Source organism: Oncorhynchus masou, chromosome 14 (genome assembly GCF_036934945.1).
Source record: "Oncorhynchus masou masou isolate Uvic2021 chromosome 14, UVic_Omas_1.1, whole genome shotgun sequence".
In the NCBI taxonomy this organism is placed as follows: domain Eukaryota; kingdom Metazoa; phylum Chordata; class Actinopteri; order Salmoniformes; family Salmonidae; genus Oncorhynchus; species Oncorhynchus masou.
Window position 1 is genome coordinate 6,405,199 of NC_088225.1, and position 144,179 is coordinate 6,549,377.

General features: G+C 44.9%; 6 protein-coding genes across 7 annotated transcripts; 2 read left to right on the top strand and 4 right to left on the bottom strand.

Annotated features, from left to right (window-relative positions):
- The first annotated feature begins 653 nt into the window (after window positions 1-653).
- Window positions 654-6,146, top strand: LOC135554046 (coenzyme Q-binding protein COQ10 homolog, mitochondrial-like). Of its 2 annotated transcripts, none has more exons than XM_064986060.1 (5): window positions 654-862; window positions 2,225-2,377; window positions 2,646-2,838; window positions 4,714-4,846; window positions 5,576-5,716. In XM_064986060.1, exons 1-5 carry the CDS (start codon window positions 759-761, stop codon window positions 5,584-5,586), a joined length of 594 nt encoding a protein of 197 aa, XP_064842132.1. In that variant the 5' UTR covers window positions 654-758; the 3' UTR covers window positions 5,587-5,716. The 2 variants fall into 2 exon arrangements, with proteins under 2 accessions (XP_064842132.1, XP_064842131.1); XM_064986059.1 differs by having other exon boundaries at window positions 655-862; window positions 4,745-4,846; window positions 5,576-6,146.
- A 2,648-nt stretch (window positions 6,147-8,794) lies between these two features.
- Window positions 8,795-24,054, bottom strand: LOC135554047 (myosin light chain kinase, smooth muscle-like). Its single transcript, XM_064986061.1, has 17 exons — window positions 23,749-24,054; window positions 19,880-20,035; window positions 19,223-19,375; window positions 18,788-18,967; window positions 16,761-16,805; window positions 15,328-15,452; window positions 15,038-15,191; window positions 14,641-14,958; window positions 14,149-14,251; window positions 11,885-12,088; window positions 11,499-11,716; window positions 11,100-11,223; window positions 10,765-10,917; window positions 10,509-10,638; window positions 10,319-10,406; window positions 9,861-10,001; window positions 8,795-9,563 (listed from the first exon to the last, which is right to left on the bottom strand). Exons 1-17 carry the CDS (start codon window positions 23,906-23,908, stop codon window positions 9,358-9,360), a joined length of 2,658 nt encoding a protein of 885 aa, XP_064842133.1. The 5' UTR covers window positions 23,909-24,054; the 3' UTR covers window positions 8,795-9,357.
- Window positions 24,055-30,354: 6,300 nt separating this feature from the next.
- LOC135553688 (EF-hand calcium-binding domain-containing protein 3-like) lies at window positions 30,355-33,156 on the bottom strand. The gene is made up of 8 exons (XM_064985639.1): window positions 33,100-33,156; window positions 32,780-32,923; window positions 32,437-32,511; window positions 32,172-32,289; window positions 31,757-31,905; window positions 31,410-31,600; window positions 31,187-31,312; window positions 30,355-31,108 (listed from the first exon to the last, which is right to left on the bottom strand). Exons 1-8 carry the CDS (start codon window positions 33,137-33,139, stop codon window positions 30,797-30,799), a joined length of 1,155 nt encoding a protein of 384 aa, XP_064841711.1. The 5' UTR covers window positions 33,140-33,156; the 3' UTR covers window positions 30,355-30,796.
- Window positions 33,157-46,587: 13,431 nt separating this feature from the next.
- On the bottom strand, window positions 46,588-51,209 carry LOC135554048 (frizzled-2-like). The gene has a single exon (XM_064986062.1). It carries the CDS (start codon window positions 50,958-50,960, stop codon window positions 49,311-49,313), a length of 1,650 nt encoding a protein of 549 aa, XP_064842134.1. The 5' UTR covers window positions 50,961-51,209; the 3' UTR covers window positions 46,588-49,310.
- Window positions 51,210-54,600: 3,391 nt separating this feature from the next.
- LOC135554867 (meiosis-specific coiled-coil domain-containing protein MEIOC-like) lies at window positions 54,601-62,433 on the top strand. The gene is made up of 7 exons (XM_064987298.1): window positions 54,601-54,774; window positions 55,026-55,183; window positions 57,182-57,286; window positions 57,469-59,296; window positions 59,420-59,554; window positions 61,169-61,349; window positions 62,189-62,433. The coding sequence occupies exons 1-7, from the start codon at window positions 54,601-54,603 to the stop codon at window positions 62,431-62,433; spliced, it is 2,826 nt and encodes a 941-aa protein (XP_064843370.1).
- A 1,163-nt stretch (window positions 62,434-63,596) lies between these two features.
- Window positions 63,597-67,766, bottom strand: LOC135554049 (coiled-coil domain-containing protein 43-like). The gene is made up of 5 exons (XM_064986063.1): window positions 67,561-67,766; window positions 65,649-65,739; window positions 65,365-65,509; window positions 65,126-65,172; window positions 63,597-64,686 (listed from the first exon to the last, which is right to left on the bottom strand). Exons 1-5 carry the CDS (start codon window positions 67,732-67,734, stop codon window positions 64,499-64,501), a joined length of 645 nt encoding a protein of 214 aa, XP_064842135.1. The 5' UTR covers window positions 67,735-67,766; the 3' UTR covers window positions 63,597-64,498.
- Between the last annotated feature and the right edge of the window lie 76,413 nt (window positions 67,767-144,179).

Genomic DNA, 144,179 nt, shown 5'->3' on the forward strand with positions numbered 1-144,179 from the left:
ACAATATGTCTGTGGAACTACATATTCACAGTACTATGAATGAATTGTGGTTTATTTGGTTGCATTTCCAAGTGTGACTGATTTTACTAATTGCATTTGTACTGTACAAAATTAGAGTCGCGCTACTTGATAGATTCCCCTGCTCCCCCTACCTCGGGCTTCCAGTGGGGAGACCTGAGGTCAACCTGCCCTCGTCCCCCCTCCCCATCTCGTACTTCTGAGTGGAAGACCCTCCCAGGCAGTAGCCTGCCTAGCTCATAAACTAGAATCAGGGCGCCCACTCCGACAAGGTTAATTGACCCACAGTCCCACACGGTGACATGAAATCATTGACGTGAAGTGCAAATAAGCGATATCGAAAACTCATCGCGCAAATAGTTTTCATACCTGCAGTCGACAACTGGAATGAGCGTGCGTGTGTACGAGAGAGAGAGAGAGAGATACAGTTCTATATGCCGAACAGAAAAAACTGAAACTACCCAAAATAATGAATGGTATGTATGGGAATTTACCGCTTGATGATTGATTGATCAATCATGAATACTCAATAGCCTATAACACTCCTATCTTTCGTTCCGATTGGTTGTCTGACATATACCCCCCCCCTCCCCTCCACGTCACACATTATTGGTCCATTTTATGCAACCTGATTGACACATAATTTTATAGCAGACCTTGGACAAAGCCGGGTGACGCAGGGAGTAAACGAACGCTTCTCTTCAAATTTTTGAGAATTTGCATTCCCACAAACCTCGAGCATGGCCATCAAAACCACCCCTCTTCTTTTCCGGGCACTGGTTGAGATGTCTGAAGTACACTCTTCAAAAGTTGTACGAGGAAATCCCAACAGAGCAAATATCAGGTAAGTGCAAAAATGCCGGTGAGCGATCCTCCAGCAAGTTTGCAACAACCGGCGACGTGTAGGCTATTTTGATCATTCATCAACTGTAGTTTATTTATTTTTTTCACAATGGTTGAATACAACGGCAATAAAATAGAAATAAAATAATGTTCTGCATCTGAGACGCTCCCGCTAGGGTTTGCAGGTGGGCAGCAGAGAGGTAGATGATAAACTAACAAAATAAGAAACAAAACCCCCAAAAATGTAGAGAAGTTAGCTGGATGTCCGGTTACAATTAAGATTGGTAAAATCCTGAGCTAATTTGGAACAAATAATAGTGCAGTACAATTGAACATGTTAAGAATTATGGAGAAAAAAAAATCCAAATGGAGAAAGTTTATATTGCGAAGTGACAAGATGCACATCTCGCGCTTGATAACGGTTTATCCTGTATTGGCGTACATTAGGCTACATAATTACAACATGTCTGTTTCTCTGAATGTCAGAGAGTGGGCTAAAATGTCTTTCTCTCCCAAGTAAGAGGCAGCCTACCTGTCTCCCGGACTCTGACCAGCAGAATCAATCATTCCTCTGTATTATATTTAGAATACACATTTGAAGGCTAGAATTGTGGGGGGCAGGAAATGTTCCCTCATGATGAAAGGGGGGCATGCATAGCTGTGGGAAGAAGGGCCCCCTTAAAATATATTTAGGCCTTTTACTACTCCTGTATTAGGGGTGCGATACAGCCATCTGCAGCTTACGCCACCGCAACCATCTTCCCGTGGCTATGGGGGCATGAGTGAAAACGTTCAGGAAGGACTGGCCTAGGTGATTATGTAGGGAAGGCTATCAATTTGGCTAGAAGCTGGGGGTTTCATTTTTGAAGCAATGAGAGATTCTGTATGGCAATGTTTTTTTGAGTGGGCCAATGTGAGATGTTGTATTGGAATGTTGAGTCACAGGACTGAGAGAGGAAGGAGGTCCCTCTGGCAGGTCTTCTAGGCTCCTACACAAGGTGCAGTCAACATGCTCTGTTCATTTTACTCAGTAGTTTTACTTTATCCATCAAATTCGTCTGAGGTCAGTAACTATTTTAGATAGGCCTACTACATAGTGGAAGCTATAGAGCTTTTTGAAAGGGTTTGATCTGATCTCGTTGTTTTTAAGTCTGATTTAAGCACACAACCAGGCTATATTCACCAAACTGGGACAATCATTTAGATTGTCTTTGTTATGATACTTTAAATCTGTTTTATTTTATTCTGGAGTTTGTAAAGATTGACTATCAAACTGGTTTAATCACCTTCTGTGGTGACTTTTTTAAGACCAGTGTGCTTTACCAAAGATTAACACATTTTCTCCCTCTTCTCCTCCTCCCAGACACCTGGGCAGCTGTGGGGCCCTGTCAGCATGGCGTGCCGCCCTTCCGCTATCCTCCCCCCTCCTCTGGACCACACCCTGCCGCAGCTTCATTAACCTGGCTTCCTCCATCACTGCCCGCAGGATGGAGTACTCTGAGAGCCGCACACTAGGGTGAGACTTCATCACACACCCACAACTCCTCTCTGCCCCTCTGTCTTGTCAGCCCCTGTTGACCAGAGGTGACTCTAAAGCCCCACTTTCCTATTCTCAACTTCAATACACTTCAGTTAACATGTGGTTGGCTTGAAATAGACCGGAGCATATTGTATCTTTCCTATTTCACAGTCCAATGTTTACTCCTGACTTAGTATTTTGTAAGTGTACATGGGTAGTCCTTTGAGCATCTTCTTGGTGGATCCCCCTCTCCTTCCCCATCCAGGTACACTCCAGAGCAGATGTACAGTGTGGTGGCCAGTGTGGACCAGTACCAGCACTTTGTCCCTTGGTGTAAGAAGTCCCGGGTCGTGAAGGGAAAGAACGGGGATGTCCGGGCCCAGCTGGAGATTGGGTTCCCTCCCATTGTGGAGCGTTATACCTCGGAGGTCACGGTTGTCCCAAACCACCAAGTCAGGGTAAGCCCCGATAACATTGTACAACACGGTTTATAGCACGGAGAGGGTAGATATCCTGTATGAATATGGAAATTGTGCCCTTTTTAAAGCGCCTTCAGAAAGTATTCATACCCCTTGACCTATTCCACATTTTGTTACACCCTGAATTCAAAACGGATAAAAATAATAATTCTTACCCATCTACACAGAATACCCCATAATAACAAAGTGAAAGCGTGATATTTTAGCTAATTTATTAAATTAAATACAGAAATATATATATATTTATTTATTTATTTATTTATTTATTTATTTATTGTAAGTCAACATGTGTTAGAATTGTTTTTGGCAGTGATTACAGCTGTGAGTCTTTCTGGGTAAATCTAAGAGCTTTGCACATCTGGATTGTACAATATTTGCACATGAAAAAAAAAAAATCAAGCTCTGTCAAGTTGGTTGTTGATCATTGCTAGACAGCCATTTCCAAGTTTTGCCATAGATTTTCAAGACTATTTTTAAGTCAAACTGTTATTTTTTAAATATTTTTTTTCTTCCCCGTGTCTGTTGGGAAGCAGACTGAACCAGGTTTTCCTGTAGGATTTTGTCTGTGCTTAGCTCTATTCTGTTTAATTTTTATCCTAAAACTCACTCGTCCTTGCCAATGACAAGCATAGTCATAACATAATGCAGCCACCACCATGCTTGAAAATATGTAGAGTGGTACAGTGACGTGTTATGTTTTGAGGCAAATCCAACACACTTTGTATTCAGGACATAAAATTGATTTCTTTGCCACTTTTTGCAGTTATACTTTAGTGCATTATTGCAAACAGGATGCAAGTTTTGGAATATTTTATTTTGTACAGGCTTCCTTATTTTTACTCTGTCAATGATGTTAATATTGTGGAGTAATGACACTGTTGTTGATCCATTGTCTGTTTTCTCCTATCACAGCCATTAAACTCTGTTTTAATGTCACCATTAGACTCATGGTGAAATCTCTGAGCAGTTTTCTTCCTCTCTGGCAACTGAGTTAGGAAGGACGCCTGTATCTTTGTAGTGACTGGGTGTATTGATACTCCATCCAAAATGTAATTGATAACAAAACCATGCTCAAAGGGACAGTCAATGTCTGCTTATCAATACCAATAGGTTCCCTTAAACATTATGGCACACAGAGTGAGTCCATGCAACTTATTTGACTTGTTTAGCAACATTTTTACTCCTGAACTTATTTAGGCTTGCTTTAACAAAGGGGTTGAATACTTATTAACTCAAGACATTAAAGCTTTGCGTTTTTATACATTTGTACAAATTTCTAAAAACGTACTTCTACTTTGACATTATGGAGTATTGTGTGTTGGCCAGTGACACAATCCCAATGTAACTCATTTTCAAGTCAGGCTGTAACACAACAAAATGTCGAAACAGTCAAGGGGTGTTTCAGTACTCTAACCTGAGGGGATTCAAATGTACTATGGGACCGGATTAATGAGTTAAAACGTCTGTAATACATTGATTAGATCCTCCTAGGGGATAAATACTAAGTTGGTTTTTTTTATCACCTAGCTGCTAACATTGTGTTCCTATGTCCATAGAGCAAGGATTTAGAGAGGCTTTGTCAGCCATGTCCTGGACAAGAGCCGTGTGTAATGATGAGTGTGCATGTTGTCACACAGGCCGTGTGTAATGATGAGTGTTGTCACACAGGCCGTGTGTAATGATGAGTGTTGTCACACAGGCCGTGTGTAATGATGAGTGTTGTCACACAGGCCGTGTGTAATGATGAGTGTTGTCACACAGGCCGTGTGTAATGATGAGTGTTGTCACACAGGCCGTGTGTAATGATGAGTGTTGTCACACAGGCCGTGTGTAATGATGAGTGTTGTCACACAGGCCGTGTGTAATGATGAGTGTTGTCACACAGGCCGTGTGTACAGACGGATCCCTCTTCAGCCACCTGGAGACGATATGGAGGTTTTCCCCTGCGGCCGAGGACCAACCAGACTCCTGCAACATCGACTTCCATGTGAGTACCACCATTTTGTCCACCAGAACAGTTCACTTTCATTTGGTGTCATCCTGAGACTAAAAGTCAGCAAGGTTAGATAATAGCCCAGTCAGCCTGAGACTAAAAGTCAGCAAGGTTATAGCACACTGAAGTACACATCGTCTTAGTGTTAACATTTATGAATGTTACGTCGGTCTACTCACGCGAACATGAGTGATTACCAATGAGCTTTAGGGCTTGAGATCAAAATGCCTGCCAGGGGGCTAGTTTTACACCAGGCCTTGCATTTCTCTCAACCTTATAAAGATATTTTTTTCTTGGAGGAAGTAGTTAAGTAAAGGCAATTAGGTTTTTATTTATATCCAGTACAGTTGTTCCTAGCCTCTTCATATAGCTGGCCAGAGAGGTCATAGCGATATCTCTCCCTCTCTACTTCGTGACCCAGATATTGGGACAGGTTACCTGTAGTGGAAATGGGGTGAGGGAGATGGGAGGACAGACTGTCTATTTGGACGGCCTCATTTAAGAAAGGCCTTTTGGCAGGAATAATGAATAGTATGGACTGAGTTCATTGTGTGTCTGTCAGCCAGCCAGCCATTAAATCAGGAATACAGATGGCGGTCCCTCGTTTGGATATGAGCACTGTCCTCAAAGGGAACCATACTACTCAGATGGATAGGTAGACTTGTGTCAGCAGCATGGTTATGGCGTTTTGAGTGTACCTACTTTCTCCCCTTCTCTCTCCAGATATCCTTTGAGTTCAGGTCCCTGGTGCACTCCCAGCTGGCCACCCTGTTCTTTGACGAGGTGGTGAAGCAGATGGTGAATGCCTTCGAGTCGCGGGCAGCCAAACTATATGGGGGCCACCGCGGTCCCCTCCAGGAGGTGCCAACAAGGAGGCGAGCAGCATGAGAAGACACCTACCTGGCCCCTCACTCACCGACACATGGACTAAGTCCCACTCCCTCCTCCTACCACCACCACCTGAAACTTCTCACTACTCAATTTCAACATGGAATGCCTTATGCAAGAGACTGGGTCTTCTCTTTTGGATTTTGTTATGTACACAAAAGCACCTATTTATTTGCATTACAGAAACCTTAATTTACTTGACTGTACATACTATATTTATTTTGGGATGGAAGTGGATGTTTGTTAAATGTTAATGTTTGAAAGGGACCTTCTTATATGCGTTACAGAAGATGAAGTGACTCCTTTGCGGTGTTCAAAAACATCTGAGCAGTCTGCTTTTTCTTCCGACACTAATACAACTTTTTTTGGTGTGTGACTGAAATTAAAAACTCGTATTTTGATACTCTTTGTGCCTCATGCATTTGTTTTGTATGTTAACTGCGTGTCTTCTGTTCATTGTTTTCTGTAATTGTCAAGATGGAGCTGGGTTAAAGTTGGTAGGATTACAGATGAGTAGAAAGTATTGTTTCAACAGCCAAGAGAACTCGGCTCCATTAAGAGAAAGTTGTCCTGTAGTAACCTGTTTTCCTACTGTCTACCAATGTTCTGTTCCATCAGGACCGTTCCAGGAAGGCACATGACTTGAGAATTAGTTGTGTAAGAGCCAGGAAGGAACACAAATGGCCTGAAGACTGATTGTAAACTGACCTGACACTTTTAGGCTATTTGCCAAGATATGAATGACAATTAAAATGTAAACCCTGTAGCATATGTTGGCTTACTGGTGCTCTTCCATGCTGTCCCTAGGAGGAGTGCGTGGGTTAAGTCGCTGATGTGGTTCCCCCCTCCCTCAGCCCCTGTAGGGTTAGAGGCAGATAATCCCAGTGGAGAGAGGGGAACCGGCCAGGCAGAGACAGCAAAGGCAGTTCGTTGCTCCAGTGCCTTTCCGTTCACCTTCACACTCCTGGGCCAGACTACACAATCAGGACCTACTGAAGAGATGAGTCTTCAATAAAGACTTAAAGGTTGAGACAGAGTCTGCGTCTCTCACATGGGTAGGCACACCATTCTATAGAATGTTAATTTATTTGCAAATTATGGTGGAAAATAAGTATTTGGTCAAAAGTTTCTCAATACATTGATATACCCTTTGTTGGCAATGACAGAGGTCAAATGTTTTCTGTAAGTCTTCACACTTGCTGGTATTTTGGCCCATTCCTCCATGCAGATATCCTCTAGAGCAGTGATGTTTTGGGGCTGTTGCTGGGCAACACTGACTTTCAACTCCCTCAAGATTTTCTATGGGGTTGTGGACAGGTCTTTTATACTGATAAGTTCAAACAGGTGCCATTAACAGGTAACCAGTGGAAGACAGGAGCCTCTTACCTATCACCATGTTTCATCAAAATGTACAGCTGTGTGTCATCCGCATAGCAGTGAAAGTTAACATGTTTTCAAATGACATCCCCAAGAGGTAAAATATATAGTGAAAACAATAGTGGTCCTAAAACAGAACCTTGAGGAACTGACAAATCAACTGTAAATTTCGGAGGACAAACCATCAAGACACAAACATATCTTTCCGACAGATAAGATCTAAACCAGGCCAGAACTTGTCCGTGTAGACCAATTTCGGTTTCCAATCTCTCCAAAAGAATATGATCGACGGTATCAAAAGCAGCACTAAGGTCCAGAAGCACAAGGACAGACTTAAATTTTCATTACTCTTTTTTTCAAAGCAGGTTCGTCTTTTTGCGCAAGTCTATTTTCCCTCTGTTAACCAAAGTTTCCAGCATTTTGTGCAATATTTGACAAGTGCACAATATACAGAGGAAGACTGGGCTGAGAAACAATACAGACTGATGCTGCAGGAAAGGTTTCAGAAGGCTTTGAGAATGAAGGGTATTGCAGTCTTTTTGCTGGAGATCAAGGACCAGAAAGCATGCTGCCCATCTGACACTGGTTCTCTGATGAAAGAACTGATCTCTATTGGAGAGAAACTAGGAGCCATGGGGGAGAAACTGGGAACTATGGGGGATAAGAGACTCATGGAGACCCGGTTACAAACCAGTGCGAATGAAGTGGAGCTGAAGAGACTAACTGGAGGTAATATAGCACTTTTCACATGTCACCAACCTCCTATCCACCCATTGCCTCTATTACATGGATTATCCTATATTTAACTTTCTAACAGCCTCTGATCTTTGACGACATTATTACAACTGACAGTTCAAAATAGATAATCTCATCCATATCTCTCTCTGGGAGACAGGCACAGGGGACACTGGACCTCTCACCACTCCCATGCAGTACAAGGTCTCTCCGGGAGACAGGCACAGGGGACACTGGACCTCTCACCACTCCCATGCAGTACAAGGTCTCTCCGGGAGACAGGCACAGGGGACACTGGACCTCTCACCGCTCCCATGCCCCTGCAGTACAAGGTCTTCTCAAACCTACAACCCTGCCACGGGTACTAGATATTCTCTGTGTGTGTGTTGCGTCATGTGTTGTGTTTCGTAAACGCTATGTCCCTACAGGTATCTTCACTGCCAAAGGAATTTACTACTTCTGTTTCACGATGAACAACCTGAACACCCCTCCTAATTCTGTGGTCTGCTTGACAAAGAATGGCCAGAGGCTGGTGTCTGTCTGGGACACTGTAGGAACCAATGCCTATGACAGTGGCAGCAACTCAGTGGTCATTCCTCTGGAGGTGGGAGATCATGTCCATGTTGAGTTACAGGATAACAGGCTGGTCTATGACAACACCATGTACTACAACACCTTCAGCGGATTCCTGCTCTTCCCCGTGTAAACATGGAACACATTTCAACAGCTAAATTGTTGAAATTACTTTATATAAGGGTTGTATTCAATCCGCATCGCAGAAGTTCCACGTTGTAGCCCGATTGACATTTAAAAGGCAATGTCAGTGGCAACTGCATTTACAGCAAACCGCCTCAATTGGAAATCGCCTTTAAAGTTTCAAAAGAATCTGAATCCAGCCCTTAAGTTAGTAGACACAAAATAGTCATCTGTAACACTGTGGGGTTACAATGCTGTGGAATTATGCTTCCTGTCTTTTATTGTCACACTTTCCACAAGGCTGCTGTTCCACCAAAAAACAAACTATTTTTCAAATGAATATGCTGTCATCTGGTGGACATAACTGTAAAAAAATTAAAAGCCATTGGTCTTAGAGGCAACTACAAAAATGTTTGTACAGTAATGGTTCACTGGGAAAAATACATGATTCCAAATTCATAGCAGTTACAATACATCACATTAAACTTACATCTGGCAAAGGTTTAACAATCATACTTGATGCAAAAAGATTCATTTACTGTCAATAGAGTCAGTGTCTTAATAGAAGTCTTAATTCACAGGATCACTATTTTCAAACCCTACGCATGTCCAAAATAACTAGCAGGACTTAGAGGTTTTCAATCAGAAATCAAAGAGTTGTTTCACCAGAGCCGTAATGTACAGAGTTAGTGGTTCAAGCTACACACCATTTTCTGGAACAATTGAAAGACATTTTAAACATGGGTTGTCTGAATGTCTGCACATTTGCTCGTTTGTGTTTCAATACATATTCACAATTCGGAACAAACCTATTTCTTTACTATGAGTTTGGCTGAACACAGTGCCTTCCCCTGATCGTTGGTGGCCCGACAGGTGTAAACATCCGAGTCCTCTGGTCCAACCTGGGACAGGACCAGGGTGCAGAGCCCATCCTCTTCATACTCTATCTGCACCCGGGATGACTCCTCCAGAGGTTCCTCCCCCCTCAACCACACCACCTCTGGGTCAGGATACCCTGAAAGGAGGCATGCGAGAGAGGAAACATCCAATGACAAGAGCTCAGGAATGGAATGGAGTTACACACTTGAACTAAAAAGCTTAATGTGTATTACACCGCAGGATGCAGAGGTGTGTCCTTGAGCAAGGGACTTAGTAAGGCATGATGGCTCTTAATCCATGTCCAACTTTCAAACAAAGCCTTTAAAATCCTTACAAGCCCCAGCTGAACGTGTAATTCGGTCAAACAAACATGTCCAATAAAGCGATTGAGATGCAAGCCGTTTGTAGTGTAATGCAGTGTATAGGTAGGTACCTGTGAGGTGACAGGCGAGGCGGGCGGTGGAGCCCTGGGAGACAGTCTGGTCCGTTGGGGTCAGGGAGAACTGGGGCACCCCCTGGAGTTTGACCTCTAGAGACTGCAAGGCCTGCTCTGCCTCAGGACTCAGGGGGCTGTCTGTCAGGGGTCAGACACAGGGTCAGAGTCATAGCCTGGTTAGCCAGACTGAGGACAGGTCAACCAATGGTATGCGTAGCGCTCATCTGGTTGACCGGGCTAACAGGGTCATATGTCACTAGGGGCCCAACTTTGGTTTTAGAAGTGGGTCTGCATGGTCCTAAAGCACACCGTTGCGGGGGGGGGGGGGGCAAAATGCAATTTCAGAATGAAAAGTGGCACCCCTGTTTATCACATGAGGAATGGTAGGGTTATGAGAAACTGCTATGGTTTGTATTGGGTATGGCAGGTTTTGGAAGTATGGAGGGAGGTCTCACCTTCTGCAGGGGTGGTGGGAGAGCCAGGCCCATCGGCTTTAGACAGGAGAGCCATCCTCTTCAGCGCCAGCAGGGCTTTCCCTGTTTTCTACAGGAGATACACAGAGAGGCTTCAGTCAGTTTCACACACCAACTGGGGGATGATGGAAGAATGAAAGAACTGAAATGTAAAATACAACCCAATACCTACCTTCCACTTCTGCTTGGCGAGGTACCTCTTCATCTTCTCCTTGGAGAGACACTTGGTGGTGCTGGGGTCTGCCGAGATGGGCTCAGCTATCCAGGAGTGGACCAGAGCCTCGTCACAGGATATCCTGCGCCTGGGAACAGAGAGAGGGTTAGAGGACAGATGGGGAGGGTTAGAGGGGAGACAGAGCTAGGCTCATCCATAGACAGTCACTCAGAGACTATATATATTGGTACAGGTATATGGTGTTGTCCCAGACCTTGGTTCCTTGTTGAGCAGGGAGCTGATGAAGTCTTTGGCCTGGTCAGTGATCTCTTCAAAGCTCTCCTCGTCAAACTCCCACTGAGCACCAGTCACCAAGGCCAGGGTCTCTGCTTCACTGTTACCCTGGAAGGGAGACTCGCCACTCAGTCTGAACACACACGCACGCATGCAGACACACGTATGCAGACACACATTTGAACTTGATATATGAGCAATAGCAATGTGTGGCCAATAGGTGGCAGAAAATCTCAATTTTGTCAAGCCCTGCTGTAGGCAGAGAAGAATGTCTAATTGAGAATGAATGAAACAGAAAATTGCCTTAGTACTCACAATATGTAGCAGATGACTCCAATGCTCCACATGTCTGTAGCTAAGCTAACAGGCTCATAGCCAATCACCTCTGGAGCCACAAACTCTGGTGTCCCGTGCATCACCTTCAGGGGAGTGGAGGGGTCTGGAGGAGAGACAACACCTCAGGGTAATGAGCATGAATCCCAAATGACACCCTATTCCCTACATAGTGCACTAATTTGGACCAGGGCCTTTTTAAACACAGCCCTATGGGCCCTGATCAAAAGTTATTCCCTATATAGGTAATAGGGTACCATTTAAGACACAGCCCATATATCACAGTGAACACAGAGGCAGACATTTTCCAGGTGTTGCAATGCAAACCAACAATGCTTCCAAACACCCTTGGCTCTGTCCCTCAGCCAGCCCCACACTCACCCAGCTTGCTGGCCAGGCCAAAGTCAATGATCTTGATGCGTGTGCCAGCGTGGTCAACACACACTATGTTTTCAGGCTTCAGGTCCAGGTGGATGATGTTCTGCTGGTGCATGTAGCCCATCCCCTCCACGATCTGCTGCATGTAGTGCACACTTGCCGGCTCTGTGTGCACAAAGCTGTCGTCCACTATACGCTCAAACAGCTCACCTCCAGCAATGCTGCACACATACAATCACAGGATCAACGAGGTTGTATTTTCAACTTGATTCAATCCAACTCAATTCACATCAGTGACAGAGGACATCATGCATTTACTTCTACAGGGCTCCATGGCTTCCACTGCCATGTATTGTGGTCAATGGTTGTTGTCTAGATTCTATACTTACAACTCCATGACCATGACCATTTCTGGCTTGAGATCATAGGCCCCCAGACACTGGACCAGTTTGGGGTGGTGCAGGTAGTTCATCAGCTCTATCTCTTTACGGGCCGCCTCCCTCTCCTTGGCCCGCCGGCCCTTGTAGAACTTTCCGGCACACACACGACCCGTCTCCTTGTGAGTCAGTTTGAACACCTGGCCAAACTTCCCCCTGCGGAGTGTCACAGGGGATCGACGTCATTAACTAGAAAATGTGGTTTGCTTGTTTTTCACAGGAATGAAAGAAGTGGAAGTGGCGGCTGTAGTAATAATGGTAGTAATATGTTTTTCATAGGCTACAGGTTAGTGATAGTGACCCATTTTAGATTGGCTGTAGGTGTGGAGTTACTATAATGGGATATTGTGGGCTGGTATAGTAGGGTAGAGGGAGCACTACAGTATATCATCAGAAGCCATATAGTGTTTTTAAGCTCAACATGTTATCTAAAAGTTGTGGCACTGATTTTAGTTAATGTCGAAGCCTGCATTCCGCCATTGAAATGAACGGGGATACAACCAGCTTTATAGTTTGTGAAGTAGGAATGATAGCAACAAGTTGTGTTGAAGGGATCTATATTGAGTCAGTCTGCACATGTCAACGTCAGGGTGGGGTTTGTAGCGGTGGTCAGTAGTTGCGTGGTTGTGGTCAGTATACAAGCAACCTATTCCAGACCGGTCTGCACGTTTTAAACTTTCAATGGCGTTTCTAGCTTAAAACGGTGGAGGACTAGTAGTCATTTTTCCCATTCTTGTCTATTACCCCTGAAATCCATTGGGATTCATGGAAATAGTGTGGTAGTGTGAAACGTATATGTAGTATCAAAACTGTTTGTTTTTTTACCAACAGTACCACTGCAAATGTTAGTTGTTTTGGTGTTGGTAGTTAATGGTTCAAGCCTATGGAACTGAAAAGTATACGTGGTATCAAGTTTTTTCCCAAGCACACTGCTGAGGGTCAGCCTGCGCATTTTAAAGTTGTTTTGGTGTTGGTAGCTTTTACTGTTTTGGCCTTACAGGTGGCAACGGAAGAATAAGTATGGCCAACAGAGTAGTTTAACTGCTTTACACATAAACAAAGTGAGTTGCTTTGCATTAATATTGCCATCCATGCAATGGATTGATGAGACACTTTTGTCCATACAAATCAGAATCAGTCTATGATTACATTAATGCGTGTAGGGGGGGTGGGCAAACATCTGGATTTTTGGGGGACCAATTTGTTTGTCAAAATACATTGGCAGGCCAGAAAAAGGGCAGTTATAAAGTTTGTAGAAACGATAAAAGGACCGATATATCTAGTTATAGATGTTCAAGAGTCGCCTGGAGTGTTTTGGTTTTTAACCTATAATAATCAGAATTTCCTCCAAAAATGTATAAATTCTCAAACCTCCCGCAGGCCGGATCGGATAACCTCGTGGGATGGATCTGTACTTTGCCCACCCCTGCTATAGACATACAGTACATAGACACACAGAGCTGCGAACCCCATGGACAATAATGCAATGGTAATCGGTGCCAAACCGTTTGTATAATCAAGGCTCCAGAACAACTTTCTCCATCTGGAGATCTGAGCTAGCGATCTGACCAGGAATGTAAAGGAAGGATTGCTGTCTCCAAGTTATCCCTGACCATGAAACCTGACCAAGAAAAACTCTGGGGGTTTCACTAGGGACTTCATGGTCAGGAAAAACTCAGTGTTCTAACTTCAGTACTAGAATTAAAATATTATATTCTATGGTCCTAACGACTAAATCACTTAGACAACTCTCTGCCTTCATACTGTATGAGTTCAGAGGAGGGAGAGCTAGGTGTCAGTAGATACACGTGTAAAAGATATGGTAGAGTGAGTGGGTCAGAAAATTACACCACATCCCTTATTCTGACTAAACGGAGATGATCAGGGTTGCTGTTTGAACACTTCTCTCTCTCCTCTGTGACGCAATATTCCCCTCTCTGTTGACTAAACACTGAACCAACAAGTGTTTTTGTCAAGGCTAGATCAGCCATGTCTGACATTTCAGAGGGGAGTGAACTTTTTTTTTCCCCACTTGAAAAACATTTGTGAACAAGAGCTGGCATGAAACGAGATCATGTCAACCTACCAGAGGATAAGAGAGGTTATCGCTAAACCTGCTGATCTGGTGGCAGTGAGTTGAACTCATTTTGTTATCTACACTGCATTATACACAGGCATGTGTGTGTTTTGTGTAATGCTTCATGGGAGATACTCACACTCCCAGTTTCTCCAGTACATTGTAGTGATCAGTGACCTTGTGGGTGGAGTCGATGGTGACGTCCTCATATGTCCGAGGAGACTTCCCCTCTTGTGGCTCAGCTACAGATCACACACACAGAGACAGACGTGAGTTGTCAGTCATCCGATAAGATGCACGCTATTGATACAAATCTATAGGAAACAGATTGAGTTGAAGTCTTGTTGAAATGTGTTCCTCTCTGCAGCTGGCATGAAGTCCATGTGACAAACAAACTCGATTAACATTTTACATTTGAGGAATTTAGCAATCACTCTTATCCAGAACGACTTACAGTAGTGAGTGGATACATTTTTTTGTACTGGTCCCCCGCGGGAATCGATCCCACAACCCTGGCGTTGCAAGCGCCATGCTCTCCCAACTGAGCCACACAATATACAGCCACACATGATGAAGTTCACAGTATACGACTCCTGCTGGAACCAATCAACTAGACACCGACATGACTCACCTATCTGCTCCATCTTGATGAGCTGAGACTCCTCACTGGGCTCGCTCACCCCCACCACGTTGTAGGCCCTCACCCGGAAGCAGTACTCCCCCTGAGGCTCAAGCCCGGCGCGCACCTTGTAAGAAGTACTCTTGCAATGGGCTGTGAGCTCACTCCAGCCCCCAGACTCAGCGGGGCCTTTCCTCCTCACCTCCACCACGTAGCCCAGGACAGCACTGCCTCCGTCGTAGCAGGGCCCAGACCAGGACAGGACCAAACAGAGAGGAGAGACAGAGAGGAGAGACACCACAGGGCTGGAGGCTGGGGACTGGGGCCGCTCTGGGACCAGAAAGACACGGCACAGGTTACAAACAGGTTCGGCACAAAAACACAGAAATATTTTGCAAGTGTTATCTACCTATGACAGAAAGAGCGAGGGTGTGCTGCGCCGAGCTCTTGCGGTCTCGTACTACAATGGTGTAGCGTCCTGAGTGCTCAGGTCCTGGCTCTGCTATCACCAACGTACTGCTCTGATCACTGCTCTCTACCCACAACTCAGACCCATCTACAACCTACACACACACACACAGAGACAGAGACAGAGAGAGAAAGTAAGGCAAAAAGACAAACTGTACACTCACACGCTCAGAAGGCTTTGAAAAGAAGGCTAGTGATACTTGTTTAGTCTTCAGAAAATATTATTGGTACCGGTTCTTTATTTCGTATCCAGCAGGACACCACAGGGGGACTTCCACAGAACACACACGTCAGGCGGGCTGTCTCTCCTAGCCGTGCCTCAATGTGGGATGGGGGATCCTTAAACTGCAACGAGGCTATGCAAGACAGGGTAAACCCAGTTTTGACTAGAGTCCACTAGAGGCCTCAAGAGGCCACAATAATTAGTTGTTTACAAAACATTATTAACTGCGTGTGAGAACTGTGTGTGTTCTTGTACATGTAAGTGTTATGGTGTGTGTACGAGTGGTTCTGTTTGTTTGTTTGTTTGTACGGATGTTGTGTTTGTGTGTATGGGTTTTATGTGTGCGGGTCTGCAGGGAGGTTGTCATGACCAAACACAGATGACATACCACACAAGCAGGAGCAGTCCTTATGAAACCATGAGGATCCAACAAGTTAAACTACAAAACGTCCACACACACACACCAGTACATAACATGGTAAAGGATACAGACCAAACATTCATTTTCAATGTAAATTAAATGCCAACACTGTTATCAAGTATGCTGAAGATATATCTAACCATTTCTAATGTATTACCAGGGACAGATGACTTCCTTATAACCCTGACATTATATTACAGAAGAGAATTCAAATACCCAAAGGGCTTTGTGGACACGGGCCCTTTCTGGTCACTAGTCAAATCGGTATGGCAGTATGGTACATTTGACTAAAACCACTGTGATAAAGCAGCACTTCTGTTCTAATTGGTGTGAGTGTATAAAGCACTTTGTTTTTGAGACGAGAAGGACTGACGTCACAAAACCTCCCATGGAATGCAGTCAACTGATGCCCGTCTAGTTTAACAAACAGCCCTATTTTAAAAATCACTCCATTTCAAATTGAATGAAATTATTCATTTACTGGCCTAATTGTAAACAACTTTCCTCTTTCTTACACACAGATTAGAGGCAACTGATAAGTCTGAAAAGCCAGCATACAATAAATTATGACAAATCAGATTCTGGGCAATCCACAGAACGATGTAAGCCTAAATCTAATGACAAAGTTACAAGTTACCTACACAAAAGTATGCAATTAAGTCAGGGATGGGCAACTGGTGGCCCGTGTGAACTCTACATCCTTTTATGGTTCTACCTGGTAACACCCTTACCCAGTTCATACACAATAACACTCTAGCCTTACCCAGAGCAAAGTCCCTCACCACAATACACACTGGCACTACAGAGAAGTACAAAGGGTCAAACTAAATGTGTAGCTCTAGTATCTGAGGCTGGGCGACAATAGGATTCAAAAGCGGTGGGTTGATATTAACACAATAGATGAAAGCAAGGACAACAACTGGACATGATATACAGAATAAATGCATTGAAAGAGAGACGGGTGCAGCTCTTGGCTTGTTCACAGAGGAAGGGAGAGAGAAAGACTAGTGTGTATCTTACCTGTCCCCGAGCTGGCTCTCTTCTTTGGCGTGACTTCTGTGGAGACTGGTGGAACGGAGGTGATGTGAGATGAGATCACAGGTGCAGGTAGTTAGTGATAGGGGTGTGGGAGGGCGTGGCTAAGCTCTCTCTGGACCATAAACAAAGATGGTCTATTATATTGACAAGATATTCAAGTGAAAGCTCTAACAATGGAAATACATGTCCTCAAATATGGAAGGCAAGCAAGATCAGGTCAGACCATTCTAGCCAATGAGAGGGCGTGTGAACACCAGGCCATAGAGATAAATAGAGGGCTCATATTTTTATATGTGCCATTATAGTGTCTGTGACAGCATGGGCTTCTCCATTTTAAAGTAGTCAATTTCCTTCATCATTGGCTGATTGCTCCCAACTCATTGGAATCTGCACCTGGTTGACTAGTTTAAAATGGTGGAAGCCCTCAATGGCAACATCCATGCTAAAACGGGTTATATCCATGCTGAGTCCTTTATCTCTATGATAACAGGACCCACTCCAATATAAAGTATTTTTGGGGTAAATTGCCGAAAATGACACGTGTCCACTTATCAGAGCATTTGTAACAACCTAACAATTTCAAAACTTCTATTCGATCATATAAGCCTCACGTAGCAAATTATTAACAATTACAGTTTCTGTTGACAAAATCGTCTGAATACCAGCGTACTAAATAGTATGCAAAAAAAACATGTTTTATAGTATGTGAAATTTCGTCATCTAATGCGTGATTGCGTTGACTCTTGTCATTCGTTCATTTTGGTACAGCAGATCAAGTTATCTGATTATCAGTTGTTGTCAAACACATGAGTTGGAAAAGACAAGTTCATGTTTTTATTTATTTTACCCAGCAAGTCAGTTAAGAACAAATTCTTATTTTTAATGACAGCCTAGGAACAGTGGGTTAACTGCCTTGTTCAGGGGCAGAATGACAGAGTTGTTCCTTGTCCGCTCAGGGATTTGATCTTGCAACCTTTCGGTTACTAGTCCAACACGCTAACTACTAGGCTACCTGCCTACTAGTTGAAACGCCAAAATGACTATGCAGTTTTACTTTGTAGTACGCTAGTATGGGTATTTGGACACACACACTATCTCTAGGTTTAGCTATACTACTGTGGACTGTGTCTTCCAATACATGGTGCTGGACAGAGAGCAGAACAAAGCAGCATTGACATACAGAACAAGGGACACGGTACAAAGGCAGTCAACAGGATGAGACGTCCATGCAGACACTCCCGTTGTTGAACTAAGCCTTGATTGGTTGAAGTGATTAATGCCAAATATGGCTGATGTGGTTCTTCTGAATGACGAGAAAATAACCCATAGTGTGCTGGACAGAAAGCATATTCATGTCTTTGGATTAGAGCCAAAAGTAAATGTAGCATTTTTGCAGAAATAACCTTGCCTGCTTTAAAGAGTTGTATAAAATATGAAATAGATATACACTGAGTGTCCAAAACATTAAAAACACCTGCTCTTTTCATGACACAGACTGACCAGGTGAATCCAGGTGAAAGCTATGATCCCTTATTGATGCCACGTGTTAAATCCATTCAATCAGTGTAGAGGAAGGGGAGGAGACAGGTTAAAGAAGGATTTTTAAGCCTTGAGACATGGATTGTGTGTGTGCCATTCAGAGGGTGACTGGGCAAGAGAAAATATTTGAGTGCCTTTGAACATGGTATGGTAGTAGGTGCACCAGTTTGAATGTGTCAAGAACTGCAACACTGCTGGGTTTTTCACGCTCAACAGTTTCCCGTGTGTATCAAGAATGGTCGACCACCCAAAGGACATCCAGTTAACTTGACACAACTGTTGGAAGCATTTGAATCAACACGGGCTAGCATTTCAGTGGAAATCTTTCAAAACCTTGTAGAGTCCATGCCCCAACAAACTGAGGCAGTTCTGAGAGCAAAAGGGGGTGCAACTCAATTTTAGGAAGGTGTTCCTAATGTTTTGTACACTCAGGGAATAAGAGATCGTCTCTAATTGAGTTAATGTTTTACCTTTTCGGGGTCCTCCTGGGCTCGGGGTGTTAGAGCTTATTGGGGAGCTGGGTTGTCTGAACACACTGTCATTGTTGGATGACAGTAGTAACTTTGAGCCTCTGTTCTCCATAATGCTGTTGTTGAGGGGAGGCGAAGTGTGTGGAATTGCATTCAGGACTCCGCAGATAGTCTCGAAGTCTGCATTGTTTCCATCAGGGGACAATTTCAGTTTCGTATCCCGTAACAGAAGGGACAAAAGAAGAAAAAAACCCACAACAATCAGAATCTAAACTTTTACTTGAGTGCAGTTAACCCTTTGTGTTGTTGGTGTTCATGCAAAATAAAGCCACAGGCTGTATCATCTGAGCAAGTGACATACTAAAGTTTCGCTGACCTGTGTGGGGTACACCAGTGATCTGAGCTCACTTTAGCATTTTGTGTGTGTCGTCTTACCTCTCACACACACAGCTGCGCTGCTGGAGGTCTTGCCCGCTCGGTTCTCTGCCACACAGGTGTAGGCGCCCGCGTCCTCAGGTAGGCATTCCTTCACCACCAGCCTCGTCTCACTGCCATCGAAGAGGGGCTTCCCAAAAAACAGTGCCTCACCTGCCCACGGGAACACCCATATACAGCAACATGAAACTCTCTCAGAGCTCAGGCCACTGACACTGGTCCTCAGCTTCAGTGTGTGTGTGTGTCTGTTCGTCTCAGAGAGTGTGATTGTGAAAGAGAGAGACCAGCATAAAGGGAGAAAAACGGAGTGTGTGGGAGGGTGAACACCCACTACCCTGAAATGAAAATTGAATTAAGGCTTTAACGGAGGAGCGTGAGCAGTGTCACTTGAAAGCAGTTTCTTATCCTTCTAACGTGGTGATATATAAAGAACTAAACAACATCACAAGGTAGTACTAATTTGCAACATGGGCAAATGTGTTTTTTATTTACCTTGTTGTTTGGGCATTCAAGTCAATTTGGCAATGGATATAAAATGTCATAGTGGAAATTGATTTTAATGAAGACATTTTCTATTCAAATTCATAATGTTGAATTCTAAATGGCATAGAGCCAAACTGTGCAGGACATGGAGAATAAGGCCTGTCCTCAGCTCACCATTGTGCAGCCAGGACACACTGATTGGCTGACTTCCTGTGATAACCCCTCGGAGTGTGATGTCACTTCCTTCATCCGCCGAGCAGTCCTCCAATGGCTCTGTGAACAGGGGTGGATCCAGACCTCTGAGAGGGGTAGGTGTGGGGCAGCTGCTCCCTGGATGAGATGGTGCAGGTGGGGTGAGTGACAGGGTAACAGGGGGTGAGTGGGACGGGGGTCAGGGGACAGAGAGTATCATAAGACATTTGAAATTCATACAGCAGGCCATCTGTTCTATGACAGCCTTATACGCAGGCTCCTATAGCTGTGTTGCTTTGGCATGTGAAACAACCACACGTACATATAACGTCTTTGTGCATGTGCTCTGAAGTTAGTCAATCAACACTCAAATCAAACTTTATTTGTCACATGCGCCGAATACAACAAGTGTAGACCTTACCGTGAAATGCTTACTTACAAGCCCTTAACCAACTGTATAGACCTTACAGTGAAATGCTTACTTACAAGCCCTTAACTAACTGTGTAGACCTTACAGTGAAATGCTTACTTACAAGCCCTTAACTAACAATGTAGACCTTACAGTGAAATGCTTACTTTACAAGCCCTTAACCAACAGTGTAGAACTTACAGTGAAATGCTTACTTTACAAGCCCTTAACTAACAATGTAGACCTTACAGTGAAATGCTTACTTTACAAGCCCTTAACCAACAGTGTAGACCTTACAGTGAAATGCTTACTTACAAGCCCTTAACCAACAGTGTAGACCTTACAGTGAAATACTTACTTACAAGCCCTTAACTAACAGTGTAGACCTTACAATGAAATGCTTACTTACAAGCCCTTAACTAACAATGTAGACCTTACAGTGAAATGCTTACTTACAAGCCCTTAACCAACAGTGTAGACCTTACAGTGAAATGCTTACTTTACAAGCCCTTAACCAACAGTGTAGACCTTACAGTGAAATGCTTACTTACAAGCCCTTAACTAACAATGTAGACCTTACAGTGAAATGCTTACTTTACAAGCCCTTAACTAACAATGTAGACCTTACAGTGAAATGCTTACTTTCAAGCCCTTAACTAACAATGTAGACCTTACAGTGAAATGCTTACTTTACAAGCCCTTAACTAACAATGTAGACCTTACAGTGAAATGCTTACTTACAAGGCCTTAAGGAAAACAACTGCTAAGACACTTTTGGTCAGCCTGCCGGCACTAACAGCGGGGTGTTCAGCCTGGCCTGTCATCTTGCATTACTGACAACATTTCCTTATCGCTGCTTTTGTGTTTCTGGTCTTCCTCTGCTCTATTGTGTTAACCACATCTCTCATCTAGCAGAGTATTTATCAGCTCTCCCTGTTACAGGAAAGACTCCAGCATACCGTGACACCTACGATATTGTCTACAACGCAGACACAAATAGCCCAAACCCACACATGTATATTGGGAAAATAAGCCTGAACCAAAACATCTGCAGCAGAAACACTGAGACTCTTCCTCTGCTTCTCCACCAGATCACCAAATTAGTATCAAGACCGCAGTAGCACACAGTCAACATCTTGGCACTAAAACATCTCACAGTATCTAAATTGTAAATCTGTTTGTTATGCAACAATAAACTTATCTTTATTTGCATCTTAACATTGATCCCTGGCATTAATCTTTAGCCAGATGCAACGGGATGACACTGTCTGCTTGCTGACGTCAGCCACTAGCTTCTCCCTTGCCACTCCTTCAATGCTGAGCACCCCCTGGGTTCTCTAGAGTGATTGGCCTGCAAAGCTCCTGCAGCCGACCTCAACTGATAGATTCCAGGCTCTCCATCCATTCTGCTGACTCAAGGATGATGGACTGGTATTTCTCGAGCTTCCACTCATGTGCCTCGTCTATCCTCTCCTCCCAGGGCACTGTGAGCTCGATGAGGACCACCTGCTTGGTCCTCCAGACCAGAGAACGATATCTGGTCTGAGGCTTGTGCTGGCTATCTTCTCTGGGAATTGGAGTTGCTTCTTGAAGTTGGCCCACATCTCCCAGTCACCTACTGTGAAAAGGATCCCTTTGGTCCTTGTTTCCTTAGCTGTGCTCTCTCCCTGCCTGAGGAAGTGGATGAAAAAGGGGGCCTAGGTGAGTTGTTTGGGCTTTCTTCCTGCTTGCTCCAGTCCCGCGGCCATTCCCGTAGCCAGTCCCGAGTCAGTATTTGGTCATGCTGACACCTGAACTTTCCATTGGTCAGAGCTGTTTGTCAAGAGGACACGTGCTCCAGGTTGGCTGGTCATCCACATAGTGTGCAGCTGGGGCTCTCTGCCAACCCCCATGTGTGGAGGTTTGTTGGTGTGGGCAACACATCATACACAGAGAAAAGCATAAACTTCCATGTTCCAGATGTCTTGCCAGGTGAGTGCCCTCTCTTGCACGCTCTTCCAGCATGTCCAGCTGCCCTGTTTTTTCCTGACCTCGATCTCTGCCTGGCAAACCCTCTCATCCTTGCTGTCCCATAGCATCATAGCCTGACGTGCTTTTGTTGCCTTGTGCTCTTCTACAAAAAAAATTTATTGGCAGCTGCAGCTTGCTGTCTGTGCTGTACAGGCAGATGAAGGAGTAGCTTCTTGGGACCGCCAGCCATCTCCTGAGGAAGTTGTTAATTTTCCTCTCGTGCCTCCACTGTTGAAAGAGGTACCTCATAGGCAAGCAGTGGCCAGAGGAGTCTGGGAAGTACCCTGTGTTGGTAGCCACATGCCTTAAACTTTCCTGGCAGGCCCTCTTCTTCAGAGATGTCATCCACGTGTCAGCTTGCAAGAGCATCTCCTTCACACTCTCTGTCATTGAGCTCAGCCCTGTACCACTTCCCCAGGCTCGAGGTGGACCACCTTGGTAACTCTAGACCAGAGAACTTTAGCACTTCCCCTGGACCATACCCATCCTGACTGTGGGGATGGTCTCCTCTCCAATCTTGAATCGGTACCGTTCCTGGACACTTCCCTTTTTTCAGGCTTGAACTCCAGTCTGGACCATTTGGTGAGCTCTTCCAGATCCTCCAAAATCCATCTGCCTTCTAGAACTCAACCGAACGTCACGATATAATTCACTCTGCTTTTACACGCCTCTTTAACTTTCCAGTGCGGATGGAACTGTCACAGTAATGTCATCCTACACTACAGGTGTTTAGGATACTGCATTCTGAGAGAAACACAGTTACAAAACATGTACAAAGGAGGCTGAGGGCTGGGGGACTAATGTTTTAGTCAAGAACCACATGGCCTTTTAAGTGCACTGACAAACAACAACTGAACGTGTAGATTCCTGCACCCTTCACTTCTCTGGTAAATGGGCACGAAGCCAATGCTAATTAGGGCAATCTGGAAATACATGAAATGCTTTACATGCTATGCGCTTTGATGGTGCACGTACGAGGAAGTACACACAATAAATCTCGATACATACATGTTGAAATATTTTGTTAGGTGGGTGGCAGCGGTCGTTTTGCACGGTAACTATAAACGACGCAAAAACAAAAGCCAGTGGTCAAAGAAGTACAGAGTCCAAACACAATACAACATGTTATCTACAATATCACACTGGTAAGCAGAAACCAAACCAATAACTATCATTGTCATGTAAAACAAGCAAATATACTGTCTGCAAATGAAAGCGAAGTGCTTTGTCATGGTGTGTGGTTCGGGTTCACTCAGCTATGCAGCCTCTGGGATTAATGTCTGTTCTGACTTGTCTATTACAATGTTGACCCGAACAACTAGAAAACAATGCCAATAGTGCCAACACTCATAGACCCCTCCATCACTGCCACATACTATACCACTACACGCTGACAGACATTACACACACACACACACACTCTCTCTCCTACCTGTACTAGAGGCTGTGTCTATCCCAGTCTGAGTGGCAGTAGCAGAAGTGATACTGCCTGCCAGGATGTTTTTTCCCTGCCCAGGGGAAGTGTTGGTGGGGCCGATGTACATCCTGAGGGTTGATACATAGCGCTTCTTGGAGCTGCTGTCACTGCTCATGTCCGGGTCCACAATGTCTCTGCATTCAACGCAAAAACTTAACCAGTCATTTCCCAAGCCGCTTATCAAACATCCTCTCCCTCTCTCGGTCACTGTTGCTCTCTCATGCTCACAGCCAACTCATAGTTCAGTCATAGTTAGTCTCCTCCCTCATGCCCCTCGCTCTCTCTTTCACTTTGTCCCTATCAGTGTGTCTGTATCTCTGTCCCCTTCTCACACCCACCCACCCCCTATGCTCACTAACCGCACAGCTAATTGAAACACACATACTTATACAGAAAGAGAGAGCATATTCATGCACAAACACAGCCAAAGGTTGCTTTGTCAAGTGTTTGATTTGTTCACATTCACCTGTCTTACTGTTTGAGTGCTCACTTATCAGTGTAGAGACTGAACTTTGGATGTGTGTGACATCAATGTTACGTACTGTATGAATAATTTCACACCGGTGGGTGAGAGTATTGAACACAACAGCCACGCCCCCATAACAGTTAACATAAATCCCAGAGAGAGAGAGACAGCCACTAGAGATCTTTCCACAGTGAGCCGTGTCCATGGTAACACAGACCGTAGAACGAGTGGCTGCTACTGCAGCAACCAGCAGCTCTGCGTTCCCTTCCCTCAGGCTCAGTAGAGAAGAAGCCTTACAGTACATTTACTGTACACACTATTACTATGAGCATCCCTGGTAATAGTAGTATGACCTAATGTAGGTCTAGTCACTACAGCACAATACGTCAACCTGGCAACAGTAAGTCTCGTGTTCCAGTCTTGTGACGCAGTGTACTGCACTGGCACCAACAAATACACTAGATGTTTGCCTATCGTAGTTCTTGAAACAGTTCACTGAGCTGTTGATACCTTTACGGATAGAGTTACTTATTAATACCTAGCTTAATGCCTCTGCATCCCTCTCACACACAGAGCATTTGTGTTTCACTGCCCTGATTTCAGGTACCATTATGCATCATACTGTAGTAGATCATTCACTCAGTGTCCCTCTGCTCCCCTCACTTTCCATCCCTGCTCCAGCCCTCCCAAATTCCACATCATTAACCACACAGAACGACTGCCATGTTCAAGGTCTGTGATGAGATGGGCTGTTTGGGTTTCTGTAGAATCTGGGATAAGAATGATCAAACAAATGCATTAGAGAGAGAAACATTGCGAGGTGGTGTTGTTTAGCTACCATGTTGTGATAGAAGTACATTCTTGCTAGATTACACTTTGACAACCTAAGATAAATTGGAATTACACCGCGTGCAACCCATTGGTTCAGTAACTGAAATAAAGCAGAGACTATGGATGGTCTGCATGTGTCAAGGTGTGCTGCTAGGAGGTGCATGCTAAACTACTGTTAATCATCACATTTCTACTAGAATCACAGCGCTGTAATAAAAACAGACCATGTGTACAGGCAGGTAGATTCCCTAGAATTCCTTCTAGTGGAATCCACTAGGATTTAGACTTAAGACTTTTACCAGATGAATATGAATGGCATTACTCAAGACTGTGTCCTCAGTCCTCATAGATAGGGCGGTCTGTCGTTTTTTTTTCACAAGCCAACTTGAGGATGAAGCTGAGACGCTTTACTAGAAGGGCACTAAAGATTCCCAGGCTGGTCTAATAGACTAGATGTGACATAGTAAATGAATATCCGGGACACTAGAATTAGTATGATTTGTTACGTTTGGTGTGGCTAAATAAGACGGAAGGTTACTTAAGACAAAAACGAAAGGAGGGTGGTTGATAGGGGTGGATGGATTAGTATACAACGCTGATGCCTAGTAACCCAAAGATTGCGTGTTTGAATCTCATCATGGACATTAGTATTTTAGCTACTTTGCAACTACTTAGCATGTTAGCTAACCCTAACCCTAATATTTAACATAACTCCTAACCTTAACCCTAGCCTAGCTAACATTAGTGTAAGCCACCTACCCACCTAGCTAACGTTGGCCACAACCAATTGGAATTCGTAACATATACAGTGGCTTGCGAAAGTATTCGGCCCCCTTGAACTTTGCGACCTTTTGCCACATTTCAGGCTTCAAACATAAAGATATAAAACTGTATTTTTTGTGAAGAATCAACAACAAGTGGGACACAATCATGAAGTGGAACGACATTTATTGGATATTTCAAACTTTTTTAACAAATCAAAAACTGAAAAATTGGGCGTGCAAAATTATTCAGCCCCTTTACTTTCAGTGCACCAAACTCTCTCCAAAAGTTCAGTGAGGATCTCTGAATGATCCAATGTTGACCTAAATGACTAATGATGATAAATACAATCCACCTGTGTGTAATCAAGTCTCTGTTTAAATGCACCTGCACTGTGATAGTCTCAGAGGTCCGTTAAAAGCGCAGAGAGCATCATGAAGAACAAGGAACACACCAGGCAGGTCCGAGATACTGTTGTGAAGAAGTTTAAAGCCGGATTTGGATACAAAAAGATTTCCCAAGCTTTAAACATCCCAAGGAGCACTGTGCAAGCGATAATATTGAAATGGAAGGAGTATCAGACCACTGCAAATCTACCAAGACCTGGCCGTCCCTCTAAACTTTCAGCTCATACAAGGAGAAGACTGATCAGAGATGCAGCCAAGAGGCCCATGATCACTCTGGATGAACTGCAGAGATCTACAGCTGAGGTGGGAGACTCTGTCCATAGGACAACAATCAGTCGTATATTGCACAAATCTGGCCTTTATGGAAGAGTGGCAAGAAGAAAGCTATTTCTTAAAGATATCCATAAAAAGTGTCATTTAAAGTTTGCCACAAGCCACCTGGGAGACACACCAAACATGTGGAAGAAGGTGCTCTGGTCAGTTGAAACCAAAATTGAACATTTTGGCAACAATGCAAAAGTTTGGCGTAAAAGCAAGACAGCGCATCACCCTGAACACACCATCCCCACTGTCAAACATGGTGGTGGCAGCATCATGGTTTGGGCCTGCTTTTCTTCAGCAGTGACAGGGAAGATGGTTAAAATTGATGGGAAGATGGATGGAGCCAAATACAGGACCATTCTGGAAGAAAACCTGATGGAGTCTGCAAAAGACCTGAGACTGGGACGGAGATTTGTCTTACAACAAGACAATGATCCAAAACATAAAGCAAAATCTACAATGGAATGGTTCAAAAATAAACATATCCAGGTGTTAGAATGGCCAAGTCAAAGTCCAGACCTGAATCCAATTGAGAATCTGTGGAAAGAACTGAAAACTGCTGTTCACAAATGCTCTCCATCCAACCTCACTGAGCTCAAGCTGTTTTGCAAGGAGGAATTAGAAAAATGTCAGTCTCTCTCGATGTGCAAAACTGACAGAGACATACCCCAAGCGACTTACAGCTGTAATCGCAGCAAAAGGTGGCGCTACAAAGTATAAACTTAAGGGGGCTGAATAATTTTGCACACCCAATTTTTCAGTTTTTGATTTGTTAAAAAAGTTTGAAATATCCAATAAATGTCATTCCACTTCATGATTGTGTCCCACTTGTTGTTGATTCTTCACAAAAAATACAGTTTTATATCTTTATGTTTGAAGCCTGAAATGTGGCAAAAGGTCGCAAAGTTCAAGGGGGCCGAATATTTTCGCAAGGCACTGTACGTATGGCAAATTCTGAACATATTGTACAAATTGCAATTCATAGCATATCACACAAATTGCAATTCGTAACATATCATATGAATTGTAATTCGTAACATATCATATGAATTGTAATTCGTAACATATCATATGAATTGTAATTCGTAACATATCATATGAATTGTAATTCGTAACATATATGAATTGTAATTCGTAACATATCATATGAATTGTAATTCGTAACATGCCATACGAAATGGATGATGGACATCCACAAATGAATACGTACCATACCAAATGTAACATATCATATTCATTTGAGTGTCCCAGATTTTCATTTACTATGTTACGTCTACCCCTGAGTCCAGATTGCAGGCAGATTCCAGAGTGTGAGTCAACCAGGTAATAGGGGCTCTTTGATAAATCCATAAGATAACCTCATGCCTTAACCTATTACCTCGTCCAACAACACAGCTACAACACACTCCGTATGAGGCGACACACACACACGCACACACACACACACGGAGTAGACCGTGCACACATCCACACATCTAATTTGGCATCCGAAATAGACGCTAGAGCAAGAAGTGCTCAATTTTGCTAATACACAGGACCATTCATATAGGCCCTATTATGCAGGACAGAATCCAAACAAAAAAAAACTATTTGTACTCCCTAACCAAATTTGGCTTCCAAACAAAAGCAGGAGTTTGAATCAGAACGGTGTTGACAGACGGACAGCATACAGTACAGAGTTGGAGAAACATTTGGCAAGTAATGCTGGAAGCAGCTCGTTACGAGGAAAGAGGGTGATACTTCTTCATTCATCAGCGGGAGCCTCTAACGACAGGCAGGACAGAGAGGCTCCTGGGTAATTCATGGGAGGGAGCCGCATCCATACAGACAATCTAAACTTTCCAGCACCAATGACACCAATTGACTTAATGACTTTTAAAACGGTTTACATTTGTTGCGTCTGTCCTTAGTGAGGCCTACTCTCTCTCACCCAGCTGGCATGCGGGGTATTAACGTTCACTCTAAATGTACGGTTCCAGTAACATGTCTAAAGGGCCTTTATATATCTCCTGGGGTGGCTGAGTGTAACTCTTCTGTCTAAACATCATCTAGATGTGTCTGGAGATAAACATGCAGCTGGAGCTGCTTTCGGGTCACTTTGACAGGAACGTATCTAAAGACAGAAGCCAGAAAGGCAGCTGACGGTGAAGAATCTGGTAATAGCCTTCATGCCATTTTCACATTTTTTTGGGAAATGTGTACCTGGTATATGTCGTCGCCATTTACTAAGAGAACTGAGAATGAGAGAAACAGAATAATACTAAAGATCTGAGATACAGAATGTAATAATGAAAGCTGAGAGAGGACTGATGAATAGGCGGAAGCCCGGCACAATGCTGCTGTTGCTTGGACTTCACCTCTGATTAGTGAACAACACATCAATAGAAGTTTCCTCTGTGGAAATAACATCTGGTGAGGATAAGGAAGTGGTCTCAGAAGCCAAAAGCCTGGTGTGAACATCATTGACAACATCAAGGTCATGTTACAAAACATTATATTGACAGATCTGACATCAGGAATTTGAAGCGTAACATTTTAAAGAGCTTTCAGGACCACTACAGTATATTATGACTTCATATCAACAGTAATAAACTACTATACTAAAGAGTAGATTCATTAGGCCATCAAATATATATCTTCTTTATAACAAGATGGAGACAAATTAAAGTCATTATCAAGTCAATGAGCTTATCTGAGGAAGTGAAGCAACTGAACCAGACAATAAGGGCTGATACACTGGCTCCCCCTTGTGGTAAACCATCTGAAGAGGCGGTCTCAGTCAAACAACAATAATCCTTTAGGAACCAGTCAAAGGCACTAGGGGGCCCTCTCTCTTTCCCCATGACACCCGGAGAAACAGACACGGGCCAGCCTTACCTAGTTTTACATTTCCATGCAATGATCGATTTGTTTGGAGAAAAACATGGTGAGATTCCCAGGCAGGACCATTGTCCTACTATCCAATTAGCTGAGAAAATATCGAGCCCAAACTGTTGTGTTTGCCATAATAGTGCTTATCTGGTCTCGGCATACAGTAAACACGAGAGAGGAGAAGTACACTGCTAAAGCATCTGGGTTACAGGATGACAGGGGCCATCAGGCCAAGTACTCCTCGTCTGAGTAAACAGTGTCACTGTCGCCAAATGCACAGACACATGCAAGCACAACAGCTTTAACAACAGAGCTCCCTGTTTCACTGTGGTTTATTTTATTACCTGTCATCTTCTTAATGGGAGCCAGGCGGAGGGCTAATGTACGCTGTGTGTGTGTGTGTGTGTGTGTGTGTGTGTGTGTGTGTGTGTGTGTGTGCTCCGCCATGTCTGGTTAACATCAGACTGAGTCTGTTCATAATGAATGGATCAGACCAGCGCTGATCCCTTCCTCATTTGGGCCTGATATCAGAGTTGAGGACCCTATCAGGACCTGGACCAGTCAGGGACTTAATCGGCAGACTATAGTGTAACCCAGCCAGTTGGAGCAGGCCAAGGGGATGAGCAGTCCTGGCTCTCCTCCTAGGCTCCAGGCCTTGGCCTTGTAGGACCCTTAGATTTATTCATAGACTGATGTTAATATGGGTTGTCTAGAGTGGAGAAGTGGCTCTTTGATGTGGGAGTTATTGGAAATGACTGTTTGGACACATCATCCAGGCAACATATATTTATTTATATATTTAGCTCTATTTAACATCTAAAGCACTGCCACTTCCCACTTCTTTCCATAACACTCTTTCAGTTCCCTTCATGGTTTCATGCAGACCGACCCCAGATCCCTCCCTACCTATCCCTCGTCCTCCTCACTTTTGCACGGTGCAGTTTTCAAACAAACCAGTGACACTCGTTTGACTCATTCTGCTATTTTTTTCAGGGATGATGGGTTTATTTCTGCTGAGCAGGGAGACACTGCATGTCCTCTCCTCCACCCCCCCCCCTCTCATGGGGCCTCAGGGGCAGGCTAATGTAAGTTAGTCCCAGAGCAACAGATCAGCTAGGGGGCCAGTCCTGCTTGTACACATAACATGGGGGGTTGTTGCACTCATAACTACAGCCGCTCTGGTCGAAGTCTGGGACTGGGATCAGGAGGGGTGGGGGAGAGGAGACTGTGGTGAGAGGAAGTGGGGGTGGGTGGGATCTTTGTGGTTAAAGTAATTGATCGTATCAGTATTGTTATGATTGCTATTGGTGTTATTCCTCTTTTCTACAATGTACTGCTCTTCCTGTCAACGGGGTTGCCGCCAGGGTCTTCTCTTTTTAGCCTCCCTGATTGGACGAGGCACGCCACTTCCTGCCGATGGGCTCCAGTGGTTGGCTACATGGGGGCGTAGGGCGGACCTACAGGGAGTGTCCAGGTCTCCAGTCTCCATCATGTTGCGACAGCCGCTCCAGGACCAGGAGTAGGTGGTGAAGGTTTTGGGGAAGTCCTTTCGGCTGTGGAGGGCACAGTAACACTGAAGGGAGCCCCAGGAGTTCCACATGTCCCTGCGCTTCAGCTGGGTCAGGTCCTTCAGGTACTCCTTCAGACTTGATTTGGACTGGACAGACAGAGAGAGCTTCAATGTGGGACTGACTGCATCAATATTGTCATACATTCAGTTCAAATCCCGTCTTACCATCTGCTTTATGTGGTTGATCTCATTGTAAGTGAGGTGGTCCCTCTCCTTCATGGACATGTTCACCTTCATCTTCACAGGCGTGATCATCTCCATTTTCTCCATCCCAGGGTGCTTGATTGACAGCTGGTACAAATACAAGAAGATGAGCAAACATATTTTTGCTGCCTTTCTATATTTCCTCACATAATTCAATATGTGAAAATGTTTTTTTGATAATTACTTGTCTGATGCGATCCTCGATCTCAGCGGTCTTCCAGGTCTTCACGCGGACGGACTTCACGCGGCCCATTTTGGCCTTCTGTGCAGAGTTCAGTGACATGCGCCGGGGGTCCCAGGAGGTGTAGGCCACGTTCAGGCTGGGACACCTCAAGTACGGGCTATCCTTCACCTTCTGGCTCTGGGCAATTGTCTCTGCACATCAAAACAACAACAGTCCCTCATCACTCCTCTGCCAATCAATATAAATTTGACTAGGAGAGTATGAAAGCTGAAGCAGTTCAATATGAATATAGGAAGGAGGGAGAAAGGAGTACTGTATGTGCTGGGTGTTATCATGTGTTCGCTCACCCACTGGCTGGATGTACTTGAGGAGCTGGTTGCTCCTCAGGCCTATGAGATGAGCTCCCTTGGTGTAGTAGGTGAGAACTTGGTCCCCGTCCTCCCTGTCTGGTCGCACGGCCCGCCGGATGAGCCTCAGAGTCTTTTTATGGTAGTACCTGGTCAGAGGTCGGGGACAGTCAAATATGGCTGACACAGCTGACCACAAGAATGTATTATTTCTGTGTGAACAGATAACGTTTATCGAAAATTCATAAGACACTGCAGTGAAAAGTTGTTTCTTTGTTTTATCCCTGAAAATGTCTTGTTCACCCTACATAATCTTTGACGACATCCAGTTAATACACACTCATGTATAGCTTCACATGATGTCGGCCGACTAATCATACACGAGAAGAGAGTAGCATGACTTAGAATGGCTTACTGTACTATCTCTCTTGTAGTACCACCGGACAGGATACCAGCAGCCAGCATCCTGGTCAGGGCCTTGTAAAACACTGTCTCACACACCTCAACAGACTGGGATGGGTCTGCTCCTTCAGCTCAGAAAGGAGTGAGAGAGAGGACAGTAAGCACCATCTTAATACAGTCTCACAAACGCTATGGCAGCTCTGTGAGTCGTATGTTCATATTTACATGTGAATCCAGATAAGTTTAGTGAAGGCAACATCTTAGTCGGGGATCCTCACCTTTCAAGCACTTGGAGAAGCGCTGGCTGTCCGCCATCACGTGCAGGAAATCTTGAAACCCCACCTCTCCGTCCTCTGAAGCCAAGAAACAAAAACAGCCAGTCAGCCAGCCTGTCAACTCATGTCAACTAAGGGAATGTGTATGGCTGCACCCCAAATGGCAATCTATAGTGCACTACTTTTGACCAGAGCCCTATATGGGTACAAATGCCACGCCCTATATAGTGAACAGGGGTCCATTTGGGACACAAACCATTTGTATGTATTCTGTTCTAACATGTTTATAATGGAAAGCACGTTATTATATTTTGGGATAATTCCAGATACTGAGGCAGAGACATACCGTCGTAGTCAGCATTCTGCAGTGCTTTCTTCACCTCCTCTGGGCTGATACGGATCCCCACTCTGTCCAGCGTGGACGCCAGGCCCTCCTCGTTGAGAGAGCCATCGCTGTTCTTTGCAAACTGCTCAAAGACTTCTTTGAAGGCTACATGGGGCAGAAAAGACAATAGATATGATTGTTGCCCATAACATAGGGAACATCACTTCAAAATGCATGTACAATAGAAGATTGTCAATTCATTCATTACAAAAATGTTTTTGTATTGGTAGGTAATATTAGTCGACAATATAAGACAGGCTAACAGTATACATGCTACTTACCATCAGACTGGGCATCGATCAGGGGATCGTCAGGCACCATAGTTGCCAGGTCTTCAATATGAGTAATGCCACTACAGTCAAACAGGCACAAGCAGATAGTGGTGTTAGAGGATAACAGTGACATTTGTGGGGAATAGAATAGATATGAATGGTAAAGTATGGAGCAGAGGGCAGGTACTGACAGTGAGTTTAAGAACTCCTCCAGGTCCTCTGTGTTGATGGTGCTGTCTGGCATCTTCTGGTCCAGCTTCTGGTACTCCTCATATGAGATGGAGCCCGTCCACCGTGGAATCGCTGGGAGTTTAACCAGGGCAGCTTTATATGGCTTTGGCTTTGGCTGATGGGGCCTTTGCTGCAGCTCATCACATGAAATGATGGCCCTCCTCTTGGTGATATCCCTGGGTTTGAATCGCTCCAACTCTGGCTTCTGTCGGTTGGGCCTTTGCTGGAGATTCTCACAGCGGATGGTTCCGCTTCTCTTGATGACCTCTCTAGCTTTGAGTCTGTCTGAATCTGTCATGGCTTGGTTGAGTCTGTGCTGTATGTCGTAGGAGAGGGGCGCCTTCCCCCTGCTATAGTCCCTGCCTCTGCCTTGCTCTGCTCCATGGGATGACCCTTTTCTCTGAGGTTCTTTGGCTATTGGCGGGACGTTATCTTCTTTCTGTTCACCTAGTTTGGTCTTGCGGAAGTCTTTGTCTTTGCCCTGGACTTTGTCATCTTCTTCACTTGGACTGGGCCGTGACCAGCTGAACTTGGATATGGCCGGTAAGGTCTTCTGCATGACCTTAGCTCCAACACCAATCTCTTCTGGGATACCGGCCACCATCACAGTCTTATGGGCCTTTTCTGCCTCGGCAGAAAGCTTCCCGCTGGGCCGGTCATTCTCAGTGAGAAGGGGGTTGGTGGTGGTCCCAGCCACGGCTGTCTTGGTGAAGAGTGGGAACTTGATCTTCTTCCTGTCGCTGTCAATGTTATCTGGGGATGTCGATTCCTCTGCCCCTCTGCAACTCTTATCAGTGCCAGTGGGTGGGGAGTTCTGCGGTGAGTTATTATGGATAGTTCCTTGCGTCCTGCGGATAGCTTTGCCCTCTACTGAAGGCTGCATGACTGCCCCCTGGCGAACTTCAGCGTTAGCTCGCTCTGACTCCGAACTGGACCTGTTATCAGTAATCTGCAACGCATTCTTCAGCCTCAGCTTCACTAGGAAGCTTGACACCTTCTTCTGGGCCTCCTGAGAGAACAAACCCCTCCAATAAATGTCACTAGCAAAGTAAACCTCAGTGGTGTAGAGTACTGAAGTAAAAATACTTGAACATACTGTCGTTTTTTGAGGTAGATGTACTTTATATTTTTGACAACTTTTACTTCTCTACATTCCTAAAGAAAATAATGTGTTTTTTACTCCATACATTTCCCCTAAAACCTTAAAGTATTCGTTACATTTTGAATGCTTAGCAGGACAGGAAAATGGTCTAATTCACACACTTATCAAGAGAACATGCCTGGTCATCCCTAATGCTTCTGATCTGATGGACTCATTAAACACATGTTTTGTTTGTAAATGATGTCTGAGTGTTGGAGAGTGCACCTTGCTATCCGTAAATTTAAAAAATACAAACAAAAATGGTGCCGTCTGGTTTGCTAAATATAAGGAATTTGAAGCGATGTATACTTTTACTTTTGATACTTAAGTATATTTGAGCAATTACATTTACTTTTGATACTTAAGTATATCTAAAACCAAATACTTTTAGACTTTTACTCAAGTAGTATTTTACTGGGTGACTTTCACTTTTACTTGAGTCATTTTCTATTAAGTTTATCTTTACTTTTACTCATGTATGACAATTGGGTATTTTTCCACAACTGGTCAAATGTACCCAACAAAAACACAACATTGATATATCAATATAGCCGAGGGAGATGGGTGATAGAAGTAAATGTAAGAACCAGGTACTGAGATATTACGTAGAAAACATCATGGTGACTGTATCCTTATTTATATAGCTTTGTGAGGTATCATGCCCTACAGGTGTATGTGACTTGACTTGCCTCTTTCCAGCTCCAGTCTTCCTCCATTGTTTGGTGATATGACTGCTTAGCAGAATAAAGGATGAGCTGCACCTGCCTCTGAGGGCTGGACTAAAAAGTGATAGGCCTGTACTAAACTGGAGGGCTTCAGGTGGTGCCCTTGGAGAATAGGTATCAAGCAAGAAGGCATCAAGAACTGAGTTGGTAACCCAGACAGTGGTGGTGGATCCAGTCAGATGGGTGTAAAACAAGAGGGGGGGTGGTCTCATTTATTAAAATCTCACATAACCCAATACCACTACCAAACAAATTCCTGAATTTACCAAAATAATACTTTGAAGACATGTTTGGAAATGGTAAACGAATATGTTATTGTGGAACAAGGGAGATTATTGTTAAACAATAAATAGATTTAACCAACCTCTTAAAAGAGCATGATCCTCAATAGGCCATAGACCAGAGATGGAAAAAGAGCCAAGCCTCAGGGCACCAGAGGTGGCAGGGCCTCTGATCCCGAATTCCACCATGTACCAAATGGACAAAGGATGGAATGTCGAAGTGTAAATGTAACCAATAGTACTGCTCCGTGTGTGTTGAATATGACGCGCAACAACTGTGACCCAAGTAGCAACAATGACGCACCGCATCTCGTACGGCTTTTTCTGCCGTTTTAGTCCGATTTACTTACTGCCGGGTGAAACTGTTTAAACGCTCTTTGCCTCGCTCAGTAGGCTACGTGGCTGGGGTAGAATCAACAGCTTTCCCTTCCCCAGTTCTAACATGAATCATTAGTAGGGGAAATGCGAAACTGGCCCAAGATCAACGCATAGGGTCAACTCTGCCCGGTCTAAACTGTTTGTTTCGACAGTCCGAGTGTTGGACCGTTGACAAAAACAAGTCCGTCATAAATAACAGTCCGAGATCAAACGAGAGAGAGGGGGACCCTGAATACTCTTCCCAGCTCCCGTTTGCTTCTATTTCTATTCAATTCAATTAGATCAACGTCTCGAGACTCAGCTCTCTCTGACATGTAACAGGGTTACAGTATCCCAACAACTGGGTGAACTCATGAAACTACACCCATCATATCCCGTATGTTTTACAGTTCATTGTAGTGATGGTGTCAACCGGATCATTTCAAGGATAGGCCGAGCTGATACAGTCCACTTGCTTGATCCAAGTCGTGTTGCTGATAACTTATTTTGCGTCTCTCTCTCGCTCTGACAAGTAATATAGACATTCGGAGCTATAGAAATGCTGTGTTAATTGAGCCGCCTATTCATGGAATTCCAGGTGCTTGTACAAGTTTCAGGAGAGTTAGATCTGCATATTGGTCAAAACGATTCAAAGAAGTCCAAAATGTTCCCGTGTACCTAGCCGAACTGATATAGTACAGAAAAAAATATATAGGTATAGGCAAAGTTGTAAAAATATCGAGAAGTGACTATAAAATGATAAATATCGAACGTGGACTTCAAAATTCCTGTATACTTTTCAGTTTGGAAGAAAATATTTCTGAAGAATGGTTAAGTTCTTCTTTATCCTCCTAAACACTATAATCTGGGGCGGCAGGGTAGCCTAGTGGTTAGAGTCTTGGACTAGTAACCGGAAGGTTGCAAGTTCAAATCCCTGAGCTGACAAGGTGCCCTGTTGTTCTGCCCCTGAGTAGTAGTTAATCTACTAGGCCATCATTGAAAATAATAATTTGTTCTTAACTGATTTGCCAAGTTAAATAAAGGTTTAAAAAAATTCACCTCTTACACGCACAAATATACACTACCTGTCCTGGACACTTTCATAAAACAAATTTGGGCAGGTGCTCTGGTATTTAGACCACTGACTCATATGTGCCTGACTTACTCCAATTGCTCTAGAGTGAATCATTAAAGAGGTTTAAAGGTTATATTGAGAAAACTACAGTTGTTTGACTAACCTGTGATTTATATGGCATGTGTTAATGTTCCACCAGGTGTCTGGCTTGGCCCTGGACCTGGTCGGGGCAATGTCTCGGCCAACCTACACAGAAATGGAGTCTTTCACCCACATATCCCAGGGCCTGTCTCACACCTCCATCCTCCTCATAGTGGTGGGCATCATCGTCTCCCTGCTGGCCTTCCTGGGTAGCATTGGGGCGTGGTCTGACAGCCTTCTGCTCCTTGGATTGGTGGGTAGTACAGTGTGAGATATGGTAACTTGGGGCTTTATGTTTTGGAGAACCGTTAATATGCCGTGTTCCATCTTCACATACAAAAATCATAACCTGTCTGAGCTCTGCCACGTTTGCATTTTGCTTTTGGAGAGTAACATCTTAGTTGTTTGTACTCTGTAGTTCACACACTTCCTAATGCTGATCCTCAGCCTGCAGATAGTGTCTGGGATTCTCTTCTATGTCTTCAGAAACAAGGTAAATATGACTCTTTGCCCAGCTGTCTCAATCTACTGCAGACTGTATGTTTTCCAGGGAATTCAACTAGTATTGCTTGATTGACAAGGGTGAAAATGCTTTTTGTGTCCTCTGCACCCTCTGCAGGTGGAGAGAAGGATCACACTGAAAGTTAACAAGGTGATCATGCAGCACAGCCCCAGGGATAAGGTTGCCATCGATGATCTACAACATGCAGTGAGTAGCGTGCTATTCACTCCTTACCAGGGGAATGGCCTCTGTGAGATACACTATCAAAGTTTGTTTATGTGTGTTTCAGTTCTGTTGTTGTGGTGCAGAGAACTACACTGACTGGCTCCTGCAGGGCTCTCATGGGCATATTAGTTTTGTGTCACACTCCTGTTGCCATGCGGATTCTCTGTGGCCTGTGTGAATGTCGTCATCACAGACAACATCTACCAGAGGGTCAATGTTAACCAGCACAGGGAAGGGTGAGGGGGTTACAAAGGCCTTAGATGAGGTTAACAGAAAGGTGATCATGATTCCCTACATGGGAATTGCTGTGACAATGATAAGAGGTTTTAAGGGCCCTTAAGAGTAATGAGGCTTTATCTAAAATGCCCTGAGTCTTTTCACTAAAACCTATAATAACAAGCTTTTAGTCATGCTTAACTCAGATCCTGGAGGTCTGCAATTCAGCAAGCAAGACGAGCAGGGACTCGAGGGGATAAAGTTAAACACGGTCAATATATATCAGCTGGTTCTCTGAGTGACTGATTGCAGACACTGTGGTCCCCGGAGGACAGACAGTTCATTAACAGCTCATTTAGTCACGGGAAGAGGTTTCACAACACTGTGTGTGTGTGTGTGTGTGTGTGTGTGTGTGTGTGTGTGTGTGTGTGTGTGTGTGTGTGTGTGTGTGTGTGTGTGTGTGTGTGTGTGTGTGTGTGTGTGTGTGTGTGTGTGTGTGTGTGTGTGTGTGTGTGTGTGTGTGGTCCCTCCAGGGGTTTGTGCAGGTGATCAAAGAGTCCCTGAAGAGGAACCTGGTGTGGCTGGGTGCCGCCTGCATCATACTGGGTCTCATAGAGGTAAAACAGCATATCAGGTGTCCTACTTAGGTCACATGTTGCATCCTTGTACTTACTGTGTTATTATCATTTTTTTATCAGTTAGTGGGATGCATCGTGGGAATGAAGCTCTTTCGGGATGTCAAGAAGAGAGAGGTGTATGAGAAATTAGGTTAAGGAGGAAGGGACTGGCTTCTGTCAAGACAATGCCCATACTAATCGATTGTAAATCGGGGGAGAATGCTGTGACTCTCATCATAATGCAGTTTAGATCCTGTGCAGCCTATTGTCTTTCCCAATATTGAATTGTTATCAGTGATTGGTTGTTTTGTTGTTGTTTATTCTGGAATGTTCAGATTTTTTATGGTGGTGGAGCCAAGGGTGTAGGAATAACAGTGCAGCTTGAATTCACACATTGTTGAGTTGATTTGTTTTTGTTGTCGTTTTGAATGTCTGCATTCTGTGTCTGCCATGTTTCACCAGGCCATTTGGTCCAGGAGGTGAGGCGGTCACCTGTCACACAGTCATTCTCCCATGTTATTTAGGCGGTTGTTCCTGGGTGGTTCACTAGGAACATTTGCTCCCGTCACCTCCAAGCGATAAGGGTGTGGTGGTGCTAATTAGAGTTTCTTCAGACAGCTGGGATCAGCTAAGGCTACAGCTCCACCACCTCCATCGCTTTCCCTCCAAGCACCCCCCCCCCCATCTGAACAACAAGCCTTAATTTTATGCCCAGTGCTTTACGAGCACTCTTACTGCACCCCACCCGGCCTGTTAGTGGATCCAAGTGTATCCGAGGCACCGGGAAAAATGTAACACGTCAGCCAGACGCTTGACCGATGGCGGCGGGCTGGGCTGAAGGCTGGTCTCCCTGGCCTACAGTGAAACAGGCTCACTGGGCCTCTGGCTGGCTTCGATGGAGACAGGAGACTGCTGTCTGTCTGCTGTGGGGCATGCCTGCTGCTCTACCTGGGCCGGCCCCCGTCCCCTGTAATGTCAGTAACTAGGTCAGTAGTAGTACTCAACATCCCCAAATTGGATGGGCTCCCAGCAAGTCTTCTGTTATTGAGGATTGTGTTGTCAATCCCTAATTCAGCCAACACCCAGGCCAGCAACCCTAATTTGTAGGATTTCAGGACCCTTATAAGTTATTAGACATATTGACCCAGCAGAAGAAAACTCATATTTAGCACGAGCAGACATTTGTAACGGTGCTAAAATCATGACAGAGTGGCTGCCACCTGTGCCACCCAGGATAACAGGACCTCCTGGGCCAAATGGCCTGGTGAAACATGGCAGACACAGATTGCAGACATTCAAAACCCAGTGTGAGTGACTGGGGATGGAAGAGCAGCAGAGGATGTTGCTCACTAGAGATAGACGGACTCTTTGGTAAAGTCATGCACCTCCTCTCCTCTTCTCCTCAGAATGTTTAATAATGTAATGTGTGCCAAGGGGGGGCATGGTGTAATTTAGGATACTTTTTCTGGTGATTCAGAGGAAATGTTCAAACCAGCAGCACTGGCAGGCAGCAGACACCACTAAATGCAAGTCTTCAGGGCCTCTATTCACTGCCTGTATGTAGCCTGCAGTCGCTTCAGGAATGTTCTCTCTCTCTGTCTGTCTGTCTGTCTGTCTGTCTGTCTGTCTGTCTGTCTGTCTGTCTGTCTGTCTGTCTGTCTGTCTGTCTGTCTGTCTGTCTGTCTGATAAGATCACACGCCATCTCTCCTTTCACCTTTTATTTTTCATCTTCTCATTCAGTCTCTGGTCTGAAGGATGGTGAAGGACGACATAGAACTGATAAGACCTCATTCGGCACTAGGATTGGCCTACTTTAGTGGTCCCTGTGGTCAGTGGTACAGCGGAGATCTATCTGAGAGGTCCGCTTGGCAGAGGGTTTGCTGTGCAGAAGGGCCTGTTTTTTGTGTGTGTGATTATTATTAGTTGCGCTGCACGTTGACCATGAACGTCTGGTCTGGAGAGCCTGTCTGTCTCTCCCCAAGGCCTTCCAACGTACAGCTCAACATGTGCAGCAGGACAGATGGAACCACCCCAACAAAAAGAGGAAGAAAAAACCTCAGGATTGAAGGAAGGAAATTAGAAAATGCGGTCTTATGCCCTTACCATAACCACACAATGCTAAGAGTTGCTCAATCAATTTGTACTGATAGTGTGGGCTAAAGTTTTCGACGAGATGACATTTCTTTTTCTGATATGGCTGGTTTTGAGGGCTAGTAGGAGCAAATGTAGTAATGTCCCAGAAGGATCTGATGAGTGGTGCGAGACTGGACATGACGTTAGGGGGTTGTTGCTTTTCCGAAAAGCTTTGTAGAAAGTGACTCTTCTGCTGTTAGTAACTCTTATGCTGAGTGTTTTTGGAATGAGAATATGTAGAATGGATGTGTATATTAGTGGGTGTTGTGTGTCTGCTAGAATATGGGTTATTTATGAGTGTGAGCATATGATATGGGTGTGTGTGTGTTTAACTCGCACCTCCTTGACGAGGCGCCTCCACCATTTCTCTCTCTCTCTCTCTCTCTTTGGGCAGGGCCCAGATGGAAGTGATTACGCTGCACAGGGAGGGAGAAATTACAGAGAGTACCTACAGAGCTCCAGCCCTTCTCCTTTATCCACTCACTCATTCACTCACTTACACATACAGGCACGCAATCACATGCACAGGAACACATGCCCTGCCGCCAGTCTCACCACCTTGCTTCTGGTGGTACATTTCCACTCCTAGCTGTGTCAGGACAATGCTTCAGTGTGCTCCCCTCCTTCTCCTGCCTCCCCTCTCGTGGGCCAAGTGAGTGAGTGAGCGAGCGGTGAGGGCCAGGGTTGTAAATTCCTCTGAAAGAGCAGTTAAGAAGGCTCCCATTAAAACGGGGATCGACGCTCGCCATAAAGGAGCCGAAGAAATGAGTCATCACCTGGAGCCTGAAGGGTTCCAGAGCCTGCAGAACCACAGAGGAGAGGAACTGTAGAAATAGAATGGCTAGAACATACTGTATCTTTCATTTCAGATGTATACAACTTAGTCCAACTAAGTTGAGATGCCAAAGAAGCATTGTGATTAGATGACATGAGCATTATAATTGTGACATTTAACAACAATGTAAAATTTCAATGTTTTCTAATTTAATTATTTGAATATATTCTAAAAAAAACATGTCTTCTCTTTGCTCCATTTCATATGTTTTGGAACCCTAAGTCTAGTGCTGCTAGTTTCCTGTATTGTAGAACCCTAAGCCTGAACCTACACGCGAACTAACCACTTAATCTTAACATCAGGCGTGGAGATATATTCTAGACCGTGAACCCCGCCCTCTCTCAGCTTCAGGTCTGTAGGTCAGTTGAGTTGCCATAGCAGCTCTCTGTGCTGTACCACACAGCTACTATACAGACAGGGGCGGATTCAGAAGGCCAGGCAGCGAGCTCTAACCAGTGAACACAGCTATGTCAGACAAGGGGCTTCCTGTGCACTGAGGTGGGACAGTAAGTGCTTTCACCCCAATCCTTCAACCTAACTGACCACCGGTGTTTGTGTTTGTCTTAGCAAGGGCTCTGTGCCACGGGAGTCAGGACAACAATAGCTGGAAACCAAGTCAAACAGAACTGGCTGGGTCGTATACAGGTTGGATTAGAGTTGTATTCGTCTGTTTCATGTACTGCCTGGAGCACAAAAGTTGCTGGAGTTTCTTATTATAGGAGTCATTTGCACTAACACAATAGAAGATGATGACATTGACTAGAAGAATTCCCCCATTGCTCTGTTTGTATTCTCATCACCAGATTGTTAACCTATACTCGTGCCATGGCCCGAGGAGTGGTATGGTTGTGTACACAGTGTGGTGTCTGGCTATGTATCAACCCCCCTCTCTCCTCCAAATCAAGCCCATTATTATCCCAGGCGAACTCCAGGCTCCCAAAATATCCGTAACGCAGCTGTCAGAACCACTTTGGGCAACAGCTGGAGCAGCTCAGGGGCGCTCCCTCTCTCTCGACCCTCTCTACCACACACACCCAGACTCTCTCGCTCTCTCTACCACACACCCCCAGACTCCCTCTCTCGCTTTACCACTCACCCCGACTCCCTCTCTCTTGACCCTCTCTACCACACACACCCAGACTCTCTCACTCTCTCTACCCCACACCCCCAGACTCCCTCTCTCTCTCTACCACACACCCCCAGACTCCCTCCACCCCCCCAGACTCCCTCTCTCTACCACACACCCCCAGACTCCCTCTCTCTCTACCCCACACTCCCAGACTCCCTCTCTCTCTCTACCACACTCACCCAGAATCTCTTTACCACACACCCTTAGGTTTTCTACGACAGGGCCTGGGACCTGAGTGGTTTACTCCAAGCACGCACAGAGAAATAGTTTGCCCCTTTAAAATACTCTGTATTCACACTGTGTGTGTGTGTGTGTGTGTGTGTGTGTGTGTGTGTGTGTGTGTGTGTGTGTGTGTGTGTGTGTGTGTGTGTGTGTGTGTGTGTGTGCCTGCCTAGCCTGGGCCCCACCCTTCTATCTCACTGAAGCCACCTCTGAATGGCCTGTGTGTACTCTGTGGGTCATAAAACCCCAGACAAATGGTGTGTGTGAGAGTGAGCCAAGGAGGGGGTGGAGGAAGTGAGGCCGGCTGTAACAGAGGCTCTGCCACCACAGTTATTGTCTGCTTCTGTTCCGTTCCCTACTGCTGTAGTTAACTTACAAATCCTCTGAGCCCCAGAACAGGACATGGACTGAGTGGCCAGTTGGTAAGATCATCCAAAGTCCAAAGAGGAGTTGAGAGTAGGCTTTCCAGATATCCATTCCCTTCATTTTCTGTGTATCTTTTCCCCTGATAGTGTCCAGCCAAGGTATCTGTGAACTTTTCAACTGCTGCCTAATAAATCTACAACTATGTCCACAAAGACTCTCACAGCCTACTGATATAACCAGGACATGACATTAAAAACACTCATAATGTTGAAATGCATTTCATGGCCATTTGCAATGGGTCTGCCCGAAGAGAAGCACTGTGACCGAGCAGGTTACCACTATATTGAAGAAGAGTGCCTCTGTAACGTAGAAACTGAGAATGCACATTTGAACCTCCCTTTCTCCTGCCAACTCTCTGATTTCCCCCTCCCCCAGATCTATACGGTGGCCTCAGGAAGCAATCCATGCAGGGAATAGGAGGAGAGGGAACATATTGGACTTCCTGTTTTGATTTCAAGGGGGAAACGAGATCCAGAGATATGGAGGGAGCGCTGGAAAATCTAAACTGCCCTCATTTAGCAGGGCTAATGTCTGACTATAACTAACTGAGCATAAACGCTCAGAGCATGATACTCCTCTCTGAGATCAGAGCAAGACTTGATGAGTAACAGACCTAAGTCTAGAGGTCTTTAAAAATATATTTTTTTTAACCTTTTCTCCATCTTTTTTTCATGCTAACTTTTCACAGAGAGCAACTTTTTTCACTCCCCTCATTTGTCTCTTCTTTTTTTTTCAGACCAACAACATGATCCATCTTTGTTAACAGCCTCTTGAGGGCTTCTTTCAATCAGGGGGATGTGAGATCCCATTATTAACATTCTCTGGAAGAGCATTCTTTCTCTCTTTCTGCCCAATCCGCTGCTTGTCCCTTCTTGCCCTCGAGGAGAGAATATGGCAGCATGGCAGATCTCAGACCAACAAAGAGAGAGAGCTAATCCACAGCATAGACAAGCTTAGCTGAGACCACCTAGAAGAGACTTGGTCAATAGCGCGCAGAAAACAGACAATATCTGGCCTATATAGGTAATAACATTCCCCCTCCTGTAATACATTTAGCTTGATAGATGTGTCTCTATGTAATAAATGTGAGACCTGTGTACAGGGTGATAGTCATCCTACCTCTACATATAGGACAAAAGGGCAAATGTGCAATAGCTATCAGGTATAAACCATGTAAAGGTCTGCAGTCTCCCTTTCCTGACTGAGAATATCAAGTGAACAGGGCTTTGCTGGCAAAACTCAAACATTCTGAAAAGTGAATCTGGGCATCTGTTTCATTTTCAGATTCCGAAAATACTTTTTTTTTTTCTCCACAGATTTACAATATAGCATCTTTCTATGTCCTGATACTCCTTTTTATTCCCTTCTTTTTTTTTTTACCTCGATAGAAAGAAGAAAAACACCCCTATTCAAGTGAATTTTTCAAAATACCTTCCTATCCCCCTCCCCGCCCACCCCTTGTAACAATCTTAGACTCTACCTGCCACCACCCCACCTCGCCCACCTCCCCCCTTCTCTTTTCTCTCTCTCCTCATTCGTCTCTCTCTCTGCTTCAGCGAAAAGCCAAACAAGCCAGCCATTAAGTTGAGTTAAGCGCAGGAAGCGGTGCCTTCAGGCCAGGCAGCCCTGTTTACAAGGAGCTAGTCGGGTTTCAGCGGCCCTTTTGAAGTGAGGCAGCTCACAGGAGACTGTCACTGGGCCAAGGCCTCTGCGCTGCTCCACTGACTCACTGCATTCCCCCCATTCATCTGAGTGAAGGGGGGCAGGGAGGAGAACGAAAGGGGGAGCTAGGGCTGAGGCACAAAGAGGTGTGGAGGAGCAGAACATAAGTGGGACAGGTAGATTTATCTATTTTTCCCCCAACAGGGCATGGTCTCTTTTGCTGTCCTAAATCACATACTGTACCTGTCAGTTGTTACAACCCTGGTACTTAGACTGTACCATACCATACACTGCCCCTTCTTTCTCTTACAAGGCAGACTTCAGCGAGTACAAACTGTTCAAGCCCTGCATATCGTCAAGTCTAACTCTGTAGATTTCCTGTTGTAGATTAGGTGAGAAATTGGTCATCCAATTCTATCCCTTTCTTACATGCAGGAGCTATTCAGAGAGTATTCACACCGCGTGACCTTTTACACATTTTGTTGTTACAATTCAAATGGATTTAGTTGTCTTTTTTTGTCGTCAACTAATCTTAACAAAATACTCTATAATGTCAAAGTGGAATAAAAAATATATTTAATTAATGAATTAATGGAAAATAAAACACTATGTATTGATTTAGATAAGTATTCAACCCCCTGAGTCAATACATGTTAGAATCACCTTTGGCAGCGATTACAGCTATAAGTCTTTCTGGGTAAGTCTCTAAGGGCTTTGCACACCTGGATTGTACAATATTTACCCATTATTCTTTAAGAAATTCTTCAACCTCTGTCAAGTATGTTGTTGATCATTGCTAGACAGCCATTTTCACGTTTATTGCCATAGATTGTCAAGATGATTTAAGTTGTAACAAGGCCACTCCGGAACATTCAATGTCGTCTTGGTAAGCAACTCCAGTGTATATTTGGCCTTGTTTTAGGTAATTGTCCTGCTGAAAGGTGAAGTTACCCTCTAGGATTTTGCCTGTGCTTAGCTCTATTACATTAATTTTTATCATAAAAAAAACTCCACAGTCCTTTTCGATGACAAGCATACCCATAACATGATGCAGCCACCACCATGCTTGAAAATATGAAGAGTGGTACTCAGTGATATGTTCGATTTTCCCCAAACATAAAGCTTTGTTTTCAGAACAAAAAGTTAATTTCTTTGCCACGCCATCCAAAGTGTAATTAATTAGTAACTAATAACTTCACCATGCACAAAGGGATATTCATTGTATGCTTATTTTTTTGCCATCTACCAATAGCTGCCCTTCTTTGTGAACCATTGGAGAACCTCCCTGGTCTTTGTGGTTGAATCCGTGCTTGAAATTCACTGCTCGACTGAGGGACCTTACAGATTATTGTTTGTGTGGGGTACAGAAATGGGGTAGTCATTTAAAAATCATGTTAAACACTATTATTGCACACAGTGAGTCCATGCAACTTATTATGTGACTTGTTAAGCATATTTTTTACTCCAGAACTTATTTAGTCTTGCCATAACAAAAGGGTTGAATACTTATTGACTGAAGACGTTACAGCTTTACATTTTTAATACATTTGTAAACATTTCTAAAAACACATTTTCACTTTGACATTATGGGGTATTGTGTGTAACCTAAAATTGTGTGACCCAAATTTAAATTAGATTTTTAAAATTCAGGCTGTAACACCATACAATGTGGAAAAAGTTGAGGGGTGTGAATACTTCCTGAAGGCTGTATGCTTACAGTGTGTTTTGGAAGTATTCCTCATAGCCTCCGTGCTGGAGGTGTTGGGGATCCGGGAGTATCCCCTTTCTCCAGCCTGCACTACATTTATTTCATTACATCACCACAGATGAGGTTCAGTTTCAGCCAATCATCACTCGGGAGATTCCAGATCAATATTGTGTTTACTTTAAAAAGGTTCTTGAACGACAAAGTACTCTGTGAAGCCAAGCACCATTATTTCCCTTCGTTTCACTCGCATGCAGAGACGAATGCCATGGTCACAAAGAAATATACACACACAAAGTAGCATACTCAAGTTCTTATTGGCATAGTAGCTAATATTCCATCTAAGGGTATGTCATTCCAGGTATCCGGCGTTACCTCACCCCCTGTACCTTGGAGAGCCGCGTCAGGGTAATGCATCCTCGTGGCAGTCGCCACACAGTCTGAGAGCTAACAGATGTTGAGGTATGACTCAACTGTCAACACATTGGCGAGGGCAGCACGATGGAGACTTCTCTTGAGTAGAGGCCTATTTTAGCCACACATCATGAGAGAGCAAGAGAGAGATAGCTGAGAGAGAGATGCGGATAGACGGGCAAGTCTACCGACAGACAAGGCTCACATACATACAGCCACGCGTTGTGCACACGAGGGTACGTTAAAGTAGGGCTTCTTACAGCACCTCATCATCGTAGCTGAACGACTTTGGAGTGAAGGAGGCCATTGTATTGGGTCCGGCCCGTAAAACTGCGTGGCCTCAGGACATACATTAGAGCCCAAATGTGATCCCCTCTTCAACAGAGGCACAGTGATGTTTATAATGCCCAGCATTTGGATTGTTTCCAAAGGGGACATTGTTAGTTTGAACCTGGCACGTACACCGAGCTACAGCTAAGCCCACTCCAACCAAAGCCAGGCCATAAGACATACAGGTTTCAACCCTATCACATTTGTGTTGAACCATAACTTTATAACATGATGTAGAAATTCCTTTTTTATGGTCCTTTAAATTGGGGAACTGGGAATTTATGATGAACCTGGTGAAGTTGGGCAGAGACCACCATTTTGTAACTTCACTTACATCTTTGTGCATTAACATGTTACCACTCAGTTATAAGAAATAACGGTAGCTCTCGAAATGACACCGCATAGTTTGTGCTGTAGTACAGAACAATATGGTAACAGGGACCCCCTTTTCTAACCCTCATCGACAAACCCTCACTTTCAGACAGTGACCATATTTGTATTGTTAAAATTTCCATACTATAACTATTATATTGGCACATCCTGAGACGTAATGTCGTGGTAACGAAATCCCTTTTCAATTCAAAAGAAAAACGAAATAGACAAGATCAAGAAAATAATCCTGCTAGTCAAGACAACACAGGACACACACACACACACACACACACAGCAATGCAAAAAAAAAAATCAAATCATGTGTCTTTTATTTTGTCGTCACCTTCCCATCCCCTTCCCTCCCAGCAATTCATGTGAGATACATTTGTGGTCGACAGATTCACACCACTTTTCACGCCACAACATTAAAATACCACATTCTTCTTTGATTCTGTTTTGTCAAAATACTTTTTTGTTTTCCTAGATAATTATTTGAACAGTTTGAACAACACAGTCTCCAGGAGTGGATCTTTTTGGTGTGACTTTTTGGTAATGGAGTATAGTACTGACAACCCCCCCCCCCCCCTGGAGACATGACCAGTGTCCTTGCAGCCTTGTCTTCACCCCTACCACCCAGCTTCTATTGCTGCTCAGCTCAGCTCCAAGGGATTTAATTGGTGGGGGGAGACGAGAGGAAGGAGAAGGGCTAAGCTAGGGAAAATGTGCACAGCCAAAGACTGCCTTTCCTACAACCCAGCTTCCTGATCTGATAGATCAGAAGGAAAATGATTACAGATCTGGGTTTGACAGGAGAAACTTCAAATGTGTATGTGTCATACTGCCAGTGAAAACAGCACTAAGAGACAGTGTGTCTATGGCTCCTTTCAGAAGGGGTGCTCGAGTTAACCAGGCACTACGGCTGTTGGAAGACAACACAAAACATGTCCTTTCTTTAAATACAAATATATCATTTTATATTTTACAATTCCTATTTACAGTTGCATTTAATTACATCTCACACGTTCTTAAAATGGCCGCCTGTCCTTTCAGGCCTCCTTCCTTCCCCCGCTCACTGTATTCCCAGCTGGATTCTCACTCACACTGGAGAGTTTTTATGGCTGGTAACTTTAAAAAAGGAGTAGGAACAGAGTGGGGGAGGAGAGAGAGCACTTCAGCACATGGCATCCACTGAACACCTTTGTTGTTTGTTCATTCTGAGGTTTTGGCCATTCTTCAGGTGAGCAACAGTTTGTTCTTTGGTCAAGACCCCCCCCCCTTAAAGCTTGATTTTGTCATGCAATATTTGACTTCTTACAAATTGTGTCAACGTTCCATAAAAATACTGACAGTATCTGATGATCAATGTATAAAAGTACCACTGAGTCTCTGACAGTGAGTAAACAAATGGGAGGGAGAAAAACACACTATAAAACATCCAAATGAATGTCCAAAAACAAGTCCCATGTTTTGGCCTCCCTCCCTAGACAGTGGTCTCTCCATGCCTACCGTTTGAAAGTCTGGTATAGAACTTGCGCCAGGAGTGGAGTGTCTTGCCAGACCAGATCCAGAACCCGGAGGTGATGCCCACTATGAGCGTCATCAGGTACTTGATCATGTAGACGGTGAAGTCGGGGGTCATGCGGGGGGTGTACTGCATGGGGCAGGGGATGGCTAAGCCTTTACAGTTACGGCTGACCCAGCTTCTCTCCCAGTGGTGGCGGAAGGCCTGCTCGTAGAAGAAGCAGGCGATGACGATGGTGGCGGGGACGGTGTAGAGCACGCTGAACACCCCGATGCGCACCATCAGGCGCTCCAGCTTCTCCGTCTTGGTGCCGTCGTGCTTCATGATGGTGCGGATGCGGAACAGGGACACGAAGCCAGCCAGGAGGAAGGAGGTACCGATGAAGAGGTAGATGAAGAGGGGGGCCAGGACAAAGCCCCGTATGGGGTTCAGGCTGTTGAGGCCCACAAAGCACACCCCACTGAGCACGTCCCCCTCGATCTGCCCCATGGCCAGGATGCTGATGGTCTTCACGGCGGGCACAGCCCAGGCTGCCAGGTGGAAGTACTGGGAGTTGGCCTCAATAGCCTCGTGCCCCCACTTCATCCCAGCTGCCAGGAACCAGGTGAGGGAGAGGATGACCCACCAGATGGAGCTGGCCATGCTGAAGAAATACAGCATCATGAAGAGGATGGTGCAGCCCTCCTTCTTGGTCCCCTGGACTATGGTCTTATATCCGTCTGGGGTGAAGCTGTCATTGCACACCACCTTGTCCCCCAGGAAGTAGCCAGCGATATAGGCTATGGAGACCATGGTGTAGCACCCAGAAAGGAAGATGATGGGCCTCTCCGGGTACTTGAAGCGCTGCATGTCCACTAGGTAGGTGGTGACGGTGAATAGGGTGGAGGCACAGCACAGAGACGACCAGATGAGGATCCATATGCGTGCAAAATAAATCTCTTTGTCATTGAAGAACATGTAGCCTCCACTGCTCCTGGAGTGTTCACATGGTGCTCCACAATCCAGCTCCCCCAGAAACGAATAATTCAGATAAGTGGGGACTTTGAGCACAGATGGACAGCGGAAAGGCCTGTCTGATGTGGAGTAGACATGGACGCCAGGGGTTCCAGGGACTGGCATGTGTACGGGCGGGGCAGTGGCAGTAGATTCATTCTGACCCACGCAAATGTGCCCGTCTCCAAGCACGGGGAAATTCTCGCACCGGAGGCGTTCTGGCCACTGGAACCCGAATTTATTCATGAGCGCCTCGCAGCCGTGCTTTGCCCTCTCGCAAATTGAGCGACAGGGTGGAATGGCCTTTTCCAAAACTGTACAAACAGGCGCATACATTGAACATAGGAAGAATTTAAGTTCCGGCGAGCACTGTACCTTTACCAAGGGGTAAAACTGGTGCACCTCCAGCCCTGCGTCCTCTTGATTGTAATGTCCCACCAGATTGGGCATGATAGTTTGATTGTAGGCGATGTCCGTGCATAGTGGGATTGAAATAGGCTGGCAAAATCCGTGGTCTGGGAAAGCAATGCCATTATCCCCTTGCGCTGATACCATCATTGACGGCATGATCAGTGCGAAAAAAGTCACACAACTCGTTTGAAAATCCATTTTCATTGTGAGCTGATCAATAAAAAAATCTCCTCAATTTAACCTGATAAAGTCATGCCATTTACAGATACTTTTTATATTCTGTAAACATCGGTATTTTGGTTATAAATAACGGAATAATTGATACAACTTCTGCAGTAGTCCCGGTGAGCGAATAACTGTTGCTGTTTGTTCGCCTACAAGAGGCTGCTTGACTTTTCCTTTGTGCAACTTGCATGGCCCAATCAGACAGTTTCAAGTCCCCCACTGCAACTTTCTGTGGTTGGTTTGAAAGTAAAGTAGGGAGGAGGAGGGATGGGGATAAGGGGGCTCTAGAAACAGATTCCCACCCCTTCCCAGTGTTTTGCTGGCCAATGGAATTGCAGAGCAGTATCAACTTGGGAGAGTTTGAGTAACTTCAGTACAGTATGCATCCACTGAATGAACCATACTGTAGTGTAGCCTCGCTCACAACGCCAAGATGTGCAGATATCTATGTATCTATCTATCTATCTATATATCAGTTAGGTTTCAAATGTTATTTGTCACGAAAAATAAGAGATAAGAAAGGAAGAAAAATGAAAACAGTGTCAGCAACACATTTACAGTGAGCAGAGATACTCGAGGAGCTGAGGTAGTAGATATGTACACGTAGGCAGGCATCGATGAGGCAAAAGTGATTGGTAGCTGGATAAATAGTAATAATGTTAAGAACAATAAACAATATAGCAGTGTAAACTGAGCTGAAAAGTGACTGGTAGCAAGAATATTTAAATACTATGGTAATATACTAATGGTAATATCAGCACGTAATCAGGATAAATAGTGACCAGTAGCAGGATGCAATCAATAATCAATCAACAATGAACCACAGCATTATGGTAGTAATACATCAAATTAATAATAATTTAGTGTGTGTGTGTGTGTGTGTGTGTGTGTGTGTGTGTGTGTGTGTGTGTGTGTGTGTGTGTGTGTGTGTGTGTGTGTGTGTGTGTGAGTAAAAGTGACAGTGAAGGTGTGTGTGTCAGAGTGGGTAGAGACCTGTGGATAGGCCTATAGAGTCAGTGTGGATAGTCTGTGGGAGAGGGAGAGAAGTAATAGTTAGCCATGTAACAGTCTTATGGCCAGGGGATAGAAGCTGCTTAGGCCCTTAACAAAAAAAGAGAGTGGTTTTGAAATTGCAGTAAAAGTGCAGTAACTGCAGTCGACTGTGGTATTCTGGGCGCAGTGATTGCACTGTAACTGCAGTTACACTGCAAAATGCCTGCAGTAAAGATAATTGCGTTATATTGGACACAGTATTTGCAGCATCCTGCAGTTATTCTGCATTCTAACTACAGTTATACAACCGTGTATAACTGCAATCTTTTTTCGTAAGGGGGAGTCCGTTGGTTTGAGCTTTGATGCACCGATACGGCCTGCTGGACGGAAGCATAGAGAAGAGTCCATGTCTCGGTTGGCTGGGTCTTTCTCAGACACCCCCTGGCATGTATGTCCTGGATGGCTGGGAGCTCACCCCCAGTGATGTGCTGGGCCATCCTCACCATTCTATGAAGGGCAGTGGCGGTTGGTGACGTTTAAGAGGAGGGAGGGCGTTTTTTTTATTTTTATGGACATGGCCTTATTTCTATTACAGCATATTGGATAACCGCCATTCATATTCCATTCACCCAGTTCAATGTAACATCAATAGATTCAGGTTGCTACATGATACTCTAATTTCCCTGTACCCATCATGAGGTTGCTACAACCTGTGTTCTCTGGAGTGATGAAGCACGGTTAACCATCTGGCAGTTCGACAGATGAATCTGGATTTGGCGGATGCCAGGAGAACACTATCTATCTATCTATCTATCTATCTATCTATCTATCTATCTATCTATCTATCTATCTATCTATCTATCCATCTATCCATCTATCCATCTATCCATCTATCCATCTATCTATCTATCTATCTATCTATCTATCTATCTATCTATCTATCTATCTATCTATCTATCTATCTATCTATCTATCTATCTATCTGGCCAACACAAAAAAAAACTATAGACATAGTGACATCTTGTGGGTATTGTAGGTCAATGCATTTGCAACACTTGTAACCAAAGATGTCCAGTCAATTCAATTCAAGAGGCTTTATTGGCATGGGAAACGTGTTAACATTGCCAAAGCAAGTGAGGTAGATAATATACAAAAGTGAAATAAACAATAAATATGAACAGTAAACATTCCACTCACAGAAGTTCCAAAAGAATAAAGACATGAGAAATGTCATATTATGTTGTAACGATGTAGAAATGGTTAAAGTACAAAAGGGAACATAAATAAGCATAAATATGGGTTGTATTTACAATGGTGTTTGTTCCTGGCAACAGGTCACAAATCTTGCTGCTGTGATGGGACTCTGGCATTTCATCCAGTCTCCAACGACTTGTACAAGGGAAGTTTATTCATATTTGATTGAATAAATTGAGGCGCTGGACATGACTAAGCACTATTTTTGCTATGACTTAGTTATTAGTGTTTAATGTAACACAGGATTGTATACTTTACTATGATGTAGCCGACCACACGTTTTACTTATTTTTTAAAAAGTTCCACGAAAATAATTCAAGAAGACCAATACATGTTTAACAAAAATCATTCACTATGCATGAAAAAGCCTCATGATATTGTACCTCATTGACAGTAAAATAGGATTCCCCCATATTCTAATCTTATGAAAAGTATTGGTTGCTATGCCCTTTATGTGTACAATCCCTATTGGAACCCATTGGGTGAAAAAGCTTCTTTATGGACCAATCATCACCTTTGAGACAGTCAGTGATAAAAGAAGAGCATGTTATTCGCGGGGGGTTGTTGTGAAGACTCTTGAGTGAGGTGTCCACTGAAGGTCTTGAGTGAGGTGTCCGCTGAAGGTCTTGAGTGAGATGTCCGCTGAAGGTCTTGAGTGAGATGTCCGCTGAAGTTCTTGAGTGAGATGTCTGCTGAAGGTCTTGAGTGAGATGTCCGCTGAAGGTCTTGAGTGAGATGTCCGCTGAAGGTCTTGAGTGAGATGTCCGCTGAAGGTCTTGCTCGTGACGCTACTTTACAAAAGCGAGAAGAGCAACTGGCAAGCTCGAGATCAATACTTCTGTAGCTAGCCGCAGTGTACTAGTGATTTCCCCTGTCATTGTTTAAAGTCCGCCTGATTTAATTCATTTTTTTTGTTGAAAAGTTATATTTTTAAATCGTGAACATTTCACCTGGGGAAATTTCCTACAGAAACGTTGTTTACAAGTGAATTTATGGAGGTAAGCTAGCTAGCCCAGTTGACTAGCTACATTTAGTTAAATTCGACATAAACTGTGTGACTGAGGGAGACAAGGGACACAAACGCTAACTTAGGACAAATGTGAAACTGTCTTTTATTACTGTGCCATTCAGAATAGGTTGTCGATTGAACTCATAAAAGTTGTTTGTTTTGGGTGTTTCGGGTTTAGCTAGCTAGACACCAGCTGAGCATCCTTCTTTCTATCTTTGTAACTAACTTAGCTAGTTAACATTCGCTACTGTTGCTAGTTAACGTACATTTAATTACAATTTGACTTGGGCCGAGTTAGCCATGTGCAAAACAATATGTTATTACCCTGCTACCTGTATATCTAATAATCAAGATAGCTAGTCAATGAAACTGTATTGTTCTGCTGAATGTTTGTATGAATATCTTTGTAATGTTTCATTTAATAATGCAGTGAAGAATAGAATAAGTGCAGGTTCAAGAGGAGTGAGAATGGCGTTTGATCGATTCCAGAGTGCATCATCAGGTTCAGACTCATTCCTTTCCTCAAATAAACATCAGGTGAGACATTCAAAAGAAGTGTTTTACTTTTCTAGATAGCAGTTCATTACAATGTACACTATAGATGATACATAATTCAAGTGGTTGTGTTTATTAATGGTTTATAATAAGTAGCTAGTGTTTTGTAAGTCTTAGGTATGAATTGTCTATTGTAGGCAAAACAGAATCAGAATGCTAGCTCTCATCTCTCACCAGTGACTGGCTGATGTTTTCACTAGGGTTCATGAATGTCCTGTTTTATTGTCTCGCAGTCCTGTGGAACTGCAGACACCGAAAAGCTATTGCAGCCTTACATTCCATTACCCGATTTCTCACTGTCAGAAGAACCTCCCATGTCCTACACACCCTGGTCTGCACAGGATGATCCATACCAACTCATTAATTGCACCCAGAACAATGTTAAAAGCAGGTAACTAAACTAACTATTTCTAATGCAACTCTCAGAATTGTATACTGACCTGGTCCATACTGTGTTTTGTCATACCAGTATTTATCATTGACAGTTTGAAGAATGTATTGGGAAAAGGAAGACCAAGTCTTAATTTATACTGAACAAAAATATAAACGCAGCATGTAAAGTGTTGGTTCCATGTTTCATCAGCTGAAATAAAAGACCCCAGAAATTGTCCATATGCACAAAAAGCTTATGTCTCTCACATTTCAGCCTCAAATGTGTTTATATCCCTTTTAGTGAGCATTTCTCCTTTGCCAGGAGAAACACAATGCCACAGGTGTCTCATGTTTTGAGGGAGCGTGCAATTAGTGTGCTGACTGCAGGAATGTCAACCCGAGCTGTTGCCAGAGAATGTCATGTTAATTTCTGTACCATACTCTGTCGTTTTAGAGAATTTGGCAGTAACTCCAACTGGCCTCACAACCGCAGACCACGTGTATGGCGTTGTGTGGGCGAGTGGTTTGCTGATGTCAATGTTGTGAACAGAGTGCCCCATGGTGGCGGTGGGGTTATAGCAGTGGTTGAAAAAGTACCCAATTGTCATACTTTAGTAAAAGTAAGGATAGCTTAATAGAAAATGACTCAAGTAAAAGTGAAAGTCACCAAGTAAAATACTACTTGAGTAAAAGTCTAAAAGTATTTGGTTGTAAGTATACTTAAGTATCAAAAGTAAATGTATTTAAGTATCAAAAGTAGAAGTATGAATCTTTTCTAATTACTTATATTAAGCAAACCAGTAGGCACAATTTTTCATGTTTTTTAAATTTATTTACAGATAGCCAGGAACGCACTCCAACACTCTGACATCATTTACAAACAAAGTATTTGTGTTTAGTGAGTCCGCCAGATCAGAGGTAGTAGAGATGACCAGGGATGTCCTCTTGATAAGTGTGTGAATTTGACCATGTTATGTCCTGCTAAGCATTCAAAATGTAACAAGTACTTTTGGGTGTCAGGGAAAATGTATGGAGTTAAAAGTACAACATTTTCTTTAGAAATGTATTGAAGTAAAAGTAGTCAAAAATATTAACATTAAAGTACAGATACCCCAAAAAATGACTTAAGTAGTACTTTAAAGTATTTTTACTTCAGGACTTTACAACACTGGGTTATGGTATGGGCAGGCATAAGCTACAGACAACAAACACAATTGTATTTTATCAATGGCATTTTGAATGCAAAGAGATACCGTGACTAAATTATTTTTTTGTGCCATTCATTCGACGCCATCACCTCAGGTTTCAGCGTGGTAATGCACGGGCCCATATTGCAAGGATCTGTATACAATTCCAGGAAGTTGAAAATGTCCCAGTTCTTCCTGCATACTCACCAGACATGTCACCCATTGAGCATGTTTGGGATTCTCTGGATCGATGTGTATGCCAGTGTCTTCCAGTTCCTGCCAATATGCAGAAACTTCGCACAGCCATTGAAGAGTAATGGGACAACATTCCACAGGTCACAATCAACAGCCTGATCAACTCTATGTGAAGGAGATGTGTCGCGCTGCATGAGGCAAATGGTGGTCACACCAGACACAGACTGGTTTTCTGATCCACGACCCTACTTTTTTTTTATGGTACAGTATCTGTGACCAACAGATGCATATCTGTATTCCCAGTCATGTGAAATCCATAGATTAGGGTCTAAGGAATTTATTTAAATGGACTGATTTCCTTATATGAACTGTAGCTCAGTAAAATCTTTGAAATTGTTGCATGTTGCATTTTTGTTTATTCTAATTAATTGTACTGAAATCGTAGAGGTGATTTGAAGACACAAGGTGTTCATGAACACACTGTCCATTTGAAATTCAGTTGAACTTCTAATAACCACTGGACTTTGTCATATACTGTATGTCCCACTCCATTTGAAATGTAAATGGTCTTCTTTTTCACATATTTTGATTTGATTTGATTTGATTTTGAAATGCTTATGTTTTAAATCTCCAAGGAATCTCCCAGATGGAAATGACTGTGGAAGTGAAGCTGATCTCTATGGGCTGGTGTCAAATATCTTGGAGGAGGCTGATCAAATGGACAGTTACTATACTGAAGAGTAAGTTATTCATTAGGAGGGTATTTTTTGTCTTCAGTGATATGAGCTCATTTCATTGTGTTGGGAGGCAAATTAATCGGAATTGGAAATGGAAACCGCAACGTTTGCCAGTAATGACTTTGAGACTTTCAATTGTGTTTAAAAAACTGTATTTAACCTTTAACTTCTCAACTCTCCTTTAGGACATTATCCCAACTGAAATCTGTCTGGTCTCCCAAGTCAATGAGCGACGATTGCCAGCAGTACTTCCAGTCTGAGTCCAAAGTGCAGTCCAACTTTCTGCCGAACCATGTTTACCCTGAGTCTTTCAGTAACGCACAAGGGCAGCCAATGAACAGAGGTTCCGAAGAGTTCTACCAGCGTTTCAACGGCTTTGATACCAGTGACCAGCAGTGGCTCCGCTCTTCCTGCAATGGAGATATGGACACTAGATACTCTCTACAGACCCAAGACCTGCTGAAGCCGCCGGGACTACCACTGCCCAACGTGGGGAACGCCTACTGTTCAAACACTAGGCCGTGTAATCACGAGTACAACACAGCTGAGAAGGTTGGAGGGTTCTGTGGGTCTAGGAACGCTCTTTCTGACCGCATGAATGCCTTTGCACCGTCCTTCTGCCCCCAGAGCAAGATAAACAGCCAGTGCTTTGACCACTACTATGGAGAGTTCCCAGGCCAGATCAGCGCCAAGCCCAGAAGGACCAAGCAGTACACCATGCAAGAGGTCAACAAGCTGGCCAGCAACATCCAGGCTCTGATGGTGGGTGAGCAGGACAACGCATGTGTTAGGGAGCCCCAGAACCGGCAGAGTGTGCAGATGCAGTATGACAACATCATGGCCGAACAGAGGAAACTCTCCAACACCAGGATCCCTGGGCAAAGCACTCAAGCCATGCAGTTTAAGACGGAACTGGGAGGGGAGTATGGAGCCATGCAGAGGGAGACTGATGGAGGAATGAAGAGCAAACAGCCGCTACAGAGAGACTTTGATTCCAAAGACTTATCTGGATTTGGTCCACAACACGTTGAGTATTTCCAACAACCAAAATCATTCTCAGCGTCTTTTAATCCTACAATTTCTCACCAAAACAAGATGGCTGTCCAGAAAGGAAGCAACGCCCTCTCTACGGGCCTGAGTCTGAACCAGTACTCTAACCATTATAGCCAGCAGAACCAGTTGCAGAACAAACTCAAGCAGCAGCATCAGCAGCCAAGGGGAAACTGTTTATCCTCTGGGCCGTCCAAGATGCTGTCCCACTCTGTGTCTGAGTTTGTACCTCAGCACTCCCACCAGATGCAGAGGGGACCACCACCGTGCATCCAGGACTACAGTCAGGGGGGCGGGCCCAGCCTCCACAGCAGCAGGGAAGGACAGAACCAGGTCGGGATGGGCATGGGCGGACTGAGGAGGGGAGCCAGCGACAGTGACTTTGAGATGCAGCTGGACAAGAGCAGGATGCACATGGCTGGACTGGTGGCTGATGGCTGTTCCTCCACTCAGCGTTTGGATGGGAAGACAAGGCCCCAGACCAGCACTCACATGACAGGAGACGGGGACAAAAAGCAGGGGCTCCTGCAGAACCCTTACCTCGAACTACTCGGCAGCATGTATGGCTCTCAGAGATTCGGTGGAGGAAACGGCACCATCAACGTAGGAAAGAACCCAGCCTTTCTGCCTTGCATGTATCAGGCTGTGAATGACCCCAGACAGAACTCCTGCCACATGTCTCTGAACTCTGCCAGCTTCAACTCCAGATCCTCCTTCCCCTACGGCGGTTCCACCCCCCCCATGGACCTGTGTGACCTGCTGCCAGACGGGGAGTTTGCAGCTTTCAACCCTTACCTCAATGACATGATGGGCTCCAGCGGAGAGGACCCTTACCCAGGGATGATGGGAGGCCTCTGCTCCCCGAGGATAATAAGGAACCGGGGAGGACCCATGAGCCAGCTCCACTTCCACCTGGAGGAGTGCTATGAGCAGTGGAAAGTCCTGGAGAAGGAGAGGAAGAAGGTGAGCAATAAAAATGAGTGGTTCATTTAGTGGGAATGTTTTTGCTTCTTGTGATCATCTTGAAATCCTTATTATTTATCTGATTATGCTGCAATACAATACTTGGTAAGAATGTCTCTTTAGACAGAGGATGTCCTTACCATGAGTTATCCTGGAAAGCGGATTTCTGTGGTGACCAGCAGTGCCCTCCCCAAAATCCCACCTAACCCTTCCAGAGTGGACCGTCTCATCGTGGACCAGATCCGAGAACAAGCCAAGGTGAGAAATATGAATTCTGATAAGTCTAAGCTGGGGGGGGGGGGATTCTAAGCTGACATATGGAATTGTTTTAAGAGGGATCATTTAGCTATTTGATTTAGAATTTTAGGACCCCTTTATGTATGAAAATATATGGTTTGAAAGATTTGATAAAGTATTGAATTTGGCCTTTACTACTATAGAAACGCATTGAATAACACATTCATACAGGTCATTCGGAAAGTATTCAGATCCATTGACTTTTTCCACATTTTGTTACATCACAGCCTTATTAAAATTGATTGGGGAAAAATGTCCCTTATCAATCTATACACAATACCCCATAATGACAAAGCGGAAACAGGTTTTTGGAAATTTGCAAATGTATTAAAACATTTAAAAAGTTGAATACCTTATTTACATAAGTATTCAAACCCTTGTGTCGAGGCACAGATCTGGGGAAGGGTATCAAAATAGAGAGATCCTTGATGAAAACTTGCTCCAGAGTGCCCAGGACCTCAGACTGGGGCGAAGGTTCACATTCCAACAGGACAACGACCCTAAGCACACAGCCAAGACAACACAGGAGTGGCTTCGGGAGAAGTCTCTGAATGTCCTTGAGTGGCCCAGCCAGAGCCCAGACTTGAACCCGATCAAACATCTCCGGAGAGACCTGAAAATAGCTGTTCAGCAACACTCCCCATCCAACCTGACAGAGCTTGAGTGGATCTGCAGAGAATAACTCCCCAAATACAGGTGTGCCAAGCTTGTAGCGTCATATCCAAGAAGACACAAGGCTGTAATCGCTGCCAAAGGTGCTTCAACAAGGACTGAGTAAAGGGTTTGAATACTTATGTAACTGTTATATTTTAACTTTTTTAAATTTATTTTTTATAAATTTGCAAACATTTCTAAAATTCCATTTCATGCTTTGTCACTATGGAGTATTGTGTAGATTGATTAGGGGGAAATTTAATCCATTTTAGAATAAGGTGTAACAAAATGTGGAAAAAGTTAAGGGGTTGGAATACTTCCCGATTGCACTGTAATTGGCAAAAAAGACAGTCAAAAATAAATCATAAGAAACAAGGTTTTGAAGTGTTTGTCCTATATCTAGGAGATATAAGAAAGCTCAGAAAATATTCATATATTTTTTTCACATATTCAACCCCTTTTTTGGGTAGGCACAAAACTACCTTCATATTTCCATCAATTTTTTAAAAACAGTACCAGTTACCTACAGACGAGTCCCATGACACTTGGGGCAGCATTAGTTTCTAGCCCAAACGCAGATGTGGAAGTGCTACATCGGCAGATGTGATGGAAAGACACTCATCCAATGCAGATATCTCTAGGTTAAAATGACAGGTTTTAATGGGGATTTAAAAAAAATATATATATGTTACTTAGATTGACGCATCGACTCTAGGAGGTTAAATGTCCACTTTGGAATTTTAGGATTAGACGATGGCTAATTCCATGAAAGTTGGCATGAGTGTTGATAGAAGAGTTGATTAAGACCAATACATGAATACCAGTTGCTGTAGGCTAGATGAACACCCATCAAGTTCTGCAAGTGTTTCAAAATACATTGGAAGAAATATTGATGGAATGGATTTTCCTCTTATATCATAGGTGGTGAGCCTTCTGGGTAAAATGGAGTGTCTGCGTACCTTCCCCCTCCATGCCAATATCTGTTCAGCACTGGACAGACACCTCGAGGCTATTTACATTATCCAGGCCAGACGCAATGAGGAATTTGTCAACACTTCAAACCATCAGAGACAGGCCAGCGCACATTTCAGAGAGGACAGAGGTAACTCAACACTAAGGCATTAATGAGCCACAGCTAGTTCTGAACAACTGAATCCCCAAGCATTTGTCTGTGCTTGTCTTCCAATGTTGTTTTAGATTTGTTCTGGAAATATGGCTGCCATTTTTTATTCTGTAGAGACTTCTATATTTTATTTCCTTGAAAGAGCAAATAACAGAGCTTATCTTCTACATCTGCCTTTCCGTGTTATGGATGAGCAGCATTTGTCAGCTCTGATGATGAGGCCTAAAAACCAGTGGTTGAAAAAATAGCCAATTGCCATACATGAGTAAAAGTAAAGATACCTTAATAGAAAATGACTCAAGTAAAAGTGAAAGTCACCCAGTAAAATCCTACTTGAGTAAAAGTATAAAAGTATTTGGTTTTAAATATACTTGAGTATCAAAAGTAAAAGTATAAATCCTTTCAAATTCCTTATATTTAGCAAACCAGACAGCACTTTTTATTTTTAAATAGATAGCCAGGGGCATGCTCCAACACTCAGACATCATTTAGGAACAAAGCATGTGTTTAGTGAGTCCTCCAGATCAGAGGCAGTAGGGATGACCAGGGATGTTCTCTTGATACGTGTGAATTAGACAATTTTCCTGTCCTGCTAAGCATTCAAAATGTAACAAGTACTTTTGGGTGTCAGGGAAAATGTATGGAGTAAAAAGTATACTTTTTTTTAGGAATGTAGTGAAGTAAAAGTAGAAGTAGTTAAAAATATAAATAGTAATGTATAGATACCCCCAAAAACTACTTAAGTAGTACTTTAAAGTATTTTTACTGAATTACTTTACACAACAGCTGTCTTATTTTTTTGCCTGTATTCCTGCTAGATATCCTGCTGCTTGCTACAGCACTGAGGGATCTGTGTTTGACCACAAGGAAGTCCCGCACTGCCCTGTGGTGTGCCCTACAGATGACCCTACCCAAGTCCAACACGGACAAGCTGGATGAGCAGAGCACCTCTGAGGAGACCAGCCCAGGGAGAACACTTATAACCAGTTCTGATGCCACTGAGCCACCCTATGGTTCACGTGACACTCACGTTCATGCTATAGATGTTGCTGAGTTGCTCTAGTGACGAGCATTAGGCCAGATTCAATTTTGATCACATTCGACAGAATAGAAGGAATTCTTGCATGTAGCCTCAGTTTGAGCAAACAGAGGAAATGTATTATTTTCTGAGATTATCAGTCTTATTTAAGATTTCTCCTAAAGCAGGTTGTTCAGAACAATGTAATGTGATAACCGGGGGTGCATTTAATTTAAATTGCAGTACAATTCTATTATGCTGTTGAATTGAGAATCCCCATAATCCCTTCAGCCCCAGTAAATCCCTGTTAACAAGCTTCTATTAGGAACATGAGAGAGAGCAGAGTCTGATCAGATATTTTTTATCTGCGTGGTGGTGATAACTGTAGAATATACAGTATTACATTCAACAGTATTGTCACCGACCTGAGAGCTAGAGTCCTTGCAATCATTACAAGGAAAATTAGTTTAATTTACCTTAGTGGCCACAAATGTTAATACAATTTGTTTGACAGTTGCTCTTGGGGTAGGGGTATTCATAATATGAAATGTGTTGAGGCATAATTTATCTTCAAAAATAACAATATTTTGTGATTTAAAAAAAATAATGGGAATCTTAGAAAGCCTGAATATAATTTAAAGATACTATTTATAATTATTAAAACATGGCATTCATTTGAATGTTTTCCTGATTTTTTTACTTATTTATTCGAATGTGATTTGACATTCAGTTCTCTGAATATGCTTCTTAACAATCAATAATTGTGGATAAGTGATCATTGCCTCCTAAGTTGAGTAGATATGGCAATGGGAACCAATTTTCTGTCATATTCCATGTTAACATACCAATCAATCGTCAACTTAAAGCCTTGTGCTTCCTCAGTTTACCTGAAATGCAACATACTCTAGTCAGTGTATTGTTTTTACCTACTCTCAGTAGGTTAGGAATTTGGACTGCTCATGCATTGATGTTAATTAACTCTTATGTTATTCTTATTTTGAATTTAGTTCTCTGAATGTTAATCACGCTGCTTTACAGCTCATTTCAAAAACATACTCAAGTTTGATGAACACATACTATCAATGACATAATACACACTCGTAAGACAGGTGGCAAACGTGTTCAAACCCCTGTATTTTTAATGTTCCTGTTTGAAATTGTATGTTTCACGATAATTGTTTGTTTTATTAATTCAAAGAACAATAAAGCTCTTTAAAACGGCATTTATTTATTCAAAAAATGTTAAAAATGAACCCCATTGTCATTCTGCAAACATTGTATATGATATAATCGAGGTATACAGTATCAACCTCCACATTGTTCTGATTCTCATACAAGAGAGTGCATAGACAGTACATGAAGACCGGGGTGCCAAACTGAATGTATTTAATATGACAATGCCTTGAGTGAATCCGTCTCCAAAGAGGAAAAGCATTTGCAACACATTGGCACATACTAGCAGTGCCTCAATCTGAGTGAGTTAAGATCCCATAGGGCACTTCCCCCTTCCTTTTACTACAATATCCCCTATAGTAATTGCAGAACATTTGAATGCCATCTAAAAACTTATCTTGGAAAATTATTACTTAAGCTGGGCAAACATTTTTAGAGTGAAGGCTTGCATGCTACATCGATTGAATGACTATTCATTTTCCGGCAGTCTCTCCGTTAGTAGAGGCATATTGAAAAGGAGGCAGGGACAGCAATGATACCGAAACATCGGCCTCTTTAGTTTCAACATGGTAGGATGACAGATATAGGCAAGAGCTTGTGCAGGTTGATCATAGCAAGTAGAGATAGACTATTAAAGTTGGCTTTTCATAGAGTCACTGATTTACTTTATTAATCACAGTTGAGAAGAAAGAACACATTGTAGATAGATGGACCGCTTCCAGCCTTAGATAAAGCTTGATGATTGATGACTGAAATCTATAGAAAACTAAAATGGTAATTGGTTAAAACAATTAATGTCCAGACAAGTTGTTACAACGTCATGTTACAATCGTACGGGTGGTAATAAGGGATAGGTAAAAATAGATGTTGATTTCAGTTTTTTGTCCAGTAACAAAGCATTTCATGTGACAATGTCCCACAGTGTCATTTGTTTTTCTCATCTTTTGCGTTCCCCTTTCTGTGTGCGTTTCTTCTCCTTGTCCTTCCTGTCCTGCCTTGCTAGTTTATCCTTCTCGCGCTGCATCTTGTCCGTCTCTTTCTTCTTATGCGAATCTTCCTTAGCCTGGTCCCTCTGCTGCTTCTTCCTGCTTAGAACCTCCTCCACGTTGGTGTTCTTAAACAGGGCTGAGGAGACCAGTAAAGGAGTTTCACAGCAAAACCAGCGCCCCTATTCATAAAGCGTATCATAGTAGGAGTGCTGATCTCGGATCAGGTTTCCCCTATACATTTAATCTATATTTAACAGGCAAGACAAATCTGGGATCAGCACTCTTATTCCGAGGCGCTTTACAAATACAGACCAAAATGTACTATTACCTGGGTTAAGAAGCTGTGACGGTGCCATAAGTGGCCTTTTAAAAATATAGTACTGGTTAAATGTTACCTAATGCAGTGAACAATACATTTGCATTCCATTTTAGTCATTTAGCAGACACTTATCCAGAGTGAGACAGTTAGTGCATTCATCTTAAGATAGCTAGGTGGGACAACCACATATCGCAGTAAGTACATTTTTCCTCAATAGGAGTTATCGGAGGGGCAATAAGAGGCATAGACAGGATACATTTATCACCACTGGGGGGGAAAGCCTGCTCCTCCTCTTCAGCTTCAGTGTTGATGTCAAGGAAACTTGAAAAATAGTGCTCCTCACTGCAGTCACATAAAAATGAACATTTTGGGAGTGATTGCATAATACATTACAGAAATAAACACTTAAGACCTTTAGAGCTGTATAGGTTTAACAAGGGGCAAAGCATAACTGTAGGGGTATACAATAGTTGAAATATATTGAGCCAAGGATATTCCTCATCATCGGTGATATTGGCATATTGAGCCAGGACTGCTTCTTTAGCTTCTTTCCTCTTCCTGGACTCCTGAGATACTTCCTTCTGTTTCACCACAATCTGTGCCTGCTTCTCTATCAGATTGGCAATGGCCAGTACCTCAGCTGAAGACAGAGAGAGAGAGAGAGGGAATTCAACACATAATTCATACAACGGCTGCCCCGGCTATTAGCTCACGTCTGAAAGTACAGCTAGAACAATGTTCAGTCTTTTAAGTTTCTAGCTTTTGATTTATGTTCATACCATCCTCCTTGTTTTTGGTTGCCGACCGGGCACAGCTCTCAGCCCACTGACTAATGATCTCTTTGCAGACATCTTCGAGTTTCTCATCCTCCTGTGCATGGAAGACAGTGTATGGAGTACGGAGATGCATTTAGTTAGTGAATTTGAACATCACTACCTTGAGACAAGTATGGTTAGATGCAGCCCAATATGGCAACTTTAGTATGGACGAGTGGGTGTGTTGAAAGGCGTGGGTGTATGGAAAGGGAATCATTTAATTGGGCAGATGTTGCCACTCAAGACCATTTTACGTTGCTGATTGGGCTGCACGACGAGTCCATGAGCCGGCGACCAGTGTACAGGTGTTGTATCGACCAGCCTGCCGACCTGAAGTGCTTCCGACAGGGCAGCTGTATCACGGTTGTGTGAACGGTGGAAGCCAACATGGCCATTCCCTCCACTGATTTTATTTCAAGAATAGCAGCCTATACAAAAAATAGCATTTATTTGAAAATGTCCATTATAATTTATACATCATTTCTAGTTTTAGACATTCAAGAGTGGCCAGGAGTGTTTAACCCAAAGTAAAGATTTTTTTTTTTTACTCAAACCTCCCACCGGGCTAGAATGAATGGGCTCCCGGGCCGAATTGGAACAAATGGTCTAACCCGGTGGTTCCCAAACTATGGGGGGCGCGAGGGGTCGGCAGTCTGACGTTCAACATACTCTTGAAAGTTGCAATAGTAGATTGTACAAGGTGCAATTTTGAAATTGGGTAGTGCATAATCTGTTTTCCTCATCATGTCAGTCATTACATACATTAGAGAACTATTTAGAACTTGTCAGAAATGTCCAGATCAACTCGCCCAGTGGTTCCCAAACGTTTTATAGTCCCGTACCCCTTCAAACATTCAACTTCCAGTTGCGTACCCCCTCAAGCACCAGGGTCATCCAAGTTGATCATTTTAAAATAGAAACCCTTTTGCAATTATGTTAGCACAGCTGAAAACTGTTCTGATTAAATAAGCAATAAAAGTGGTCTTCTTTAGACTAGTTGAGTATCTGGAGCATCAGCATTTGTGGGTTCGATTACAGGCTCAAAATGGCCAGAAACAAAGAACTTTCTTCTGAAACTCGTCAGTCTATTCTTGTTCTGAGAAGTTAAGGCTATTCCATACAAGAAATTGCCAAGAAACTGAAGATCTCGTATAACGCTGTGTAATACTCCCTTCACAGAACAACGCAAACTGGCTCTAACCAGAATAGAAAGAGGAGTGGGAGGCCCCGCTGCACAACTGAAAAAGAGTACATTAGTGTCTATTTTGAGAAACAGACACCTCACAAGTCCTCAACTGGCAGCTTCATTAAAGAGTCCCTGCAAAACAGCAGTTGAGAACAAATGGGAAGGACCCGGTGTCAATGAATCATCAGTTAGAATAAATGTTCTATCTCAGATGTTGCCAACTTTTGGAGCAGCCTACTGAGCATGTAGGCTTTCTCCAACCCTGATCTAACAAACTTGATTCAACTGAACCTGACGAGCAGCTGATTAGTGAAAACAACTAAATCCTGCAAACGGGTCGGTACCTCGTCGTTCTCGAGGCTTGGCCACCCTGCTGTGTGTCATGAACCAGCTGTTTGTCTGGAGAGTTCCACCGAAGTCTCAACAACGGGCTAGCCGGCTAATAATAGAAAGGGTGTGGATAACTTCAGGTTTGATTCGCCTAACCCCCCCATCTCCAAATATGGCTAATGGTAGATTGGCACATGTCTCTAACGTTGTTACCAGTAAGTTATATGGGAACAGATCGATTGTAGTCACTCAGTTGTTAGTTAGCGTAGTTAACACCCACTTGTAACCATTGAGCACGTTAGCCAGCTATTGACTAACTTAGCGCGGAGCAAGCATGGCATGTCTGCCCGCTATATTTACCAAAAACGCAGATAGAATTCCTAGCAGTGCGTCCTCCTTCTCTTCGTCACTCTCCTCCTCTTGAAGTATTCCTAAAATATAAGCTCCATACACCTCCTGGTCCACTTCTAAGGAGTCTAGTCGATCATCCAGCCACTTCTCAAACTCCCCGGCATCTGCCATGGACGCCGCCATCTTGGCCGTTCGGGGTCTTCCACATCCACACCCTACAACTCTCCGCGTGTATCGCCTGCTAGATAAAACTTTAGCCGAAAATGGTTGCTGCCTGGTACATTGTTTTAGCGATTGCCAGTAAATAATTAATAATTTACATTATTGCATTTAGGGAGGGGTAATTAATGAACTACATAATCAATTTGAAATGTTATACATTCGTTCGTAGACGTTAGAATTCTTTAAACATCTTCATGTGAGATTATGTGACCAATTGATACATTTAAATTATATCCGTGAATCAATCGGATGTAGTTAACACACCACTATAATAAAATGTTTTTGAGATTGTATCATGGTATTCTGTGAGATTCGAGAGCCCCCCCGCCCTGACTCAGGTGACGTGGAAACATGTGATTCTCTACTTTTCACCACTGGGTGGGGGTATAGGACATAGTCTGACTTTTCATTCAAGTATATCTTTTCTCAAGTTTCACAGCCTAAAAAAAGTTTATATTTTCAAATAAAGAATCTCTTATCTCACATGCTTGACCATCTCACATGCTTGACTATCACCTGGATATGCTGAAAGATTGTTGTGCATTTAAATGTATCCCTGTCTTCCTTATAACGCACAGCGTTGAGATTGCCTGCAATGACAACAAGCTCAGTCCAATGATGCTGTGACACACCTGACTGGACAACGTTTCCTGATCACTAGTTTCTGCTCCCAGTCACAGTAACTAGTACTGTTCTCTGTTGATACTGGGACAAGTAACGCCTCCCAGCTGTAAATACTGTACATTAAGGAGGGTTTCCTAGGGGATCAAATTCAAAAGTAACAGTCAGTATCTGGTGTGGCCACCAGCTGCATTGAGTACTGTCCTGTATGTGGCTCAGTTTATAAGAGCATGGCATTAGTGACACTAGCGTTGTGGAGTCAATTCCCACTGGTGTCACATACCAGAATACGTTGACTGTTGCCACTTTGGATTAAAGCATTTGCTATATATAATTTGAAGGGAGCTTATATTTGTCCTGTTACACACAGTCTGTAATGGAAATGTGTTTTTTGCATATCCCAACTCCACCTGAGATACCCGCAGGGAGTGGGGTCACAGCCAGGGTCACCATTGTACATCACATTTGGAGCAATTAGGGTTAAGTGTGAGCTAGAAACACAAGCATTTCGCTGCACCTGGGGGGGGTCAAAATCAAAAGCAACAGTCAGTATCTGGTGTGGCCACCAGCTGCATTGAGTACTGCAGTGCAGCTCCTCATGGACTGCACCAGATTTGCCAGTTCTTGCTGTGAGGTGTTACCTCACTCTTCCACCTAGGCACCTCCAAGTTCCCGGACATTTCTGGGGGGAATGGCCCTAGCCCTCACCCTCCGATCCAACAGGTCCCAGATGTGCTCAATGGGATTGAGATCCGGACTCTTCGCTGGCCATGGCAGAACACTGACATTCCTGTTTTGCAGGAAATCACACACAGAACCAGCAGTATGGCTGGTGGCATTGTCATGCTGGAGGGTCAGGTCAGGATGAGCCTGCAGGAAGGGTACCACATGAGGGAGGATGATGTCTTCCTTATAACGCACAGCGTTGAGATTGCCTGCAATGACAACAAGTTCAGTCCAATGATGCTGTGACACCCCGCCCCAGACCATGATGGACCCTCCACCTCCATATCGATCCCTCTCCAGAGTACAGGCCTCGGTGTAATGCTAATTTCTTCGACGATAAACGTGAATCCGACCATCACCCTTGGTGAGACAAAACCACGACTCGTCAGTGAAAAGCCCTTTTTGCCAGTCCTGTCTGATCCAGCGACGGTGGGTTTGTGCCCAGAGTCAACGTTGTTGCCAGTAATGTCTGGTGAGGACCTGCCTTACAACAGGCCTACAATCCCTCAGTCCAGCCTCTCTCAGCCTATTGCGGACAGTCTGAGCACTGATGGAGGGATTGTGCGTTCCTGGTGTAACCCGGGCAGTTGTTGTTGCCATCCTGTACCTGTCCCGCAGGTGTGATGTTCAGATGTACCGATCCTGTGCAGGTGTTGTTACACATGGTCTGCCACTGCAAGGATGATCAGCTGTCCGTCTTGTCTCCCTGTAGCTCTGTCTTAGGCGTCTCACAGTATGGACATTGCAATTTATTGCCCTGTCCACATCTGCAGTCCTCATGCCTCATTGCAGCATGCCTAAGGCACGTTCACACAGATGAGCATGGACCCTGGGCATCTTTCTTTTGCGTTTTTCAGAGTGAGTAGAAAGGCCTCTTTAGTGTCCTAAGTTTTCATAACTGTGACCTTAATTGCCTACCGTCTCAAAACGACCGTTCCACAGGTGCATGTTCATTAATTGTTTATGGTTCATTGAATAAGCATGGGAAACAGTGTTTAAACCCTTAACAATGAAGATCTGTCAAGTTATTGGGATTTTTACAAATGATCTTTGACAGGGTCCTGAAAAAGGGACGTTTCTTTTTTTGCAGAGTTTACACTTACGGTTGTTTGTGTGCTATAACTGAAGACAAGGTCAAGAGAGACTGAGACGCTATGAAACCGTGTGTATGTTTGAGAGAGAAGGAGACATGACAATGTGGCTGGCATGACAACAGACTGGCACAGTCTCAGTCTCATCTGAGCCAGAGAGGCCCAGAATCGGCCCATGCCGCTCTCCACAGTTCCACGTAGCTTAAGGACGGCTGTCCTATTTTTATCGAGGGGTTGTGGATTGATGCGAAGTGACGAGGGCCGCGAGCGGCTGAGTGGGTGGGCAACCACATGCTTGGCTCCACAGGCAACCTCCCTCCACAGAGACCCCACTCACGCACGAACACCGACATGCATGCACACGGAGGCAAGCACACACACACATACGCACTCATGCGAGCACACGCTCTCCTATCCTCACCCCCTCCCCCACCCCCCAATGCCACCGGCCTAAAAAAGCCCTATTGTCACTATTTGCAATGTCGTCCCTGTCAACATCTTCTCTGCTCCAGTGTCAATGTGACAGCACAATCCAGCCCCTACTACAGTATTTATCATTTTGGTACTATTTTCTGAAGTATGTGTTGAATTTTATAAACTATTAGAACAATACACCAATCTGGTAACACTTGATACGCAACCTGCTTTACATTCAAAACCTTTCATTGTGCGTTCATTTTGTTTGGAGACTTCTTTCACCACACAGCCATTTGATCCAAGATAGAAGTTTACTGTGAAATATAATGAGTACTTCATCAAAACACAATTTAGTTATCTTAACAACCAGTTAATCCAATAGGAATTTTTGAAAATTGTTATTTGAATGCAGTATGCTACAGTACTGTAAATTACAGTACATTACGCTGTTTTCACATTAGGCAATACACTTGCGCTGCCGATTAAAATTGACTGAACATCAAATTTCCATCATTTCTATCCCACGTGTGATCAAAGGTGTGATCATTAAAGACATATTTCACAATATAACAAATTAAATAAATGACAGAAACATCGTGTTTAGCAGGCACTAGTTTGCATGAAGACTGTCTTGAGCACTTGGGCCATAGGTTCTCATCGAAATTGCAGTAATTATCCTCATTGTTTATGCACCTGGGGAAAAACCTTTTGGTATGGCGAATCCAAGCCTGACATAGGTCTGGATTGATGTTATTGCACGCCTCATGGATGCCCTGAAGGAGGGTGGCACGTTTATGAGGATAGCAATCGTACATCTTCCACCTGTATTGTAATCGTGTATTGTATATTACTGTATTGTGTTGTACTTCTGTATTGTGGTGGTCCTGTATGTGGCTCAGTTCATAAGAGCATGGTATTAGTAACACTAGAGTTGTGGGTTCAATTCCCGCTGGGGTCACATACCAAAATATGTTGACTGTTGCCACTTTGGATTAAAGCATTTGCTATATAAATATATATAATAATAATTTGAGGGGAGCTTATATTTGTCCTGTTACACACAGTCTCAAATGGAATTGTGTTTTTTGCATATCCCAACTCCCCCTGTGATACCCGCAGGGAGTGGGGTCACAGCCAGGGTCACCATTGTACATCACCTCTGGAGCAATTAGGGTTAAGTGTGAGCTAGAAACACAAGCATTTCGCTGCACCTGGTGTAACATGCTAAAATGTGTACGCGACCAATACACTTTGATTGAATAAATCAATTCAGAATTTTTTTCCAAATTTACTGTGATGTAAAATCATTAGTCATCATCATGGTAGTACATTCGAGTATATATTATACTATTTATGTTTCTACTTTAGAGACATACATTTTTATTATCTATTGTTGTTCTCTAAATCTGTAGCAGACAAACCAGTACACATGTCAAATCTATAGGTTTACCAAACATTTAAGTGATCATCAATTAAGAGCAGTCCCCCCCTTATTTCCTGCAATTCTAATAATTTTGTCATGGGGTGCAGATAACATTTTACAGTTTTAAAGCAATTTTTCTTGCAATTCTATACATTTTGCCATGTCTAATATTTTGCAGTGACTCGAACATCACAACAAAATCTATGGGCTCTAAAACATAGCTAAAAATCATTAGTGGACATGGACTCGTTAATATGGACATTTATGACAAGTTAAAGATAGCTCTTTAAGCTATGCAATGACTGACAAGAGGAAAACGGACGATGCACTACCCAATTTCGAAATTGCACCTTGTACATTCTACCATTACAACTTTCAGGAGTAAGTTGAGTTCCTTTAAAAACAGAAGGGAAAAATAGCACTATGAAGCGCAGAGCCAGAGCTCTGACATCACATATAGCATGTTACTGTACAGCCACTGCTTTCCAATTTAGGTGCTTATCAGTGTCCAAATCGGCTATTTTGAACCTGGATATAGGTGAAGTATGAAGAGCCACATAGTAGCAAACATATTTTAACAAAAAAGAAGAGAATCATATCAAAAGTAATGGAAGGCGTTGCATTGTGAAAGGCACTTACTTTATATGAACATGTATAGCATTGTGAAACATGTACAGTTGAAGTCAGAAGTTTACATACTGGTGTAACTGAGTCAGGTTTGTAGGCCTCCTTGCTCGCACACACTTTTTCAGTTCTGCCCACACATTTTCGATAGGATTGAGGTCAGGGCTTTGTGATGGCCACTCCAATACCCTGACTTTGTTGTCCTTAAGCCATTATGCCAAAACTTTGGAAGTATGCTGGGGGTCATTGTCCATCTGGAAGACCCATTTGTGAACCAAGCTTTAACTTCCTGACTGATGTCTTGATATGTTGCTTAAAAATATCCCCATCATTTTCCTACCTCATGATGCCATCTATTTTGTGAAGTGCACCAGTCCTTGCTGCAGCAAAGCACCCCACAACATGATGCTGCCACCCCAGTGCTTCACGGTTGGGATGGTGTTCCTTGGTTTGCAAGCATCCCCCTTTTTCCTCCAAACATAACGATGGTTATTATGGCCAAACAGTTCTATTTTGTTTCATCAAACCAGAAGACATTTCTCAAAAAAGTACGATCTTTGTCCCCATGTGCATTTGCAAACAGTAGTCTGTCTGGCTTTTTTATGGCGGTTTTGGAGCAGTGGCTTCCTCCTTGCTGAGCGGCCTTTCAGGTTATGTTGATATAGGACTCGTTTCACTGTGGATATAGATACTTTTGAACCTGTTTCCTCTAGCATCGTCACACGGTCCTTTGCTGTTGTTCTGGGATTGATTTGCACTTTTCACACCAAAGTACATTCATCGCTAGGAGACCGAACACGTCACCTTCCTGAGCGGTATGACGGCTGTGTGGTCCCATGGTGTTTATACTTGCATACTATTGTTTGTACAGATGAACGTGGTACCTTCAGGCGTTTGGAAATTGCTCCCAAGGATGAACCAGACTTGTGGAGGTCTACGATTTTATTTCTGAGGCCTTGGCTATTTTCTTTTGATTTTCCCATGATGTCAAGCAAAGAGGCCCTGAGTTTGAAGGTAGGTCTTGAAATACATCCACAGGTCCACCTCCAATTGACTCAAATGATGTCAATTAGCCAGAAGCTTCTAAAGCCATGACATTATTTTCTGGACTTTTCCAAGCTGTTTAAAGGCACAGTCAACTTAGTGTTTGTAAACTTCTGACCCACTGGAGTTGTGATATGCACAAAGTTGATGTCCTAAGTGACTTGCCAAAACTATAGTTTGTTAACAAGAAATTTGTGGAGTGGTTGACAAATGAGTTTTAATGACTCCAACCTAAGTGTATGTAAACTTCCGACTTCAACTGTATTTCTAGATGAAACACCAAGATTGGTGAAAAAGTGACTGTAGGATTTTGTGTGTTGTACTTATGCTTAGAGTTTGAAACATCTGCCTTTTTGATGATCTGTTTTGAGTTTTGTAATAACAGTTATGGAAATGAACCATATACTTGTGAAAATTTCACCAAAGCAATAAATAAATCTGCAAAAACAACAGCCAATTTACAACATTAGTAAATAACATACCAATGGGCTAAGCTACTCCTTTCTTTGTGGCATAGGCCTGTGGATTTAGTTTGAGATGATATACATTAGTCGTGTTATTGTGATGATCCTAAAATGTGCTTTGATATGGCATAGACGGGATTTTGGCGGCCATTTATCTGCAGGACAGGTGTGCCATTGTGCAGGTTTGATTGGATTGGCCACAGAAAGGCAGTGCTGGTTGCTGAGTCACTCCTGTCCTGTTGCTCCGTGGCTCAGTAGCTATTTGGTAGATCAAATGGTAGCCTAGAGCAGATACGTTCACAGGAACGTTTAGCTGTAGGACAATATGTGATGATGAGGGCAGTTGTTAATAGTTGTTGTGAGGTTGAGTCTGATGTTGTTGGCAGTCCTCCCCCATCACCCCTGGAGGGACACGTGTGTCTGTCTGTCTCTCTGTTTGTCTGTCTATGGCTCCCTCCAGCTAGCTCTTTACTCTGAATTATAGCAATTAAAAACCCACCACATGAGAGAGAGCAGAGAGAGTGATCATGAATATGCAACACTAACTGAACGCCGTCCGGGGCGACCTCTCTTAGAGTTCTGAGGTCTCCTTTCTCCATGTCATTGGGACGCACAAAGACCAGTTGACAGCGTTTCCCTCCCGTTTTGTGCATGTGGCACCCCCCCGAACGGGTTGGTGAACTTTCATGACCTCCCAGAGTTAGAGGAAACTTTTTGTCCATCGTGGCTTTGGCAGCCTGCCTCGCTGGCCGTGCCAAGTGAACTCCTGCCTACCGCACCCCTATTGGGGGTCGAGGGGGAGGAAGCTGGGTGGACATTTCTAGACCTAGATGACCAAGAGGAAGAGGGCAAATATTTAGCCGTGCCACTGGATCAGGCCATGTACCCCCTGTCTCTCCCCTGGTGCTCCTCACTCTGTATTCAGAGTCACGGATCTCATTTCTGGGGGTAATATTTCAAGCGGGCCACAGATGTGGAATTAAATTGAAGACCTGGCTTGGAATGGGGCAGAGGGTAGGTTGAAAGGGCAGGCTAGGAGAGCGGGAAGGGAAAGGTTGTGCTTATATAATGGTTAGGGGGTTTTGGTGAAGTGATTTCTGCAAATGTCACCCACATTGTATGGTCCAGAAAGGGTGAAGGGTGACCATTTTCCACACTCATTATTATACTATAATGGTTAGGAGGGTTTGAGCACCCGGAATAGCCAGAGATCAAAATATGGTGCAAAATGTACGGTTTTATTTACAGTGCAGCCCCTGATAGTGCCAATATTTAGGTATAAGAAGCTTTGATGAAGGCATCCAAAGTTCCACATTGCACAAAAATGACAAAAGAGACTAAATGTCGGGTTGACCAAAACGTCAGTTGTCCACTGGACACAGAACACCTATAGGGACAGACAAGTCCCTCATCTGAGTATGACTGGAGAAAACTACACATGGCCACACTCGTCAGTTCAGTCTACGGACGCAACAAAAACTGTTGACATTCTGTAACGTCTCTCTGATTTACCACGGACACGTTTGTCCATGAACACACACAAGCCGACTTATTACAGCGGTGATTGTCTTTGCACAGTGGATTGCGAAATGCATTTTGCTTACGTCGTGCTTTCTTCTCAAGAAGACAGCAGCTAACAGACTCAGAGGCAACAGGGTCACCGTGACATCTCACCGGCTCCGCAGTTGCTTGCACACACGTGTAAATATTTACCCTGATGTGTTGCACATCATGGCTTTGCTCTGCCATGGGGGGGGGGGGGGGTCTTAAGATTTCCACAATCGGAGTCTGAATATGTTTCCTCGTGGATGAGAAGATGATCGAGTAGGAAACGCCTCCCGAAGAAGCTAGACAAATACAGAAGATATGCGCTATGAGGGTTCCATTTTCATTCGTAACAAGCTGCTATCTTCATCCAGGGCTATACAGGGACCAGACGACCCTTCGACCTTCACCCTCTAACCTCTCCCAGCTAGACAGAGCAGGAGAGCCCAAGGTTAAAGAGGAAGTTGGAAGAGAAGCAGGTGGGATTGATGTAGCGTCTGTCTACAGTTCCATTGGGTGAGTGTTAGTGCGTGCTGCAGTGTACACGTTTGTCTGAGTCTGGCCCGTCGGTCACGTCTGCTCCCGGGCTCAGTCAACCCTGCACTACTGGTGGCCGTCACACACACACAGCGCTGCGCAGTCTCACACCACCTGTGCTGTCTGTGACGTTTCATCTGAGCTGACCTGTCTGTACAGCCTCACTGCTTCCTCGTCAACCTCTGCACTTAGCCAATGAGAGGAGGGTTTGCTCTCTGGTGAGGGGAAGTTAATCTCTCTCTCTCTGAGTTTTAATAGTGGAGCATTTATCAAAGACGATTGCATTCATCAACCCTGACCTCACCGTGGGCAAACCTCTTTTAGCCTCTACAGTGCTTCGTTTTTAAAGCCAATACTTGCTTTGTGCAAGGCCTGATATTTACTTGAAGATCGCCTTGCTTTATGTACTCTCTGTGGGTGAGTGAATGTGTGTCTGCCTACCAGACCTTTCTCCTAGCCGCTGTTGCCTTTACATTTGTAGTTCTACAGCCTGGTTTTGTCGTCCAACTTCAAACGTTTGGCATTAACGACGGAGGTCACGGTTGTCTCAATTACTGCTTATTAGTTCCGATACCAACTGGTGACAAATGTTATCAGGCAAAACATCTTGTGTTTTCTCTCCTCCCACCTCCTTGTGGTTAATTACCCCCTCAGGACGTACTGTCATATGGACTGGTATCTATCGATGGCAGGCAGCCCAGGCCCAGCAGTTATTAGAACTTCACACTCGAGTTGAGGAACACAAAGTTCAGGGGACATGTCCACTTCGATTGGTTAATTTGATTTGAGTGGAGCCCATCAACATGGCGGGAGGGCGGCGGGAGACGATGATGTATTTATTTATAGTCGGCTAGGCTGGCTGGGGTGAGTAAGTTCTCCAGACAGAACAGGTTTGGTTCTTAATACATGAATTTCTAATGGAACACAGCCTTGAGAGGCTGGTGGTGGAGGAGAGGAGGCAGCCAGGGTTGGGGAGGGGGGGGGCTGGGGGGCTGCTGGTGGGGGCCAGGATGAGGGTGGGTTTATGCGTCACAGTGTGAGGGTGTGTGGCTGATATGCCTGTGCATCTCTCACCTCCTGGCCTCATGAGTGAGTGACAGAGTCACAGGCCACTGCAGTCTGTCTGGCTTTTTTGTTCCCTTCCACAATAGCTCTGTCTTGTCAGATATAGATAGGCTTCCTGTCTGTCACTTCAGCACTGATATTTCCCTTCTTTTGTTTAAATGGCTAATATAGCGTAGCGTTTCCATCGCCTGCGCACTCGCTTGGGCATAGGTGTGTAAGTCTGTATGTGGCCTGTGAATTTGCTTTAGATTGCATGCCTGTGTGTGTGTTGAGATAGTGATCTGCTGACGGCTAGGCTAGTCCCTCTGATGCCCCTCTGTCTCCATAACACTACCCCTGACACGCGCTGTATCACCCACAGAGAGAGAGAGAGATCTGATTCGGCCTCTCTGTAGCCTGCTACCCCGCTGTCTGTTCCGTAATAGAGCGGTCCTTTAAAAGGGCTTTAGCACTAAACCCCACTCCCACCTTTATCCCCCCCCTCTCTCTCTCTCTCTCTCTCTCTCTCTCTCTCTCTCTCTCTCCCTCTCTCTCTCCCCCCCTCTCTCTCTCTCTCCCCCCCCCCTCTCTCTCTCTCTCTCCCCCCGCCCTTCTCTCTCTCTCGCACTCTTTCTTTCTCTCTCTCTCCTTTCTTGGCTGCTATTGCACACGGAGGCAATTTGCCTCAAGTGTCCACAGCTTTGTTCCTCTCATCCCTACATTGGAGTCTTCCATCCGTTAATTTTTCACATGGCATTACCCCACAGCGCTCGTATTAATCATGCTTTTTCCAATCGTTCCAGTGTTCAAACCTTTCTTCCCAGCCAATTAAATCCCATGATATATATCTGTGGAAATAGGGGAGACTAGGAAATAAGCAGCGTCTCTACGTTCCTCCGCTCCGCCTCCCGGTTTGTCTCCTCAAGGCCTGGGTCTCATCTATTGGTGGGAGATAATCAGCAGCTCTCACACCAATAGAATGGAAAGAAAAAATAGAAAAGGATGCGAGAGCGAACGAGGGAGAAGAGCGACAGAGAAAGAGAGATTTACTCCCTCCTATCCTCCTGCCTGTCGGGGAGCACTGCGAGTAGCAGCAGCAAAAGCATGCAGGGGAATTATCTTGGCAGCGACACTAATGAGTCGACGGTTGTTGCTTCCTAAACTGATTTCCTTAATCCGCCACTTGTTCCACACTCTGTAAAGATGGGGGCTTGTTTTTGTTATCTGGGAGGTCCCTCCAACCCCTTCCACCCACCACCCACTAACACACACCACCCACCAGCGTTAACACCTCTCCCCTCTATCCCCCCCCCCCCCACTCAGTCAGCTGCGTCCTAATTAGTCAGAATTAAGACGAATGCCTGGGCCTCCCACGATCAATTGGTATCGAGCGGACCTCCTTCTGCCCCTGCCCAGGGGGCTCTCGCGGCCGGCAGATCGTTTATATCAATCGCTTTTCTTTTCTTTTCTTCTCCCCTTCCCAAGTCCTCCCACCATCCCCCAGCCCACTCCATCTCGCCATCTCGCAAGCTAGTAGCAGTGAAAGACTCTTTGTATGGGATGGAGGGGTGGAGGGCAAGAGGGAGGGTGGGGTGGAGGGTAGGAGGGAGGGCGGGGGAGAAGGACAACGGCAGGAGAGTAAATGGCGTTGCCTACAACGTTAACTTCTAGAGTTGTATCGACGTTGCTGAAACCAAGTGGAGACCTGGGGTTAACGGAGAGAGTAATGGTGTGTGTGTGTGTGTGTGTGTGTGTGTGTCTTTTTGAGGTGTGTGTATGTGTGTGTGTGTGTCTTTGTGAGGTGTGTGTGTGTGTGTGTGTGAAGTGTGTGTAGGCCTTTGTTTTGTGCGTGTGTGAAAAGCAAGGCTAAAGTGACCAGTCCCTTTCAACGCTGCCTCCTCCGACGTTGTACTAACAAGCTCACCCTTTGGAAGCGGAATCCCCCCTGCCCTTTAGTGCCTGCAGCGCGGCTGACTGACAGGGGGGGAGTGGACAGAGTGTGGAACAAGGGCTCCCGAATGGTGCAGCGGTCTAAGCCACTGCAGTGATTGGGTGTCCCATAGGGCGGCGTACAATTGGCCCAGTATCGTCCGGGTTTGTAAATAGGAATTTGTTCTTAACTGACTTGCCTAGTTAAATAAAGGCTAAATAAAAAAAATAAAAAAAGTGAATTGTTGCCCCCTTCTCTCCTCTCACTTCCTTGTCATTTGTCTGTGTGAAACAAGGCCGTACGTTCTCCATACACATCTATCGATTCAGCTCCTCTGGACATTCTCTCAACAAGGGTACCAGGGCCTCCTCTCTCTATCCCTCCTATTCCTTCTCCACCCTTCACACACCATCCCCCTCTACCACATCGAGCTCCGTTCTGTGTCCGCATTGTGTGGCCAGCCAAGAGATCTTAGACAAAAATGAAAAAGAAAAATGATGGGGGTGAAAAGAGCATTTAGATCCATACAGTAGGAGTGCAAATAGCCTACAGTACTGCAGAGTGTGTCCTCTGCATGGGTCCCTAGATCCCTTTGACTTCCTTTACTTTCATCTGCATAGCACATTCTAGGCCTGTGTGGTGGTGTGCGAGGAGAGCATGGTGCATTGTCTACCCTGGGGACAGGCTTAAGACTCTCAGGTTAGGCTTTAGCTGCTTCTCCATGAGACGCTTGGTGTGCAGGTCTGCTGGATTAGCCATGCTGTGCTGTGGCGAGCTTTAGGCTAGCTTGCGTTAGCCATGCTGTGGCGAGCTTTAGGCTAGCCATGCCGCTGATAACACTATGCCAAGCTTGGACTTTAGGCAAGGTATTTTGGCCATGCTGGGTGTAGTTGGAGACTGGACCAAGGTTATCCATTGCCATACAGTGCATCAGAAGGAGGTTGTGTATGATACAGTTGGAATGCAGACCTGATGAATTAACTATTGCTTGGACTTGGCTGGGCCTTGGTATGCTGCTAAGCTACAATAAGACAGACCTCGGGCTCTCCTTTTCGCTCAGGCTTGTTGACTGTGGCAGGACCAGATGATCTCTCTCTCCCTCTCTCTCTCCCTCTCTCTGTCTCCTCTCTCCCTTTCTCTGTCTCCTCTCTCCCTCCCTCTGCCTCTCTCTCTCTCTCTCTCTCTCTCCTCTCTCCCTCTCTCCCTCTGCCCCTCTCTCTCTCTCTCTCTCTCTCCCTCTCCCTGTCTCCTCTCTCCCTCCCTCTGCCTCTCTCTCTCTCTCCCTCTCTCTGTCTTCTCTCTCCCTCCCTCTGCCTCTCTCCCCCTCTCTCTCTCTCTCCCCCTCTCTCTCTCTCTCCCTCTCTCTGTCTCCTCTCTCCCTCACTCTCTCTCTCTCTCTCTCTCTCTCTCTCTCTCTCTCTCTCTCTCTCTCTCTCTCTCTCTCTCTCTCAATGTAAGTGCATATTTTGAGTTGAGAGGAAGAGGAGTGTTTTTGTGTGAGCTCCCTGCTCTTTCTGCCCTGTCCCTAAGGCTGAGGCTGAGGCTGTTCTGGCATAGTGACTGTCCTCCTCTCTTTCTCTCTCACCCTCTCTCTCTCTCTCTCTCCCTCTATGTAAGGTAAGTGCGTATTTTGAGTTGAGAGGAAGAGGAGTGTTTTTGTGTGTGAGCTCCCTGCTCTTTCTGCCATGTCCCTAAGGCTGAGGCTGTTCTGGCATAGTGACTGTCCTCTTCTCTTTCTCTCTCTCTCTCTGTGCCACCTGCTATTTAGTGACGAGGCCTGCCCTTTCCAACCCCCAAGACATGGGCCCTACGCAGCATGCACTAGACAAACCCCATCTGCACAACCAACTATCTCTCCATACTCTGTTTCCCTGCACTCAAAATATGGGTGGAGGGAGACTGGTGATTGAGAGAGAGAGAGCTTAAATATGTGTGTGTGTGTGTGTGTGTGTGTGTGTGTGTGTGTGTGTGTGTGTGTGTGTGTGTGTGTGTGTGTGTGTGTGTGTGTGTGTGTGTGTGTGTGTGTGTGTGTGTGTGTGTGTGTGTGCGTGCGTGTGTGTGCTCCGTGGAAATGTGGAGAGCGGCATGGGCCGACTCTGGGCCTCTCTGGCTCAGATGAGACTGAGACAGTGCCAGTCTGTTGTCATGCCATCCACGTTGTCATGTCTCCTTCTCTCTCAAACATACACACTGTTCCATAGCGTCTCAATCTCTCTTGACCTTGTCTTCAGTTATAGCACACAAACAACCACAAGTGTAAACTCAGCAAAAAAATAAAAGTCCCTTTTTCAGGACCCTGTCTTTCGTAAAAATCCAAATAACTTCACAGATCTTCATTGCAAAGGGTTTTAACACTGTTTCCCATGCTTGTTCAATGAACCATGAACAATTGATGAACATGCACCTGTGGAGCAGTTGTTAAGACACTAACAGCTTACAGACGGTAGGCAATTAAGGTCAAAGTTATGAAAACTTAGGACACTAAAGAGGCCTTTCTACTGACTCTGAAAAACACCAAAAGAAAGATGCACAGGGTCCCTGCTCATCTGTGTGAAAGTGCCTTAGGCATGCTGCAATGAGGCATGAGGACTGCAGATGTGGCCAGGGCAATAAATTGCAATGTCCATACTGTGAGACACCTAAGACAGCGCTACAGGGAGACAGGATGGACAGCTGATCGTACTCGCAGCGGCAAATCACGTGTAACAACACCTGCACAGGATCGGTACATCCGAACATCACACCTGCGGGACAGGTACAGCATGGCAATAACAACTACCCGAGTTACACCAGGAACGCACAATCTCTCCATCAGTGCTCAGACTGTCCTCAATAGGCTGAGAGAGGCTGGACTGAGGGCTTGTAGGCCTGTTGTAAGGCAGGTCCTCACCAGACATCACCGACAACAACGTTGCCTATGGGCATAAACCCACCGTCGCTGGATCAGACAGGACTGGCAAAAGTGCTCTTCACTGATGAGTCACGGTTTTGTCTCACCAGGTGTGATATTTGGATTCACGTTTATCGTCAAAGGAATGAGCGTTACACAGATGCTTGTGCTTTGGAGAGGAATCGATTTGGATGTGGAGGGTCTGTCATGGTTTGGAGCGGTGTGTCACAGCATCATCAATCTCAACACTGTGCGTTATAAGGAAGACATCATCCTCCCTCATGTGGTACCCTTCCTGCAGACTCATCCCGACATGACCCTCCAGCATGACAATGCCACCAGCCATACTGCTCGTTCTGTGTGTGATTTCCTGCAAGACAGTAATGTCAGTGTTCTGCCATGGTCAGCGAAGAGTCCGGATCCCAATCCCATTGAGCACGTCTGGGACCTGTTGGATCGGAGGGTGAGAGCTAGGGCCATTCCCCCCAGAAATGTCCGGGAACTTGCAGGTGCTTAGGTGGAAGAGTGGGATATCATCTCACAGCAATAACTGTCAAATCTGGTGCAGTCCATGAGGAGGAGATGCACTGTAGTACTTAATGCAGCTGGTGGCCACACCAGATACTGACTGTTACTTTTGATTTTGCCCCCCCTTTGTTCAGGGACACATTATTCCATTTCTGTTAGTCACATGTCTGTGGAACATGTTCAGTTTATGTTTCAGTTGTTGAATCTTATGTTCATACAAATATTTACACATGTTAAGTTTGCTGAAAATAAACGTAGTTGACAGTGAGAGGATGCTTGTTTTTTTGCTGAGTTTATGTACGTTCTGGATAAAGGGGAGGAGATCACAGCAGCTTTTAAACGATACACTTCACTATTAGACCACTGTATCGCCTCCTCCCCTTCCCCCTCCCCATCTATCTCTCTCTCTCTCTCTCTCTCTCTCTCTCTCTCTCTCTCTCTCTCTCTCTCTCTCTTTCTCCTCTCTCAGCACTTAAGAAAAGGGTATAATTTTAATCCTCGCCCCACCGTGTATGATGGTGACGAAGTGCCATGGTAAACATTAACCAGTGTGTTTTTTTTGTGCCCATTCACCTGTATTTCTCCTGATTCTCTGCTCCCTAATGAGTCTCAGAGGAGTGTCCTAGGAGTTCCTTAAGTTCAGATTAATTCAGCAGTGAGGTGTGTGTGTGTGTGTGTGTGTGTGTGCGTGTGTGTGTGTGTGTGTGTGTGTGTGTGTGTGTGTGTGTGTGTGTGTGTGTGTGTGTGTGTGTGTGCGTGTGTGTGTGTGTGTGTGTGTGTGTGTGTGTGTGTTGCGTGTGTGTGTGTTCCATACGTGTGTGTCTGTGTGTGTACCTATTTGAGTATGGGAGTGTGTGTTTCTGATTCTAATTGTTTGTGACACCGTAGTGAATGTACCATTGGGCGAGAGGGGGAACTGAGGCATGTCTCTTTTATGTTGTGTCCTAAACCCCTGATGTGGCTATAGCATAGCACTACTATAACACTAGTCCCGGATGCGTTTCTTTGAGGGGTATCAGGGGAACGAGACATCGCAGTAGCTTGTGAGGAACATATTGGATGCTGATGAAGCGGAGAGCAGGACCTGTGGGGAGAGACTCATTTTCATACGGGGCCCAAGCCTTGGCATTCTTCGACAGCTTGGCATGTCATGCCAGCCAGCCGCCATAAATGGCCCCCTTGAGAGGCCCAATGGTACAGGTCATGGGTGGGCTGATGAGCCCCTGCCAGGTCTACTGCCCAATCGGGCTGTCACAGATGGCAGAGAGTAGCACTGAGAGTAGCACAGGTCAGAGGGCAGAGGTCATAGGAGGAAGATGGGGTGAGGGTGCAGAAGGGTATAGACGGGGGGAGAAGCATAGAGATCCACTCATTTACCTTACGCAATAACAAATGGATGTTTTCAGAGGATGTGTGTCTGTTCCAGGAGGAGGAAGATGGTGGAAGATTGGGTGTGTTGAGAGCAAATTGTTATTATTATTTGAATGGGGATACCAGTCCCCGAGGTCAAAGAAAGGTTCACTCAGACTTTTACAGGTCTTGTCAATTCTTACAGCAGAGTAGAGACAGGGATGCCAATTCAATACAATATCCATTCATAACCCTGTAGGAGCAGAAGGGAAGTAAGCTAAACTCTGCATGTTTCACACTATGGCACCTATGACCCTGAGAACTGAGCCGTGTGGACAAACAGCATGGCCCCTCCAGAATAACCAGTCAGAATAATTACTGACCAGCACAGTGAGGGAACAAGGTTGAACATCACAGGCACACCACCACCACACACACTCACCCTGGGGTCACTGCAGAGGGCACAGAGAATGTAGGTGTTAAGGGTACTTAGGTAATGTATGGTTAGGGTTTGGATTTAGTGTTCATAATCATAATCTGTGTCGGAGAAATTGTTAAAACAATAGTCCTTATCACAATGAAGGGAATCAAATTGTTAAAACAATAGTCTTTATTACAATAAAGAGAATCAAATTGTTAAAACAATAGTCCTTATCACAATGAAGGGAATCAAATTGTTAAAACTATAGTCTTTATTACAATGAAGAGAATGAAATTGTTAAAACAATAGTCCTTATCACAATGAAGAGAATGAAATTGTTAAAACAATAGTCTTTATTACATTGAAGAGAATCAAATTGTTAAAACAATAGTCCTTATCACAATGAAGGGAATCAAATTGTTAAAACTATAGTCTTTATTACAATGAAGAGAATCAAATTGTTAAAACAATAGTCCTTATCACAATGAAGAGAATCAAATTGTTAAAACAATAGTCTTTATTACAATGAAGAGAATCATGGATCATGTATCTGAGGTATTTGATCTGTAATCGCTCTCTGGTCTTTAGCACCAACTGAAAGCTGCTCTATGTTTACTGTATACTTATAGGTATTGTGTTCCTTTTGACCTGTGATGTGTTCAAGTCTTAACGCTGGCTTTTACTGTCACAGACCCGCTAATTCCTGAATAATCATTTGTAGTCATGACTCACCAACGCAAACAGACTAGGGCAAGAGATCAAGAGAGAGATGTCCCCAGAGGGCTACAGTGGGTGGTGCTGTGTAGGCAGGGTCCTCTGGTGTCAGGAGATTTGTGTGGCTGCTGGGGGAATTGGGAGTGGGCCGGGGTGGGACACCGTCAGGGCAATACCCTTGACGCTGATGTGATTGAGTAGACAGCAGCGACCCTCTCCTCATCTCCTCTCTTTGCCCACATCACTTCCTCCCCTCCACCCTCCTTCCTACACGACAGCACCCAGAGTGAGTGATCATATAGAAATTTAAAGAGGCTGGTTATTGTACGTAAGCACATCCTAGTAATTTATGCATGATTGCCTGGCGTTCGGAAGCCATTTATCTTCCACTGCCTATCGTTGTCTTTTTAATCTGTTGGCGTCTTGTTCCTCTGCAGGTGAATCTATAGCGCTATTAAGAATGCCTGTGTGATAATTGGTCCTGCACAGATGACAGTGCGACATTGCCGTCGCCGTTGCTCAGGGAATGGCACACTCCATTTAAGAATGTTGCAGTTGTGGATTGGAGTGGTCCTCTGACTTTACTTGTCCTGTGACTTTACTGGTTCTGTGACTTTACTGGTCCTGTGACTTTACTGGTCCTATGACTTTACTGGTCCTGTGACTTTACTGGTCCTGTGACTTTACTGGTCGTCTGACTTTACTGGTCCTGTGACTTTACTGGTCCTGTGACTTTACTGCTCCTCTGACATTATTGGTCCCCTGACATTACTGGACCCGTGACTTTACTGGTCCCCTGACATTACTGGTCCTGTGACTTTACTGGTCCTCTGCCTTTACTGGTCCTGTGACTTTACTGGTCCCCTGAATTTACTGGTCCTCTGACTTTACTGGTCCTCTGACAATACTGGTCCTCTGACAATACTGGTCGCCTTACAATACTGGTCGCCTGACATTACTGGTCCTCTGACATTACTGGTCCTCTGATATTACTGGTCCTCTGACATTACTGGTCCCCTGACATTTCTGGTCCTCTGACATTACTGGTCACCTGACATTACTGGTCCTGTGACTTTACTGGTCCTCAGACTTTACTGGTCCCGTGACTTTACTGGTCCCCTGACTTTACTGGTCCCCTGACTTTACTGGTCCCCTGACATTACTGGTCCCCTGACATTACTGGTCCTGTGACTTTACGGTTCCTGTGACTTTACTGGTCCTGTGACTTTACTGGTCCCCTGACATTACGGTTCCCGTGACTTTACTGGTCCTGTGACTTTACTGGTCCTGTGACTTTACTGTTCCTCTGACTTTACTGTTCCTCTGACTTTACTGGTCCTGTGACTTTACTGCTCCTCTGACTTTACTGGTCCTGTGACTTTACTGGTCCTGTGACTTTACTGGTCCCCTGACATTACGGTTCCTGTGACTTTACTGGTCCTGTGACTTTACTGGTCCTGTGACTTTACTGGTCCTTTGACTTTACTGGTCCCCTGACATTACGGTTCCCGTGACTTTACTGGTCCCGTGACTTTACTGGTCCCGTGACTTTACTCTCCTTCTCTCTCTCGGAGGACCTGAGCCCTAGGACCATGCCCCAGGACTACCTGACATGATGACTCCTTGCTGTCCCCAGTCCACCTGGCCGTGCTGCTGCTCCAGTTTCAACTGACCTGAGCCCTAGGACCATGCCCCAGGACTACTTGACATGATGACTCCTTGCTGTCCCCAGTCCACCTGGCCGTGCTGCTGCTCCAGTTTCAACTGTTCTGCCTTATTATTATTCGACCATGCTGGTCATTTATGAACATTTGAACATCTTGGCCATGTTCTGTTATAATCTCTACCCGGCACAGCCAGAAGAGGACTGGCCACCCCACATAGCCTGGTTCCTCTCTAGGTTTCTTCCTAGGTTTTGGCTTTTCTAGGGAGTTTTTCCTAGCCACCGTGCTTCTACACCTGCATTGCTTGCTGTTTGGGGTTTTAGGCTGGGTTTCTGTACAGCACTTTGAGATATCAGCTGATGTACGAAGGGCTATATAAATAAATTTGATTTGATTTGATTTGACTGGTCCTCTGACTTTACTGGTCCTGTGACTTTACTGCTCCTCTGACTTTACTGGTCCTGTGACTTTACTGGTCCTGTGACTTTACTGGTCCTGTTACTTTACTGCTCCTCTGACTTTACTGGTCCTGTGACTTTACTGGTCCTGTGACTTTACTGCTCCTCTGACTTTACTGGTCCTGTGACTTTACTGGTCCCCTGACATTACTGGTCCTGTGACTTTACTGGTCCCCTGACATTACGGTTCCTGTGACTTTACGGTTCCTGTGACTTTACTGGTCCTGTGACTTTACTGCTCCTCTGACTTTACTGGTCCTGTGACTTTACTGCTCCTCTGACTTTACTGGTCCTGTGACTTTACTGGTCCTCTGACTTTACTGGTCCTGTGACTTTACTGGTCCTCTGACATTACTGGTTCTGTTGCTTTTTCTGGTCCTGTGACTTTGCTGGTCCTGGCACTTTACTGGTCCTGTGGCTTTAATGGTCCTCTGATATTACTGGTTCTGTTGCTTTTTCTGGTCCTGGCACTTTACTGGTCCTGTGGCTTTACTCGTCCTGTGACTTTACTGATCCTGTGACTTTACTGGTCCCGTGACACTACTGGTCCTGTGACTTTACTGGTCCTGTGACTTTACTGCTGCTCTGGGCCCTTACCACACAGTTGCAGTGCTATCAGTTTTTGCTCTGGTTAAAAACCAAGAGCAGAGAAGTGCTCCCTCCCAGCAACAAGAGAGAAGTGCCACTGCCACGTCAGAACATTCTCTAACTATGATGTCAGGCCTTTCCCGATGCCTTGTTGAATTGTTGTCTGTGTGTGTGTGTGTGTGCGTGTGTGTGTGCATAATGCAAATATACATATACAATGTTCTTTTAAAATCATTGTTGTGTGTAGTCCGTGTATGTCAGTGTGTCTGAAGTGTGTCCCTGTTTCCTCTCTCAAGGAAATACTATAGGTGCTAGTTTCTGTCAGATCAGATGGCCTCAATCGGCCGTACAGTGTATGAGGAAGATGCAGAACACCAACCAGCAGGCTGACCTGGCGCTCCTTGTTGTCTCTCCCTCTCTGTGGCTCTGAGCCATAATGGATGCAGACCTTCCTCTATGTACTCTATCTGTTCCATTCTGCCTCTATCAGCCCAGGGATGCATCTTGATTTACCCCCTGCTCCCCTCTCACTCTCTGGCCCGCCTGCCTGCCTGCCTGCCTCTGACTTGTAATAGCCGAGTGCCCCCTGGGCTATGTTCTTCCACTGATCCACCTGCACTCTGGAGTGGGAGGGGGGTGCATGTAAAAAGGCACAGGTTTTTATTTTCCACCAGATTTTTACAGAGTGTTCCACAGGTGCAGCCACTCCTTTCTCCTGATTCCCACTCCTCACTCTGATAACTCCGGTGGGCTCAATTCTATAACATACAGTGTTTCTGGGTTTAATTTGGGTCTAAATTAAGGCCTAGCTTCATTCACAGTGGAATTCGTCCGGCATTTAGAGCATGTTGGAGATCTGAGAAACGATTCTTTATTAAGGGGTCTCTCTCACCCCGTCTCTTTCTGGTTGTGCTCCTCCTCTTCTCTCCAACACCCCAGTCTATCCCTCATGTCTGTATCTATAATGGTAATATTTTAAGCGACTATTTTTCCCTCTCTCGGTTCCTGTGTGGAGGAGGACCCTGTTGACAGTGTGGTCTGCCCTGGGGATGGAGGGGTGTTAGAGAGGCGTAGGGGTGGATTGTGTTAACATCAGAAAGGGAGTTGGAGGGACATGAGTCACATCACTCTACGAGCCCCTGTCAGGTCATTTGTGACGTTATCGGCGTTATGACCCAAACTCAGCCAATCCTTGACGTCACAGTGACACAGTGGGACGTTGTTGAGCTGTTTATAAATGTGGTGCAGTATTCATATCCATGTGAGCTGTTAACCTATTGTCATGTTCTTTTCTTCCACTTTCTTGTCCATTGACGTGGCTATATCAAGGATGTGGTCAACTGGCTGATTAAATGAATGAAAGATTGAGGGTGCTTGCAAGGTATCTATTTTGTAGGCTTTATTGTGCAATAGGAAGTAATGCAGCGAGCCAGCATTTCATGATGCCTAAATGTTATTTATTGGGTTTATTCTGTGGATTTGTGTATGTATTTGAGCAATCGTTGGTTCACTAATGGTTTTATTACCACTATGTACCGCCCTCGCACAGGTGAGGGCAATTGTAATTTTCACCTTGGCACCTGCATATAAAAACCACTATGGTTTTGGCACATCTCTTGATGCTCCGATGAAGCATGAATGCCGAAACGCAGTTATGGCAAAATTAGAGGATGTCTTTTTGTCTTTAAAAAAAAAAACTTTTCGGAGTGCCGCCGTTTCCCAATGTTCTTGAACTTGGGATTTCATTTGAAGTCAAAAGATGTAACTTCTTGAACTTCCCATGTGCCTACATTTCACCTTCAGACTTGATAGCATCATTTCAACTCCCAGTAACATGTCCCGTGGGTTAGTTGGAGAAACAAACACTGGCAATCTAGCAATAAAACTAAATGCACCCAGTTGTATTGTTTGTTTGTGTGTACGGCTAAGCGGGTTAGTTGGCCTGTGTGAGAGACAATATAGGTGCATTTTGGATGGCACTCACAGCATCAGTCAGCCCATTGATTTCCCATTGGTCGATGCCAGTTAAGGTTATATATGACACAGAATGCAGTGCATCTCTGAAATGGCTTCTCTCTCACCCTTTCTCGTCAGTCACCATACCATTTTCTACCAGTCTTTAGTCTTTAGAAGAGGGAGCTACCGACTGACCTTTTCTTCACAAAAAGATGAAGAACCACGGTGAAAGCCAGGAAGAGATAGTGGCTGGTTTCTAATGCACACTTTATTTCTGTCAATAGCTCAGCCTCGCCTGTTGGCTGGACTGGCCAGGGAGAAGAGAAGAGAGGAGTTTTGCGGGAGTGTCTTATGGGATTTAGCCATGCTGTTGAACTTGCCCTCTGAGTCTGCTACTCCGTGGAGGCCAGTGTTGCACTCCGTTATGTTTTCAGATAGAACATTGGGCCTGCTGGCCACTGCTTCGGAGTCCCCTGAAATGTTGAATGTGATAATTTATTTTTCATATCATCTCTTTTCTTCCTCGCTCTTTCATCGAACACTCTCTCCATCTTGCCTCTAACCCTCCCTGTCCCCACTTGGGAGCTCTCAAACTTATACCAGACGAGAAAGAGAGAGAGAGAGAGAGAGAGAGAGAGAGAGAGAGAGAGAGAGAGAGAGAGAGAGAGAGAGCTTCTGCTTCAAAACCTATGCCAGTGGACCTCAGTTTTGGAGGACAGGTCAGGTTTTACTGTCGGTGATGATGACAAATCAAGGCACAGCCTCCAGATGAATTAACACAATCTATCTCTCCAGCCTCTGAGGAATTAACACCATCTATATCTCAAGTCTCTCTAATGAATTAACACCCTCTATATCTCCACCCTCTCTGATGAATTAACACCCTCTATATCTCCACCCTCTCTGATGAATTAACACCCTCTATATCTCCAGCCTCTCTGATGAATTAACACCATCTATATATCCACCCTCTGATGAATTATCACCCTCTTTCTCTGCAGTCTCTCTGATGGTGACATCTCCTGCCCCTCCCTAAAACTATCCTTCTCTGGCTGGCTCCTCTGAGTGGCGAGGGCATGTGTCAGACAGCTCTGTTACTGTTCAGGGTTTGATAGAAGACAGATAGGGGATGGGCGGGAAGGCAGACGTGCTGTAATCAGAGAGGGCTTGGGATGATGACAATCACGGCGACTGCTGTCCTGGTAGAGGGAGAGGGGCTGGGGCTGGGAGGGCAGGATCCAAAATGTCTCCACAGTAACCCTGCCTGTTTCTCTGCAGTCAACGTCTTGAAAGGATTCATCTCTCCATGCTGCTCATAAACACCCTCACTCTTCTGATGTCATCATCCGTCAGCCATGTTTTTTCTACAGCCTGTCCCCTTTGACCTCTTCAGAAAATGGCTAATGCCTCTGTTCTGACTGCTATGTGGTAGAAACAGCAAGTCACCAATTCATTTTTTACTACTTAACAATGAGAGAAGGATGAAATCAGATGCTGTACTTGTGATCTATCCCGATGGGTTCTAGGCTAGGCTGTCACAGTGCCACTGTAAATGCCTGATATAGGTTTGAAAAAATTTGAAACTAATAATCCTTCCTTTTACACCCACTCTCTGTCCTAACTTTAAAGCCTTTGGGCTGGATCCTGACTTGAGATGTACATGCTTAACTCTGACTTATCATGAATTGATGTCAATGGAAGACTGAAGTGAAAAGTTAAGCTTGTGTATCTCGAGTTAGGATATGGCCCTTTATTTGCATCTATTTGTTTTCTTTGGAAATAGGATCCAATTTGACAAAATGGCTGCCATTCAATTGTGTTTGCTTCACACTGACTCAACGCTGCCCTGGATGTGTTTGTCACAGACAGGCAATAAAGTCCCTCATCAGCAGCAGCATCAGGCAGAGAAATGAAAAGAGATTGGTTTTCAGACAGGCGTTTTAGTCAGGCACCTCAGAGAGGGGGCCTCTCTCCTGACAGTGCCACATCAAGGCCCCCCAATGAAACGAGAATGGAGAGAGTGGATCAACTTCTCACATCACACGAGGTGGAGGTGTCAGCACCATTTCCCTTGCTGATCTGTCGACAACCTTCAAGCTCGTAAGTATTTACTTATTTATCCACATCTGTTTGTTTGCATATTTCATCTCTCCTAACTTTTCCTATGTTTGGTTTTCCTGCAACCTTCATAGTGGAAATTTGTGTTTTTGTGTTTCCCAATTTCTTGGAAGAAGGGGATGGGAAGGGAACTACTCAATTTGAAGTGCTACATTTGATGACCTTAAAAGAGGAACAGGATGCATCATAATTTCTGTCCTGTTTCTTTTTTAAATTGCATTTTGATTTGTTGGATGGTTGGGTGGACGGCTGTTTGGTATGAAAGAGCCCCAGTTCTGATCTGCCCAGAGTGACTGTCCAGCACAGTTAATCACAGAGCCCTCCCCACAGGGTTGTTGGTGCTATACACTGTATCGGAGCACAGCACAGGAAGACACGTTATTATGGCAAATGCTGATGTATGTCAGTCATTCATTCATTTCTGCCCTGAAAAGCTGACACTCTTGATGATATAATACGTTGAATGAATCAAACTTTTTTTCTGCACAATTTATTTAGTTTGATATCTCAACTTAATGTATTGTACAAGTGCAAGATTCAACTTAGGTCATTCACCTCTACAAAAAAAAACATCCATCTCCCATCCACCTTTACTACAAGCTGACACTTTTCATTTTTGTTTAACCTTTATTTTATCAGGGAGTCATACTGAGACAAAACACTATTTTTACAGAGCCCTGAAAGACATAAATTACAGAAAATACACACATCTAAAATATAAATACAAAATGCAAGCAGAAAGAAAAACAAGGTCATAAAAACCAACCACGTTCATCAGTAATACGGTCCTCAATCAGCTTTCTGAACGGCCCCAGAGGCTCCAGAACACCACGTTCATCAGTAATGCCGTCCTCAATCAGCTTTCTGAACGGCCCCAGAGGCTCCAGAACACCACGTTCATCAGTAATACGGTCCTCAATCAGCTTTCTGAACGGCCCCAGAGGCTCCAGAACACCACGTTCATCAGTAATACGGTCCTCAATCAGCTTTCTGAACGGCCCCAGAGGCTCCAGAACACCACGTTCATCAGTAATACGGTCCTCAATCAGCTTTCTGAACGGCCCCAGAGGCTCCAGAACACCACGTTCATCAGTAATACGGTCCTCAATCAGCTTTCTGAACGGCCCCAGAGGCTCCAGAACACCACGTTCATCAGTAATACGGTCCTCAATCAGCTTTCTGAACGGCCCCAGAGGCTCCAGAACACCACGTTCATCAGTAATACGGTCCTCAATCAGCTTTCTGAACGGCCCCAGAGGCTCCAGAACACCACGTTCATCAGTAATACGGTCCTCAATCAGCTTTCTGAACCGCCCCAGAGGCTCCAGAACACCACGTTCATCAGTAATACGGTCCTCAATCAGCTTTCTGAACGGCCCCAGAGGCTCCAGAACACCACATTGAAGAATGTTTTGAAGATTTTTCCAGAAATAAGGTGCAACCATCCCTGACACCGGGTGTGCTAACGGGTGTGCTAACTCGTATGTCTAAAGTGTAGTAATGATGTTCGGAGAGACTTGTAAAATAAAAGGGATTTATAAATGAAAACATGGCAATGTATCAACTTACGTGACATCAGAGGGCCAACCAACTTTCTGATAGAGAATGAAGTGATGAGTACTAAAATTGTCGCCCGTAATAAAGCATAGTACGCCAAGTTAAACTGTATCTAATGGCTTTAATGAAGTGGCAGCTGCTTTCATATAGATGATGTCGCCATAGTCTAGGACCGATAGGAACGTCAACTGAATAATCTGCTTTCTACTATTTAGCGAGCGGCAGGACCCATTTCTATAGAAGAAGCCCATGATATTTCTATAGAAGAAGCCCATTATATTTATAGTAAGAAGCTTCTTCTCTAACTCATCAATATGATTTTTAAAGACAGTTTTCAGGATGCCCAGATAAATATGGACACATCCAAAGTGCATATACTTAAATCATTAGACTCATTTGTATGTGCTCTAGAAAACAACATATTCCTGCATTCAATACTAATTTCAGGTCAATAAAGTTGTTCTGCAATGCAAGGAATGCAGACTGTAGTTCAGATAGAGCCTGGTCAACTGTGGGGCAATAGCATACACAACAGTATCATCAGAATACAAGTGCAGATATTGCTAATGAAAACAGTAAAAAGTACAGGTCCCAGAATTGACCTCTGCGGGACACCTTTCATAGTATCCAGGAAACCTGATTTAACACCATCAGTAGATATCCATTGAGTTCTTTCAAGTAATGTTTAAACCAGTTACACACAGCCTGGTCTTTGCCAATTGAGGAAAGCTTCTGAATTAGTAGTGAGTGATCAACAGTATCAAAAACCTTTGACAGGTTGATGAAGAGGGCAGCACAGTGTTGCCTTTTATCCATACAGTAAACCACATCATTTATAACTAGAGATGCAGCAGAGATAGTGCTATGACCTGGTCTAAAACCCGACTGATGCACATTTAGAATACATTTCAAAGATTCTTAGCTGAGAATTAATCAAGGATTGTAATATTTTTGCGAGCCAAGAATGTTTAGAAATAGGTTGATAATTATTTAGGTCACAAGGGTCACCACCTTGGTGAAGGGGGAGTACATGGGCTGCCTTCCAAACCTTGGGGATAGCAGCAGATATAATCATCAGGTTAAACAAACAGATTTAGCAATCAGGGGGGCAGAGAGCTGCAGCAAAAATATATCAAGCTTAACAGCCCCAGTGGATTTGTTCTTTTACATCAATCTAAAGCAAGATATCTAGCTCATCACAGACAGTAGATTGTTGAAATGAAAACAAAGTTTCACTAGAAGTTGACGGGTTAATCGTTGAGTCAGCTAGAGGCTGGCTGAGGGAACGAGTCGATTGACTCACCGGGGTCAATTAAACTACCGGTTCTCTCAAACAAAAAGCCTGCTGAGATAAAATGATGATTAAAAGCATCACTTATCACACTCTTCCCAGTTATGATGCCAGAGTCAGACAGAACTTGCTTAGGCTGGGAAGAAGAGGAATTTGTACACTTCAGTGTATTTCATGTTTTCCAAAATGTAGAAGGATCACCAGCAGAGTCAGAGAGCTTAAAAAGTAGCTTGATTTAGCTTTTCTTCATCGAGATAGTACATCTGTTTATCACTTGATGGAGTCATTCTTTTCCACATCTCCCCCACTTTACGTAACTCCCTACTCTCATTTTATTTTTTATTTCTCTCTAGCTCCTCTCTCTTTTTCCGTGTTCGTGCATCAAAAGAGATTGACGGCTTGACAGGAGGAGCCTCGGAAACCTGCTGCCTCCCTCCAGACCCTCCAGTCTCTGCTCCCTCATTGAACTGTAATCTGCCCCCATATATGGACTTTTCCATGGCAACAAGCCGGCAAAAGGAGCAGGGTCTCCAGCGGAAGAAGCATCTTGTCTCAGGCAGCTGTCTGCTAAAAGATACGTTTAAAATACAACAACCAGAGGAGGCCTCCCGAGTGGTGCAGCGGTCTAAGGCACTGCATCACACTGCTTGGGGGGGGGGGGGCTTTACTTGGCCCATCGCACTCTAGCGACTCCTTGTGGTGGGCCGGGCATTTGCAGGCTGACTTCAGTCGTCAATAGAGCGGTGTTTCCTCCGACATATTGGTGCAGCAGGCTTCCGGGTTAAGCGAGCGGGTGTTAAGGAGCGTGGTTTAGAGGTTTCCGGAGGACACGTGACTCTACCTTCACCTCTCCTGAGCCTGTTGGTGAGTTGCAGTGATGAGACAAGATTGAAAAAGGGGGTAAAGAAATAAATCCATACATATATATGTATATCAAAAACATAGTATATCTGAGACCCACTAAGAGACATTTTGCTCAGTTTTTATTTTGAGGTTCAACCAATTGACCATAATTTGACCATTCTTCAATATGTGAGGGGTCAGGAGCCTGAATTTGGAATTACTGTAAAATGTGTTCTTGGAATTGTTCAGATTGCGGAGACAAGTTTGACACGAATCAGAGATCTTCCCTGATGTCAGAAGTTTCTTGAGTTTCCTCTGGTATTCCTGCACAACTTGTTCACTTGAAACAAGCCTAAAACGTGACAGCATACCAATTCCCTTGATCCATCCATATTTGAGAGGACTCCTCAGTGGAAGTAACCCGAATTTCACTCTATTTTAGGATTCATGTCATAAATAGGGGTTCACTGAAAAACATGGGTCTCCCACTCCCACATGTATGAGGTAGGCCCGCTGAAAAAGACAAGATGTGCTATGGTTCTTTCGATTGCCATTGCTTATTCATGCTACTTAGTTTATCTTCTATAGGTTCCCTCACTTGGCTGCAGAATGAGAAGGCAGAATACCTTAACATTGGGTTAAGTTTGTGTCTACAGGATTACACCAAAATCCCTATGGTTTTAAACCATTCACAGTCGGCGACACAAAAGCGAGACATTTTTAGTTTGTAGCGTTTTATTAAAGAGGCCCGGGAGACTGGTGACAACTCAAGCGTTTTATTAAAGAGGCCCGGGAGACTGGTGACAACTCAAGCGTTTTATTAAAGAGGCCCGGGAGACTGGTGACAACTCAAGCGTTTTATTAAAGAGGCCCGGGAGACTGGTGACAACTCAAAAGCGTTTTATTAAAGAGGCCCGGGAGACTGGTGACAACTCAAGCGTTTTATTAAAGAGGCCCGGGAGACTGGTGACAACTCAAGCGTTTTATTAAAGAGGCCCGGGAGACTGGTGACAACTCAAGCGTTTTATTAAAGAGGCCCGGGAGACTGGTGACAACTCAAGCGTTTTATTAAAGAGGCCCGGGAGACTGGTGACAACTCAAGCGTTTTATTAAAGAGGCCCGGGAGACTGGTGACAACTCAAGCGTTTTATTAAAGAGGCCCGGGAGACTGGTGACAACTCAAGCGTTTTATTAAAGAGGCCCGGGAGACTGGTGACAACTCAAAGCGTTTTGTAGAAACAGAATGAGGGATATAGGCAGAGAGAGAGTGCTACGCAATTGGGTTTCTCCTTTTAAAAGTTTCAATCTCTAGGCTTTCGGAGCCTTTTGTCAGTCAGTTTAGAGAATGGAAGTGAAGTCGCAAGCAAGCATGGTCCATGGACATCAAGTCCTCTAGGAATGGGAGGGAACTGAGAGAGAGAAAGTCAGAGTGAGAATCTGCACGTTGTGATAACCATTTTTTTTCTATAGTGCTGATTTAGTACAATGGTCCCAATTCAGATTCCTGTCTTCCAAACCAGCAGGTCTTACGTCAACCCTTCCATCCTTCCTCATTGCCATATCCTACATGCCCATGTTCTGAGTGGAAATAAGCCCAGGAATTCCAGACCATTCTTTGTAGATATCCTTGTGCTTTTCCCCCCGCTCCCAGTCCCCAGGGGGAGGGTTAAGGATGAGAGGAGCTGGAACTACCTCTGAGAGCTAGCTATACCCTGCCTGCCTGGAACCTCAGTTGGCTGATGGCAAAACATTTAAACAACAACAAACCAACCGAAGCTCGACTCAATCCCTAATCTCTCTCTATGCCCTTACCCCCTGAGCGAGGTGGGGATACTGAATGCAGGCGTGGCGACGCTTCCTCTTTCAGTGGACCCCCCCCCTTGGGGCCAGAGACACTGATCCTGTTTCAATGAGTCGGTTGGCGTGGCTTAGTGTATTACCATGGCTCTGCTTCCGGCCTCAGCTCTGAGAAAGCCAGCTCCGTCACAGATCGCTGGTCTGTATCGATCTCTGGCCTCCTGAACTCCAACGGTCATGCTCGAGCTCTTTCCTCCACGGTTTCTTCATGTTCCTCCGACACACAGCCATTTCTCTCAACTCTCTATACTTCAAATCCCCATCTGCGTCTGTTTTTCCCTCCATTTGTCTCCCTCTGATCCAGAGTTGGCTGCAGTGCGATGGAGTTGGTCGCACCCCTCACTCTAGCTACTGCTGCTGCCTGCAGGCAGGTGAGGCCTGTTCCTGATGACAACAACGCTGCTCACTCCTGCATCACAGACACCAAGTTAAAGCAACACAACACTCCTCACCTCAACTCACCACCAAATACACAGGAGTGCAATTACCTGTCGTTTTATATTTAAAACATCTTGAAAAATGAGGCATCAAGCAAATATATATACGTAAGTACTGTGCTCCAAGAGGATCACAAAAAGAAACACCCACATGTCTAGTGTTCCTTGTAGTCCCTGAGACTGTGCCTCAGAATAGAGGTCCCTGAGGCTGTGCCTCATACTAGAGGTCCCTGAGGCTGTGCCTCATACTAGAGGTCCCTGAGGCTGTGCCTCATACTAGAGGTTCCTGAGACTGTGCCTCATAATAGAGGTTCCTGAGGCTGTGCCTCATAATAGAGGTTCCTGAGGCTGTGCCTCATAATAGAGGTCCCTGAGGCTGTGCCTCATAATAGAGGTCCCTGAGACTGTGCCTCATAATAGAGGTCCCTGAGACTGTGCCTCATAATAGAGGTCCCTGAGACTGTGCCTCATAATAGAGGTCCCTGAGGCTGTGCCTCATAATAGAGGTCCCTGATGCTGTGCCTCATAATAGAGGTTCCTGAGGCTGTGCCTCATAATAGAGGTTCCTGAGGCTGTGCCTCATAATAGAGGTTCCTGAGGCTGTGCCTCATAATAGAGGTTCCTGAGGCTGTGCCTCATAATAGAGGTTCCTGAGGCTGTGCCTCATAATAGAGGTTCCTGTGGCTGTGCCTCATAATAGAGTTCCCTGAGGCTGTGCCTCATAATAGAGGTCCCTGAGGCTGTGCCTCATAATAGAGGTCCCTGAGGCTGTGCCTCATAATAGAGGTCCCTGATGCTGTGCCTCATAATAGAGGTCCCTGAGGCTGTGCCTCATAATAGAGGTCCCTGAGGCTGTGACTCATAATAGAGGTTCCTGAGGCTGTGCCTCATAATAGAGGTTCCTGAGGCTGTGCCTCATAATAGAGGTTCCTGAGGCTGTGCCTCATAATAGAGGTTCCTGTGGCTGTGCCTCATAATAGTGGTCCCTGGGACTGTGCCTCAGAATAGTGGTCCCTGAGACTGTGCCTCAGAATAGAGGTCCCTCGGACTGTGCCTCAGAATAGAGGTCCCTGAGACTGTGCCTCAGAATAGTAGTCAATGGGACTGTGCCTCAGAATAGCAGTCCCTGGGACTGTGCCTCAGAATAGCAGTCCCTGGGACCGTGCCTCAGAATAGCAGTCCCTGGGACCGTGCCTCAGAATAGTAGTCCCTGGGACCGTGCCTCAGAATAGTAGTCCCTGGGACCGTGCCTCAGAATAGTGGTCCCTGGGACCGTGCCTCAGAATAGTGGTCCCTGAGACCGTGCCTCAAAATAGTGGTCCCTGGGACCGTGCCTCAGAATAGTGGTCCCTGAGACTGTGCCTCAGAATAGTGGTCCCTGGGACTGTGCCTCAGAATAGTGGTCCCTGGGACTGTGCCTCAGAATAGTAGTTCCTGGGACTGTGCCTCAGAATAGTGGTCCATGGGACTGTGCCTCAGAATAGTAGTCACTGAGACTGTGCCTCAGAATAGTAGTCACTGAGACTGTGCCTCAGAATAGTAGTCACTGAGACTGTGCCTCAGAATAGTAGTCCCTGAGACTGTGCCTCAGAATAGTAGTCCCTGAGACTGTGCCTCAGAATAGTAGTCACTGAGACTGTGCCTCAGAATAGTAGTCACTGAGACTGTGCCTCAGAATAGTAGTCACTGAGACTGTGCCTCAGAATAGTAGTCACTGAGACTGTGCCTCAGAATAGTAGTCACTGAGACTGTGCCTCAGAATAGTAGTCCCTGAGACTGTGCCTCAGAATAGTGGTCCCTGAGACTGTACCTCAGAATAGTAGTCCCTGGGACTGTGCCTCAGAATAGTAGTCACTGAGACTGTACCTCAGAATAGTAGTCACTGAGACTGTGCCTCAGAATAGTAGTCACTGAGACTGTGCCTCAGAATAGTAGTCACTGAGACTGTGCCTCAGAATAGTAGTCCCTGAGACTGTGCCTCAGAATAGTAGTCCCTGAGACTGTGCCTCAGAATAGTAGTCACTGAGACTGTGCCTCAGAATAGTAGTCACTGAGACTGTGCCTCAGAATAGTAGTCCCTGGGACTGTGCCTCAGAATAGTAGTCCCTGGGACTGTGCCTCAGAATAGTAGTCCCTGGGACTGTGCCTCAGAATAGTAGTCACTGAGACTGTGCCTCAGAATAGTAGTCCCTGGGACTGTGCCTCAGAATAGTAGTCCCTGAGACTGTGCCTCAGAATAGTAGTCCCTGGGACTGTGCCTCAGAATAGTAGTCCCTGAGACTGTACCTCAGAATAGTGGTCCCTGAGACTGTGCCTCAGAATAGTAGTTCCTGGGCCTGTGACTGCTGTGGTTTTTCTCCCTGAACACCAGCAGATGCATAGAGTCCCAGAGGTCCCAGCTGGCCCAGCGGTGTCCTGTAGTCTCTGCCTGGAACTCTGGGATGTGTTGTGACAGAGGCTGTAACGCCCGGTGTGACTAGCCACTCTTCACCTGTCACCTCGCCCCCGAAAGCAGCCGCCGCTACCGCCGCCACCCTGCCGCGTCTGGGCTCCGACAGGAAGTGTTTGACAGGGGCGACAGCTAGTTGACCTCTCTCTCTCTCTCTCAAGATTTCTCTCACCATCTCCCTTTCTCTTTAGCTCCTCTCCATCTCACTTACTCACCACAGGCATAGTGCTCTCCCCACTCCTGACCCACTGGGTATTGTCAGGGATCTAATAGACTCCTGGTCCGTGACATGGTGGTGTGCTAGTGCTTTTTCATTGTTTGTTTATTCACTCTGTTTTCTCTGACCTTTCCCTCCATGGGGTGGAAGCCATGCGAAGGACATGTTTTTTTTTGTTGTTGTCTCTCAGGCCTCCGTGCGCAGTCTACCGTCGCTGTTCTACTTCTGCATGTATTGCTGTGGAGGTTAGAGCCTCGGGATCCAGTTGAACTTAGGGTTGGGATTGGAGTCGAGGTCAGTATGATATGAGGATGAAACTAAAATATTGATTACAGTTAAGGCTTTGGGTCACTGTTAGGGTTATGGCTTTGGTTATGGACAAACTAGAGTCAGTGTCGCTTGTCTTCGTGAGGGCATTCATGTTAATATGATGGTTAAGGACTTTATTGTTCGTTACTGCAATAGCGAGGGGTGGGGTTATTGGGTAATGAACGTACTGTGTGCTGAACATAGATCCAGTGCCAGTTTTTGCCCTAGACAGCGTGCCATGTATTCAGCTCTTAAAACAATGATGAAATGTCGGAAGACTTTCAGGCAGCTCAGAATTAAACATTAATCCTCTCGGAGTATAGGACTATTTCTGTTTCTCCTCTCCTCCTTCTCACACATTGGTCAATCGAGCAATGAGTGCACCTTCTCAGTCCCAATGGATCTGGTGATGGTGATGGTGGTATATGGTTTGGGGACTTTAGTCTACAGTTGTACCTTAACACAATCCCTTTCATGGATCCCACCCTGAGAACCTGGTCCTGGAAAAATGAGACTGCCCCAAAACTTTGCGACAAGGCTTTAAGCAAGGAGGGGGGATATTTTATTAATGACAGCTATTAATATTCCATCGCATTGGGATCACGGTGTATTTCTTTTTGTGGAGGGATAATGAATAACTGAGTACCTCCACACCACCCGAATCCTCCACATGAATATTCAGGCTCTGACTGGGGCTGATGGAGGCCAGTGGGGCCTCTGCTCTAGTCTGTGGTGAGACAGTCAGCCTCACTGTCTCTGCCCTTCTCTCTCTCTCTCTCTCTCTCTCTCTCTCTGTCTCTGTCTCTGTCTCTGTCTGTGTCTCTGTCTCTCTCTCTCTCTGTGCTGGTACAACTCAGTCTCAGTCTCCTTTCTCTCTGAGTTTCCTGGTCCACATGGGGTTGAAGCTTATAGATCTGAGGGTGTGCCTTCACTCGGGCCTCCGTGGAGGCTGGGATTGATTGATTACGGGAGTGTGGCTCCGTGTGGGTTTTTAATTGATTGATTAATTATGGGCCTTGACTGTGGGTTGTCTGAGGCACACAGGGCGAGAGGTGAACTCTTGTGAACTCTTGTGTTCTCTCTCTCTGGCTCGTTTGTGATTGCATCTCTCGCTCTCATCTTCACCTCCACCTTTACGTCTGTAGGTGTGTGCACGCGCGGGTGTGATTTTCTCTGTATGTCCTGTACCCTCCTGGAAGCTGTTGTACAAAACCTGGCTGAAGGCATTCAAAGTATGACACATAATTAATTACAGAAGCAGACATTTTTCACAGTGGTGCTGAACTGAAGGCGATTAAGGGAGTTCGCCAAGGGAGAGGAGAGGTAGAAAGAGAGCCAGGAGATAGAGGGAATAGAGGTGATCTGGATAAAAGGAAGTTAACAAAGAAAAGACAAGCAGACTGCCTGACAGAGAGACGGACAGGTGGGCATGCAAACAGAACATGCATGGAATGCCATGGAGAATTAGAGAGACACCGTTTCAAGACAGTAGCAGTGTGAAAGAAAAGAAAGAACAGAACTATGTATATATATAAAAAAAGAAGAAGAAAAAAAATGAAGAAAGAACTAAATAACATGCATCAGTCCTTGTACAGGCTCAGCCTGTCTGTGCCTCCCCTCCCTGGTGGGCTACGGAACAGTGCAGTGAGTGGTGCCGGGCCAACCCTCTCTGCCTCTATTAGAGACAGAAAACCAGAGGATTACTGCCAAGGCCAAGGCTAATGACTGTCATGGCCACAGAAAGCCGATTTACAGAAGAAGCCTGCTGCATAGAGGCGTGAAGCCAAAATCTATCTCACACTGAGACAGTCTTAAATAAACCAGCCTTTTTGTGTGTTTTTTGCATTCTATTACATGAGATGGGAGAAACTGTATAGGATGCAAAAATATTCATCTGGGTCGTTCCACAAAATGAGGGGCTTTTGAGTCCCTTTGATATTTTAGGTAGCAATTGTGCACCAATGTTGATTTTTCAAAGCCTGTTATATTCACTGAAGTGCCCATTATAGACCACATGGAGGATTTAAGGAATCAGATTTTTTAATATGAATCCAGAATTAAAGTGCCAAAATTCTGCATTTTGAAATGTCCTTCTTGGATGATTTTAATCCACTGAACCTCAACATTTATCCAAGTTTTACCATAATTGTAAAGCCCTAGTTATTTTATAGCAAAGTAATTTCTGAATATTATTATTTATTTAATGTTATTAGTGATTTGTTTTAAGGAGAAAAAAATATATTGTCCCTTATTTTAAGGTCAACCCTGTTACCTGAACAAGCTAGAATGTTTTTTACAATATCATTTTTTTTGTGAAGCATCCATTCTCACTGTCACAAGGGGATTTATGGCTGATTTTAACATGAAATTGCCAACCTTGTTATTTTACTTTATTTGCCACATGCACTTACTATAGTCATTTTTTATTTGAGGAAGTTGAACCTATGCTCTTTATGACAGAATGTTAAAATGAGGTGAAATCAAACATTTGTTGTTGTTGACCAAGTTAGCATCTCAAAAGACACCGAATTGGTGGAACGACCCATCTATCCTATTCTGTTCTTATCCCTAATGTCCCAGAGAAGAAGGGAGGGAGAGCAAGGGAGTGGGTGAGAGAGAGGGGATGTAGATTGACACAGTAAACAGCCAAATAAAACTCTAAAACCGCAGTTCAAGCCTTCTCTGACCCGTTAGAATGGAGTCTATCAAGTAACGGACTCACAACTCACTAACCATATCTTGACTAAAGCATCTGTGAATGTCTAGCCACCTGAATCTCGAAGCATACGTACTGTACACAACTGTAGACATTCTGCACTTGCTGTAATCCAATTAGCCAGGGCCTGACTGACCAATAGTTGGCTAACGTTCTGTGCTCAGTAGCTTTAGTATTCAGAGAGGAGCTCTTGGGTGAGTTAACTGAAGGCCACAAATGAATCCCCCCCCCCCCAGAGCGACTAATAAAAAACAATGGGCCTTCATCCCACGCCAACAGTATCATGGTGTCACTAGACATGCTATCATAATAGGATACACAAACAGATTAGTTCTTCCTCATGCACCTTGTGTCCCCATGTAGGCTATAATATGGGGGAGGCTAGCAAAGGGTTGAACTATGTAAAGAATAGGCCTATCCTTTTGTGGTACTTTAATAGGTCTTTGTTGGCATTTGTTTTAACTTTCGTAGTAGGAGGTTGTTTCATGTCCTATATTCCAAAAAGGGCTCACATGTCTTTAAGGCCACCAAATCTAAAGTGTAATCATGGAGCAATGACGAAGGGAAATTGGTGATGAAAAGGCTCTTTGTTGCATAGCGTAGTGAGAGGCCAGAGAATATGCAGGGAGAGAGAGAGAGCGAGAGGAGGTGGCCATTGAGAAAGGTGGCCATTGAGAAGGGTAGACACAGAAAAACCTGGCTCCCTGTAGAGGAAAGGCTGTATAACCACCATAAAACACATAGACACTGTCCTTTCCCCAAATTTGAAGCCATTATTCAAGGTTCCAAAGAACTCTCTGATGAAAAGAGGCTACCCGTGCTGTTGGGGGAGGACGTACAGAGCTGTGGGTTGGCAGCAGACCATAAAATAAGGGGCAGTTTCTGACAGACAAACCAACCTGTCCTCTGTTCCATTGTTATTGTCCATTGAATGGTTGTTATTGCTGTTCTTACTGATTGTCTTGTTAATTATTTTTAATGAAGTTAATACTGTAAATGAATCACTTCATTTCCAAAGTACGCTTTGGCAATATGTTCATTGTTACGTCATGCCAATAAAGAAATTTGAATTGAGTAGAGGGAGAGTGAGAAAGAGATAATTACTTCACACGTTGGAAAGAATTAACTACAAAACTGAGCAAACTAGAATGCTATTTGGCCCTAAACAGAGAGTACACAGTGGAAGAACACCTGACCACTGTGACTGTGACCCAACTTAAGGAAAGCTTTGACTATGTACAGACTTAGTGAGCTAAGTCTTGCTATTGAGAAAGACTGTTGTAGGCAGACCTGGCTCTCAAGAGATGACAGGCTATGTGCACACTGCCCACAAAATGAGGTGGAAACTGAGCTGCACTTCCTGACCTCCTGCCAAATGTATGACCATATTAGAAATGCATATGTCCCTCAGGTTACACAGATCCACAAAGAATTTGAAAACAAAACTGATTTTGATCAACTCCCATCTACTGGGTGAAATATAACATTGTGACATCACAGGAGTAAGATTGGTTGTGAATAGTTGCCACAAGAAAAGGGCAACCAGTGAAGAACAAACACCATTGTAAATACAACCCATATTTATGTTGATTTATTTTCCCTTTTGTACTTTAACCATGTGCACATTGTTACAACACTGTATATATTCTGTTGAAGTCTGAAGTTTACATACACCTTAGCCAAATACATTTAAACTCATTTTTTTCACAATTCCTGACATTTAATCACAGTAAAAATTCCTTGTCTTAGGTCAGTTAGGATCACCACTTTTATTTTAAGAATGTGAAATGTCAGAATAATAGTCGAGAGTGATTTATTTCAGGTTTTATTTATTTCATCACATTCCCAGTGGGTCAGAAGTTAACATACACTCAATTAGTATTTGGTAGCATTGCCTTTAAATTGTTTAACTTGGGTCAAACATTTCAGGTAGCCTTCCACAAGCTTCCCACAATAAGTTGGGTGAATTTTGGCCCATTCCTCCTGACAGAGCTGCTGTAACTGAGTCAGGTTTGTAGGCCTCCTTGCTCCTTTTTTCTGAGGTCTTGGCTGATTTCTTTTAATTTCCCCATGATGTCAAGCAAAGAGGCACTGAGTTTGAAGTTAGGCCTTGAAAGACATCCACAGGTACACCTCTAATTGATTCAAATGATGTCAATTAGCCTATCAGAAGTTTCTAAAGCCATGAAATCATTTCTGGAATTTTCCAAGCTGTTTAAAGGCACAGTCAACTTAGTGTATGTAATCTTCTGACCCACTGGAATTGTGATACAGTGAATTACAAGTGAAATAATCTGCCTGTAAACAATTGTTTGAAAAATGTATTGTGTCATGCACAAAGCAGATGTCCTTACCGACTTGCAAAAAACTATAGTTTGTTAACAAGAAATCTGTGGAGTGGTTGAAAAACAAGTTTTAATGACTCCAACCTAAGTATGTAATGACTCCAACCTAAGTATGTAAACTTCCGACTTCAACTGTAAACTACAGTCATGGCCAAAATTTTTGAGAATGACACAAATATTCATATACGTCTGCTGCCTCAGTGTCTTTAGATATTTTTGTCAGATTACTATGGAATACTGAAGTATAATTACAAGCTTTTCATAAGAGTCAAAGGCTTTTATTGACAATTACATGAAGTTGATGCAAAGAGTCTTTTTCAAGACCTTTGCAATCCGCCCTGGCATGCTGTCAATTAACTTCTGGGCCACATCCTGACTGATGGCAGCCCATTGTTGCATAATCAATGCTTGGAGTTTGTCAGAATTTGTGGGGTTTTGTTTGTTCACCCGCCTCTTAAGGATTGACCACAAGTTCTCAATGGGATTAACGTCTGGGGAGTTTCCTGGCCATGTATTGATGTTTTGTTCCCCGAGTCACTTAGTTATGCCGTTTGCCTTATGACAAGGTGTTCCATCATGCTGGAAAATGCATTGTTGGTCACCAAACTGTTCCTGGATGGTTGGGAGAAGTTGCTCTCTGAGGATGTGTTGGTACCATTCTTTATTCATGGCTGTGTTCTTAGGCAAAATTGTGAGTGAGCCCACTCCCTTGGCTGAGAAGCAACCCCACACATGAATGGTCTCAGGATGCTTTACTGTTGGCATGACACAGGACTGATGGTAGCGCTCACCTTGTCTTCTCCAGACAAGCTTTTTTCCGGAAGCCCCAAACAATTGGAAAGGGGATTCATCAGAAAAAATTATTTTACCCCAGTCCTCAGCAGTCCAATCCCTGTACCTTTTTGCAGAATATCAGTCTGTCTCTGATGTTTTTCCTGGAGAGAAGTGGTTTCTTTAGTGCCCTTCTTGACACCAGGCCATCCTCCAAAAGTCTTCGCCTCACTGCGTGCAGATGCACTCACACCTGCCTGCTGCCGTTCCTGAGCAAGCTCTGTACTGGTGGTGCCCCGATCCCGCAGCTGAATCAACTTTAGGAGACTGTCTTGGCGCTTGCTGGACTTTCTTGGGCGCCCTGAAGCCTTCTTTACAACAATTGAACCGCTCTCCTTGATGTTCTTGATGATCCGATAAAGGGTTGATTTAGGTGCAATCTTACTGGCAGCAATATCTTTGCCTGTGAAGCCCTTTTTCTGCAAAGCAATGATGATGGCACGTGTTTCCTTGCAGGTAACCATATTTGACAGAGGAATTGCATCACTGCCTGGCACGGCAATTGCTTGGCCTCTGACCACAAGGCACTACAAAGGGTAGTGGGTACGGCCCAGTACATCACTGGTGCTAAGCTGCCTGCCATCCAGGATCTCTACACCAGGCGGTGTCAGAGGAAGACCCTAAAAATTGTCCAAGACCCCAGCCACCCCAGTCATAGACTGTTCTCTCTATTACCACATGGCAAGCAGTACTGGAGTACCAAGTCAAAGACAAAAAGTTTTTACCCCCAAGACTCCTGAACAGGTAATCAAATGGCTACCTGGACTATTTGCATTGTGAGCCCCATACCCCCCCAACCTCTCTTTTTACACTACTGCTATTCTCTGTTTATCATATATGCATAGTCACTATAACTATACATTCATGTACATACTACCTCAATTGGGCCGACCAACCACTGCTCCCGCACATTGGCTAACCGGGCTATCTGCATTGTGTCCCAACCACCGCCCGCCAACCTCTATTTTACGCTACTGCTACTCTCTGTTCATCATATATGATAGTGATGATAGCGAGGTGAACAATTCTCCTTCCAGACTCATACGTGTCATTTCCGGTCACAACTTGCAGACTTGTTTACGTGCTGCTGTGCGTTTTATTGCCGACATTACTTTGCTACCTGACAACTTTACGGTTGTACTTCCGGCGCCGACAGAGATGGCCGCCTCGCTTCGCGTTCCTAGGAAACTATGCAGTTTTTTGTGTTTTTTACGTGTTATTTCTTACATTAGTACCCCAGGTCATCTTAGGTTTCATTACATACAGTCGAGAAGAACTACTGAATATAAGATCAGCGTCAACTCACCATCAGTACGACCAAGAATATGACTTTCGCGAAGCGGATCCTGTGTTCTGCCTTTCAACCAGGACAACGGAATGGATCCCAGCCGGCGACCCAAAAAAACGACTTCGTAAAAGAGGGAAACGAGGCGGTCTTCTGGTCAGACTACGGAGATGGACACATCATGCCCCACTTCCTAGCATTCTTCTCGCCAATATCCAGTCTCTTGACAACAAGGTTGATGAAATCCGAGCAAGGGTAGCATTCCAGAGGGACATCAGAGACTAACGTTCTTTGCTTCACGGAAACATGGCTCACTGGAGAGACGCTCTCGGATGCAGTGCAGCCAGCGGGTTTCTCCACACATCGCGCCGACAGAAACAAACACCTTTCTGGTAAGAAGAGGGGCGGGGTCTCGTTAGCCATAAGGCATACACCGTGGTGTGATCACAGAAACATACAGGAACTCAAATCCTTCTGTTCACCTGATTTAGAATTCCTCACAATCAAATGTAGACTGCATTATCTACCAAGAGAATTCTCTTCGATTATAATCACAGCCGTATATATTACACCCCAAGCAGACACATCGATGGCTCTGAACGAACTTTATTTGACTCTTTACAAACTGGAATCCATACATCCTGAGGCTGTATTCATTGTTGCTGGGGATTTTAACAAGGCTAATCTGAAAACAAGACTCCGTAAAATGTATCAGCATATCGATTGCGCCACCAGGGCTGGCAAAACCTTGGATCACTGTTATTCTAACTTCCGCGGCGCATATAAGGCCCTGCCCCGCCCCCCTTTCGGAAAAGCTGACCACGACTCCATTTTGCTGATCCCTGCCTACAGACAGAAACTTAAACAAGAAGCTCCTACGCTGAGGTCTGTCCAACGCTGGTCCGACCAAGCTGATTCCAAGATGAAATCCAGCTCAGTCACGGACCAGGATGTCTTGCTCCCAGGCAGACTAAATAACTTTTTTGCCCGCTTTGAGGACAATACAGTGCCACTGACACGGCCTGCAACGGAAACATGCGGTCTCTCCTTCACTGCAGCCGAGGTGAGTAAAACATTTAAACGTGTTAACCCTCACAAGGCTGCAGGCCCAGACGGCATCCCCAGCCGCGCCCTCAGAGCATGCGCAGACCAGCTGGCTGGTGTGTTTACGGACATATTCAATCAATCCCTATACCAGTCTGCTGTTCCCACATGCTTCAAGAGGGCCACCATTGTTCCTGTTCCCAAGAAAGCTAAGGTAACTGAGCTAAACGACTACCGCCCCGTAGCACTCACTTCCGTCATCATGAAGTGCTTTGAGAGACTAGTCAAGGACCATATCACCTCCACCCTACCTGACACCCTAAACCCACTCCAATTTGCTTACCGCCCAAATAGGTCCACAGACGACGCAATCTCAACCACACTGCACACTGCCCTAACCCATCTGGACAAGAGGAATACCTATGCGAGAATGCTGTTCATCGACTACAGCTCGGCATTTAACACCATAGTACCCTCCAAGCTCGTCATCAAGCTCGAGACCCTGGGTCTCGACCCCGCCCTGTGCAACTGGGTACTGGACTTCCCGACGGGCCGCCCCCAGGTGGTGAGGGTTGGCAACAACATCTCCACCCCGCTGATCCTCAACACTGGGGCCCCACAAGGGTGCGTTCTGAGCCCTCTCCTGTACTCCCTGTTCTCCCACGACTGCGCGGCAACGCACGCCTCCAACTCAATCATCAAGTTTGCGGACGACACAACAGTGGTAGGCTTGATTACCAACAACGACGAGACGGCCTACAGGGAGGAGGTGAGGGCCCTCGGAGTGTGGTGTCAGGACAATAACCTCACACTCAACGTCAACAAAACTAAGGAGATGATTGTGGACTTCAGGAAACAGCAGAGGGAACACCCCCCTATCCACATCGATGGAACAGTAGTGGAGAGGGTAGTAAGTTTTAAGTTCCTCGGCATACACATCACAGACAAACTAAATTGGTCCACTCACACAGACCGCATCGTGAAGAAGGCGCAGCAGCGCCTCTTCAACCTCAGGAGGCTGAAGAAATTCGGCTTGTCACCAAAAACACTCACAAACTTCTACAGATGCACAATCGAGAGCATCCTGGCGGGCTGTATCACCGCCTGGTACGGCAACTGCTCCGCCCACAACCGTAAGGCTCTCCAGAGGGTAGTGAGGTCTGCACAACGCATCACCGGGGGCAAACTACCTGCCCTCCAGGACACCTACACCACCCGATGTTACAGGAAGGCCATAAAGATCATCAAGGACAACACCCACCCGAGCCACTGCCTGTTCACCACGCTATCATCCAGAAGGCGAGGTCAGTACAGGTGCATCAAAGCTGGGACCGAGAGACTGAAAAACAGCTTCTATCTCAAGGCCATCAGACTGTTAAACAGCAACCACCAACATTGAGTGGCTGCTGCCAACACACTGACTCAACTCCAGCCACTTCAATAATGGGAATTGATGGGAAAGGATGTAAAATATATCACTAGCCACTTTAAACAATGCTACCTAATATAATGTTTACATACCCTACATTATTCATCTCATATATATACGTATATACTGTACTCTATCATCTACTGCATCCTTATGTAATACATGTATCACTAGTCACTTTAACTATGCCACTTTGTTTACATACTCATCTCATATGTATATACTGTACTCGATACCATCTACTGTAGCTTGCCTATGCTGCTCTGCACCATCACTCATTCATATCTTTATGTACATATTCTTTATCCCCTTACACTGTTTATAAGATATTCGTTTTGGAATTGTTAGTTAGATTAATTGTTGGTTATTACTGCATTGTCGGAACTGGAAGCACAAGCATTTCGCTACACTCGCATTAACATCTGCTAACCATGTGTATGTGACAAATAAAATTTGATTTAGATTTTTTTTTTTTACTTTTTAATTACCGTTTTATATTTTTAAGTTTTTCTCTCTCTCAACTATTTTACATTCAACTTTTTCACTACGGACGCTTTATCTGGACATGGTTCATCAGGACCTCCAACAGCCGAAGCGAAGTAGTAACATTAACATGATGCCTTCTAATTGCAGTCGCTGTACTTATTATATACAGGAGAACGATCGCCTTACGGCGAGGATAGCTGTGCTTCAGACGCAATCGTTAGGCAAGGGTCATTTCAGTGTAGGAAAGGATGAAACAGTGTCTGAGCCACCAGTAAGTACAGAAAGTAGTATAAATCCCTCGCATGGACCCCGCAGCCGGACAATTTTCTCATGGTTTCTGGAGGGAAATGCTGTAGGAATTCTCAACCTGTGTCACTCATTCAGCCAACAGAAACTTTCAACCGGTTCTCCCCATTAAGCAGTGAGTCGGAGTCAGAGGCCAAGCCTTCTCTTGTCTCTATTCCTCCCATTACGGGGTCTGAGACAACGAAGCCTCCCACCATTAGCTCTGACAAATTGAAAACCCTAGTCATTGGCGACTCCATTAGCCGCAGTATTAGACTTAAAACGAATCATCCAGCGATCATACACTGTTTACCAGGGGGCAGGGCTACCGACGTTAAGGCTAATCTGAAGATGGTGCTGGCTAAATCTGAAGATGGTGCTTGTCTTGCTGCTTTTTGTTCTATGTAGCTCTGTCTGTATGCTACGTCTTGCTTGTACTATGTTGCTCTGTCTGTATGCTATGTCTTGCTTGCCCTATGTTGCTATGTCTTGCTTGTTCTATGTTGCTATTGTCTATATTGTAATTGTTTTTAATAACCTGCCCAGGGACTGCGGTTGAAAATTAGCCGGCTGGCTAAAACCGGCACTTTTACTGAAACGTTGATTAATGTGCACTGTCCCTGTAAAAATAAAAAATAAAATAAAAAATTTAAAAAAAGCTAAAACTGGCGAGTGTAGAGAGTATAGAGATATTGTTATCCACGTCGGCACCAACGATGTTAGGATGAAACAGTCAGAGGTCACCAGGCGCAACATAGCTTCAGCGTGTAAATCAGCTAGAAAGATGTCGGCATCGAGTAATTGTCTCTGGCCCCCTCCCAGTTAGGGGGAGTGATGAACTCTATAACTGAGTCTCACAACTCAATCGCTGGGCGAAAACTGTTTTCTGCCCCTCCCAAAAGATAGAATTTGTAGATAATTGGCCCTCTTTCTGGGACTCACTCACAAACAGGACCATCCTAGCTGGAGGGGTGCTCTCATCTTATCTACGAACATAGACAGGGCTCTAACTCCCCTAACTCCACAATGAAATAGGGTGCAGGCCAGGCAGCAGGCTGTTAGCCAGCTTGCCAGCTTAGTGGAGTCTGCCACAAGCACAGTCAGTGTAGTCAGCTCAGTTACCCCAATTGAGACCGTGTCTGTGCCTCGACCTAGGTTGGGCAAAACTAAACATGGCGGTGTTCACCTTCACAATCTCACTAGAATAAAGACCTCCTCCATTCCTGCCATTATTGAAAGAGATCGTGATACCTCACATCTCAAAATAGGGCTACTTAATGTTAGATCCCTCACTTCAATGGCAGTTATAGTCAATGAACTAATCACTGATCATAATATTGATGTGATTGTCTAGACTGAAACATGGCTTAAGCCTGATGAATTTACTGTGTTAAATGAGGCCTCACCTCCTGGTTACCCTAGTGACCATATCCCCCGCGCATCCCTCAAAGGCGGAGGTGTTGCTAACATTCACAATAGCAAATTTCAATTTACACAAAAAAACCTGACATTTTCGTCTTTTGAGATTCTAGTCTTGAAATCTATGCAGCCTACTCAATCCATTTTTTAGCTACTGTTTACAGGCCTCCTGGGACATATACAGCGTTCCTCATTGAGTTCCCTGAATTCCTATCGGACCTTGTAGTCATAGCAGATAATATTCTAATTTTTGGTGACTTTAATATTCACATGGAAAAGTCCACAGACCCACTACAAAAGGCTTTCGGAGCCATCATCGACTCAATGGGTTTTATCTAACATGTCTCCGGACCTACTCACTGCCACAGTCATATGGACCTAGTTTTGTCCCATGGAATAAATGTTGTGGATCTTAATGTTTTTCCTCATAATCCTGGACTATCGGACCACCATTTTATTACATTTGCAATCGCAACAAATACTCTGCTCAGACCCCAACCAAGGAGCATCAAAAGTCGTGCTATAAATTCTCAGACAACCCAAAGATTCCTTGATGCCCTTCCAGACTCCCTCTGCCTACCCAAGGACGTCAGAGGATAAAAATCAGTTAACCACCTAACTGAGGAACTCAATTTAACCTTGCGCAATACCCTAGATGCAGTTGCACCCCTAAAAACTAAAAACATTTTCTCTGGTTCTCTCTCTCGGAGGACTTAAATCCTAGGACCATGCCTCATGACTACCTGGCATGATGACTCCTTGTTGTCCCCAGTCCACCTGGCATTGCTGCTGCTTCAGTTTTAACTGTTCTGCCTGCAGCTATGGAACCCTGACCTGTTCACTGTGATTACTATTACTATTACTATACTATTATTTGACCATTATTTGTCATTTATGAACATTTGAACATCTTGGCCATGTTCTGTTATAATCTCCTTCCAGCACAGCCAGAAGAGGACTGGCCACCCCTCACAGCCTGGTTCCTTTCTAGGTTTCTTCCTAGGTTTTGGCCTTTCTAGGGAGTTTTTCCTAGCCACCGTGCTTCTACACCTGCATTGCTTGCTGTTTGGGGTTTTAGGCTGGGTTTCTGTACAGCACTTTGATATATCAGCTGATGTAAGAAGGGCTATATAAATACATTTGATTTGATTTAGTCACTTTAACCATATCTACATGTACATCCTACCTCAATCAGCCTGACTAACCTGTGTCTATGTAGCCTCGCTCCTTTTATAGCCTCGCTACTGTATATAGCCTGTCCTTTTTACTGTTGTTTTTATTTCTTTACCCACCTATTGTTCACCTAATACCTTTTTTGCACTATTGGTTAGAGCCTGTAAGTAAGCATTTCACTGTAAGGTCTACACCTGTTGGCAAATACACTTTGATTTGATTCCAAGCACCACCCTCCTTTTGAAGCTTCCAGTCTGTTTTTCGAACTCAATCAGCATGACAGAGGGATCTCCAGCCTTGTCCTCGTCAACACTCACACCTGTGTTAACGAGAGAATCACTGACATCATGTCAGCGGGTCCTTTTGTGGCAGGGCTTTTTATTGGTTATTTCACTTTTGTATATTATCTACTTCACTTGCTTTGGCAATGTTGACATATGTGTCTTATGCCTATAAAGCCACTTGAATTGAATTGAGAGAGAGAGAGAGAGAGAGAGAGACTCAGTACGCAACAGTGACATTTAGGAATATCAGATCTAAGGAATTTCTTACCCTTAGTCCCTTCGCCCCCCCCCCGCCCCCCCCCACACACACACACAAACACACACATGCCTGGGCATCGATTTGGCTGGCTCTGAGCGCACAGGGGCGAGAGAGAGCACTCATGGAGAAGTTTGTACAATTGATCTCTGGAGGGGATGAGATTCAAGACCTGCTCTGTTCCATCCCTCTCTTTCTATTTCCTCTCTCTCTCTCTCTCTCCTTTTCTCCCCACCTCCGGGCTGAATATGCGTTTTACTGCATTAGTGGAAGGCGAGGAGGGAGAAGGGAAAAGGGAAGGCATTGCTATTCTGTATGGCACCTCAACTGAGGAAACTGAACAGAAAATAAAAAACTCATTCATCCCAGGAGGAAGTGACTCGGTTGACTTGGCAATGGACTTAAAGGAAGTAAGACAATGTGTGTCGACTTGTAGATTTGTGCAATACACTACCCTGGAGGGAATAGTTTGTTCTCTGATATGAGATCAGATACCCAGGGGGGAGTTACCCCCTCCTACTAAATAGTGACTTCCACTGGCAGTCTGAGTGCCTGTTCTGAGGGCCTGATCATAGAGAGAAGTGTTCTATGGCTATAATAGTGAGCTTCCTTTTCAACTGGTAATTTTTATTCTATGAACTAGAGCTAGCGAATATGTTCAAATACAAATGGCACCAATGTCCACTCCTTTCCCTCCAAATCTGATACCTAAAGGTTGCTAACCACTGGACGCTACGTGAATGGGGAGGAAGTCTGGTGAAGAATTAAGGGAGAACAGCAAGCTGCCAAAACGTGCTCAGCCTGTCCGTTTGGAAAGGAGGAAAAGGAAAGAAAGGGGAGAAAAAACATTTGGAGACGGAGAACGAGGCTCATTTCAATAAGGAGATCGATGGGGATGCAGGAAAAGGTGCTGTGTGTGTCGATGACAAGCTTTCATGGGCAAGGATAGGGAAGGGTGTATGGGGAGAGGGGAGGAGGGGGTGGGAGAGAAACGGATGAGGAACTTGCCCATGAAAGCTTATCATCGACAGGGATAGGGAGGACAGAGAGAGATCGAGAGAGAGAGAAGGATGATGGAGGTCACATTACCTTAACTATTTAACCAAATACTAGTAGCTGGTTTGACTGGCCACTGGGTAAAGACATTTCTTTGAAAAGAACCCTGTGGCCATGGTGATTGTTTTGATCTCTAGAGCATTTGAGACAAGTGAATGAAGTAAAGGTGGAGGAGTTGTAACAAGCACAACTCTTAGGTGACAAATAAAACCATTATGACTAGATGGCAAACATTACAATACTGGTCAAGGTATTCACTCCTGTTTATAGGATGTCTGATATTGGACAGGCCATTTTTGTTACCGCGTTTCACAGATTCAAACCTTGTTTTGACAGCTATTAATAGCCAGTATATAGTTGGACTCATCTATGCAGGCTGTGGTCAGTATTTTTTAGGCTGTTGGCCTTTCTTGGCAGTCACTTCCCTCTCCCCAGCCCCATGTGGGTGATGTGATAGTTGGGGACGGGCTTTCAGCAGTGGTCCATGTCATGGGGGCTTATGGTGGATGCACTTTGGACCGCATCATTCATTTTAACAGACTATCTGTCTGAAAAAAGACTGGCTGACTGTCGACCAATGAAAACCTACATTTCTAATGTTGGTTTCCTGTTCTTCTTTGTTGTACTTGATCACAATGCTTGGCTTAAGATACTATTCATAGCACCCTACCCAGTTTTCAGTTCTCTTTCATTTCCCTAAATTTTGTTCCAGTGTTGGTAAACAAGGAATGGCACTCTTCTGTTGAAAGACGGCCATGGTTCCCTGCAGACGTCTCTGTATCGCCCATCCCATTCCTCCTCCTTTTTTTACACCTCCTCGCTCCCTGTTAGAAAATCCACAAACAGAAAAAAACAACAGACAGGCTATTTCTTGATAGCTGTCACTGCGTATTCCTCAGCGGCTCGCTGCCTGACATGTTGACACTGACAATAAGACAGATTAGTCGCCATTAAGGCGTTTGTTTGGGACCGGCGGTGGCAGCAGGGGGAGATTCAATGTTCAATGTTGCTCGCTGCTCGCTGTTGTGCGTAAAAGATAGCCCCCCACAAAGGCTGACGCAGAGCTATCATGGCACGTCATCTATGGGATCAGCTCTCAGCTGAAAAAAACGACTGGACACCTCTCCCTCTCCCTCCCCCATCTGTAAAGTACGGATTGTGTTTTTATCATCATTCCTCATTATTGTCCCCCCTCCGTCTCTCCCGCTTCTCGTTCTCATCATGTTAAGAAAGATGTCTTTGAGGGATGTTGAAGACAAGTGTGGTTTAACAAGAGTACACGGTATGTACGGTGATGTTATTGTTACCGCTGCAGTCACTCTGTGACGTGACGTGTGAGGGTGTGTGTATACCCGTCTCATATCCTGTCTCTCTCTCCTGTAGGCCATTTGGGTGGACAGTGATCGCTACCTCTGGGGGGATTCCAGGTTGGAGAAAAATAGGATACGGAAAAATGTATGATCAGCGGCCCATCATGTCCATGTGATGTCTGTCAAGGAACTGCAGGTCGACTGCACACACAGTGTTTCTTGGTAGTCGTAAACAAATCTACTTTCAAACAAAAGTAGACACCTCACACACTTGGTTAGAGGCTTAAAACAAAATTAAGACACCTGTACCATGTCAGATATAGAGTTGAAATGTATTCCGTTTTGAGTTTGCATCCCAATATTACACTTTATATACATCACATAAGACTTAAATAATACAAAACCATTCGACATAAGAACACCGGCTTTTCTGGGTTGACATTTTTTTTTAATGTTTGTTAATTGCGAAATTGTTAAAAAGATGAATAACATTCCACCCATGAGGCCACTTAGTCATTTGACTGCAGGAAAGGGCTACAGAGAGAGTTATCTCCTTGGGTCTGTTTGGTGTGGGCCAGTCTGCTGGAGTTAAAACATACATTGTATGTTTGTTGACAGTGCATGCATACTGTAGAAATGACAACATTTGTTTTGACTTGGGGTTTGAGTGATTTGAGACCCTTGGCGGTGGCAGGGGTTATATAGTACCTGCCACACCCCACACCCTCTGCCTCCCCCTCCCTTCTCCCTCCTCCTCCTCCTCCTCCAGGGTGCACTTGAGCAAGTCGTACAGGCACATCCATCTTCTTTTAATCCCCAATTACTCTGTCTCTCTGTTTCTGGCTCTCTGTGTAAATGGATGGAGGGAGGGAGGGAGGGAGGGAGGGAGGGAGGGAGGGAGGGAGGGAGGGAGGGAGGGAGGGAGGGAGGGGGTTTTGGCTGATGGATCTTATTAGAAGTGTTGCATTGATAATCGGTAGACAGAGGAAGAGAGGCATGTGGCGAGAGAGGGTGAGTGAGAGAGATGTCTCTATTCACCCACAAGGTGCCCTTGAGAGAAAATAGAAAGAGAGGGAGGGAGCAAGCAAGAGAGAGACGCACAGAGAGAGCAGAAGCGAATCAGAGAGAGGAAGAATGTTGAGCCTTCCCAAATGCAGCAGTGATGTCACTTCGGTTTATCTCCCCTGGTGCTTCTGACTGACCAGAGAGTTCCATCCCTCCTTCCATCTGGGAGAAGAGTGATTCTCCGTGTTTACCAAGGATAAACGATTTCTCCTCTTCTCCTCCTCTCTCCAACCGCTCGCTGGAGGAGCAGAACTCTGTTCATAATTCATACCTCATACCCTTATCTTCCACTTGGCCTATTTGGTTACAATGACCGCACAAGGCATTTGTATTCTCCAATACTTTCTACAGCATCAGCTTTTCACTAATGCCTCTACAGAGGGGGAAGTAAGAGGGACTGTGTCTGCTGTGCTGACTGCTGTATATTAAAAAGAAAGATGTGTACTGTATCGTGTTTGTTTGTGTGTACACTACATCATAGACAATGACACCACACAAAGTACTTAAACAAAATACTGAACAAAAATTTTAACACATCATGCAAAGTTGCAGTTCATATAAGGAAATCAGTTAATTTAAATAAAAATCATTAGGCCCAAGTCTATGAATTTCACATGACTGGGCAGGGAAAGCCTATCAGAATTAGTTTTCCCCAGCAAAAGGGCTTTTTTTACAGACATGAATACTCCTCAGTTTCATAAGCTGTCCGGGTGGCTGGCCTCAGACGATCCCAGAGGTGAAGAATTTGGATGTGGAAGTCCTGGGCTGGCGTGAATACACGTGGTCTGCGATTGTGAGGCCGGTTGGACGTACTGACAAATTCTCTAAAACAACCTTTTGAGGCGGCTTACGGTAGAGAAATTAACATTCAAAATTCAAAAAGCACTCGTACATCTGAGCTATCTTTTTTGCAGCTGCATGGTAACAGTTGAATAAAATGAAAAAAAAAATAAGAAACCCGCACACTGCTGTTTAATAAGTTTTACGTATCGGCCACACGGCCTTCGTCAAAGCTTATTAAAGAACAGTGATACTATCGAGCGGTGTGTGGGTTTCTTCTTTTTTCTCAGCAAAATTAACATTTAATTCTCTGGCAACAGCATTGGTGGACATTCCTGCTGTCAGCTCCCTCAACTTGAGACATCTGTGGCATTGTGTTGTGTAACAAACTGCACATTTGAGAGTGGTCTTGAGAGTGGCCTTTTGATCATGCTGTTTAATCAGCTTCTTGATATGCCACACCTGTCAGGTGGATGAATTATATTGGCAAAGGAGAAATATTCACTAACAGGGATGGAAACACATCTGTGCACAAAATGTGAAAGACAAGCTTTTTGTGCAAATGGAAAAAATGTTAGGATATTTTATTTCAGCTCATGAAACATGGGACCCCTTTAAATGTTGCGTTTATATTTCTGTTCAGAAGAAGGCCCTAGTTATCCCAGTCTCTGTATGTTCTGTGAGCTCACACAGTGAAGATTACCCTCTAAGGCATTTCCCTCCCCAACACCTGTCCAGAGCCTCTTTATGTCCTGGGTACCTCTGCAAACCCTGCCACTCCTCTGCCACCCCTCTGTCACCCCTCTGCCACCCCTCTGCCACCCCTCTGCCACCCGGGCCTAATCAGAGTTATGGAGCTGGAGGCTGGTGGTGGGCCCGATGGTCCACCCTGTATGGAGCTGTCACTGCACAGGGTTATGGCTCATTAGGTGCAATGAGCATAGGGCCACATTGACAGGGCACTGGCTGAATATAGGCTGCAGGGAGAGGAGAGGAGAGAGGTTGTCTCTCTGTGGGCCACCTTAATTGGATCATCTATGCATCCCTGGACCTGTGGAGGGGTTAGGGGTGGGGTGAAGTGTGTGTTTGTGTTTGTGGGTGAGTGGTTGGTTGGGTTATATAGAACAGTTGTTCTACCCTGTGTGGAAGGCAGCCAGTGTAACGGGAGTCGTCTTCTGAAGAAGAGGAATCGGACCAAAGCTCAGCGTGGTAAGTGTTCATGCTTTATATTTCAACTGACCACTATAACAAAATAACAAAGAGAATAAACGAAACAGTCCTGTCAGGTGCAGAAAACACTAAACAGAAAATAACTACCCACAAACACATCTGGGAAAAAACTTCCTAAGTATGGTTACCAATCAGAGACAACGATAGACAGCTGTCCCTGATTGAGAACCATACCCGGCCAAAACAAAGAAATACAAAAACATAGAAAAAAGAACATAGAATTCCCACCCAAATCACACCCTGACCAACCAGCCAGGTGTTTGTGGTGAGTGTCAGGTGGTGGGCTGATGAGTTGTCAGTGAATGAGTCTGTGACTTCCTCCTAAGAACAAAGGCATTATGGGATAGCCTGTGATAGAGTGAGAGGGTGCATGGTTATCGGTTTAGGTGCCACTTGAACTCCCTGCCTCCTCTTTGTGTGCGCGTGCGCACGAGTGTAAGCGTATCATCCCTGTCAAGGCTAACTACAGTTTGCAGGGAAGTTGAGCTGGGGTGATACAGGATTAAGGGAAGCTGAGTGGTGTGTGGAGGTGGGGGGGCAGTCATGCTTGTACAGGAGGTATTATGTACAGCCTGGTGCACGACATGGCACGGCAGAGGAGACATTCACATGGAGGCTATGAGATGAGCTGGGCTTTATTGGATCAGGGCAGCCATACCATGGAAGAACAGGCATTGAGGAATGCTAGCTGCAGAACAGCTTGTGCTTTACCCGCAATCACTGTGAAACCCATGAAAAGAGCCAGGGACAATCAATGTGTTTAGGCCTACAGTATGTGTTTGTGTTATTGGTGTGTTTGTGTGTCTGCTACCCCTATTCAAATTTGTATTCAATTTAATTCAAGGCAAAAATTCAATTTTTATTTTATTTATTTATTTATTCTATTTCACCTTTATTTAACCAGGTAGGCCAGTTGAGAACAAGTTCTCATTAACAACTGCGACCTGGCCAAGATAAAGCAAGCAGAGCGACAACAACAACAACACAGAGTTACACATCAACAAACAGTCAATAACACAATAAAAAAACAGTGTGTACGAATGTAGAAGAGTAGGGAGGTAAGGCAATAAATAGGCAATAGAGGTGAAATAATTACAATTGAGCATTAACACTGGAGTGATAGATGTGCAGATGATGATGTGCAAGTAGAGATGCTGGGGTGCAAAAGAGCAAGAAGATAAATAACAATATGGGGATGTGGTAGTTGGGTGTGCTATTTACAGACATAATGCAAAGTAAACAGAAAGTAAACCATCCATATATTTCTGTTGTTGAGATTGTAACACATAGGCATGGGTGTGGTTTTCTGTCAGTATCCATCAAACATGTAAATCTTTGAGTTTTCTGGTTGAAGCGATAGAGAGCAGCTTGGGAGGTCTGTTGCCTTTAACACGGTTGACACCTCTGATAGAGAGCAGCTTGGGAGGTGTGTTGGCTTTAACACGGCTGACACCTCTGATAGAGAGCAGCTTGGGAGGTGTGTTGGCTTTAACACGGTTGACACCTCTGATAGAGAGCAGCTTGGGAGGTGTGTTGGCTTTAACACAGTTGACACCTCTGATAGAGAGCAGCTTGGGAGGTGTGTTGGCTTTAACATGGCTGACACTTCTGATAGAGAGCAGCTTGAGAGGTATGTTGGCTTTAACACGGTTGACACCTCTGATAGAGAGTAGGTCATGTGAGAGAAAGTGCACTGTAGAATTGCAGCTATTTTGTATTTAACTCTAGTCAGAACCATACAAATCTGCCATTGCACTTTCAAAACAAAATCCAATGAATTGTCTGAATACTCATGAATAAATCATTTTAATCATACTTGATTGAATCTGTTTGAATGGAAAATAATAAATTCATGTTTTTAAAAGATACTTTGAAGAAGAGCTGTGGATGTAAATTTGGCGCTGCATTGACCAATTGAGGACACCTTACACATAACGATCTTGTAACGATCTTGACTTACACAATTAACACAATTTGCTATAAAAGAAAGTGAAAAGCAATCATCAAAACAAAATAACCTTACTGTTAAGATGCCAAATTAGTGTTATTTAGTCTCTAGGACAAAATCCCTGAAAACTCTCTTCCATGTATCTTATTGAAATGAAACTCCCCTAAAGGGAAACCATTAAGTGAGTGTATGGTACGTGCACACAGGTCAACCCAGGAGAGTATTTAATCCCCCCCCTTCACAGCACTTCAGATTTGCCACACTCTCTGTAGCCAGTCAGACAGTTTAGCTTTGCTTTCCTCTCTACAACCTTGCGAGACCATGGCCTACATGCAGGTTCCTGGTTACAATCCCAAACTATTTAACTGTATAACAACTGTATTACAATAGTAACAATATAACAACTCAAAATAATGTACTTAATTCTTGTCTGAAATTCTTCCACACCTTTTGTTTCGATCCTGTGAAATGCCAGCTTTAGTTAAAGTTGCTGCTGTTGTTTAAAGTGGTTTGTGACGACTGAGAGAGTGAACATTTCCCAACGTTGTTGTCTTCCCCCCTCGTCAGATATCAAAGCTTTTGGAAGATCTCCCTAAATACTGCACGATTCCATGACGGGAGCAGATCCATTCGATTAGAGTAACTTGCACACAAAGAGCTGCCATGAGGCAAATAGTTTTTCCACCCTCCTCCCTCAGAGTCTCCGGTCTTTGGTACAATGCTTCTAATTAGCGGAATGATAAAGCAGCAAAGCCGCGGACACTTTAATATCTATTTAAGTCAATTAACGGGTGTTGTGACATTTGTGTGAAGTTGATAGGTGCTCAGGGGTGGATTCAAATGCCGGCGGATGGAAACGTTTAAAAAAAAACTTGATTGATCCTGCTCATCGATTACGATCTGGCTCTTTTGATGCCTAGTTGCAGGTCACCCATTAATTGAAACGTGTGAGTGTGTGAGTCAGTGAGTGCGCCTGCCTCTAGCGAGGCTGGGAGTGTGTGTGTATGTGTGTGTGTGTGTGTGTGTGTGTGTGTGTGTGTGGGGGGGGTGGTTGGTTTTAAGGGGAGAAAGGCGCCTCCTGAGCCAGCAGAGCGTGATCCGTCTAGAAGGCTGCGAGCCGTGCGCGTCTCTACACTGACACAAACGCTGCGACACCCTGCTCTGCAAATGTCACTCCCATCCAATTACGTGGTGGGTTGAGGACGTTGCCCACAAGGCGATACCGCTAATAAAGCTATCTGTCTGTGTTTATTGGGGTTGTTTTCATTTTCCGTTATCATTTCAGGAGAGGGTTCAGTCAAGAGAGAGCCACATCACAAAACTAACAGAGACAGATGGAACCTGCTGCGAGCTATTTCCATATTTCAGGGTGCTTCTTTACCAGCTAGCTTCATGCTGTTTGTCTGCTTCATCGAGGTCATATCTGTGTTTGCTATTCATTTTCAAGCAGTCTTGACCACCTACACATGCTATATATACACACCAGTGTCAGTCTGCTGTCAGCACGGTTTGTTTCACTGTGATTATGTGTTGCTCCTGGGATGTGTCACGGCTCAAGCTGCAGGAATTATATTGTCAAACATCTGCTCAATTTAATTTGCCTCTGTAATGTAATCTAACTCTGTAACTGAAAACTAACCTGATAGGAATTTGTGGTCATAGCACCTGCAATTTAGTAAGCACAACCAGCCAACGCAATCCCTTCATTGGATCAATTGTATTAAGGCATGGGCTGTAAACGTTATGCACATTTTAAATCAAATGCCATTTCTCTGGCACTCGGGGTAGAATTGCTTGCCTCTGGTGTAATAAGACCTTTTGTTGCCTTGGAGATTGAGCTCTAGAATAACTTGAATATAGCAGAGCAGTAACTCAACAACTCCTGCTGTATAGCTCCACTTGACTGAGGCATTGATACAGGGAAAACGTTTCTAGTAATGTGGACACATGCCATTACTATCATGTGATCCCCATCTTATCCCGTTTGACTTTTCTCTTCCCGTTTCCCTTTTTGAACGCCAGCCACTCCACACACTTTAAAGGATGACGTACAGCAGGCTACTACATATACCATTATGCTTATTTGACCAGACATTTGCTAGCCACCACTAAACTCCTCCCGCGTTTCTCTTCTCTTTCCTGTCATACCCTTGCCCCCTTGCCTGGGGGGGGGGGGTTGGGGTTGGAAGAGGAGGAGCCACTGAAATCTCAAGCCCCAAAGGTTCTTGGCAATAACCAAGCCAACTCACTAAAGCTGTTGCTGGAATTGACAGCGTCAATCTGTGCGACAGAAAAAGGTGGAAGACATATGAGAGCTTCTGTGCAACAGGAATTGACAGGATTTTTTACTTAATTGGTGATCTTATAAATGATTATTGAGGTGTCGCTCACAACCCGAGGCAGATCCTACACCCTGCTCCCTCTTTTAGTAGTTTTATATTCTCATACCCCGGCTTTTCAGACAGGGAGCATAGGAATGATAGACATGTCACCAACTCCCTGTTGTCGAGCTGTTGAGTAGAAGCGTCACACATTTTGTGAATAATATTTTCTGTTCACTCTCCAATATGTCAGTCCAGAGACAAGCATGGTCTCAAAATCCTCCTTTGTAAATGATCAGTCAGCCTTGCTTAGTCTTTTACCCTCTCCAAAACTGCAATTTGAGGATGCCACTAAAGCATCACAAGAGTAGTGTGGGTGTAACGACGTTCTTCGTTTGTCGAAAGAGAGTCGGACCGAAATGCAGCGTGTTTGTTACTCATGTTTATTAGTGAAAACAAATAACGAAACTATACATGAAATAACGAATAAATACAAAAACAACAAAACGGAACGTGAAACCTATTACAGCCTGACTGGTGAAACTAACACAGAGACAGGAACAATCACCCACGAAATACAAAGCGAAACCCAGGCTACCTAAATACGGTTCCCAATCAGAGACAACGAGAATCACCTGACTCTGATTGAGAACCGCCTCAGGCAGCCAAACCTATTTAACACACACCCCTACTCAGCTACAATCCCAAATACTACAAACCCCGATACGAAAATACAATACATAAACCCATGTCACACCCTGGCCTAACCAAATATATAACGAAAACACAAAATACAATGACCAAGGCGTGACAGAACCCCCCCCCTAAGGTGCGGACTCCCGAACGCACCTCAAAACCATAGGGAGGGTCCGGGTGGGCGTCTGTCCATGGTGGCGGTTCCGGCTCGGGACGTGGACCCCACTTCATAAATGTCATTGTTCCTCCCCTTCGCGTCCTGGGATGATTCACCCTCGCCGCCGACCATGGCCGAATAGTCCTCACCCAGAACCCCACTAAACTGAGGAGCAGCTCGTGACTGAGGGGCAGCTCGGGACTGAGACAGCTCGGGACTGAGGGGCAGCTCGGGACTGAGGGGCAGCTCGGGACTGAGGGGCAGCTCGGGACTGAGGGGCAGCTCGGGACTGAGAGGCAGCCCAGTACTGAGAAGAAGCCCAGTACTGAGAAGAAGCCCAGTACCGAGAAGAAGCCCAGCCAGGCAGTTGAATCCGGCAGATCCTGGCTGACTGGCGGATCCTGGCTGACTAGCGGATCCTGGCTGACTGGCTGATCCTGGCTGACTGGCGGATCCTGGCTGACTGGCGGATCCTGGCTGACTGGCAGATCCTGGCCGACTGGCGGATCCTGGCTGACTAGCAGATCTGGCAGATCCTGACCGACTGGCGGATCCTGGCTGACTAGCAGAACTGGCAGATCCTGGCTGACTAGCGGATCCTGGCTGACTGGCGGATCTGGAAGAGTCTGGTTGACTGGCAGATCTGGAAGAGTCTGGTTGACTGGCAGATCTGGAAGAGTCTGGTTGACTGGCAGATCTGGAAGAGTCTGGCTGACTGGCAGATCTGGAAGAGTCTGGTTGACTGGCAGATCTGGAAGAGTCTGGCTGACTGGCAGATCTGGAAGAGTCTGGCTGACTGGCAGATCTGGAAGAGTCTGGCTGACTGGCAGATCTGGAAGAGTCTGGCTGTCTGGCAGATCTGGAAGAGTCTGGCTGTCTGGCAGATCTGGAAGAGTCTGGCTGTCTGGCAGATCTGGAAGAGTCTGGCTGTCTGGCAGATCTGGAAGAGTCTGGCTGACTGGCAGATCTGGAAGAGTCTGGCTGACTGGCAGATCTGGAAGAGTCTGGCTGACTGGCAGATCTGGAAGAGACTGGCAGATCTGGAAGAGTCTGGCTGTCTGGCGGATCTGGAAGAGTCTGGCTGTCTGGCGGATCTGGAAGAGTCTGGCTGACTGGCAGATCTGGAAGAGTCTGGCTGACTGGCAGATCTGGAAGAGTCTGGCTGACTGGCAGATCCTGGCAGACTGACGGCTCTGGCTGCTTCATGCTGACTGACGGCTCTGGCTGCTCCATGCTGACTGGCAGCTCTGGCTGCTCCATGCAGACTGGCAGCTCTGGCTGCTCCATGCAGACTGGCAGCTCCTTGCAGACTGGCAGCTCTAGCTGCTCCATGTAGACTGGCAGCTCCTTGCAGACTGGCAGCTCTAGCTGCTCCAGGCAGACTGGCAGCTCTGGCTGTTCCATGCAGACTGGCAGCTCCTTGCAGACTGGCAGCTCTGGCTGCTTCATGCAGAATGGCAGCTCCTTGCAGACTGGCAGCTCTAGCTGCTCCATGCAGACTGGCAGCTCCTTGCAGAATGGCAGCTCCTTGCAGACTGGCAGCTCTAGCTGCTCCATGCAGACTGGCAGCTCCTTGCAGACTGGCAGCTCCATGCAGACTGGCAACTCCATGCAGACTGGCAACTCTGGCTGCTCCAAGCAGACTGACAGCTCTGGCTGCCCCATGCAGACTGGCAGCTCTAGCTGCTCCATGCAGGCTGGCAACACTGGATGCTCCATGTAGACTGGCAGCTCTAGCTGCTCCATGCAGACTGACAGCTCTGGCTGCTCTAAGCAGACTGACAGCTCTGGCTGCCCCATGCAGACTGGCAGCTCTGGCTGCTCTATGCAGACTGACAGCTCTGGCTGCTCCATGCAAACTGGCAGCTCCTTGCAGTCTGGCAGCTCCTTGCAGACTGGCAGCTCTAGCTGCTCCATGCAGACTGGCAGCTCTGGCTGCTTCGAACAGGCAGGAGGCTCCGGCAGCGCTGTAGAGGAGGAAGGCTCTATAACCGCTGAACAGGTGGGAGACTCCGACAGCGCAGGAGAGGGAGAAAGCGCTGGCTGCGCTGAACAGGCGAGGCGCACTGAAGGCCTGATGCGTGGTGTTGGCACTGGTGGTATTGGGCCGAGGACACGCACAGGAAGCCTAGTGCGGGGAGCTGCTACCGGAGGGCTGGGGTGTGGAGGTGGTACTGGATAGACCGGACCGTGCAGGCGCACTGGAGCTCTTGAGCACCGAGCCTGCCCAACCTTACCTGGTTGAATACTCTCGGTTGCCCTGCCAGTGCTGTGAGGAGAAATAGCCCGCACTGAGCTATGTAGGCGAACCGGAGACACCGAGCGCAAGGCTGGTGCCATGTAAGCCGGCCCAAGGAGACGCACTGGGGACCAGATGCGTAGAGCCGGCTTCATGGCATTTGGCTCGACACTCAATCTAGCCCGGCCGATACGCCGAAGCTGAAATATACCGCACCGGGCTATGCACCCGCACTGGGGACACCGTGCGCACCACTGCATAACATGGTGCCTGCCCGGTCTCTCTAGCCCCCCGATAAGCACAGGGAGTTTGCGCAGGTCTCCTACCTGACGCAGCCATACTCCCTGATAGCCCCCCCCCAATAAATTTTTGGGGCTTCGCTCTGCGCCGCCGTGTCTTTTTTCCGACTCCATTCTCCTATAGCCCTCTTCGCACTGCTCCAGCGAATCCCAGGCGGGCTCCGGCACTCTCTCTGGGTCGGCCACCCACCTGTCTATTTCTTCCCACATCGTAATATCCATACTGTACTCCATTCTGGGCTGCTCCTGTTTCCATCCACGTCGCCGTGCTGCCTCCTCATACCAGCGCCTCTCCGCTTCAGCCGCTTCTAATTCCTCCTTAGGGCGGCGATATTCACCAGGCTGAGCCCAGGGTCCTTTTCCTTCCAGCTCCTGTTTCCTCTTCGCCTGCTGCACCTTTGGGTGGCTACACTCCCCTGGTTTATCCCAGGGTCCTCTCCCGTCAAGGATTCCATGTCCAGAAATCCTTAATACGCGGCTCCTCTTTGGGCTGCTCCTGCCTGTTGACACGCTGCTCGGTCCGTGTGTGGTGGGTGATTCTGTAACGACATTCTTCGTTTGTCGAAAGAGAGTCGGACCGAAATGCAGCGTGTTTGTTACTCATGTTTATTAGTGAAAACAAATAACGAAACTATACATGAAATAACGAATAAATACAAAAACAACAAAACGGAACGTGAAACCTATTACAGCCTGACTGGTGAAACTAACACAGAGACAGGAACAATCACCCACGAAATACAAAGCGAAACCCAGGCTACCTAAATACGGTTCCCAATCAGAGACAACGAGAATCACCTGACTCTGATTGAGAACCGCCTCAGGCAGCCAAACCTATTTAACACACACCCCTACTCAGCTACAATCCCAAATACTACAAACCCCGATACGAAAATACAATACATAAACCCATGTCACACCCTGGCCTAACCAAATATATAACGAAAACACAAAATACAATGACCAAGGCGTGACAGTGGGACCAATGTTTGTGTGCTTTAAAAGGGATTTCTTGTTTATGTGGATAGCTCTGTGTTCTCAACTTTCCTCCAAAAACAGTCCCCCTGCGAAGGACACTGACCAGTACATTACTGGAGGCGTGTTCTGAGAGGTGGACCTCTCTCTGGGTCACTGCCTGAAGGCAGGAAAACATGGACACTTCAACATTTATTCATGGCACACTACAAACACAAGAAGCACACAGAAGTCCTCCCTGAATTAGTTTACTCCATTGCGATGCAGGTATACTCAGGTATAGCTGTGTTAAATGTCCTGCCTGCACAACCTAGCAACATGGCACTTGTTCTCTTTGATGGCCCAGATGCAGTCTCATGAGATGTTCATAAATAGATAGTTCCAAAGGGCGTGTGGTTCCTGTGCTGTTCTGGTGTTAGTCAATGGAGCTCAAACACCTCAAGACAACTTTAGCTAGCTTCCCCATCTGCTCTCTGCTTATTTCAGTCTTAAGCACATCGTGACATTCTACACTCCAGTTCTGTTACCCAGCCTTGTGAAAAGTGAAGATTGCTGACATTTGAGTGGTAGACAGATACCTCAGACAACAACCCTTATGCTCCTCATCTCACCTTGACAAACCAAACAATTGTAACTGCATAATTCAAATGAAAGAATATGAGAATAAATTAAAGGCTTGTGCAGACTAAGATGGTATGTAGATAAAATCATCAAATAATCTATTCCACATTGCAGCCTAATTAAAGAGGAAATTCTCCTCAGCCATGAGTGGTCCAGCGCTCCTACCAGAACCTGATGAGGGCTTATGTTGTCATTGTGCAGCTTTGTCCTGACTGAGGGCTAGTGGAGACAGGGACTGATAGGACTTGTGATTGGATAGCGGACAACACAAATGAGCTGCAGGCTGCTGTGGAAACGTTCAATCTGTTTGTTTGTTGTCGTCAGAGTTTGGTAGGAATAGATTAAAGCGTGTGAGAGTGGAAATCATAATGAGCGCCGCTGCATTTGTCTGTTTCAACGATAATTGGTTGAGATAAAAAAGAAAATCCTTGACAAACTGAGGTAATTATGAGGAACAAAAAGTTATTTATGATTCAAACCCTTAATTGGTGTGACCTTTTTTATCCAAAGCTATTATCCCCAGTCTTGCTGTTATTTGGGGTATTACGTTGACTCGTTTTGTTGAATTCATCTGAGTGTATAGGAAGTTAGAGGGAAGTTTCATAAGAGAGTATCAATGAGCTGTGGCATTATTTCTGACAGTCTTGGATGGAGATCCTGCAGGCTGATCTAGGCGTAGAACATAGGACACCACGGCACAGAGAAACCAAATAATCCGGGTTTATAGCATGAAATGCATCTCTGCGATGTTCATGGTCTCAGACGATGGAAGCACAGTTTGGGGGAGGGGTTATGGTTTGGGTAATGTGAGCAGACTGTTAGCCATAATGGAACTCTCACATTCACCATTCCCATCAGTAGGACAAGCTCCCTCTACATGTCTTTAGCACGCAACCATCCCCACTACTCAGGGAGGAGTAGTGAGGATGGGGGGGAGGAATAAAGTGAAAGTTGGTAGAAATGGATGGAAATAGAGACGGAGTGATAGAGAGAGGAGCCTTCAAGTGAGACAGTAATCTGGTTCATCTGTCAGGCTGCTCTCTGACGGGGGGGTCTCCACACTGTCTTTCCCAATTAAACACTGCGGGAAAGATACATCCAATGGCTAATTGTTTAACATTGAGCTGAACGGCTGTAGAGGAGCGAGCTGAACACAGATTGCAGTGTGGGGAGACTGACATGGAGGTCCCCCAGGAGACGGACTCTCCATCTCACACTCCCTCAGATACTGTTACCCGTCACATGGGTGCAAAGAAAGGCATTAAAGAGAAGGGGACCAATGAGGAAGTAGTAGTTTTATGGTGTCAAGTTTGTCATAGACTGAAAATGTATAAAAGATCTATCATCTTAAGTTGACAGTTATGACTCATGCAGAAAGAAAAATAATTTTGGCAAGTGGAGGAAAAAGGATCTTTTCCTTTAGTGTAATGAAATACAACTCTCTCTCTCTGTCTTTCTTCTGTCATGTTGGCAGGTGCCTTTATATGTCTAGCCCTCTCTCTTAGGCTGTATAAGATTCCCCTGGACAGGGACAACCTGAAGGAGCCTACCTACCCTTGCACTGTGACAGGCTCCTTCCTATACCATATCAGGCATCATTAAGGTCAATTAACTTCAGATTGGCAGGACCTAGCAACTGTAATTTCTTTCACTTATGGGCTCTTTTACTTCTTATTTTCACCCCTCCTCCTATCATCCCCCCCATTTCTCCATCCCAGCCAGAGCCAAGAGTGTCCATTTGGTTGTGTTTGCAGATGGCTCATGGCCGGCTGAACCAACAGGCAGCTTGATTAAAATGAAAGACCACGCTCCGTCCTGACCCTCTCCCACCGTTTCTGTTTGCTCTCTCCTTGGCTGAGGAGCCAGGGTGGTACATGTCTTCTCTGAGGAAGGGGGGTGATAACCTGATGTGTTGGTGAACATCTTTTCTTGTATTAATTGGCAATTTTAAAGAAAAAAAAGTTACACAATATGTTGTTGATCCCTGATAGACAGACAAAATAGCTAATTATGTTATGTTATGTGAAATAATTTATGAGGTGTAAATGAGTGTTCTCTCTCGTGTTGAAACTCCCCCTGGGACATTAGGCTCCGCTGGGTCTGAAAACCCACTGTTCACTGTGATCACAGTGTGACAATGGCACTGCATGACACCCTGTGTGACATCCTAATCAGCACCTTTTCTATGGGGCAATTTAGGTGAACTGGCAGATGACAAGTCCCCCGCTAACACAATGTGTCATCATCAGGCACGGACAAAGTGAGACGAGAGAGAAATGTAATATCATGAGGGTTAGTGATACAAACCGATAGAGATGATTTTGAGGGAGAGAGCGAGGGGGGATAAGAGGATGGCGTGTTGAGGTTGTAGTCTGATAGAGGTGATATTGAGGGAGGATAAGAGGATGGCGTGTTGAGGTTGTAGTCTGATAGAGGCGATATTGAGGGAGGATAAGAGGATGGCGTGTTGAGGTTGTAGTCTGATAGAGGTGATATTGAGGGAGGATAAGAGGATGGCGTGTTGAGGTTGTAGTCTGATAGAGGTGATATTGAGGGAGGATAAGAGGATGGCGTGTTGAGGTTGTAGTCTGATAGAGGTGATATTGAGGGAGGATAAGAGGATGGCGTGTTGAGGTTGTAGTCTGATAGAGGTGATATTGAGGGAGAGAGCGAGGATGACATGTTGAGGTTGTAGTCTGTAAATGGTTAATGATGAAGACAGAGTCTTGTGTGTGTGTGTGTGGAATTGTGACTGTTTCCTGTCGGCAAGCTGTTACAACACCTGCCGCTTGACTGTGTGTGTGTTTGAGGGAGCACATATGCATGGCATGGTATTATTTAAGGTCATCCAGCTCCAGGATTCCTTGTTTGCACCTATTCAAGAGCAGTGTAGCTTTTTAACAAAAACTTTATTTAAACAAGCAAGTCAGTTAAGAACCAGTTCTTATTCACAATGATGGCCTAAGAACAGTGGGTTGTAAACTGCCTTTTTCAGGAGGAGAACAACATATTTTTACCTTGTCAGCTCTGGGATTCAATCCACCAACCTTTCAGTTACTGGCCCAACGCTCTAACCACTAGGCTACCTGCCATCCCGAACTTAGCCAAACCTGAGCCATTGTCACCTTCACCTAAGTGACATTTCCTTATATGGAAGTGAATTATCCAAATATGATAGTCCCAAAAATTATGAAAGAGCTATATGTATTGTCTACTTTAAAAAGTTTTTTCTTCTCATTTTGTTTACTAAAATGAATTGAAGTGTTTGTCTGGTTTGCCATTTTTCATTTACCTTTTATGTTTGTGCACTTTGTATATGAATTGTATTTTAAATAGGCAGGCTTCTCATTATATCCCATAAACTGTGTGCAGGTTTTCAATTAAATCCTCCATTATCATTGTGCTTACCTTGGGGTTGTCAAATGCAGATGGACTCCCTCCTTTCTATGCTTTTTAATCAAAGACAGCCTTTAGGAAAACAATGCCTCCCTCGTTCAACAAGGTGACGTTTCATTTATTTGTCAGCTCCACCCAAATCCCTCCCACACGCAGCATCCCTGCAACGTCCATTTACCATTTAAAAATACTTTCTGCTTTCCTCCTCAGTTGGGTCCATCCCTTGGTCTGACTGAGGAGTGGCGTGGCTTTGTTGCTGTATCAAGTATCAAAATTCCTTATGTTAAGCAAACCATACAGCACAATTGTCTTGTTTTTTTAAATTTACGGAGAGCCAGGGGCACACTGAGACATAATTTACAAAATAAGCATTTGTGTTTAGCAAAAATATCAATAGTAAATTAAAGTACAGATACCCCCCCTCCCACTACTTAAATAGTATTTTAAAGTATTTTTACTCAAGAACTTTACACCACTGGTAAAACTCATCTACACTGAGTGTACAAAACATTAAGAACTCTTTCCATGACAGACTGACCAGGTGAATCCAGGTGAAAGCTACGATCCCTTATTGATGTCACCTGTTAAATCCACTTCAATCACTGTCGAGGAAGGGGAGGAGACAAGCTAAAGAAGGATTTTTAAACCTTGAGACAATTGAGACATGGATTGTGTGTGTATGTCATTCAGAGGGTGAATGGACATCCAGCCAACTTGACACAACTGTGGAGACAGCATGGGCCAGCATCCCTGCAGAATACATTCAACACCTTGTAGACCATGCCCCGACGAACTGAGGCTGTTCTGAGGGCAACAGGGGGTGCAACTCAATATTAGGAAGCTGTTCCTAATGTTTTGTACACTCTGTGTATATTTGAAAGGTTGAATAGATAAACAGGCCTCACTAGATTTAGAGAAAAAGATTTGCCCCAGATGCTATGGGTTTGTGAAAACTACAAAGCCCACTGTTTAACAGTCTCTATGTAGAACTACGGCATTATTCCTTTACTTATTCATTTGCCCTCATTCCCTAATTTCTTATCTCCAGTAAGCAGGAAGTAGTAGGCTAAACCGTGTTGTATTGCCTCTCACTAACTCAAACTACTTCCCTCAACATGCTCTCTCTTCTAACTCTCGTCTGTGCCTCTGTCTGTGTGTAATGTGTACGTGTTGAATTTAGAGTAAAGCCTTCATGGAGAGGATGGCAACAGACCCCAGTATTGTGGCGTCAGGCTGTGTGAGGAGGACTGAGGAACAGGCAGCACCAAACTGTTCTCATGGGACTTATAGTGTTGTCCTGAAAATGGCCTTCAACTGCCAACGTTAGTTTGAATGTTGATTATTCAGCGTCTGCCTTTGAACAAGGTGAATGGTGAATGCTACAGCTGTCAGTGTTTTCTGTGCACTTGTTTAGTTCTGTAACAAACAAAAAAACTATCTGGCTTCAGAGAGGGGACGGTACGATTTGTGGGAATGGAAATCCACATTTCAAATGACCCTCGCTTTGGATGGAGCTGTCGTGTCACACTTAGTCAAAGAGAGATAAGGATGATCTGTTCTCTTTTCTCATTCATTTGTAATGCGCTAGTGCTTTAATATCTTGCCTGGAGGCGTGCCTCAGTGGGGCACACCGCGTATTGTCTTAGAGTCGATTAGTATGCCCAGACCTTATGGAAGTTTAATACATTCAGATGGTCCTTGTGTAGACAGTGTTTGTAGGTAGGCTGGAGGGCTGGACTGTGTTTTTGTGCGATGTTTCAAGCCCGTAGGGACTAACCCATATGCTCCTCATCTGTCATGCCCTTCTTTGTAGTCTAAGCTCTTATTATACATAACTCATATTTACTTCTCTTGTAAAACATTCATATCAATGCAAAACGACCTCGCCCTCTTTCATCAGAACAATTGGTGTAGTGGTAAAACGAACAGCTATGTGGGGAAAGCCAACTGACATAGAAGCCGTGGGAAACCAAGTGACAAGGCGGTGGGGGTATAACCAGAAAACAACATTGATGTGCTTCCAGTTATCAGCTGATGACTAATGTAGTGATTGGTCCATAGATTACTGCTTATCAAACACTTTAATGGCCTGTACATCATTGTGAACTGAAGCTGTTTTTGAGTCTGTGATTGGTGTGGTGTTGTGTGGGGAAAAGAGGCAGTGTCACCTTGTCAGTCTTGGGCATGCTGCCAAGCAGAATGCAGGGGGCTGGGGGGGAGGCAAGGGGGCCAGTAATTATCCACCCGCAAAGACTGGGACATCTGCAACAACACTAGACAAACAATCGTGTGTGTGTGTGTGTGTGTGTGTGTGTGTATGTGTGTGTGTGTGTGTGTGTGTTTGGTTAAGCACAGGGTGACCCACTGGTCATGTAGAGGAGAAGAAGAGAGCATTCTCACAATGGTCTATCAAATCAGATTTGTGAATCACTAGTGACCTGACATCTTTAATTTTTCTGTATGTTTTCTATGAGTTGTGCGTCATGGTCTTGGGTTAGACTAATAGGATGATGGTCATAGGGTTTTATTTAACCTGCCCCCTGCCTGTCATAGAAGGGCCATGATGTCCTTGATGGATCGTCGTTGTTCACACAAAGTGCATGGAGAGTTTGCTGTTTTACAACAATAGCTCATACAACCTTCCCATCAATATCATTCCCTGAACCCACTGCATTCCCCTCAGAACGGGGCTTTACCCCTCCCCAACCCCAGTCGACTGTTATCCCAGACCCCAGAGCACGGGCCGGGGTTTAATGTTGTTCTGTGATGGCACATCTGATCAGGGACTTGAGGAAGAACATGAAAGTCATTGAGAATCAAGGTCTGTGCTCATGAACATATCCCTCATATCCTGTGAGGAGGTGGGTGGGTGGATGTGTTGGTGTATGTGTTTGCGTGGGGTGGGGTGGTTGGAAGCACCCTCATGCCGTTTGGTGTTAAGAACACACATGTACACTGTCATGTGAATCTCTCATGGTTGTGATGGTTGATGATTGACACTGCTGTAGTCTACAGTGAAACTGAATTCAAACTGGACTGGTTTGCAGATGGAGTGTACTGGTTTAGCAGAGCACTATATATACAGCAGTTATTTATGAACACTATGAATTATGATACATGTAAATGAATACATATCTAAAATTACATAGTCTTATAATTGTATGTGCAGTACTTTGACTTGGGTCTTGAGCAGTCTTTCAGTCTGTCAGCATGTGGACTGTTGCTGAGGGGAAACCAGGATAGAGTGAGGAGGAGACGGATGGAGTGAGAGAAGGGCCTCTCTCCTCTGTCAGGGTCACTGAACTCTAGTACTAATGAGGACCTGGAGGTGCCTGGCTCTTCTCCGGAGAGGCAGAGGGAAGCTCCCCAGATACACACTCAGGACCTGGGGACTCTGTGCCTCCCTGTCTCCTCCCTGGTCCAGCCCTCCAGAGGACAGTCAATAGTGGAGATGCCAGGGCCTGTGAAATCTGCCCTGGTCCAGTTATCCAGCTATCCAGTCCGCAAAGGTTTTTCACCCCTTCTCACTGGATTTCCCTCAGATTCCCCTCCAAGTTAGATTATTACAAACCAGCAGACATCTAGTTTGACGATGAATTAGGTCATTCGGAAAGAGGGAGTGGGTGGGCTTGGGAGCACTAAATGGTTTCATCATGTGGGATTTTTTAATATGTAGAAGATTGAGTCTTCACTCTTTGCTCTGCACTGCACAGCTGGCTGTAGGGCTGGGCGGTATGGCAAATAAATGATCACGATATCTATATATTTATTCATTCAATAACGATAATTATCACGATATTAATCAAATAATGTTTAAAGGGTGCATATCTGCTTCAGACTCAAGAATGCCTAAGGCCTGAACAAGCCCCTAGGCAGGTAGCCTAGTGGTTAGAGTGTTGGGCCAGTATTCGAAAGGTTGCTCAATCAAATCCCCGAGCTGAGTAAAAATCTGTCGTTCTACCCCTGAACAAGGCAGTTAACCCACTGTTCACCAATAGGCCATCATTGTAAATAAGAAGTTGTTCTTACCTGACTTGCCTAGTTAAATAGAGGTTACATTAATATAATACAATGATGTAAGCTACCTATAAAATTATACTTTAAGGAAGATTGTTCCATGTTTGCGGCCAGGGAACACGTACCTGGGGTCAATTAAATTGATAAACCTCTTGAAACCTTCCTTTTCGACTGCTAATTGGTAGCATGTCCTGAGCAATGCAATGCATAAGAGCATTGTGTTGTCTTTGTCTTTTCGATTGTTTGCTTGTAGGGCATAAACGCTGACAGTGTTGACTGCTTCGGGTAAACATCCCTAGATCGGCTGGTGCTTGAGGGGCATTTATCAATACCGTGGCGCAAACTCAAACTTCCCGCGTGTTCCAAAAAGTGATTTTGCTTCGGATGTTGAAAAAGGTTTGTTGTATTACCAGAGTTCGTAGCCACCTGTCTACGGCACAATTTGCACCGAACGTCGCTCTGCTCTTTGTCGGACTTCAAAAAGCCAAACCACTTCCAAATTACTGAAACAGTTGAACCCTTTTTGATCAATAATTTATTTGTTGGAAGCTGCTCCTTCTCCATGGCTATCACTGCCACTGTTTTCACCTACATCACTCATTTTTCGTGGTTAGTAGTGGCAACTCCATCACTCCAGGTGCTAAGTTATTGTTTTGTTGGCCGTGTACCTCTCCACGTGCATATTGTCACTTCTCGTCACGTTCCTGCTGTGTCAGAGGTGAAATGGACTGCTGTACCTAATTATTCTATATCAACGTTATGGAAAATGAATCTAAGCGTTTTCATATCTCTATTGAGGGAAGTAAATTGCCTCGATAATTATTGATATTGATTTATCGCCCAGCCCTAGCTGGATGACTGTGGTCATGTGGAGATATCACCATCATTTGGAGGGAGAATGGAGTAGTAGACCTATGTAACTCCTGGAGCGTAACTCAACCACTACGTAGCGCCTCTCTCATTGATCCCCTTCATATGACAACAGTAATGATATCTGGAGCACCATGCATGGCCAGACTGTTGGCTTTTCGAAAGATGAGGCCTGTTCTGTGTACTGAAGTACGGTGGGATTCCTCTGGGATGGAGGGAGGGTGAAAGAGGGAGGGAGAGACTCATTCACACGCACAGAGACATGAAGGGATGACAAGGTTAAGAGAAGGTGATAAATAGGAAGTGGCTCTAGTGTGATGGCTGATTTGAATTTGCGCCGAGGAAATGTGACTCCCAGCTAATGTTCTAGGAGTTAATTGAGCAGTAGAGGGGAGGGGGGGGGGAGTTTTTATGGCGAGGCAGATTTAAGAAATGCTTGATGTTGTGCGGTACTCTATGTCATCCTCAGAGTCAAGCACACAGCTTGATGCTCGACTACATGTCATCTTCAGAACAACATGGGGTGCTTGACACCCGTGTCATTCTCTGGAGCTGGAGAAGACGAGGAAGGAAGAAATGCCTAGGGAGGAGAGGAAAGAGCAATAGAGATATGGAGAGAGTGCTTGGAATGGAATGAATTCAATGAGATGACCTTTATGTTCTAGAACCACAGTGATACAGAGTCCTTCACATGGTAGCCTGACACTTGATGTATACTACTTTAGACTTTAGTGAGGTACACCGAGATGCACAAAGAAAAGATAGAAAGAAAGATACGTTTTAGTTCAGCAGTGTGGAGAAGAGAGAGAGGGAGAGAGAGAGAGAGAGAGAGGACTCCACTGCTATCCAGACTCCTCCACCACTGCTATCCATTCATGTCACCCCTGGAGAGAGATGCGGAGAGAGACTCATAACGTCACTTCATATCTTCCTCCGTTAAATCATCAGTCTCTTTGACCCTCATAATTAGCACACAAAGCAAAAGCAAGGGAAAGGCTCATTTCAATTGGTCCCTGTGAGCTTTTGGTTTCAGCCTGTAATAAGATAGTGCCTCATAGACAGTATTTTTCCTGTAACTGAAGAATAACTCTGTCTAGCGTCAGGTAAAACATTCCACATGACCAAAAGTATGTGGACACCTGATCGTCGAACATCTCATGGAGTTGGTCCCCCTTTGCTGCTATAACAGCCTCCACTCTTCTGGGAAGGCTTTCCACGAGATGTTGGAACATTGCTGCGGGGACTTGCTTCCATTTAGCCGCAAAAGCATTAGTGAGGTTGGGCACTGATTGTGGGCGATTACGCCTGGCTCACAGTCAGAATTTCAATTCATCCCAAAGGTGTTTGATGGGGTTGAGGTCAGGGCTCTGTACAGGCCAGTCAAGTTCTTCCACACCAATCTCGACAAACCATTACTATATGAATCTCTACATAGACCCGCACAAAATTGGAATAGCCGAATCGTCTAGAATGCCATTGCATGCTGTAGCGTTAAGATTTCCCTTCACTGGAACCATGAAAAACAGCCCCTGACCATTATTCTTCCTCCACCAAACTCTACAGTTGGCACTATGCATTCGGGCAGGTAGCGTTCTCCTGGCATCCGCTAAAGCCAGATTTGTCCGTCGGACTGCCAGATGGTGAAGCCATCACTCCAGAGAACGCGTTTCCACTGCTCCAGAGTCCAATTGGCATTGCGCATGGTGATCTTAGGCTTGTGTGCTCGGCCATGCAAACCCATTTCATGAAGCTCCCAACGAACAGTTCTTGACGTTGCTTCCAGAGGCAGTTTGGAACTCGGTAGTGAGTGTTGCAACCGAGGACAGACAATTTTTACACGCTTTGCACTTAAGCACTCAGCGGTCCTGTTCTGTGAGCTTGTGTGTCCTACCACTTCCTGGCTAAGCCGTTGTTGCTCCTCGGTGTTTCCACTTCACAATAACATCACTTACAGTTGATTGGGGCAGCTCTAGTATGGAAGAAATGTGATGAACTAACTTGTAGGAAAGGTGGCATCTTATGACAGTGTCACGTTGAAAGTCACTTAGCTCTTCAGTGAGACCATTCTACTGCCAATGTTTGTCGATGGCGATTGTGCTCGATGTTATACACCTGTCAGAAATAGCTGAATCCACTAATTTGAAGGGATGTCCATATACTTTTGTATATATAGTGTATATTTAATTGAGGCTACACATGGGGCACAGACATATGTTAGGATTGGGGGAACTTAAAGTTGTTTAGAGAGCACAGGTCACGAGGGAGTTCCACTCCGTATAATTTTCTACATGTGGAAATAGACACTGTCAAAGCACGCACACACACACACACACACACACACACACACACACACACACACACACACACACACACACACACACACACACACACACGCAGACACCCGCACGCAGACACACACACACACACACACACACACACACACACACACACACACACACACACACACACACACACACACACACACACACACACACACACACACACACACCTACAGTAAAACAGGAAACAATGCTGGGGGAGAAGCAAAACAGGTTGGCAGGCAATTAAAGCAAATTATATGGCGATCAGTTCTTGTTTTTCTAATGGGCTAAATCTGTCCTGATTCTGGGCTACTGCGGTGGAAATGAGCCTTGTGCTTTAATGAGACCTCCCTGTCCACAACCCCTCTTCTCCTCCTCCACTCTCTCCTCTCCTCCTCCTCCATTCCACCCATTCTCCCCCTTCACTCTCACCTCTCATCCCCCCTCTCCTCTCCTCCCGTCTCCTCTCCTCCCTCTCTCCTCCCCTCTCGCCTACCCCTCTCCTCCCCCCTTTCAACCCCCTCTCCTCTCCTCCCCTCTCCACCCACTCTCCTCCCCCCTTGCCTACCCCTCTACTCCCCCCTCCCTCCCCTCTCCAGCCACTCTCCTCCCCCTTGCCTACCCCTCTACTCCCCCCTCTCCTCCCCCTTCACTCTCCCCTCTCCTCCACCCTCTCTACTCCCCCTTCTGCTTCCCCTCCACTCCCCATCACTGATTCAGAAGGTGTTGGGTTAAATACAAAAGACATATTTCAGTTGAATACATTCAGTTGTTCAACTGACTAGATATCCCCTTTCTCTTCATTTTTTTCCTTTTCTCTTACTCCCCCTTCACTCCCTCCTCTCCCCCATTGGGACCTCAGCTATAACAGAACATTTGAGCTCAGCCTCCCTTTCACCCTCCACCAGTAAACCTCAGGACCTCATCCAACCTTGTAAAATAATTGAATAGCTAGCAGCAAATCATCACTTGGCTGAGTCAAGCTCATTGGATGGACATGGATGCTGGGATGGTGCTGGCCCCGCTGCTGTGCTGGGATGAAGGGCAATGGGGAAGACACGGTGAGAGGATGAACTGGCTCACTGTGCGTGAAAGCTTAATATGGAATTGGCATTAAAGTCTATTCACAGCAACATGTGAGAGATTGTTTTCAACTGGTGAGTTGTGAATCAGAAGCATAGCCTTGACCAAGTGGAATTGAAAAAGAGGAAGATATATATTGCCTGATTTCTTTGAGTTCAGTGAATGAGAGGACATAGTCGAGTGTCTGATATGACTACTTCATATTACGACTCTGCATGACTCCTGTCTGTGGTCCAGCGATCAAACAGGAAGTCTACCACAGTTAGGGAGAAAAGCTTGTTTACTTATTCATCAACATTTTCATTCTAGTGCCTGCAGGGATTTTACAGCGATGACAGATGGCCCAGGCGAGAGGAACATTTTTACAACAACCTGACAAACAAAGGAAACAGCCATCAGGCTTTGTATGTCTTTGTCTCAACCAAAGTGAAGCCACAGGTGTGTAACAAGAACAGATGCATTCTGGACACTTGCTGACTCCCACGGCCAAGCAACACTGTAAGGACAGATAGACCTGCTTAAGTGAGCCCTTATCTTTATGTCTTGTGAAGGCGAGTTGTGGGCCGGGTGGTGAACTAAGAGCATTTGGGAAAGGAAGGATAGAAGATAGAATAAATAAATATATAAATGGAGGAGAGGACCTCAAAGAGGAAATGTAACTCTAATGCAGCAAGAGTTGGAGAGGGAGGAGAGGATGGGAAAAAGCCATTAAGTCTTTCTGAGGGCCTGGGGTCCACTCAAGTTTTACACACCTACCCGTGGCTGCTGCACAGTCCCCTCCCTCCCTGCTCAGAGCGTGTTCCCAGTCTGTTCCATCTGAGCTCCCCTCCCTGCCCAGTGCTGAGCAGACTTAAGGAAACGGTTCATTTAAATGTGCATAATTTGGAGGCCCACTCTCCGTCTCACAGTTCCCCTGTGGAGCATGAGAGAAATAGCCGGCAGAGAGAGAGAGACAGAGACAGACTGGACTGCCACACAGTGTGGTAGAAAGGCAGACAGAAAGCAGAGATTGATTCAGAGTCGACTGGACATGAGAACAAGACACCAACAGTCATCCCACTGGTCACACCATCATTTCAATGTGGAAATTTGAGTCATATTTGGTAGAGATGTTAATCAATGAGATCTCATCCTTTATTTACCTACCCAATAAGACAGCCAGAAGTGTGTTGAATTCCCAATGTGTTATCATTATGCTTTCAACCATCTAAAAGCACAACCAAATCCCGATGGAAAAAACAATATCGGACGTTGGGTTTAGTTGTCGTCTAAATGCACAATCGCCGCGCTTTCAACCATTTAAAAACACAACAAAGTTCATATGTGAATGCAATGTCACATATTTTGTATTTATACAACACCTTCATGTGTTTACACTGTGCTTCATCTAATAGCACAACCAAATGACCTGGATTGTAGTTGAGACAACGTTAATTGTACATGGTTCAAGTGAGCAATGCTGTTCGAGATTCTGCTGAGATTATTATAGCAGTTGTTAAGAACTGCAACCTCTGCATGTTTTTCTTTGAACATGCACGCTTTCTGTGATGACATAAGAAGTCATTTACACACTGAACACAAATAAAATATAAACACAACATGTAAAATGTTGGTTCCATGTTTCATTAGCTGAAATAAAAGATCCCAGAAATGTTCCATATGTGAAGCATATTTCTGTCAAATTTCGTGCACAAATGTGTTTACATCCCTGTAGTGAGCATTTCTCATTTGCCAAGATAATCCATCCGTTTGACAGGTGTGGCATATCAAGAAGCTGATTAAACAGCATGATCATTACACAGGTACATCTTGGGGACAATGAAAGGCCACTCTAAAATGTGCATTTAGTTTTGTCACACAACACAATGCCATGGATGTCTCAAGTTTTGAGGGTGTGTGCAATTGCCATTCTGACTGCAGCAATGTCCACCAAAGCTTTGCCAGAGAATTGAATGTTAATTTATCGACCATTAGCCGCCTCCTACTTTGTTTTAGAGATTTTGGCAGTACATTCAACCAGTCGAACAGCCGCAGACCACGTGTAACCACGCCAGCCCAGGACCTCCACATCTGGCTTCTTCACCTGTGTCTGAGACTCGTCAAGCAGACAACTGATGAAACTGTGGATTTGCACAACCGAAGAATTTCTGCACAAACTGTCAGAAACAGTCTCGGGGAAGCTCTTCTGCATGCTTGTCGTCTTCACCAGGGTCTTGACCTGACTGACACACACGCACGCACGCACGCACACACACACACTGTTTGCCTGTTTATGTTTGTGAGTGTTTTCATAGTGGCAGGATTTATAGAAGATCCATAATGATCCCTATTACTGACAGAAGTGTCAGCACATAGAAAGGACCCTTCTGCAACCTTCTGCGAAAAACACTGCAAACAAGTACCCATAATTACTTGTATTTGGGCTTTGTCTATCATCCGATAGGCAAACAGCAGAGAGCTTTGTACTAGGCTGCCTGAGCTGCACTGTGGACAGAACAGGAAGTCAACAGAGAACATTCTCAAGATCCAAATGAAGCTTTCATGACACATCCAATTCATTAAAGTAATCAAACAATCAACAAAATTGTTCTAGTCAGATTCACCTCCCTTGCGTCAATAGGTCCAGGAAACCCTTTTACAATCAGTAAACAACCTGACCATGACGTCACGAGAGACGTCAGCCTGGCGTCACTGCGACCACTTTTGCCCGCTGGGTTGGGCTGTCCTTGCAGTATGATTCTGACTCATGGCAGGCAGACAGGGACAGCAGTAGTGTTTTGGGTCAGTTGCTGCAGCACAATGATTAGGATAAGGGATAGCTGTGAGAACTGAGGCATGGCTGCCCATTGTGTGAAATTAGGATTCATTACCTTAGTGTGATCCCAGCCCTGTAGAGCGGCCCCCGTCCTGCCCTCAGCCCTGAGAAAGAAACATGGCCGCTCACTCACTCTGTAATGATGATCGATACCCAGTGGATGATCTCAGAGCACTGTGTGGAGGATCTGGCCCAGCAGCCTAGGGCCACCGTTCACCCCTCTCTCTCTCTCCTTCCATATACAGAATATCTCTCTCTCTCTCTCTCTCTCTCTCTCTTTCTCTCTCAGTGTCTTCCTCTCTCTCCCTCTGTATGTTATTTCTCTCTCTCTCTCACACTGTCTCTTCCTACCTGCCAGGTAGCCTGACGCATTGAGCAGGTAACCGAAAGGTTTGCCTGATCGAATCCCCGAGCTGACAAGGTAAAATTCTGTCATTCTGTCCCTGAACAAGGCAGTTAACCCACCGTTCCCCGGGTGCCGATGTCGATTAAGACAGCCCCCCGCACCTCTCTGACTGAGAGGGGTTGGGTTAAATGCGGA

Bases quoted from the DNA above. Each gene is read 5' to 3' on its own strand.
- LOC135554046 (XM_064986059.1), top strand. From the start codon at position 759: ATGGCCATCAAAACCACCCCTCTTCTTTTCCGGGCACTGGTTGAGATG. The intron at 2,839-4,744 runs GTAAGCCCCGAT...GTTGTCACACAG, and splicing joins TCCCAAACCACCAAGTCAGG to GCCGTGTGTACAGACGGATC. The intron at 4,847-5,575 runs GTGAGTACCACC...TTCTCTCTCCAG, and splicing joins CCTGCAACATCGACTTCCAT to ATATCCTTTGAGTTCAGGTC.
- LOC135554047 (XM_064986061.1), bottom strand. From the start codon at position 23,908: ATGAGCAGTGACAGCAGCTCCAAGAAGCGCTATGTATCAACCCTCAGG. The intron at 15,453-16,760 runs GTAAGATACACA...TGTCTTGCATAG, and splicing joins GAGAGCCAGCTCGGGGACAG to CCTCGTTGCAGTTTAAGGAT. The intron at 10,639-10,764 runs GTCTGGGACAAC...CTCTGTTCCCAG, and splicing joins CTGCTCAACAAGGAACCAAG to GCGCAGGATATCCTGTGACG.
- LOC135553688 (XM_064985639.1), bottom strand. From the start codon at position 33,139: ATGGTGCCTGACGATCCCCTGATCGATGCCCAGTCTGATG. The intron at 32,512-32,779 runs GTATGTCTCTGC...TCTTGGCTTCAG, and splicing joins GCAGAATGCTGACTACGACG to AGGACGGAGAGGTGGGGTTT. The intron at 31,109-31,186 runs GTAAGACGGGAT...CTGTCTGTCCAG, and splicing joins TCAACCACATAAAGCAGATG to TCCAAATCAAGTCTGAAGGA.
- LOC135554048 (XM_064986062.1), bottom strand. From the start codon at position 50,960: ATGAAAATGGATTTTCAAACGAGTTGTGTGACTTTTTTCGCACTGATC.
- LOC135554867 (XM_064987298.1), top strand. From the start codon at position 54,601: ATGAAACTGTATTGTTCTGCTGAATGTTTGTATGAATATCTTTGTAAT. The intron at 54,775-55,025 runs GTGAGACATTCA...ATTGTCTCGCAG, and splicing joins TTTCCTCAAATAAACATCAG to TCCTGTGGAACTGCAGACAC. The intron at 55,184-57,181 runs GTAACTAAACTA...TAAATCTCCAAG, and splicing joins CAGAACAATGTTAAAAGCAG to GAATCTCCCAGATGGAAATG.
- LOC135554049 (XM_064986063.1), bottom strand. From the start codon at position 67,734: ATGGCGGCGTCCATGGCAGATGCCGGGGAGTTTGAGAAGTGGCTGGAT. The intron at 65,510-65,648 runs GTATGAACATAA...CTCTGTCTTCAG, and splicing joins AACCAAAAACAAGGAGGATG to CTGAGGTACTGGCCATTGCC. The intron at 64,687-65,125 runs GTATCCTGTCTA...TGGTCTCCTCAG, and splicing joins CCCCCCCAGTGGTGATAAAT to CCCTGTTTAAGAACACCAAC.